Source organism: Dermochelys coriacea, chromosome 6 (genome assembly GCF_009764565.3).
Source record: "Dermochelys coriacea isolate rDerCor1 chromosome 6, rDerCor1.pri.v4, whole genome shotgun sequence".
In the NCBI taxonomy this organism is placed as follows: domain Eukaryota; kingdom Metazoa; phylum Chordata; order Testudines; family Dermochelyidae; genus Dermochelys; species Dermochelys coriacea.
This window is the reverse complement of record NC_050073.1, coordinates 48312465-48456643: the sequence shown is the minus strand read 5'-3', so window position 1 is coordinate 48456643 and position 144179 is coordinate 48312465. Positions and strand designations below refer to the sequence as shown.

At 39.4% G+C, this 144179-nt stretch overlaps 2 long non-coding RNA genes across 2 annotated transcripts; one reads left to right on the top strand and one right to left on the bottom strand.

Annotated features, from left to right (window-relative positions):
• Positions 1–55153: 55153 nt before the first annotated feature.
• On the bottom strand, positions 55154–103104 carry LOC122460712. The gene is made up of 4 exons (XR_006282168.1): positions 102979–103104; positions 63572–63703; positions 56322–56482; positions 55154–55391 (listed from the first exon to the last, which is right to left on the bottom strand). It is a non-coding gene; the product is annotated as an uncharacterized LOC122460712 (long non-coding RNA).
• LOC122460713 lies at positions 60543–63712 on the top strand. Its single transcript, XR_006282169.1, has 3 exons — positions 60543–60666; positions 61676–61735; positions 63583–63712. It is a non-coding gene; the product is annotated as an uncharacterized LOC122460713 (long non-coding RNA).
• Positions 103105–144179: the final 41075 nt, after the last annotated feature.

The following is a 144179-nucleotide window of genomic DNA, read 5'->3' as shown; positions in this document are numbered from 1 at the left end:
ACTTTTGAGAATGTTGAGGTGATGGTGGGAATGAGACAAGACAGAGTGCTGAGTGAGTCCACTTCTCTTGATACTAGTTACTGAGTTAATTAGTAGAAAACCAACCCTGTGGAGACACTGAGAAAACTAATGTATGCTAATGATCGGTCCCTTTTAGATGACCACAAAGAGGATCTGGTAAATGTGATAGCAGAGTGGGCATTTGTGTTTGAAGACTGGGGTTTGAAGGAAATAAAACAGAAATTACACAAGTAGGAAAAGTGGAAGAAGAGCTATTGATTGACGTTTCAGGAAAGAAGTTGAATCAGAGGGGAAAATTGTGTATTTGGGAAATACATGTTGTGCCATCAGAGAGAAATCTGGAGAACTGAAAAGAAGAACCCAAGGTGCAAGGCAACAGTGAAAAAAGGTGGCAGGAGTACTGTGGAACCATCAGTTAAGTAATAAACTGAAAGGAAAGTGTATGCTGCCTGTGTTTGTCCCTGCCTGATCTATAGTTTGGAAATTGTGGGTTTTATGGAAATGGAAGAAAAGAAGATTCAGGTAGTAGAAAATTATATGCTGAGAAGAATGCCAGGCCAGCAAAGGGTAGACAGAGTGAGCATGGAAGAACTTACAGGAAAAATGAATTTAGGACTCTCAGTGATAGGCTGGAGAGCCCACATTTGAAGGTATACATGCGGTAAGAATGGGAGAATGACCAGCAAAGAAAGTGTAGGAGGCAGAGGATAGCAAGGAAGGACATGGAAGTCTGAGGATACAAAGGAAAGACTCTCTTAAGAGAAGGTTGAAGAGAAAAGGACTGAAATTCCAAGAGTTACAAATTTGTGCCATGGACCACAAGGAGTGGTGAAGAATTGTGACACCTCCAACCCCATGTAAATGGGAAAAAGGAGTGAAGTGAAGGGTCAACTTTCAGCCATTGTATTCTGTTATAATTTTTCTGCTAAATTGAGGAGCCCATTATCAAATATTTTCCCCCATGTAGGAACTTATAAACTGTGATCAAGTCACCCCTTAGCCTTCTCTTTGATAATCTAAATCAATTGAGGTGCTTCAATGTATCACTATAAAGCATGTTTTCAAATCCTTTTATCATTCTTCTAGCTCTTCTCTGAACCTTCTCCAATTTATCAACATCCTTCTTAAATTGTGGGCATCAGAACTAGACACAGTATTCCAGCAGTAATCAAACCAATGTTAAATACCAAAGTAAAATAATCTCTCTACTATCAAGATTCCCATGTTTATGCATCCAAGGATTACATTACCCCTTTTGGATACAGCATTACACTGGGACGTCATGTTCAGCTGAGTATCCACCAGGACCCCAAATCTTTTTTAGAATCTCTTGTTTTTCAGATAGAGTACCCCATCTTGTAAACATGACCAACATTCTTTGTTTCTAGATGTAGATATTTACATCACCTATACTAACATAATGTTTTCTTGCACTCAGTTTACAGCTGATCACTCTGTATCAGAGTCTTGTCTTCTTTTTTATTTATGACTCCCCTAATTTTTGTGTCATCTTCAAATTATGTGAACCTAGTATCTCTCTCTCAATGAAAATGTACTTGAAACCAATATATAACTCCAAAAAGTTTTGGTTTTAACAAATTGGCATTTTCTGATGAAAAATGTTTTTTTCAAAAAATTCCCAACCAGCTCTAATTAGAAGCCCATATAAATCATGTGTTCATTGGATCTGAAGAGAAAATAAAAAGCTTCTTTCCTCAGTTTCTAAATGAACTATTAAATGAAGTTTAATTCCTTTCATTGAACAAATTGTTAGGATGATATGGACTTTCAATAGTGCATCAGATTAATAGTCTGTCTAGTCCAGTATTCTGTCTATGACATAGACCAGTACTGCTGCTTCAGAGGAAAGTGCAAGAAATACTAAAGTAGGCAGGTGCATAACAACCTGTCTATAAAGGAAGTTTCTTCCTATCTCCAGGAAATTAGGGGTTGGATTTACTGCAAAACATACCCCTCAAATATTTCTCATTTGAAGGGATGTCAGTCAGTTTACTCCTAGAGTTACTACACAATGTCTTCAGTGAAGTCACATTAATGTAAATATAATACAATAGAAAGGAAAACCAGACTTTAGTCTATTCTGCTTAATTCATAGAATCATAGAATATCAGGGTTGGAAGAGACCTCAGGAGGTCATCTAGTCCAACCCCTTGCTCAGAGCAGGACCAATCTCCAACTAAATCCTCATTATAAAGCATGGAAACCCACAAAACAAACCAGAGCAATGGACACACTAAAACTCTAACACATTATAAGGAATTCTAAAATTCTGTACAATCTTCTTGCTAAATTCAAAGCTAGTGTAAGTGGATGCAATTCCATTGAAACCAAGGGAGTAACATCTGGTCTGAATCAGGCCCTTTAGCTTAGAACTCAGCAGAACATTCAATTAGTGCAGAATTGAATGCTTTTGCATGCTATTTATATGAACAATCTCAAGAGCTGTGCTTGCCTTGTCATTCATTGCACTTACAACTCTATGGATAATTTCAGGAGCCCTTTTCTACTTCTACCAAGAAAAAGGCAGAAGAATCCTGGTAAATATATATAAATACATTAATTAAAACAATAGGCTCAAAAGAGTGAAATCAAAAGCTCAGAAAAGAGGTTAAATCTGTTAACAGAAGATTTTATACCTCATCTGTAAGCCAAATGAAAATAATGAGTGTCCATTTCCCTCATGCTTATAACTAGCCTAAGAAATTATTTATGATACCATAGTGCAATACATTGGTGATGTATATTACATGATATATTATATCCCTCTTGCGAGTATAAATGTGCGACTTTGAACAGTTTCATGTCCAGGGGATCATGCAAATATTTCACTTCACAGCCCTAGAATTTCACTGATTCTCAGAAAAAAACATTAGATCTCAAAACAAAACCCACAGGAAACCTCCAAGCTACACCTGGTTTTGTGTGAGAATCATGAAACATTGAACATTTCACATAGTTTTGATGAAAAACCATAAACTCATTCCAGGCTTACTTGAAAGTTTCGGATTTTTTCTTGATCTTCTTACTGAGCCTCGAGTGCATTTGGTGTTTGTAACAGAACAAAATGCCAGTCCAGTTTCACATGATCTTTGGTTGTTGCCACCACTTTTCAGAGATCACATTTGTATATTTTTTACTGTATACAATATATTTTGGTTTGGGAAAAAAAGAAACCCACTTCACCAGGAAAGAATGGCAAGACAGTAGGGGCCAAATCTCTAGAAGAGCTCAGCAGCCAGCAGAATCACTGACAACAATGGAAAACAATGAAAACCTGGCAGCTTCATTTAGGGGCCTAAAAAGGGGACTGAATTCTTTAAAATTTGGAACACTGTGTGTTATTTTAACCCTTGGCAATAAACTCCTTACTCAACACTTTCATAATGTCTCCTGCTTTCCTTTGTAACCTGAAGAAAATAAAGATTTGCTTGCCTTGGGGAGATAAGCTTACCTGAAACCTCCAAATCACTCATTTCACTATTGCTCAACAGACAAGCATATTATAGTCCAGTCAGGCATTATGGCTACATTGTCATTCATAAGAGAAAAGAAATCCTGTGCATTGCTGAACCAATCTCTTTCTATATGTGTATTGTCTGGCTCATACTTTTCCTCCTCTCCTCCACCCCTCCCTCCTCCCCCATCCCTTTAACTATATTTGTTTATGGGGGAAAAAAACGGAGAAGCCAGTTGTTTTCTTATAGGTTTCAAATGTAAAGGCTCTGGATGCTGTGAATTTTGTCTTTGTCTTTCACCTTCTCCTTGGTTACTTCTAGGCCACGTTGCCTTTGAATTTGTACTATTTTATTTGATCTATTATGTTGTACAAGCCAAGGCCTTCAGCCAAAGGATGCCTTGTAAATCAGTATATATTATCATCATTACTTTAGGATTTCCAAGGAGTCTCTACAGAAAAGGTCTGACCACAAACAAATGGGGGGCCACAAGTCAAGCCATTGTTGACCCACATGGTGTAGGGGGCATGAAGGATCAGGCTGTACATATTGTGATACAGCATGGCCAGAAGGCAGCAGGAGAGTGAAATACTGGAAATGGCCCACCTTGATTATCACTACAAAAGGTCCCCCCCGCACTCTCCTGCTGGTAATAGCTCACCTTAAGTGATCACTCTGGTTACAGTGTGTATGGTAACACCCATTGTTTCATGTTCTCTATGTATATAAATCACCCCACTGTATTTTCCACCAATGAAGTGAGCTGTAGCTCACAAAAGCTTATGCTCAAATAAATTTGTTAGTCTCTAAGGTACCACAAGTACTCCTTTTCTTTTTGCGAATACAGACTAACACGGCTGCTACTCTGAAATAGGAGAGATATGTAAGTCCCAGGATGAGGAGAAGGCTTATTCCCTGTTGAGGGAAGAAAGTTTCTATAGATTAATTAAAAGCACCTGAAGCCAATTAGAGCACCTGAAGCTAGTCACCTGATAAAAAATCCCTGCTTCAATCAGCCAGGGGAAGGAGTTGGAGCAGAGAGCAGTTTGAAGGAGTTGAAGTAGAGGAGAATTTGGAGAAGTGCCGTGGCTGGCTGGAAGACGAAGACCCTAGGTAAAGAGACACTCGGCTTGTGCAGAGAGAGAGAGGGCAGGAAGCCCCAAAAGCTAAGAACAGGAAAGGGAAGTAGCCCAGGGGAAGGAAGCACTAGTTCAAGTGGTTTATCACTATCCCTAGGACCCCCGGGTTGGGACCCAGAGTAGAGGGAAGACCCGGATCCCTCCCTCCCTGCTCTGGGTTATTAGAGGGACAATAGATACCCTAGTTCAGAGGCAGAAAACTGCGTCCTGCCCCCCCCCCAAAAAGAGGAAGCATGGGACCCCTCATAATTGTACCACCAATTTGCCATAATATGAACTCAGTTCTCCAGCTCCCCAAAGCATCTTAGTAGTACCATGTCCTATGTTCATACAATACATGTGTTTGTGTGTGTGGCTATTCCCTCCACATTTTTGTGTCCTAGTGGCCACCAGCTCTGAATTCTACAGAGGATTCGGTGCCTCTCTCTGTCCACCCCCAGTGCTATGTCCCCTAACGCTCGGTGTCCTCAGTCTCGCACATTCTGAGTCCTCCAGGAAACTGTGTCCCCATCTCCTCCAGGAGTGCTCTGTCTCCCCTCCTCCCCTAATGTTCTATGACCCTCTGAATCCTCCACCGGGGTTGTCTCTCCTCATTCTCGTGCTCTCTCTCCCCACTTTCTGGGATTGCATTCTGCCTCCTCATATGAGCTCCAGTCAGGTCTTTGGAGAGGGGACAGCTTTCTTTAAAAGAATCACAACATATACTGGTTAAGTGATGGAGGCTTTTTAAGGATAAATCTTGACTGGAACTTTTTATAAGATACAGAGATGGGCCTGAACTATAAAATTGTATCCATATTTATAGTCTGTGGTTAGTGATATAAGGGTCATCTGTAAAATTAGTATCCAGACCTGGGTTCAGGTTGGGGAGTGTTTTAAAACTGGAGTTTTAGCTCAACCCCATATCTAATTATAAACCTGAGGCCTGATTTTCCTTTCACATGACTGTAAATCAGGATTAGCTACATTCACGTCAACGCCAGTGTAAGTAAGAGCAGTCAGGCTCTCAATTTCCAAGAATGATATCTGGATACTTTGATAAATAAACACATCAAGTAGCCTGTGTTAAACCTGCTGATACAACAGAAATTGCCACATTAGAGCAGGCTTCCTTTGCTCATCCATGGCAGTAATGCATACCATACAATTCAGAGGGAAACTAAAAACTCCCCTGGTTTGTTTATGAAGTGCAATGCTGTACCACCGCGGGGGAAATAGTGCATCAAATCATTAGCCACCTAGAACTTTACAGTTGTCACTATCCTGTACACCATGGCCACTCAAGATGTCATGGTGACAGCAGGGGCTGAATGCAGACTCTGCTGCTTCCAAAGCAGAGACCCCTGCTACTCCTGGTAAAGGAAAATCTCTATTTGCTGTTAGTATCATAGGGCCTATGCCACACAGCTCATCCAGAAGATAGCAATAGTAAACATGCATGCCAGCCACATCAGCAAAATAATTATCACATTTTACATCCAGTATTTTACCTATGATATTTAAAGTGAAACAAACTAAGATTTTTTTCACTTTAATATTTGAGTAACAGAACAAACAGCTGCCCTAGAAAAAAAGTTACATCAGAGAAAATGTATGCCAAAAATGAAAGGTAATAGACAATGTCCTGAGATATTAGCACTGATAAGAAACAAAAGACAATAATAATTTCTTGCATGGAAGAAATGAATGTCTCTCTGTCATGTAAAGTAAAGGTTTGCTTCAAAATGTGAACACCTTTTTGACAAGACACAAAGGCAGTCTGACGCATTCCTTCCTGTTCAACCTTTGATAAGGAAATCTTTGCAGGGGGAGCTGACTGTAAAATGAAGCATAACTTTCAGTGCTATCTCCCTTCACCTTTGGCATTTGCTCACTGCCACTTTAACATTAATAAAAACCAGTTATTAAAAACCTCCTACAAATCCTCCTTTAGCTGAATTTTATGACCTCTACAAAAGAAATCATGTTGAAGAAGAATGGATTAATGGAATAGAATTTGGACTCTGATTCAGCAGAGCACATAAGCATGTGCTTAAGTCAGTCCCTATTTAACAAAGCATTGAGGCCCTGATTCAGGAAAGTATATTCAGGAGAGCACAAATGTGTGCTTAATTTTAAGCATTTGTTTAAGTCACTTTGAAGTCAGTTGGGGCCTATGTCTATGGATTTAAATACATGGTCTATTTCTACCCACCATTCTATTTCACTTGTCCCTTCCTATCCATTCTGCTTGTGTTATAACATCATCTATCCTTTTGCCATGCCACGACTCTCTTAGGGTCTGCTCCTGCAAAGCTTTTATTAGTATGAGTAGCCCCATTGACTTCAATTGTCTTAGTTATGTGAATGAGGCTTTGAGTGTAAGTTTCTCATTGCAGAGACCTGTCTTCTGTTTGCCTGCAGAGAACTGAACACACAAGTGGTGCTTCATACAATAAATAAACTATTTACTAGTAATTTGTTAGATTGTAAGCTGTTTGGGGTAGGAACCATTGTTTGTTCTGAGAATGTACAGTGCCTAGAACAACAGTGTCAAGGTCCATGACTAAGTCTCCTAGGTACTATGACAATACAAATAACAATAACAATAATAATAATAATTAAATATGAATAGCTGGTAACACCTTCATCAGCTGGAACATTATGACTTGTATATTTTTGCTGGGGTTTTCTTTTTGCTTTCAATAGCAAACAATTATCTTTGGAAGTGCTCCTAAGTCAGACACACACATGCAGCCAGTAAAAAACTAAGATGCTTTCAAAATGACACCAAAAATGACTGGCAAGTTTGTCTTTCGTCTTTAATTATATCAGATACTCTGGGAAGTTTTCTTTCCATCTTAACTCAAGGCAGTCTCTCTCCCTATCCCTCACCTTTGGTCACCACTAGCCTTTTGGCTTCTGCAGAGGCCTATTTTCACAATGTATGCTTATTTTTAAATTTGATTAATAAAATGTATAGCTTTTAGGGGCAGAAGGGACTATTAGATCATCTAGTCTGGCCTCCTGTAGAACACAGGCCACACAATGTCATCCATTTAACCTTTATATTGAGCCCTTTGACTAAAACAAGTCTTCTAGACTTGTAAATGGAAGTTTGATTTTCAGATGAACGTCGTGTTCGTAACAGTTCTTATCTGATCTTCATATCACTGGTGTGTAATGATAGGCAATACAGAAGCTAGTTATTATCAAGCTGAGAAAGTAGGGAAGGATTCAAAAGACAAAAGCTCAATTAGCAAAGGAAGTGGACTCACCATGGCAGTTAACATTTCTGCACTTTAACCACCATCACCACTATCATGCCTCAGCCATAATCTGCAAGGACCATTTGCCGGGATAAGAGTAGTTCAATCTCCTTTGGCATCTGGACTGCAACTGCTAACAGGGGAGTCAATTAGTTCTGAATTCAATGAACGCCGCTGTGACTTAGGTGTTTGTCTTCTAAGAACTGCACTAAGACAACTTATTTTTCCCCCTACATTTTAAAGTGTGATATATTTGTTATTAGAAAAGGAGTACTTGTGGCACCTTAGAGACTAACAAATTTATTTGAGTATAAGCTTTCGTGAGCTACAGCTCACACGAAAGCTTATGCTCAAATAAATTTGTTAGTCTCTAAGGTGCCACAAGTACTCCTTTTCTTTTTGTGAATACAGACTATCACGGTTGCTACTCTGAAACCTGTCATAATTGTCATTAGATCTCTTGTTTTCATTTTTAAGTATAATCCTATGATCCCAAGGAAAACTTGGCTATCCAATGTGTTGATCAGGGTGGGTTACTGTCAATGTTCTCATCCAAATCTATTGGACTGGATTCTTCGTTGCCCTGCTTCTTGTGTAGTCATTAACACCAATTCAAAGTGAGTGCAAAGTAGGTATGGCATGCTACCATCAGGGGCTTAGTTAAACCATCACTCTCCCTAGGGGGGATCTGGACTCTTGGGGTTTATTCCCAGTTCTTCTAATGACTTTGGGAAAGTCTCACAATCTCTTTGTTTCTCAGTTTATCCATCTGTTAAAAGAATACAGTGAATACTCATCTACCTTATAAGTTGCTGTGAGCATTAGTTGTTTGTAAATGCACATTATGTCAATATTGTTATAAGAGTGTCTGAGACACATCTGGGACAAAGAGAGACTATTTTTACAGCTAAAAGTAAACCCATATACCCAACAACTGCATAAATCTTAAGACATTTCTTAAGATATATGGCAACTTGTGGTCTGACCTCTTGTAAAATCAAATACCAAGCTGAGGGATTGAAAAGTCTATGGCCTAAGGGTGTTATATGAAATTGTTTCTATTATTTGCAAAAAGAAAAGGAGTACTTGTGGCACCTTAGAGACTAACAAATTTATTAGAGCATAAGCTTTCGTGAGCTACAGCTCACTTCATCGGATGGCTGTAGCTCACGAAAGCTTATGCTCTAATAAATTTGTTAGTCTCTAAGGTGCCACAAGTACTCCTTTTCTTTTTGCGAATACAGACTAACACGGCTGCTACTCTGAAACCTGTTTCTATTATTGTAAGCCAAAAAAGTATGTATATGGATCACTTTATCCACTACTGAAATGCAGCCACCTCTGATTTGAAACACACCAACTATTGATAAGAATACACTTAGCAACCCAAAATAACAATTGATGACAAAAATGAAGAAGAATACTGTAGTCAGGAGATAGGAATTTACAGACACATAATGTAATTACCAGTACTGAAATATGGACCACACAACAGAGGTTAACACTCTTACTCTTATGAAATATATTATCAGATTTTCAATGAGCGCAAATGGTCAGAACTTCAGCTTTACATTTTATGTGGAAGAAGATACTTTCAGCAGTTCAATGCTCCTAGCTACCATGCCAGTGTCTTATAGTTCTTTGCTAACTCACAAGGAAAATTGTTATTTAATGAATTGTCAATGTTTCTTGCAGCATGTAGGCAACATGAGAAGGTCTCCCATCCAGCAAATGAACTGTCTAATCTTACATAGCTTATGATGTGTAAAGAGAACACAAGACCAATTGGTACTTGTGGTAAGATCTTTAACTCCTAATACTCCACAAGAAGTATGTGTCTGACTCTTCTTGTTCATCTATTCAGAATGCCTAAACTGATGCCCCATGAAATTTACAACCTAGTCCCTTTAATCTAGTCTCTAATGATCTGCTCTTATATTTTATTGTGATGCCTCACCCTTCACCCTGTCTGGTTCACCAGTGATATCAGCTTCCATTGCCCACATGTCCGTTTCTCACCTTTATGTTTTCTTCCTTGCTGACCCTTAGGTTTCGAAAGCTCTCTCATGTTGACCTGTGAAGTCGCTACACCATCATCCTTAACATCCCTCTTCTGGGCCCACTTCTACTAAATCTGCCAACTGGTAATCACTACGAAGATAGACAATAAGGCCTTCTGATATGTCTTATTTACTTGTTTGTTTATAAAGTATATATTTTAAATTAACCAACTCAAAATCATCTAGGTGTGCAAAATATGGCTCTTCCTCCTTACACCTTCTGATTGTTTGTTACATCCACTCATTGTCTCTTACTTTGTATTATATTATAGGCTCTTTGGAGAGGAGATCATTATTTATTTTGTTTGTTCAGCTCCTGGCACACTGAGGCCCTGAACGCAAATGGGACCTGAGTACTACTGTATTCCATCTAATAAATAACAAAGAATAATAATGACAAACACATATATAACTAACCAATACAGGATGAATTAAAAAACTGAATATTTACAGTTTACTGCTCATGAGCTATTTATGTATGGGAAAACATTGACAAAGGGTGACAGTCACTCCTGTATAGTGGGCCATCACAAGGCCTATGTGCCACCTTCAGTCTCATGTAAGCCCTGAGAAGAAATTGTACATTTTGACTTATTTTCTCAGCTGTAATTTTTATTATTTTGTGCACTAAAAATGAAGATGCTATCTTATCAGACTGCTTTCTCCTAATCTTCAAGTTTTTATTAAAAAGAGAATGCTACTTTAGCAATTTTTTTTTTAGGGAAAAAGGACAACCTTAGCTTATATTAACTCAACAATTTGTCATTTATGATGGAGAGTTTAAGAGACCAAATTCAAAAGCAATGTATTTACAACCTAATGTTTGTTTTTGCTTTAGCTCTTCTGTCTCTCCTAGCTGATTTTATCCCATAGGGATGTGGGGGAGAAACCATGTGTCTGTCTCACTCCTAGTATAACTGCAAGATGTAAATCAAAGTCACTTTGCTCTTTTTAGAATGCATTACTAATGCACACAGGTGCAGAGAAAAAAAAACTAATGGATATCATCATCTTGACATCTAATTTTCTGTCCTCTGTGAGAAAATGAATCAAAAATGTCTCAATCTGCTTTGAATAGTTATCATGTGACAGCATAATTCTATTACTGTTGTTGGATTGCTTCACATGATGTCACTAGGTGAAGCTATCAATCCAGTTAACCAAAGGACTCACAGCACTGTAGCAAAATCTTAGTATCTTGGATGTGGACTGTCAAATAAACGAACAAAAATTAAGCATGTTGATATACGTGTCTCAAGGTCAAAGATACAAGGACATACTGATAATATAACTATATGTAGCTAACATGATATAATGAAAACCACCAGGCTCCCCAATGGCTCTATAAAGCATAGTGAAACCAGAATTCAGTGATGGAAAAGTAATAAGACTGACACATATTAGGAGCCATCTGGGCTTTGCATCTACTTTTCAGAAATAAATGCTGCATTTATCCCCACTTGGAAAATATGAGATATTGAATTACTGACCTAAATGACTCCCTTTCCCCATGAATTTTAACAAGTCATTCAAGCCTCACTGATTTAAACAATGAAAGAGAACAAATGATTGATCTTTATTATATGATTGAGCTCTATAATAAAATATAGCTGTCACTAATAGATCCAAGCAGATGTCGCAATTTTTACCCACCTTAGGGATAGCTGGAAAAGAATATTCAGCAGTTGCAGTATAACTCTGGTTCCTCCCATCTCCTGCTGAGTTAGGGTCTGTCCATTTTAGTCAACTAAAATTTTGTTATACAGGCCAATAACAGCAGGTCAATATATATAGTGAGTTTGTTGGCTGTTTGTGTTTTTCTTTTCTCTTTCAGATTATTTCAGTTGGGATTGTGTGTCTGGGGACTGTTTGACCCTTTGTTCCTTGGATCATCCTTAATCAGCCTTGTGATCACCCTCCCCCAATGTGATTAACAAGGGGTTAGGGCTGACCTAGGAGAGAAAGCCTTAAAAACTAGAGGCGAAGCAACCAAGGCGAGCTAGCAACCAGGGGACCACAAACAGGGGAATTTGAGGGGGAGTTTGTGGGAGGGAATCGTAATATACTCGCTATGGTTAGGAAGGGCCGCATTGCCAGTGCCAACACTGCTCTTGTCTCCTCCACCTGCATCTGTATCCACACAGACAACCTAACCCTGGATGCCTCTACGCAAATCCTGGTGTGGATTTGCAGAGACTGTGGCCTGCATTTCCCACTCACAGAAAGCCAGGCTGGGGGACCATCCAGTGCGAAAGGTACCTGCTGGTGGAATCTCTCAGAAAGCAGGTGGGAGAGTTACAGAAGGAAGTGGCTAGGCTGAGGAACAACAATGCCCATGAGGAATTCCTTGAGAGTATTCACATGGAGAATCCAAGGCTGAGGAAGCTATCCAGCTACAGAGGATTGTTGTCACACCACCAGGGGAGGAGTATATCGCTCTGTCACCGGGAGGACATTGACTGCTGGTTATCTGAGCCAGCAGACAGTATTCCACCCAGACCCCGCCACCATGGTGATGAAAAAACAATATGATGCCCTGGTAACAAGCGATGAGGAAGCACCCCAAAGGTGGAGGAGGAGAAGCCATATACCCCTAAGGCTGGGAGTATCACAGTCACAACTCCCAGGAGGAAAAGTAGAGTAGTGGTGGTTGGTGACTCTCTTCTGAGTGGGACAGAGGCACCCATCTGTCTCCCTGACAGGGCATTCCAGGAGGTATGCTGCCTGCCAGAGTCCCATTTCTGAGACATTACGAAGGGATTGTCAAAGATCATCTGGCCCTCTGACTACTACCCCATGTTTCTCATCCATGTGGGCACAAGATATGATCCTCAGCAGATCAGAAGTGACTACAGGGCTCTGGGAGTAAGGGTGAAGGAGTTGGGAGCGCAGGTGATGTTCTCCTTGATCCTTCCAGTCAAGCGTAGGGCCCCAGGCAGAGAGAGATGCATCCTGAAGGTGAATGCCTGACTGTGAGGATGGTGTCGCCAGGAGGGCTTAAGCTTCCTTGACCATGGGATGCTGTTCCAAGAAGAAGGACTGCTAAGCAGAATTGGGATCCACCTATCAAGGAAGGGGAAGAGCATATTTGGATTCAGACTGGCTAACCTAGTGAAGTCAAAAACATGGAGATCTGGGAGAAGGGTTGAAATCTGGGGGGAGTATGGGCTGTTATAACAGGGAAAAAGGAGAGACAAGGCAGAATGCAAGGAGAATCAAATCAGTATCTTAGATGTCTGTATACTAATGTGAGAAGCACGGGGAATAAACAGGAAGAACTCAAAATGCTAGTAAATAAATACAACTATGATATAGTTGGCATCACAGAGATGTGGTGGGATAATAAGCATGACTGGAATATTGGTATAGAAGGGTACAGCTTGCTCAGGAAGGACCCACAGGGAAAAAAGGGAGGAGGTTTTGTCTTATATATTACAAATGTATAAACTTGGATTGAGGTTGATATGGAAATAGGAGACACTTGTTGAAAGTCTCTGGGTAAGGATAAAAGGAGTAAAAAACAAGGGTGATGTTATGGTAGGGGTCTGCTACAGACTACCTAACCCAGAAGAAGAGGCAGATAAGGCTTTTTATAAACTAACAAAATCATCGAAAACTCAGTTTCTTTTTCACTAGAAAAGGATTACATGGTTCTCATGAATAGTTTACCACAATTCTTTATGAAAATACTCCCAACATTACATTTTTGTCTCAGAAACTATGGCCATAATAACCATACAGCCTGCCTCCCTTCTGCACCAGAAAGGGACTGTGTGTAGTATCACATATAATGTTGCCTCTGTGCATCTCTGGGAACTATATAAGATATCTGGTGTAACTATCTTGTGGCATTATTTAGGGACGGTTTGATCCTCACCAACAAATCCTTTAGAACAGTTATGTGACCCATTGCTTCACTAGAAAACACAATGAATTCTACTTCAACCACTGGCTCTACCCCAATAGCTAGTACCAAGTACAGTAGTACTAAAATTAAAGTGTTAAAGTACATCTCTGATAGCCATTTTGACAGGGTCAATAGCCCTGCTCAATATAGAAATAAATGATAGAGAAGATATAGCCTTTTGCTTGGTAACTTGAGTGTTAAGTTTTGAACCAAAGAATAACTACTGCTCTGAGACATTTCAAAAAGAGGATGAAAACTAATGGCATTCCAGTGGATAACAATTTAGCTTCAGTTATCATGTGCAACAATGTTTGTAACTTTCCTTACCTTGTGTCTCTTCCGTAGTTGTTTCCCCTATTTACAGTAAAGGAGGTAGGGTGTCAGATCTTATTTGCAAAATGAGATTTTTAAGAAGCTTCTTTTAATGATTTTGTATTATGTTCTTCTTGTACAATAATGGAAACAGAAAACAGCACTAGACAAACAAAATGCACTATGTTGCAATATTGCCTTGAATTAACTGGTTTACCTAAAAGAATGTGTACTTAAAAAAAACACAGAAAAACAGAGTATGCTTCCTTTGATGCATAGTGAGATGGATAAAATCTCAGAGTGCTGGATTTTAAGTGGAACACCAAGCTTCCTTTGACACATTCGCCAAAACAAATCCAGGTACCCAGAAAATCCAGGTTCCTGAATGAAAGGAAAACTGTTCTTTTAAAGGAATCTATGAGTAGAGAAATGTGCATGAAGACACTGAAATCTTTTTTTTTTTTACAAGTACACCTCCAACTGGGTGAACATTACTGGCTAAAAAAAAGAGAATGACACCAATGACTAGAGCAAGACAAAATTTCATGTCACACTTTCTAGTAGATTGTAATCTCTTTGTGGCAGGGACTATGGTCTTAATCCTCTGCCATACCCAGGAGAGCAGTAACTCATCTGAACACAGTTCACTGGTCCTTGGGGCATCCAGGGTTTGAGGCTGCTCTAAATGATACCCAGCTGCAATGGCCTCCAAGAAATAGGAGACAATTGTTGAAAGTCTTTGGGTAAGGATAAAAGGAGTAAAAAACAAGGGTGATGTGATGGTAGGGTCTACTACAGAATACCTAACTCAGAAGAAGAGGTGGATAAGGCTTTTTATGAACAGCTAAGGAAACCATCCAAAGCACAGGACTTGGTTGTGATGGGGGACTTCAACTACTCAGACTTGTGTTGGGAAAATAACATAGCAGGGCACAGATTATCCAGCAAGTTCTTGGAATGTATTGGAGACATTTTTTTTATTTCATAAGGTGGAGAAAGCTACTAGGGGAGAGGATGTTTGATTTTGACAAATAGGGAGGAACCGGTTGAGAATTTGAAAGTGGAAGGCAGCTTGGGTGAAAGTGATCATGAAATGGTAAAGTTCATGATTTTAAGGAATGGTAGGAGGGAAATCAGCAAAATAAAGACTATGGATTTCAAGAAGGCAGACTTCAGTAAACTCAGGGAGTTGGGAAGTAAGATCCCATGGGAAGTAAGTCTAAGAAAAAAAACAATTGAAGACAGTTGGCAGTTTTTCAAAGAGACATTATTAATGGCACAAAAGCAAACTATCCCCCTGTGTAGGAAAGATAGGAAGTATGGTAAGAGACCACCCAGGCTTAACCAATGATCTAAAAATAAAAAAAGAGTTCTACAAAAAGTGAAAACTAGGTCAAATTACAAAGAAAGAATATAAACAAATAACACAAGTATGTAGGGAAAAAATTAGAAAGGCCAAGGCACAAAATGAGATCAAACAAACTAGAGACATAAAGGGTAACAAGAAAACATTCTACAAATACATTAGAAGCAAGAGGAAGACCAAGGACAGGGTAGGCCCATTACTCAACGAGAGGGGAAAAACAATAACAAAAAATGTGGAAATGCCAGAAGTGCTTAATGACTTCTTTGTTTCTGTTTTCACCAAGAAGGTTGGTGGTGATGGGACGTCTAACATAGTGAATGCCAGTGAAAATGAAGTAGGATCAGAGGCTAAAATAAGGAAAGAACAAATTAAAAATTACTTAGACAAATTAGATGTGTTCACATCACCAGGGCCTGATGAAATGCATCCTAGAACACTCAGGGAGCTGATTGAGGAGATATCTAAGCCATTAGCAATTATCTTTGAAAAGTCATGGAAAACGACAAAGAGATTCCAGAAGACTAGAAAAGGGCAAATACAGTGCCAATCTATTAAAAGGGAAATAAGGACAACCTGGGGAATTACAGACCAGTAGCTTAACTTCTGTACCCAGAAAGATAATGGAGCAAATAATTAAGCAATCAATTTGCAAACATCTAGAAGACATAAGGTGATAAATAACAGTCAGCATGGATTTGTCAAGAACAAATTGTGTCAAACCAACCTGATAGCTTTCTTTGACAGGGTAACAAGCCTTGTGGATAAGGGGGAAGTGGTAGACATGGTATATCTTAATTTTAGTAAAGCTTTTGATACTGTCTCACAAGACCTTCTCATAAACAAACTAGTGAAATGCGACCCAGATGGAGCGACGATAAGATGGGTGCAAAACTGGTTGAAAAACCATTCCCAGAAAGTAGTTATCAGAGCTTCACAGTCATGCTGGAAGGCCACAAGTAGGGTCCCACACGGATCAGTTCTGGGTCCAGTTCTGTTCAATATCTTCATCAATGATTTAGATAATGGAATAGAGAGTACACTTATAAAGTTTGCAGATAATACCAAGCTGGGAGGGGTTGCAGGTGCTTTGGAGGATTGGATTAAAATTCAAAATGATCTGGACAAACTGGAAAAATGGTCTGAAGTGAATAGGATGAAATTCAATAAGGACAAACACCAAGTACTCCACTTAGGAAGGAATAATCAGTTGCACACATACAAAATGGGAAATGACTGCTTAGGAACGAGTACTGAGGAAAGGTATCTGGGGGCCATAGTGCACCACAAGCTAAATATGAGTCAGCAGTGTAACACCGTTGAAAAAAAAAAGCAAACATAATCCTGAGATGTATTAGCAGGAGTGTTGTAAGCAAGTTACGGGAAGTAATTCTTCCACTCCATTCCACACTAATTAGGTCTCAGCTGGAGTATTGTGTCCAGTTCTGGGTGCCTCATTTCAGGAAAGATGTGGACAAATTGGAGAAAATGCAAAGAAAAGCAACAAAAATGATTAAAGGTTTAGAAAACATGACGTATGAGGAAAGATTGGAAAAAATGGGTTTGTTTAGTTTGGAAAAAAGAAGATTGAGAGGGGGAATGATAACAGTTTTCAAGTACATAAAAGGTTGTTACAAGGAGAAAAATTGTTCTTCTTAACCTCTGAGGATAGGACAAGAAGCAATGGTCTTAAATTGCAGCAAGGGAGGTTTAAGTTGGTGTGACGTTATGAGTGTAACATAATATCTCATTAAAAAGGTGACAGGGCCAGAAAGAGTTAATTAACTCACAGACTGACCTGACCCCTGGCGGACCTTTAGAGACTGGTTAGGAAGATATGTAAGTGAATAGAGCTTTGAAATGCAAGCTTGCATTGTTACAGATAGAAGAGTAGATGTTTGCTCAACTCTTGTGATGTAAGCAAACAAGTCTTGTCTATGGCCATAGCTTTGATTCAAAGATCAAAAAAGGAATATTAACATTTAGGAACACACTTGAGTGAAATAGTATTATTGTCTATGTCTCTTTGAAGGTTGTGATAACCTGTATCTGAACTGTTTAATGAATAAATTACCTTGTGCTAATTGCTATGATGTTTGGAAGAAGGAAAGTTAAGCCTGTTGTTTTCTCCGGCCAAAAAGCTGCAGGAAATGTAAAAAAAAACCCTGGGATACGATCCTTCTTCATCTCAGATCTTCTTTGGGTTTCAAGAGGGGGAAACCTTAAGCCATAAGGGTTGAGATCCCCAGTCACTGACTGGAGTCACCCTGAATATGGACTATAACCTGTGGACTATTTCTAAGAGGACTTTGGCAACTACAAGCTCAGCTCTGCAATGTATCTGAACCTCAAGAATTGAACTCAAGTCTGTATGTATATTGATCTTTTAACCAACATTCTCTCTCTTTTCTTTTTCAATAAATTTTAGTTTAGTTAATAAGAATTGACTGTAAGTATGTATTTGGGGTAAAATCTGAGTTATCATTTGACCTGGGTCTGGGGCTTGGTCCTTTGGGATCAGGAGAACCTTTTCTTTTGTATGATGAAATAAGATTTTCAGAATTTATCATCATATGGTTGACATGTGTGTCTGGATGGAGGCCTGAGGCTGGGTACTTTAAGGGAACTGCATTATTTGGACTTCTGAGTAACCAGGGAGGTGCTAGAGAAGCTGTTTTGTGCTGGCTTGGTAAATCTAAGTATTGTAATATCCACCAGTGTTTGGGGTTTGTTTGCCCAGTTCTGTTTGCAGTGTTTTCAGTATCCATCAGTGTTTGCAGATTGAGTGACCTCAGCTGGCTCCCACAGGCAGCACTGTCACAGTTGGACATTAGGAAAAACTTCCTGTCAGGGTGGGTAAGCACTGGAATAAATTGCCTATCAAGGTTGTTGAAGTTCTATCATTGGAGATTTTTAAGAGCAGGTTAGACAAATACCTGTCAGGGATGGTCTAGATAATACTTAGTCCTGCCATGAGTGCAGGGGACTGGACTAGATGACCTCTCAATGTCCCTTCCAGTCCTATGATTCTCTGATTCTATATATTTTAAAAAATTCTTGCCCACCTCACTTACTGTTCAACTCTCTTTATCACCTATCTCATTTGCATTGATGAGAGCAAGACACTGATGAGCAAAGATGGTGGTTAAAGCACAAAAGCAAGAGTTAGTAGATGTAGATTATAGTCCTGGCTTCAACACAGACTTCATAAGCAATGTTTGTTGGGCATCAGATTTAGGACACAATACTTTCCTGAATGCTGATTCATGCAGGTTGACCCTTCTATCCCCACAGCGCCCCATTGCCTTTAATAGTGCTGTGCAGGGAGCTACATCTGTGGATCAGTTTGCAGGACTGCGGCCCTAATTTCTCTCTCTCTCTCTTTCCGTGGCTCAGTTTCTTCATATGAAAGCCATTAAAGCCATTACTTCCATCAACCCATGCTGGAATTCCCATGGCTATGAACAGGAGTTGCGTGCACATGGTCTTAATTGCTGGAACAGTAGAGAATCTTATAGTACCAAATAATGCAGGATTTAAAACTGTCCCTTTGGTATTTCATGGCTAATTGGTGCTCTCTATTGACAGCTGAGGTAGGCCTGAGCTGAGAACTCCAAACCAAGATCCCAATTTACACAACAGTTGGGAGAGATTCAGTTTTGGTGTTTGGATTCAGATCCATATTTTTACAGTATATTTTTATTTGGATTTAGAATACAAAATCATAGAGTTATACAATGAAAAAATAATAGTGCCACATGTACATAGCATATTGTAACTGCATGACTAATCAGATAAGATGAAAACAGCATCTAACAAGTAGGATGAAGTGTAATAGTTTATATACAGCAGAACCTCAGAGTTAGAACACCTTAGGAATGGAGATTGTTTGTAACTCTGAAATGTTCGTAATTCTGAACAAAACTTTATGATTGTTCTTTCAAAAGTTTACAACTGAACATTGACTTAATACAGCTTTGAAAGTTTAATACACAAAAGAAAAATGCTGTTTTCCCTTTATTTTTTTACTACTTTATGTTTAATACTGTGCTGTATTGTATTTGCTTTTTGGGGGGGGGGCCTCTGCTGCTGCCTGATTATGTACTTCTGGTTCCAGATGAGGTGTGTGGTTGACTGGTCAACTCATAACTCTGAGGTTCTGCTGTAACTATGGGCTGCATAACACTTCCATTGAGTTTTTTCCTACTTTTGAAAAGAGGAGATAAACTGTTTTTGAACAACATATCAGTTGTTTTATTGTATTATGATGTAAAGAAAGAATTATGGATTTACTATTATATGCTCAAAAATAGTATTTCAGGAAGTCGTATTGATCAGAGAGAGTCATCTTTATACTTGGGTCTGTTACCAATTAAGTTCATTCAAAATAATTCCATTAGTTCAGTCCAAAGATTACTATGTATAATCCATTGATTTTATAAAGAATGTTGTAACAGGATGGATTCAAGACAAGAAATTCAGCTCTAATTCAGAATCTGAATTTCCCCTTGGTTCTAAGGAGTGTGGATCTGATGTTTGGTTTCAGAACTATTTGTAATGCAGAAAACTTAATTGTGCAAATTGGTCTCTTTTGGTCAAACTTATTAATGTTCAGGATAAGACCTACAATGTGAAGCTCCCTGTACCAGCCTATCTCAAAGATTATTCTATTTAAACTGCACCACTAATTTCTGCTTTCTTTTCTTCAAATGTCTAAAATCCAATTTATGAGATTCATTGCTGAAGTCATCAATTGTTCTTCCCAAGAAAAGAAAAAAGGGACAAACCCAAGATCACCTTGAAATCTGTCTAAAGGGAACATGGAATTTTCAAGTGATTTAAATTGATTTACAGTTAATTTTGCACACAGTCCAGTATGTAACAGCCATATTTTGTGAAATTAAACCTTTGCTTTTTTTTTAATGGTCAGTCTAACTCTGAGCTTCTATGGGACTTTTAAAGTTTGAGAGAAAAAACTTGAGTTCATTAACATTGTTCTTCCTGAGGCCTCTTATATACATACCAGTCCAGGGAAAAAAGAAACAAGTAACTGATACTCTCGAAAGCTCCACAACTCAAAAGCCACCCATTTGTGATGCTAAATAGTGATGCCATTCATAGTAGACTGAGACATCTTTGTGCCAGGCACTGTACAGACACAAAGTTGTACACGATCCCTGTCTCAAAGAGTTTACAATCCAAATAGAGAAGACAGATATAGGGTGAGGGAATGGTAAAACACACAAGCAGAGTGAACAATGGGATGGCAGAAAAATGTAATGTTAGTTCCACAAGTTTTGGGGGGAGGGTGTGGGGCGAATGAGATTACTTAGGGAGAAAAGCTAATTGGAAAGAAAGGGGAAGTGGACAAAGGGACAGGGCAGGAGGGAAGAAGACAAGGGAGCAGGTGTGAAGTGAATCTCAGGTGAAGTGACTGTGAAGGATAGGTGGGAGAGAGTTGGAGCAATGCACCTTACTTTCATTCTTTGATCCATAACAAAATAGCTAACTATTCTGACTTCTAAATCATCAGCATTAGATTTCTGAGGTGAATCAGGAGAGACCATTCTCACATCTCTAAGTGTTACCTGTCATGGTTCAGGGCTTGTCATTGTTCTGACCTTTTCACTGGTTTCACTGAATACACACCCTTCAGATGCGAGGTTTCGTATGCCTTCACCTCTCTTGGGGTGGAATTACACAGTTCTCCCACTCTTACACGGGGCCCTGGGCTATAGTACTTGTGTATCAACTGTACTTACCCCAGCAGGTCTGACAGGATTCAATACCTGCAGTTCTTCCCTTCAAGAGTTTCTAAATACAGTGAGCAGGCAGCCTTCTCAAACCAAAGTATTGTTTAATCTTAACAGCAGGAACAAAGTATAACACAAGAGAAAAACATATTTTAAAAACAACAAAAGGTCTACAAGCATGTCTCTCTTGCCTAAAGGCTTGTCATCTCTTGGCAGAGACCCTAGGCAGATCTCTCTTTCCTGTCTCAAACAACAATTGCACCCTCCCTCAAGAGTATCATTTGTATGCCCCCAGGGTTGCTTTGTCTCACTTTCCCAGGCTTTATTTCTTCTAGGTTTATAAACTGGGACACACACACTATGTTGGGGGTATGTCTAAACTGTAATGTAAACCCATAGCTAGTGAGATTCAAGTCAACTGATCTGGGTTAGATAACCCTGGGCTTGAGTGTCTACACTGATTCTTAACCCTGCATTAAGACTTTTCTAACCTGGGCTCTGACCTGGCTTTTGGTGTCCACACTGCAGCACACTGACCCAATTCAAACCAGACATATCCCAGAATCCCTAGCACTCTCCTGAAATGTGCCTGCTCTCGCCCTTTGACTGTGGCACACTGTGGGAAAACTTCATTGTCCACCCTGCACATTGCAGGAGGTTTGAACAGCCTACCCACACAGTCTTCCAGGGAGTCATTTTGGTCTGAGCACTGGTACTGAAGCCAGCAACACAGAGGAGGCATCTTTTGAAGAACTTCTCTTGCTTGCACTTTCACTTCTGTATCAGGAAATGGGCAGAGATTCCATGAGGCATTGGTGGACATTTTGAAAGGTACTGGACAGATTTCATGAGGAGGAAAAGGCAGAGGAGTACCCTGACAGGCAGATTCACACTGTCAGATGCTGCTCAGTACAATTAGCATAGCTCCTGATGCCCCCTACATAGACCATCACTTCTGGCGCAGTATGACACAACTCCCCTACCGCTGCATGCCTCTTGGCCCCACATTCTCCTTTCTCTTCTTTTCCTGTTTTCTGTGCACTAGGTACCTAGGGAGGGAGTGGAGGTGTCCATAGAAGAGGGATTCAAGAAGGAAGGCTGCATGGGGTTTTGTTGCCCTACCCAGCCACTCATAGGGCTTGAATGCATGGGCCATTCCAATATGGAGTTGTCCAAGCTGCTTCTGGACTGAGGGGGATCAGACCGTGGTGTGGGAGAGGCAGGAGGAGCTGGTGCTCTTCCAGCCATGATGAAGATGAGTGACTCAAACAATTCTCTCAGTTGAGCTCTGTCTTCCTCCCTTAGCTGTGGTTCTGGTTCCAGGAACTGTTTTGCAAGTTCTTGCTCCCTCCCTGAAGCCCTGTCCTCCAGCTGCAAGCCTCAGTCTTTGATCCTGCCTCTGAACATGCCATTGATCCAGTCTTATGTACTTCTGCGTCGGGTACTGCATTTTCTGGTCAGCCTCTCAAGAACGTCAACCATAACTTCATCATGGAAACCCTTCCACTTGGAACAGTCCATGAAGGTACATTAACCCAGAATTCAAGTTCTGGATGTACAGCAGCCAGTGGAGGTTGAGGGGCCTGAAACAGGACAAGAAACAGAGGGTTATTGTCTAATGTAACTCAGTGGAGGAGCACAGAATTAATTCTTGTGGAATCTCAAGGACATTAAAAAGTTACATTTCAAAACTGAACTAAAATATATTGTGAAAGGAATGCTTCAGTCCACAGAATCTCTCTGGACACTGTCTGGTTAATCACAGTTTTAGAAGATTTGTGTGTAGACAGAAGGGGAGTTAGGTTTGAGCCTGAGCCTAGGTTTACATTGTAGTATAGACATACCCCTAGAAGCTGACGATAATCAAACAAACTTATAGAGCATATAGTATTTATAATGTATTACAGTGCAGACCTGAGCCCTGAGTCCTTTTGCAGGCTGTCTGCAGACTTAAGCTGACAGCAATGTATTGTTTTTTTCCATATGAAACACTGACACTAGCATTTTTTTAAATCCATCTAAAATTTGGAAGCTTTTCTTTTCAACCATAAAAGCAGGAAACTTTGGGGGTGGACTTTTCTAAAGCACCTATTGATTAGTAATGGGAATTGTTCACTGAAATCCCCTAGGGACTTTGAAAATCTCCCCCTAACTTTTAAAACGAGATCTTACATTCTGGAGCAAAAGATTCAACCCTTTGGTAAACAAAGGCTCATGAAGCAATTGGAAGCTGGGAAAATGTGACTCTTCTCTGTACTCCTCTCTCTCTCTCTTTTCTCAATCACAGTAATTGGATTAGCTGAAATCATAGAATGCAATCTCCATAATCTATCATGTGTCACCCCATCCTCATAATTCTCATAGGGCAAAAGCATTTTGTCTTGTATGATGTTCTGTTGTAGAATGCAGCCTAAGTAGACAGTGACTAAAAATTAGCATAAGACAGTTATTTGCTGGTCTATCTGAAATGTGTTGATGGTACCAGCCCAAATGTTCACACCACAAAAGCCACTACCACATGTGGCTTTGTTGGATTTCTTAGCTTAATAGCTAAAGGATGGACTGGACCCATAGAAACTAACTTATCCTGTCAACCCAAGCAGGGGTTCTTCAAGATCATGTCTGAAGAACATTGGCAAGGAGTAGTGACAAAAAACCTTTGCAGCCATTGCCCATGTTGTATGTGACTTGTGAATGCACTGAAGACTTCAGTCTTCTGTTAATCCAAGCACTAAACTGATACAAACATTTTCTGTAAATCTTGCATTTGTGGACTGGGAGTAAAGTTCCCTAACGAAATGAGAATTAATTTTAAAAAATTCTCCAATACACACATACAGTATCATTCAAAGATCATTCAGAATTAATTATTTTTCATTTGCTCTATAATGTATGGTGCTTGTCCACCACTGAGATTTATCACTTGATGAATTGTGTAGTAACCTGTATAGTCAAATGTAATTTGCCACTGGAGCTTTTAATGAGTCATTCGATTTTTGAGTGGAAAGTGCATAGTTTATTGAATTATGGCCAGCAACTGAAAGTTTCTTATTGACTCTCGCACAGGAAAACTATTATTCTAACTATCCAGGAGACTTGGCTACAGTCCAGTCTATTTTTTACTCTAATTAATTACACACATTTTATTTTGTAAACATGTTTGGAATGTTCAGGTTAGAATAATAGTATTTCTGTGGGCCCAGTACAATCATCTGTCAGTATAAAAATATCAGTACTTATTTTAAATCCCAAAGCACATTTAAATCCAAAAGCACTCTTTTAGAAGAGCTCAGACTACTGCACCCTTCTCCTTCCTGGTTTTCCCATATCTCATCATATTCCCTTCCTGTCCAGGCAGAACACAGCAGCAGCCACTCAAACAAATCCCTCCATGAATAAAGTAGCAGATTCTAGTCTTTACCTTCAAAGATCTGTACAACTCAGCCCCCAGCTACATCTCTGCTCTTGCCTTTTAGGCATTTAGACCAGGTGATCAGTACTTATGTCTGGGTGCTAACCTGGGTGCAAGCAGCCAGATAGCAAAGCCATACCTGAGTTACTGTGTCTTCACTGCTGCAGCCCTTCTTTCATGTATCTCTAGGAATCCAGGCAATATATCCCATAGTTCTTTGCACTGCAGTAGGTTGAGCAACTCTATGATTCTTTCCCAGTGAAATGTGGGAGAAATTGTCTATCCTTCTGGGCACATGGGGAAAATTGTGGGAAGGCACTGGAGTACTATTAGCACTCAAGCTGTTTAGCCTATGTCCTTACTGCAAAGCGGGTAAGTTACCACCTTGAATGAAAGTAGCACCCAGGCTCTAGACTATAGCCTTTATTTGCTTTGCTTTTCACTGCATAACTAAAATGACCTCCCTAACCCAGTGCACTATCACCCATCTTCTCTTTATTCAAATCACTCCTACCAACACACCTTCTTCCTTGAATCCCAGAGACACTAATCCATCTTGCTATTACACCATCACTTTCCCAGCTGTGTGGAGCAGCTGTTATTGCTGTGTAAGAATTGTGCGGGAGGGGTGACCGTTGAGGCCAATGTCTATCCTCCATCAGTGCTCTGGACTGCAGGCATCAGGGAGCTTCAGGGTGAAAATCTATGCTATGCTCTGGTTGTTGTTGGGTTAAAAACATGTTGTATTTAAATAAAGGAATTTAATTGTTAAATATAAGCTCCTGCTTTAATGAGAAGACCCATATATCATTAATTACACTCACAAGTTCTAATTTACCCCCATATGGCCTCGCTTTCCCCTTCCCTGTCTTCTTCACCCTTCTCTTCACACACACACACACCCTGGTCCCCCTCATCTTGCTTCAATATTTGTCTTCCTTTTACAGTGTAATCTTCTCAGACCAGGGACCCAGTGTTTATACATGTCTGTAAGCTCAATGTCTGCCATTTAACTAGCAATGCATAAATAAATAAATAATAGTGACAGATAAAAGGATTACTGGTATATTATTAAAAGGTTGTTCTAAAAGATTGCCAGGAGCAAATTAATATGTTGGTGTCCAAGCCTTGAAGTCAGAGGGTGATGTGTTAGCCGAAAGAGTCCAAGGTAGAACACTGGGGGTCTGATCAGCACATCCAGCAGCTGATAGCTGCACGCTGTCGGGGGGTAGGATGGACTGCCATATTTGGAAAGAAGTTAAAGGATTCAGGAGAGGAAGCCCATCTCAAGTGAAAGGGAGAAAGAATTGTTTGGGGAGTTGGTTGAAAGAGATTATGGAATAAGTAGAAATGAACTGACTTCTCCCTCATTTTTTTTTCTTATTTGTATTGCAGTAGCACCCAGGTTAGCACCCAGACATGAGTACTGATCACCTGGTCATGAGAGCCTGAATCCACCTTTTAACACTGGTAGAATCGTTCGGACAAAAATCTCACCAACTTTAAATTTGTTTTGTTTTCCTATATTTTACTCTGCTAATGAAGTACAAAATAACAGAAGAGCCTAAAAAGGCATTCAAATGAGGCTGAAACATTTGTCTACACATTGCTCTGATCACCGATTTGTATAAATAACACTGAACTATAGCCAACAATTGCAACCCTATGTCACTGGGGAACAAATCATGACCTGTAGGCCCCAATTCAGCCAAGCAATTAAGCATGTGCATAATTTAAAAGACATGCTTAGGTCCTATTGAAATCATTGGGTGTTATGCACATGTGTATGTGATTTTCTGAATCAGGGCCTTAGCCCCTGGAAGGAGCGGAGACATTGTTCCGTGAAGAGTTTAGGGAGATGCATTGTGTTTCACATAAACATAATCCCTCTCCAAGTGGCCAGATGTGCAGGGAGATTGTGCAGGCTGCATTGTACTTTTGGATGGTGTACTCAGACCCTCTGTGGGCTTGGACAGGAGGAAAGGTCTATGGCTCTATATCCCCTATGCAAGGCAATGTGCCTTACAGGGGAAAACACTCCCTCAAGCGTAAGGACTGCAAAGATGTTAGACCTTTACACAGACTGTGAAAAGGGGAGGAGGCTCCATCTTCACCTCATCTTCTAGATAAGAAAAGGAGTACTTGTGGCACCTTAGAGACTAACAAAGGTGCCACAAGTACTCCTTTTCTTTTTGCGAATACAGACTAACACGGCTGCTACTCTGAAATCTGTCGTCTTCTAGATAGTACCTGAGTATAAAGTCCAGTCACAATACAGACCTCCGCCTAGCCGTATCATTTTCTTCTATTAATTAACATTGCTCCAAACTCTGTCTTAACAACAATTGTTAAATTAAGTAATTTGCAGTGAATCAATGGACATTGAGCAGATTCCCATTAACATAAAAAAAGATTAATCAGCCAACAAAACATACTTTGAAATCACATTGGTTGCAAATGCAATGAATTTTAGTATGCAGATGAAAGGACAGTACACAATGTTGATGATTCATTCTCCTGACCAATTTTAATCTTTTGAAAAAATGATCTGAAGTCTTACTTCTACCTCTGCCTTTGGAATTTTGGGGACATCATCAATGATGCTTGTAAAGAATATTTTTCAGGGGATTTTTAAGGTTCTGATGAAAGCTCTTGATTTGGTTATTGTTCATAACTGACAACAAAGACTTTCAAATATAGTTCTCAGCTTTTCCTGAATACAGGAGATCACCCTTCATTTTTAATCCAAATTGACCCCTGACCCACACTAGTCTAACCTTATTTTACATTTGTTGATAAATTACTGTCATAAAAAATTCTGCACTGTGAAACAGAGATTACAGAAAATGTTATTTTTGTTAAAATATATCCATGCATCGTTTAAAAAAGTCTTCAAGAATTGTTTACTTGTATACCTCATTTTTGTATTATTTTATGTTTGGGTGGAAAGGTGGTAATCATTTTATTCCTGAAACATTGAGCATGGAAATTTCTAAATTAAGGCTCAGATTTCGTAAGGAGCATAATGCAGTTATGTACCCAAATCTTACTGGGTACCTAACTCCTGTAGAATCCTTTGAAAATCCAAACTCAACATATTAGGCATGGCATTATTGGTGCAAAGGGCATTCCCTTAACAGAGAGTGGGAATACATCTATAACCAGTAACATTTAAAATATTGGTAAATAGATAAAATAAAATGCTTTGATGTGTTCATTGGTCTGCTGTACCTAACATAAACATAAAAACATACGAATGGGCCATATTGAGTCAGACCAATGGTTCATCTATCCTAGTATTCTGTCTTCTGATCGTGGCCAGTGCCTGATCCTTCAGAGGGAATGAACAGAAGAGGGCAATTATTGAATGATCCATCCCCTGTCATCCAGTCCTAGCTCATGGCAGGCAGAGCTTTAGGGACACCAAGAGCATGGGGTTGCATCCCTAATAGCCATTGATGGATCTCTCCTCCATGAACTTATCTAATTCTTTTTTTAATCCAGTTATAATTTTGGCCTTGAAACATCCCTTGGCAACAAGTTCCACAGGTTGACTGTGTGTTGCATGGAGAAGTACTTCCTTTTAAACATGCTTCCTATTAATTTAATTGGGTGACCTCTGGTTCTTGTGTTTTGTGAAGGGATAAGTAACACTTCCGTATTCATTTTCTTCACTCCATTCATGATTTTATAGACCTCTGTCATATGTCACCTCAGTTGTCTCTTTTCTAAAATGAACAATCCCTGTTTTTTAATCTCTCCTCATATTGAAGCTGTTCCATACCCCTAATCATTTTTATTGCCCTACTCTGCACCTTTTCCAATTCTAGTAATTTTTTGAGCTAGGACGACCAGAACTGCGTTCAATATTCAAGGTTTGGGTGTATCATGGATTTTTATATAGTGGCATTATGATATTTTCTTTCTTCTTATTTATCCTTTTCCTAATAGTTTCTAACATTCTGGTATTTTTTTCACTGTTGCTGCACTGAGCAAATGTTTTCAGAGAACTATCCACAATGACTCCAAGATGTCTTTCTTGAGTAGTAACAACTTATTTAAGACAGCATTATTTTGTATATATATTTGGGATTATGTTTTCCAATGTGCATTACTTTTCACTTATCAATATTGAATTTCATCTGCCATTTTGTTGCCCAGTCATCAAGTTTTGTGAGATCCCTTTGTAACTGTTGGCAGTCAGAATTGGATTTAGCTGTCTTGATTAATTTTGTATAGTCTGAAAATTTGGCCACCTCATTGTTCATCCCTTTTTCCAGATCATTTATGAATCCTTTGAACAGCACAGGTCCCAACACAGATTCTTGGGGGCCCTCACTATTTACTTTGCTCCATTGTTAAAACTGACCATTTATTCCTGTCCTTTGTTTCCTATCTTTTAACCAGACACTGATCCATGAGATCCATCCATCCTCTCTTATCTCATGACTGCTTATTTTGCTTCAGAGCCTTTAATATGAATGTATATGACGGATTACTAGAGCTGGGCTCTATCTTCAAAGTTCTGTTCTGAATCTAAACTTTTTCAAAGTTCGGGGTGATAGTGATCAAGTGTTTTGAATCAGTGTCATGTCTATTATTTGTATCTTCAAAGCATTGTACACGTGAGCATGGTCTAATTTATTCTCAGAAATAGCTATGGTCCTGACATTTTATATAGGCAAGTTTTTATTGTTTTAAAATCAACTGTGGTGTCAATGTCAATGGGTTTATACATCACTGAATCTGGCCCATTATCTCCATTTTATAGATGTCAAAAATGATGAAGAGAAGGTAAGTGAATTGTCCAAGACCAGAGAGAAGAGTGATTGTCAGAGATGGAACTTCTTATCTTGATTATGGACCACTAGACCAGCCTTGCTGCAGTTATTAATATTATTAGTATTTGTCCTGACATTTTATGGCTCCTGTAAGAAGTTTCATTATGTAGTACAGTCAACTTCAGACATTCAAAAATTGCTAGTCAGGTCCTCCAAAATCATAATGTGGCAACCAAAGTAAGCAGGGGCCTGTGCAGGAATTTAGATTTGACCACATTTGGAGGGACATGTTCTGTGCCCCGGCCGCAGCCCTTTGGCTGGAGTTCTCTATCCCTGCTGCAGCTCTGGGACCGGAGGAGCTTGCTCTCCCCACCACAGCTCCAGGGCCAGAGGAGTTCTGTGCCCCTTGCCAATTATTTGGGGCTCATGCCCCTGCTTACTCCCACTTGTGCATACCCTGAAAGTAAGAAGGTTTGATAAAAAGTGTAAGTTTCCTTAAAACATGCACATTTGGATAGATTACAAGAGAAAGCACCTTCCCACTTAAAGAGCTATTAGTAGAACTCTGATATAACATAGGCAATATCTGTAGCACTATTAACAAGGGTACTTCTGTAGATAAGATGTGGGATAAGATGTGGTTGTAATGGGATTTATCTTGCAATATCAAGATTAATTAAAGGTGATTTGAATACATGGAAGATATATGAGGTTTGATAATAATAGCAGTGATACTAACTATGGAGTTGTTTTTTCACTGCATCAGGATTGATTTTTTTTAAATGTTTAATTCTATTCTTGAAAATTGGGATGAGGATTTATATTATAATGTTCGATTCACAGTTAATGAACCTAATGAGGTATAACCTTGTATAGGATTTCTTCATTTTGACATGAATAATTTCTTATGAAATGTTAAAGCATATAAATGACAGATGTTTGGAGGTAACTGTTAAATTGTTTAATTTCATGTTGGAATAAATGTTGAATCCATGCTTTTTGAAGGAATGGAGCAGAGAATGTACGTCTATTGCCAACTCTTTGATCTTTCCAACACTTTTTATCCCTCAAGCTAATTACAGAGGAGGACAAAATGTTCATTGTGAACAATTTGTCCAAGAGATGAAGTCCTTTTTTTCTGATTATGAATTACCAGTGAATAGACTTTGATTTCCACAAATTTAGCTGCTATTCAGAATTGTTCAATGAACACTTTATACAAGTGAATTACAGTAAAGGCTGTTCACAAGCTATTCATTTAGGGTGAAATTCACCTTTGTGCAGAGAGGCAGCACAAGGCTATGTATGTCTTAAGTTCCTTTAGTAAAACCTAAGTGAAGCATGGACCTTGTGCTGGCCCTCTGTACAGGGATGAAGTTCATCCTTAGTTAATATTGGTCTATTTGCTACTCATTATTTTATGGTTAATGATTGGTCACCAAGTCCCATTATATTGTTTCTACTCCTTGTTTGAATGACAGAGACCTTTATAAACAGGAGAAGGTTCACAGATAGACTCTTGAACTGAAGAAGTATGTCATTTATTCACTGCTTCAGTTGAATGATCAGTCCTCTGAAAGAGAGTACAGCATACGTTTAAATGTAAGCGCACACCCACATTCAAGTGTGCCCCTTAAGTACATTGTTACAAAGTTATTCATTATATATGGTATAAACACTTTTCTGCCTAACACTAAGATTAGTTTGCTGACTCCGTTGTTTCCCTGACTGGACTGCTGACTAAGATGTTCACCTGGTGGAACTGCTGACCCAGTTGTTCACCTGATCAGGTTTTCACCTGGCTGTTCTTCCTCCCTGATAGACAAGGAGGCATCTTTTCACATGTCCTAACACCTAAAATATATATTCTACATATCACACCAACAGAAGGAAAACCAAGTTTTGCTTCACAAACACATTTACAAGAGTAAGTATTCATGAGAGTTTTGCATTGTGTGAATAAAATGTCATCCCTAGGAACTGAAAGTCTTTTTGTTCTGAGACTGTTCAGTTGTCAGTGTAATATGAATGGGTGATCTTAGCATCTATACACAAAATGCACCAGCAGCATAGCTGGAACTAATGGCCCCCTTATTGATACTCATAGATTGACAAGACTGTGGAAGCTGGGCTTAATTGTGATCCATATGAAGGGTCCATCCAAAACAGACCTGGAAGACTTGGGCAGGCCAGAAAGGGGAAACAAATACAGCTGTTGCCCATGCTGTACTTCTATCAATCTGGCACTTTTCAAAATCACCAAATTCATTTTAGGAAAAAATAAGTTTCTCCATTGCTAAATGTTCTGCAACAGGTGAGCTGTCTAAAGCATACTCATGATTACTTACCATCCTGGCATCAAGGTGAATTAGAAGTGTCCAGGTATCCAGGTGGCGCTATCACCCTCTGTGACCGCTTTACCCCTTAAGTCTTATCTCAGCAAAGAAGAAAAGAAAGTGTGTTGAGGGGGAGGATTTTTAACTACACTCTGTCCCAAAATTTCAGAGAAAACTATGCATTTACAGAGAAAGATGCATGTATAGTCTCCTGCAGGAAAATATGGCAGTGTTCTTGCTTCATGCTACATGTAAACACATGCAGAAACTGTTAGTATCTTTTAATCATGAAACAGTATTAATTAGATGCAGTGGGCTTGTTTCTCATTTATACTAAGACTACTTCATACACATTTTCAGGCCCCTTAACACTGCCAGAGCAATGTAAAATATCCTTGCAAAAAATGAGAATCAGGTTCAGTATATCAATACAAAAATCAGAAGAACAAATCTATACTGACATACCTCTTTTAGTTTAATGTGATAAGTACTATATATTGAACACAATATTTGTCCATAAAACAGAGCATTTAAGCAGACATTTTATATATTATGCCCTTTGGATTGCCAAACAATGTCCATTTAGTTAAGGCAGGATTATGCAATCTAAAACACTTTTGCAATTAGTTGACACACCCACTCCTGCTATCTGCCCAGGCTTGGGAACAATTGAAGAAGAGGTTGTTCCACTTAAAAAACCCATCCCAAGCTTTTCAGTGAACCCAGTGCATATCAGGACAGGGCTTAGCCAGGAAAGGAGTTTTGGGGTCAGATCCTTAGCTAATAGAAATCAGCATAGCTCTCTTCAAGCTATCAGCTTGTACCAGCTGAGGATCTGGTCCTTGGAGTTTAATGAGGTTAGTGTGGATATTCACATGGGGACAAATCCAACCCTTTCTCCATGGCTATGCAGGGCCCTTGTGTTGTAGTATGGTTCCACTTTGCAAGGGTTTTCTGGATGGGGTGGGCAACATTTGGCTCTGCTCCACAAAAGCCCCCTGTGATAACTGGGGGAATAAACTTCTGTAAGGTTCCTCCTGTTGCTATGAGTGCCCTATAAGCTCTGCAACTGCTCCACAGACTGAGGGGAAAGATTTCTTCTTCACTAGCCCATTGTACATCTCCCTAGTGTACAGTCTGACTTCTCAGGCTGAGGGCTGTATTCTGGATTTGGTCCATGGTTCTATCACTCAGCTAGTATAGTTCACAGTCATGTACATTACTATCAAGTCTCTTAGTGTATGTCTACACTGCAAAAAAACAAACAAACAAACAAAAAAATCCTTCAGCTGTGAGTCTGAATCTGGGTCTACAGATTCGATGTCATAAGGCTTAAGCCTGGGTTCTGAAGTCCATTCTTCTCCCCAGTCTGCAGAGCCCAAGCTCAAAACTCCACATGGCTATTTTTAGTGCCATAGCACAAGCTCTTGATCCTGGTTCAGTAGACCATGGATCTGAGCCTTGCTGCCATGTTTTTTGGTTTGGGGATTTTTTGTTTCTTTGTTTGCAGTGTAGATACACAAAGTATTTACAGTACTTGAAATGCAACAAGAACCTCACTGTGCTTCAGCCACTTCTACTTCCTGCCCCGTTAGGCTCTCTGCACAGGGTCTGTGACAAGGGAGATGTAGGGAATCAGCAATACCAGCTCTATGCCACACTGGGGGTATCCCCAACCAAGGAGTTAGACAGTCTCCTGAGCAGCACACAAGTAACAAAACAAGCCAATAAATCTGGTCCAAAGATTTTCCAGTGCTCAGAAATACTTTTTATTATTTTATTTTATTTTATTTTATTTTATTTTAATAAGACAGTTATCCCTGATTTTAGGGTCCAGCTGCAGATCTAAACTCTGAGCCTCAGACCATTGCTTTTAAATACAAACATATAGTATATTTCTCTGGGGTAGATGTTGATGGCAAGACTAGGCTATTCTGTGTGACCCTCCAGGGGTTCCTTCCTATGATGGCTTTAACAACCAGAATGGTTATCTTTTCCTTTCTACCTTGGTTTCTCTAGATTTATCTGTTGTCAGTGCCATGTGTTGTGTCAATGAGTTTTCCAGTTTGCCACCGTTTGTGCAACACTCGTATCTGGTCTATTGCATTGTAGGTGCTTAGATCTCATGGTGACAGCTGCTAGATAAGAAGACCAGAAGACAGCACCTTCTTGTTTCTTGATGCTCTATGCAAATCTCATTTAATGAGACTTCACCTCAACTATATGAATTTAATCTATTGCAAGTACTCTTCATGTTTCAATGAGAGACTGAAAAATAAAAAAATATATATTAGTGAGATATTAGTTATCAAAACATATATCATTGCTTATGTTTGTGGAAAATGTTTCTTCGTATGGGTATATACTATATTTTTCACAGTATGAAACTGTGATCAGTCAAGATTGAGAGAACACATCTTGTTATTATTTGACAGAAAAAGTTCACATACATCTATTGTATGTACAGTATTTACATTATTTTTTTTCTTAAAGTAAAAATTAGACATGATATATTTTACTGCTCATTGGAAACTTGTATCTCCTGAAATATACTGTATAATTCTATATTTTAAAGTGAACTAAGAAGTCAAAATTTAAATTGGTAGTTTTACAGTACCTTTAAATAATAATCTCTTCAGTATATCTAGCTTTGAGGCTTGAGTGGATATAGTATTTAAGGAGAATAGCACAAGACATTTTTTTATAGTGGTTCCATATTTCCAGGGCTTGCAAAATCATCTTCTGTGACACTGGATTATTATTGTCTGTAGCAGCAAATGTTTTATGCAACTTTAATGCAACACCCAAGGCCCAAGGAGCAGAAATTGCAACAACCTGAGGATGTGTATAATCACTGTCCAGAGTGAGATACTACAGTAAGATGGGCCAAATTGAGAATCTGATACCAAAATGTATAGAGCATCTTCAATTCACATTGAAGTGTGTTGTTAAAGTTCAGGAAACTTTTATTTCCATTATTTTTCATTCTTTACTTCTTGGTTACAGCTGAGTTCAGTAGTGAAACTGATGAGCTACAATGAAGGCGGCTATGCTGGCAGTCATATTAGACATTAGTCATACAGAAACTCTCAAGAAAGAGCCCAGTTTCACTTTGCTACTGACAGTGAGATCTCAGGCTATGGAATTCTCTAGGGAAGTATGGAATCCTGTCACCTGAGACTCTTAAAACTAGACAGGGCAAAACACTAGAAAATGTTTTGTAGGATGGAAAATTGGACTAAATGATCAAATATGTCTTTTTTCTATCTGGATTTCCAGAAATTAGTTTGGGTGCAGAGAGAAGTTTTCATAAGGATTAAAATTTTTGAATGCTTATCGATCCCCAGCATCGAAATCTTTTGAATATAGCTCATCAAAACTCAGAATTTCATTTTGTGGAAAATTCAAATTTTTTTTGAAACTTTTTCAAATTTGTTGTCAGACTGCATCAAAACAAAAAGAAAAACAAAAAAGTCAAAATTTCCAGCGAAACAAAATTAAAAAAAAATCAGATAATCAAAATGTTTCATTTAATTTTTTTTATTTTATATTGTAATTTATAATTTAAAATAACATAACTTTCCAAATATAAAGCCATTCTAAAATGAAAAATCAAAATGTTCCATTTCCAAAAATGTTAAAACACTCACAGTGAAGTCCTGGTCCATCACTGGGCCTTCCTGGCACTACAATTATACAAATAAGAAATTATAATTATTGTAATGCTTCATTTTGTTTATTTTATTCCAACACAAAATTTTGCCAAATCAACATGTTTCCGCAGAATGTTTCGATTTAATCAAAATATCATTTTCTGATGGAAAAATGTTTGCTTGGAAATTTTTTGACCATCACTACTTTTCAAATGAACCTAAGATGAACCTGTTCAGCCTTCCGCTGTGCACTAGCCAGCTGCCACTTCTTTGACCCAGTCTACACTAGAAAATTAGGTCGGTTTAGCTATGATGGTCGGTTTAGCTATGTTGAGCAATCCACACCCGCGAGCAGCATTGTTAAGCCGACACTAGTACGCATGTAGACAGCACTAGATCAATGGAAGAATTCTTCTGTCAACCTAACTACTACCTCTAAGGGAGGTGGATTACCTATGCCAATAGAATAACCCCTCCTGTTGGCATAGGTAGTGGGGCATAGCTACAGGGGCACTTCTCCACCATTACATTTTAAATGTAGACATATCCCCATTTGTCTGAGGAAGTCAGTGTATCTAGGCTAAGGACAGCATTATCAAGAACTATATGTTGCCAATTGCACCTATGCAAACTGATGGCTTAGTTTTCATCAGTCCTTGACACAGCCTTGTGTATACATTTAAAACCTGTTTTTCTTCTTCACTAATTTTCTGTATAAGGTTTACAAATATAAAACATTCCATTTATTGCTTGCTCCTTCACTGGCAGGCTTTGGCCTGTGGATGGTTTCTTAAGTGCTTCACTGCTTTTCAAAATGTCTGTGGTTTAGTCTTACCATGGCAAGGGAATCTATAGAGAATAATAATGAGTTCTTTTCTGCATTAAGCAAAGGACAGAAACATGTTGATAACATAAATTACAAGTATTCAGCATTTATAATGAAAGAGTTTAGGATGAATAACACATGCAGTGAGGCAACAATGCTAATTCTGCTCTTGATTTTCTGAAAGACTGATTTGAATACATGAGGCAACAGCTGCCTGGTCAAATACCTTTAAAAATCAGGCTAGTATTATTAATCAGAGCTTTCAATGAAGTGCATCATATTATAGCACCATGAAGCTGTCACCATTCCCCAGTGTATTACTCTAAATGCTGTTCAGACATGACTTGCTCCTGTGAAATTCTTCAATTTCCTGCAGTAAAGAAAATGAAACCCAGGTGGGTAGTGTGAACGAGCTGGCAACTCTTTAAATCAGCTAGGCATGAACTACTTATAAGATCGGACATTCCTCCAGTTGCTGCCACAATTAGAAACAAAAGTTTTTGTTATAACGAGACACCCACATAATTTCTGGCTGTCAAGAAACTGACATATTTTGACAATTAAACTAAAATATATGCTTACAAAAAAAAATAAAAAAACGAAACTTCTCTTGTCAAAGAACTATGTTTTTCTCCTCAAAATGTACTATACCAAAAAACAGGCTGTACTGTGATAACTTTAATAGAAAGTATTAGACTTGCTCAGAATGTAACAACAATGATATTGTACAAAGTGTCTACTTTGTTCACCTACATAGTCCCTGCATGGGCCATTTTCTAATTTACAAATTTGTGAAGTGTCTTGGAAAACCTAGACCTTAAAAAGCATTGCACCAAAATAAAATTCCATTCCATTATGGTTTTCATTGTTTGTGTAAGAGAAATGGTACTACTACTATCCAAGCTATGATACACTATTCTAAGTTAAAACACTGCAGATACCTCCTTTAGTGTTGTAAAATCTGAGGTATCTCATCTGCATTATTGTGGCCTCTGCTCAGCACTGATTGATTTCTAATCCAAAGGCTGGTGTCAGGACTCAAACAACAACATTAGTAAATTACTCCGGAGTCTAATAAGCCAGTGTGAATTTACCTACATTATAGCAATCAGTAACCATGAATGTTAATAACCTAAACCTCAATGAATTTTGTTGTATACTAATGAATTTATTTATAGTGTTGTCAAAAAATAGGAATGTTCCTAATATGGGCTTCATGTTAGGCTGTGGGATTGCACTCTGTTCATGTAGAGACCTTACCCATGTGAATAGTTCCACTGAGGTAAGTGGGACTACTCCCGTCAGTAAGAGCTGCAACATCAGTTCCATAATCCTGATCAACTTCGTGTGAATTTTATGTCCCAGGATAGTATGATAATATATCTCAAATACTTGCAAGGGAATGTCATTGGGACTGCTATGTTTCCTGTGTTGGTAACAGACAGAAAAGTTTACATTTGCTTTTAAAAGCAGGAAATCCAACCTCACAGACTGGGACTAGCAAAGGCAAGGCTATGTACGCAATAGACAGTGGAGAGCACAAACATAGCTCGTCAGTTGAGGATAGCCTGTCGGAGACTATTAACTCCTGTAAATAAACTGGATTTAGTGTTGAGACACTGACATCTATTAAAGATGAAATAATTCTGTTCTTATGCTTTACATTTATATGAACATTAAATAAATATGCAACTGTCAATTATGAAAATAACAAAACAAGTAAAGTCTTGGCAAGCTAGGTTAGTAAGTGACTGTAGGTGGAATAGACCACTGAGAGAAGAATGATTTTGTTTTAGTGTTATTGTATGCTTCATTTCACATGGAATATTATTTTTTTTAAAAACAAACTGATTATTCTGCTATAACAAGTCAAATGTGCATTTAAAGCACATTAAAAAGCACCAAGCACCACTCTAACGATAATTTTTTTAAGAAGCTTTACTTTTTGGTTCTTTAAATTATTGAATAATCTCATTCTGAGATAAAACTATTAATCAGACTCTGAGTAAGCAACTCAGCCATACTGCAAACTCCACAAGGACAACTCCGTGACAGCTTCAAGGTCAGCAAACTTGATTGTCTCTTCATCAGTCCGTTCGCTGCAACTCAGAAATGTCAATCTTCCTAAAGACGCATTTAACACGTATCCCCGCACACTCACTGTCTGCTTTTAATGTTCACATCTGTTGTCAACAATGAAAAATAAACGGAAATGAGTTTTGATTTGCATCCTTTTATAATAAGCCATTCCAAGCACATTTTGTCTCTCCTCCCTATGCTGACGGCATTGGAATTTGGACCTTTATTTGTTGTTTCTTTTTGTTCAACAAACCTGATTGTTCTCCTCCTTCCTACCCTTCTCTTTATTAGTTAGGTCCCCTGAAAGTGATGTCTAAACACATCTTGTTAAAGATAGCAAACTGTGTGGTATCTCTTGAGGATACGACAATGTGGTTGAGGATACGACAATGTGGTTTGCAAAAAAGGATGCTTCAGGTAATTGTCTAGGGTAATAAACCTCAGCCTAAGTCATCTTTCTGAATTAGACACCGTTAAAGATGAGATAAGTGACTCTCCAGTAATATCAATTTCAGACTAACAAAGAGGAAGACTGAGGAACATGTGGGACTAGGAATCAGGCTTTCTTACAGCCGTGGGTCTGTAAAATAGAGATAATAATACATATCATGCATGCAAGTCTTAATTCATGTTTGTAAAATGCTATGAAATTATTACTATTTATTATTTGTATTGAGGTAGCACAAGATCAGGGTTCTATCATGCTAGGTGCTGTGCATACATAACAAAAAGACAGTCCCTGCTGGGGAGAGCTTCCAAATGTAATTGTAAGACAAGATAAAACACGTGGATACAACAAACAGATGGGGAAGGGAGTACAAGATAACAATGAGACAACAGTGGTCAATACGAAAAGCAGAGGACACACTACCACCATTGTCAAGGTTTCAGAGGAATTGATGTAGAGGAGAGATTTCAGGAGGGAATTTAAAGATGATGAGGTGGCTTTGCGGTGTTTCCCGGGAGCTCCTCCCAAGCGCAAGGGGTGATATGGAAGAAAGTAGAAACATGCCTGTTTGACATTGTAGCAAATTTATGAAGGCCAGCATCACTGGCAGAGTGGTGGTGGGAGTTGAGGTCTTTGATTAAATCCCTTGATGACCCATGCTAGAGAAGTATAAAGTGCTATTGTAAAGGTATAGGAACCTAGGTTGCTTGAATTCTGACAAATTATTCTGAGGCTATGTCTACACTACTACTTATGTCAGCAAAACGTATGTCGCTCAGGGATGTGAAAAAACCTTTGAGTGACAAAAGTTACATTGATATAAGTGCTGGTGTGGACAGCGCTATGTCGGTGGGAAAGCTTCTGCTGCCAGCATAGCAACTGCTGCTTGCTGCAGGTGGTTTAATTATGTTGAGAGCTCTCTCTTGTCAGTATAGAACAGTTACATGGGAGATCTTACAGGGGCGAAGCTGCATCAGTACAGCTGTGCCACTGTAAGCTCGCTAGTGTAGACATGGCCTAAGTCTGACCCAGAAAAAAGAGTCCATAATTTCTAAATCAGCAGCTCGCTATTATTGGGATCCATGCTAATTAAAAAAAAACCTATATGTGAGTACTTCTTATACTCCTTGGGTGAAATTCTGGCTCCACTGCTAGTAAAACTCCCATTGACTTCCCTGGGACCAGAATTTTACCCCGTTTTATTTGTACTTCAGTTATGTTTTCATTTTATGTGTACTGATATATTTTAATACTTACATCTCTATGCTACTACCTAAAAATCATTTCATATTTTTAAGGACTAGAGCTTCTGCTGCATTCCAAATTAAAATACCAGGGGAAGAATATGTTTCTTTCTTGTAGTTTGTAAAACTAAATGTAGAGAGATCAAAGAAAAAACAGTAGTTCACATGTATTTCAAAATTTAGAGGAAATACTACAACGTGTAAGGATTAGAATTGAGATCATTATGGAAAACTTATACAAGAGAATGTTTGTGTGTGTGTGTGTGTGTGTATTTATTATTAAAAATGGAAGCCAGATCAAGACATCTTGTCTCTGAAAGGAATTTGAATAATACAATATGTTCCTCAAATTCTCGGGAAGCTAGAGAGTGGCAGTTATCACTGATGTAGCATTTGACAAAACGCACACAAGGCTTTCCTATTGTCACTTGGTTAGCATCGTTTGTCCTTTTAGCTGCAGAGTATGCACTGCTATTCATATCTTTTCAGGTTCCTTTGGCACATCTGTAATTATAATCCTTATTAGGGTTGGTAATGAGCTTGAATCTCACTAATGACTTTGAAATTATCTGCCTAAGCTGCCAGCCCCCTCTCATCAGTTGCTAGATTTGGAAAGCTAACCCTCTCCCTTCTTCTCTGCACCACATGTCTGTACCAGAAGACAGCAAAGGGAGGTTGTGAGGAGATATGTGTGTTGGTGTGTGTTGAATTTAATTCCGTTGTCAATGGTGAAAAATAATTTTTGTTACTATGACACCAAGGTACCTAGTATTGAATCATTTAGATCACTCTAAAGAAGGGCTGGCATACAAATACTAGATCCAACCAGCAAACCAAAGAGACCCACCAGATGCTTATTGCCTAATCCCAGGGCCTGCATTAATGTGGGAAACAGAGATTTAAGGCCAAATAAAGCTCCTTAGAAGGGGAGCTTTGCTGGATTGGGGAAAAGTATAGCACCCTACATGGGGCCCTGGAAAAATGATATCTGTAAGATCCAGATGCTAGAAAGATGTCTCCAGGGGAACTGCAGGGTGCACGCTCACTGGTGGCCCATCTGACATCTCTTCTAAAGAAGGGTGCCAGAGTGCTACAGTGGGGTCTTATACCCATCCTAGCATACCTATCTATAACTCTGATCAGAGCTCTGCCTGGCCTTCGCCTCGGGCTCTTGTACACAAGCAACCAAATTCTGGCTGCCTCTTGTTCCAAAACTAAGCTTTGCACTTTCATTTTTTTGAAGAACCAGAACCACAGACAAAGGAAGGAAAAGACATATTTAAGAACTTTTTATTTTGTGCATAATCCTTGGAGTTTGGTGCTCTGGGAAGGCACAGAGGCAGTTAAATGGCAGAATTTCTCCATTTGTTTCTACTCATAGGGCCAAAATCAGCCCTGATATAAGGAAAATAAATGCTCTGTTTTGAAATTGCACCTGCTTTGTATCAAAGGCTGTATTTAATTAACAATTCTTTGCTTACCTGCCTCTCTGGGCTATTGTGATGCTTAGTTAATAAATATTTTAAAGCACTAGATAGCTTTGGATGGAGTGCAAAGTATTATTTAAAAGTATAGGTACCTAAACTTTCACATTTACAATGGGCAGGATCAAAATGTATGAGATGTGCTAAACCCTCATTCTTTAGTGCATAAACCAACTGTCAGTTTCCCGGGGTTAGGAAAAAATTTCCCTCATGGGGAGGTAATACTACATTATGAGGGTATTTACACCTCCATTGAAGCTAATGATTCTGGCAAGTATCAGAGACAAGATACCAGACCAGATGCACTAATGTGTTATGGAAATTCCTGCATTGCTATTTTTTATTATTCTAGCCCTGATAGCCAGTACAGAAATAGGCATTTAAATAAAAAGTGTTCATTGTTGTTACTGATTTTGATAGACAATCATTCTCACATTCTCTCCACTGTATTATTGCTTGCTATTTTCAGAAGGAATACTGAGCACAGTGTATGACTATATCAGCTTCTTTCTTCCCCAGTAATGTTTGGTGAATAAGTATGGCAGCATCAGAGGGTGATCCCCACAGATGAGCTACCTTTCCTGATTCTCTTGCATTGAATTAATTTTGAACACTATTTTAAATATTTTATAAAAATGGCTGATTCTCACTTTATGCTGTATCTGTTTTTATCAATTTTAATGAGAGGATTATAATTTTAATTTAATTTTCAGATCAGGAAATTCAAGACCATCCTGATAAATGACTCTTCAGTTTCTTCATTGGATTCAAAACTGAAAATAGAACTATTTGGAATGCAATCTGAACCACGCTAGCTTTAGGAAATGTAGATAGTGTCATTCCTCTAGCATCTTTCATCTCACAATCTCAAGTAGCTTTATACACATTCATTTGACATCACAACTTCCTATGAGGTAGAATAAATATTACTGCTTCCATTTTGCAGCTGTGGAAACTGAGGCATAGAGCAGTTTAATTGACTTGCCAAAGGTGAGAATGCAACTAAGAGGCCGAACAAAGCATGGAAAATAAATCTCCTGATTATTAGAAACAATAAACACTTAGAGAATTCAGAGCGGAAAAATGGGGTTAATTCCCCAGTGAGTTAGTATATTAATATTTCACACATTACATATCCTGAGTGAAAATATTAGAGATGGACTTACTCCACTAAGTTCAGAACTGGATCTTGCCAAACGTTATGCAAATTTAAGGCTGTTCAGCACTGGGTATTTATTTCAGCTCATCACAGAGATGGGGCTCAGCCGCAAATTACAAACAAAGAATTGGATTTCAATCTCAATGTCTCACAGCGGATTTAAACTATATTGGGCCAGGATCTATGAAAAATATAGAGACCAATAGTGTCATGGCAAATCACAAATCTTGGAAACCCAGCAGAATATTGTGCATATCCCAGCTGAATAGGAGACATATGACTCCTGACTGCTGCTTGCCATTCCCCACTTCCTTCAGGCCACATTATCACCTGAGAGGTTGACAGGAACACCATACAATGGGCTAATTTGACTTTAATTTCCAATGAAGTCTTGAATAATAAACCTTTGACACATTCTATTTCTTTTCCAAATTGCCAATACTCAAACATCCCCTGGCTACAGTTTCAGGGGGAAAAAATTACATCATGCCTTTAAATATCTTGGCAGACAACAAAGATGTCAAAATCATATCAGTCATACTGTGTCATACAATGCTTGAAACTATCCTTTATAATGGGTGACTGTCAGGCCAAAGGAGGGGCTTGGATACACTCAATGAAGCCACACCAGGTGTATAAGTATAACCGGTTTTATTGCCAAAGTATAATAAGCTTCCGAGCCTTCACGCGTTACTAAATATGTGCTTTCCAGCAACCAAGTAAGAATCAATGCTTATGCCCCTTCTGCTACTGACAGTCCTGGACCCTCCAGGCTTGTCCTTGAGGGATCATAGCAGGCACTGCTCCAGCGTGGGGAATTCCTGGGCACCCACAAAGCCAAGGTCCACAGGTTAGACAGTTCGTCTAAAGCAATTCTTATAGCCGTTTTTATCCTCTCTTTCTCAGGAGGCGTATACATCCACAAGCAGGCTCTGGCAGGAAACACTCTTGCTTTCTATTTCTACACTTAACACTCTTGGGCCCTGCTTATCTCTTCACTTGTTTATCCAGTTAGAGTGGTTGCAAGCCAGCTCGGCCTGTCAAAGCCAGTTCACTACTAGCTCCACCTGAACCATTCTGTAACAACAGGCCAAGGTAACTTGCAGTCAGCCCCAACAGTGACATAACTAAGATGAACTGGTTGAAGTAAATTTTTTTTCCCTGAAAATGGCTCATAGAATCTTTGAAACTAAGGGCTATACCAGTGCAGCTGCGGTGCTGTAGCACTTTAGTGAAGACACTACTATGCCTACAGAAGAGTTTCTCCCATCAGTATAGTTAATCCATCTCTGGAAGAGATGGCAACTATGTCAATGGGAGACATCCTCCCATCAACATACCGCTGTCTACACCTGGAGTTAGGTCATTATAACTATGTTGCTCAGGGATGTGGATTTTTCACATTCTTGAGTGATGTAATTATACTGATGTAAGTTTGTAGTATAGACCTGGTCTCAGTCATTACTTGTCCATATCCTGCACCCTGGATCAATAAGAATTGTCCAGTGTTTCCATATATACTACAGTTCTTTTTCTGATACAGTTTGAAATGGTTTGAGGAGCAGAATATCTGCCATTTCCTCAGCAAAACTCTTAGGAAATGTTTTTCTGATCCACTTTAAATTTACTCTGCCCAGCTTCTTCATTGCTTCTAATTATTATGTCTAGGATCATCCTAGACAATGCCTCTTCTCCCTTGGTTCTTAATCTTTCAAATACTTGCACTTAAAATAATCAAGTATCTTGGTTTCTGACAAAGATGGACTCTGGAAGAAGTCAGCCAGAGTCCACAGGGAGAGGGGTTTCAGAGGTGCAAAGCTCCTACAAAGCCCAGTCTCCTAGGGGCTCCCACAGCATCCATCACTGCACCAAAACATGAGTGACACTGGCTAGGCAACTGGTGAGGTCAGAGTATATAGTGACTATGCAGATTAGTTCATCTCTTGGGAAGACTCCACTGGCAGGAATCTTTTGAAAATCAATCACAACACATTTATTGAATGTGACTATATCTATTGGAATTGGCTGTGACATGCCAAATCTACTACCACACATCCAAGAACCAGATGGGCCATGCCATCTTGGAGGTACCATTTTCTGAGATATGAAACAGAGACATATTCTTACAATGGGCGTTGAGTATGTGTCAGGATTGGACCCAAGATACCAGAACTGGAGGCAGAGGCTATAAGAGTTACAAAAAAGGACAAGTCATTTTGGGTGAGACAACAGGAGACACATTAAATGAACCTGTTTTTCAAAAAAGTGCTTCTAACAATCAGACTCTTTGAAGGGTCTTGAGTTGGACACTCAAAAATGGAGATACTCAGTACCCCTGGTGTGACCCTAAGATCATCCCAGTGACAGAGGGCAAAGGGCTCAGTGGTATCAGGTAATAAGTTTCGGGTGGTCTGACCAGTTCAGTGTACCCCAATTCACTTATGCCATAATCTGTACCTAATCGGTGTAATGTAAGGTATCATTGGAAAACCAAAAACATACTAATCATTAATATTCTTTTATGGTGTATATGTGGCAAATGCCAACATGACTGTACAAATATGGAGGAAATATGGCACTAAAATGTGTCTGAACCAGAGAAGTCTCGGGGGTGGTCAACAGTCCTTTTCCAGACAAAGGAAAGGCTGATGCCTGTTCAGGTGCCATTACAGATGCTTGGCAATCACACTCAAGTGTCTATTCATTGGCATATTGGAGGCTGCAGGGACAGATCAATTTACAGTGTAGAAAGCACCAGCAGGGAAGAACCCAGCATGGAACCTTCTCCATCAGACTCCATAGCACCTTTCCTCACAGCAGGGGCACTGGACTTTGAGAAGGATACATTTCAAAAATTTACTGGGCTGTAAAAGAGAGGGGCAAAAAAGCCCAGGTTATCTTTCACCTAAGAAGACAAAGGAACTGAGCAGTTTGGACTTTGTGGGAGATCCTGACCAAAGATGTGGTCAGTCATCTTGCTGGAAGGATGTGTAGTAAGAATCTTACCTTGAACCTAGATTTCAGGTTAACCATGAGAAAGCATTTTTCAATTTTAGTTGCTTGTAACCACTTCTGACTTTATCCCTCACAACTGAACTCACTTAAAATCCACACTCTTTTTGTAAATAAACTCATTTTACTTTTGATCTAAACCAACCCAGTTCTGGGTTTGAATTGAAGTGATTATTAACTCCAGTTAAACCACAAACTGCTGTGTTTCTGTCTCTTTAAAGGCACAACAGACCTTATTACTTCCCTAAATGTTCCAGTAGAGGCAGACAGTTTTGGGGAAATTCAGGACTAGGGGTGTGTTGGGGCCATTTGTCTGGTAGTAACCAAATCTGGTGGAGATCAGATTGTTGCTGTGTTGTAACAAACAGGCTTCTGGAGTCAGAGTTGCTGAACCAGGGCTGCTTATCACACAGACAATCAGTGCATGCTTGTATGCTGGCCAGGAAGCTATATCAGCAGGACATTTTAAGGCACACAGCGTTACAGTATGCTCCAAACGAATTTAACTTGTACTAGGTATTGGGAAGCAACAAATCTAAATAGCACCACAGAACAGCACATAAAATGTTTGACAAGGACTAAAGAAACCAAAGGTAAAAAGTTATATGATTTTCAATAGAAAAATCATCATTATAAAACTATAAGCTTTTCTGTTTTGATTAAATCTTAATGCAACTAAGATACTTATATTCCTCTGTTGAAAAAATAAAAGACGGTTGAGAAATTAACAGAGTGCATTTGAATGTGAACATATATTAGACTTAGTCTGATCCAAGAGCTTATTTGTTCTCTGTCTTTCTTGCATTTCATTATGAAATGTAATTATCTGCTGGTCACCCTTGTATTTGATTAATCGTCTACGTTTTGAAGAAAAGTGCTTTCTGACAAACAAAAGTAAAATCTGGCATTCAGTGAACCTTTGTATTCTTGAAAGAGAGTCTATGATATATAATGAGATCACGGAAGTCTGTAACTTAAAGCATGGTGAAGGGCAGAAAAGGGACCATAGAAATGGACATTTTGGTGTTCCTTCATTATTCCTGAGCAATCAAATCTCCATCCTATCCTCATAATTAATAACACCACATGTAACATAATATTTCTTTCTAATTACCACATCACCATGTACGTTATTACATAGGTGGCTCTCTACATTATGAGATTTTAATATTTGTCTTCCTCTGAAATATCAGATATTGACCACTGCTAAAGGGAGGAAGCTAGAATACCTAAACTAGCAGTGTTGTCCTGTATTGCAAAACCAGTGCTCCTAAAGCATTAAGGAAATCTAAGTAACTCATACCTATTCCTGAAATATCACCAAAAAATGGAGCAGAATGAAAAGTCCCATCACTTCCCTTCCTGGTTGTGAAATACCAGAAAATCTATGGTTAAATGTGCATAATGCTTACTAACTTTTATGCCTTTTTGCAAGGATGCTAAGAGCAACACATACTAAAAATGTGCTTATTGTACCAGCTTCTTATAATGGGAAAGGCTGGATGCTCTTATAAGGGTATTTTAGAGAACTGTGCTTATTCTGAACAAGCAAAGTTGTTCCTTACAAGTTGCTTGAGATCAGAGGAAATAGAGGATGGTAAAACATACAGTATCTCCATATTTGCAGGCATTCAGAATGGATTCCTAAGAATATGTATTTTAGAAACCACTTATGAGACAAAAGTGCAATTTAAAACAATTGTCTTATTTTTATGCATTTATGAGTTGAAAAAGGAGAGTACATCCTGTATTGTGCCTCAAATAGTTGCTACATAATACCAACTAGTTAGGATAACACAGCTGGAAATATCAGTGGCATTTTGCTCTTATCAAAAGTATATTATCTTGTAATAAATATCCTTAGAGAAGTGATTGTTCATTTCCTTAGGGGAGCCTTGTTGTTAATAAGAGAAAGTCCCTTTTAAACTGTGTCTGGAAAGAACATTTGGTAATTCCCTTTGGTGCTAAGCGAACTTATAGTTAGTTTGCAGGAGGTAAAACAAAATGAAAATAAAATGGTTAAACACACAACTAATTACATAAAATGAGCTAACTTTGCTGTTGTTGATATAGCTCCTCCAGTCAAACTCCCTGACTGCCTCTCACATGCTGAGGAACAAATGATAACATAGGGTCAAGAAAGCAATATCTCTTTGCAGACAGATAAACTCAATTTTTTCTCATGCCATTAAACTAACTGAAAGGATGTAACATGACAGTAACTCATAACACAGATCAAAAGTATTAGGCAATGCAAGAGAGAGATTGTTCTCATGAGATTCCCAGCATTGGACAGTTTTAATATGGTTCAATTTAAACATATTGAATATTTAACAGAAACAAACTCTCACACTTTTGAGCATAGCACAATCTAGGTAGCTAGCAGCAGATATAACAGCTTGTGGTCTCAGTACTTATCCAGATCCAAACTTGTTTGGCTAAAATCCCCAAAGAAGAACAAACTTAGTTATTCAACAGAACATTTTTAATATAGTGTGTGTGTAGTAAGATCCTTAACAGAGGCTATGTCTACATGGTCCCACAGTTCAGTCTATGTGGGTGTGAATTGCAGCCTGCACTAGCATGCTACACTGTAACTCCCCCAAGTGGATTCTGCATGCACAAACTAGGTACCCCTAGTTCATGTTAATATAGTCCTCTTTAAACAGGACTGTGTTAATGCAAACTAGGTACTTTTTAGTTTGCACCTGTAAGGTCCATGTGGTGGAGTTGCAGCTCAGCACACTAGTGCAACACTGCAATTTACACACCTGTAGTCCAAACTGCAAAGCTGTGTAGACAAGCCCAGGGACTACAAAGGGAATATAAATAAGAGTCCAGGCAGGTCTTTCAGTAATTGTATGTAGATTTATTAGCCTGGAGCCACTCCTGGTACTACCTACCACTTTCTCCACAGAGGAAAATGACGAATGAGCGAACACAGTGATTCAAGGCTGAGGAACCAGATTTCTCCTTAACTTTTATTCATATGAATTCAGATTCACCATAATGCACACCTGGTCATTAAAATGTGCATTCCATGGGTTTAAACTCTGCTCTAAGCTCTGCTCAGCATACCTGATGCAGGGGTCAGGGAGAGCATAGGCTTTCTGCCACAATTTGCCCCCATGACCAAAGGAGACAGAACAGAAGCAGCCTTCAGCATAAATTAGAGTAGGCTTACCACTATTAGCCAAGGCCTAGGATTACCAGACTGCAGCACTACCCCTCTCAACCAGGCATGCCCCATAAAACACACTAGGTCAGGGGTGGGTAACCTGTGGCTCCAGAACCACATGTGGCTCTTCAGAAGTTAATATGTGGCTCCTTGTATAGGCACCAACTCTGGGGATGGAGCTGCACGTGCCAACTTTCCAATGTGCCAGGGGGGGCTCACTGCTCAACCCTCGGCTCTGCCACAGGCTCTGCCCCCACTCCACCCCTTCCTGCCCCCTCCCCTGAGCCTGCATTGCCCTCGCTCCTCCACCCTCCCTCCCAGAGCCTCCTGCACGCCACAAAACAGCTGATTGGGAGGTGTGGGGAAGGAGTGAGAGGTGCTGATTGGCGGGGCTGCCGGTGGTGGGAGGGACTGGGAGCAGGGTAGGGGAGCTGATGTGGGGCTGCTGATGTATTACTGTGGCTCTTTGGCAATGTACATTAGTAAATTCTTGCTCCTTCTCAGGCTCAGGTTGGCCACTCCTGCACTAGCAGGATAGGATGGAGATTTGTTAGTCTCTCAGGTGCCACAAGTACTCCTTGTTCTTTTTATTAAGGAAATTGGCAATTGTGCCCAGACAAGCATAGGGACGAAGGGGGGGCATTCCTTAAACCCAATGACCCTGAAAGACAAAGAGAGAGTGAGCCAGACTGGCTTGGTAGGAGAATAGAAACAGATTCTGTTCTGTTTGAAAGAGAAAGGCTATCCAATTTAGCTTATAATGAAGGAGAAGATTAGCTAAGACTAAAGCCAGGCCTACACTACAAACTTTTGTCAGCATAGCTCTGTATACAGAAGGTCATCAATGCACCAATGTTTATCACGCATCAATTTCCTGTGTGAGAAGTACATAAACAGGGGGAATAGATTTAAAAGAAGAACAAGCTTGCAAGGAACTGTTCATCTCTAACAGAGTTCATTGTTATCAGTGCTTTTATAATGGGAAATATTTATTTTGAGTAGCAGTGAGTTCTTTTATTGCCTCACCAAAGCAATATAAAAGCATTAAAGATGGGACCAAAACAGCAAAGTTAGATTCCAGATATAAAGTATACCGAAATTTGAGGATACTCATATCTCTAAAATGGCTTGGATAGTGTGGACCATGATATATGAAGCAATATTTACAATGTAATATTGATCAGAATGTAACCCACTTTGGAAGAGAAAATTCATGCCTCTTTAGCTGATAAAACAAAACATTCTTGATGCCAACATCTAATACAGCCTGGTTAGAAGGCATTTTCTGGGCATCAGTCATTAAGCATAGCTAATAAGGTTATTTAGTATACTAATAATACTTACCACCTTTCATCAAAAGATCTCAAAGTACTTTAAAAAGACGGGTAAGTACCGTTATCCCCATTTTGCAAATGGAGTCCAGGGAGGTAAAGTGCCTTACTGAAAACCACATAACATGTCACTAGCAGAGTCAGGCCTTGATTCCGGTCTCATGAATCCCAGTCCTAGACACTGACTCCTATTCCCACTGTCTCCTCAACAAACAGTTGTCTTTTATTTCCTGATATTTACATTATCTTTAGAAAAGCAAATAAAAATAAATAAATGTCAGCTCTGAAAAGACCATGCAAACATTCCTGAGATGCAATGGCTACTGAGATTGGAGGAGGTCAAAGTAGATGATCAATGGTCCATTCTGGCCTTGGAATCTATATGGAGGCTGCTTTACTCTAATGGGAAACAAGAACCCAAAACTGCAAAAGAAAGAAATCCATTCAGACATTTGTAGAACCAGTCATTTTGTGGAGTTCTGTAAATGCAGCCTCATTATAACTGGTTAGGTAATACAGCACCTGGTGATGATGGTTTGCTAATTATATTTCAGTTGTGAAAAATTATATATAATTAACAGAAAAGTATTCACCATAATTGCAGTGTCAACTTCATAGTCTTGATGCCTGTCCCAGAAAAGCTAAATGTAGTGATGAATTTTCACAGAACAGCTTTCCAGATTTCTGCAACAAGCCATCTAACATGCTTACAGGTGTAATGAGCAACCAAATAATTGCAATGATTTGAAATCTGTTAACATGGCATCTGCTGAGATCACTCTCTGTTTTTAATTGCAATTAGCAAGCCTTTTTTTTACTTAGTTTCTAGTTCCAGTGGGTTACTTGCTCTAATCTTTCATTGTTATTGCTCTTCCTTTTTCAGATTCATTTCTTTTGAATTTGATCTTTGGGATAATTTGATGGAGGCTGTCTGCTCACTTGAGAGATGGTTAATTTTAAAGGCTGCTAAGGCAGTGTGTCTAGAAGAAAAGCCTGGAGTGCAAATTCAAAACCTCTGTTCCTAGCATCACTGCTGATTTGTTTCTCAGTTCATCCATCAATTCACCCGTCTCTAAAAGGTGTTAATACTTCCTTGTCCCACAGGGGCTCTGTGAATCTTAATAGCAGTCAAATTTCTTTATGGCACCTGCATGACATAGAAAGTATTATCGTGCTTGTTGACTGATGGGGTACATTTCATACCTCATATCATGTTTTTCATTGGATGGTTAGACATTGAAGACCATCACAGTAAGCCATATTTATACTAGAAACTTTACCAGTAGCAACTTTAGTGGCATACAGCTGCCAGCATTGCAATGTCACTAGAGCATATATGCACTTGGCTGCCTTTGCCATGTCTCCTAGATGCAAGAGATTCTGTTAGTGAAAAGGACATGGCACATAGGTAGGCTGAGGGTTGGCATCCAACTATACCTCATTGCTTTTGGGGATATTTTGGAAGTCCATTGCAGGATCCAGCACTCCTCTCAGGGAATTGTGGGAGTTTAACTCCCATGGTTTCTCACACTCGTTTTCAATCTTTTAAAACCATCTCTCATTGGTAGAAGCCTGGATGCCAAAGAGATCACAGAATTTTTGTATCTGTTCTACAGACAATGCACCTGACCTTCTGTATTTGCAGAACTTCAGCAACTCTAATAGTTTCTGGGCATGCAGCAATGAAAATGAGAAAACTGAGGAAGAGTGGGATGGTGGCAAGGAATGAAAATTGCCAGGTGCTGATGACATTCACTGACCAGCTCTATATAGTGGAATGGCATTTCTGGGCCAATGAAACAAGCAACAAGTGGTGCAATCAGATTGTGATACAAATTTAGGATGACCAACAGTAGCTGCAAAACATTTGGCTATGGGAGACCACATTCCTGAGGCTGTGTCCTGAGCTCATCCCAGCCCCCAGTGCAGAGACACCACACCGAGACAGTGAAGAAACAGCTGGCGAACATGCTGTGACAACTTGCCAAACCAGATTGCTATCAGTCAGTGGCAATCTTTTTGGTGTTGGGAAGTCTCCAGTGGAAGCTGTCATCATCCAGGTGTGCAAGGTCATTAAGTATGACCTGCTTCACAGAAATGTGATTCTGAGCAATCTGCAGCAAATAATTGATGTGTTAGATGCAATGGGCTTCTTGGACTATGGTGTGGCAATAGACAGGCCACACATCCTGATTCTGGTGTCCTCCCCAACTAACATACACACACACCTTGCTTTGGTGTATATAAACAAAAATGGATACTTTTGTGTGGTTATGCAAGTGTTTGTGTATCACCAGAGATGTGGCATTTATTTTCTCTCACAAAATTGTGGGGACTGTTAATGAGAGGATGGGTTGAAGATCAATCTCAACATCAGGTTGCTGTCTTTTAAATGAAAGAGGACTGTGCTGCCTCATGTATTTTCATTCTGTACATGCCCCTTTTGGAGTGTGTGTGAAGCAAAGCTTTCAGGGCAAATTCGCCAATAATCATTAAGCATGTGTATTTGGATTTAATATAAGAACATAAAGAAAGCTTGATTGCTAATGAAAACAAGCTGACTATAAACTCAGAATTCATTTCTTGGCAGTTGATGACAGTGTGATATCACTAATCTAGGGCACTGTGTACCTGCAAAGTTCTTCAGGGTAATTATTTACTTATTAATGAAAGGCACAGCTTACTTTTTAAGAAGTAATTTGATTCAAATCTAACAACTCACCATCATTTGAATAGCAGCAAAAGCAACATTATAAGGTATTTCCACATGAAATCCATTTGGATCTCAATAAAGTAATAAAGAGACTATTTTACAGAAAAGCTAGAGCTGCTGCTGATGCTAAAACAAATCCCCTTGTTAGCACAGACTAGTCAAAGGGTACCCTTCAAAGTTTATTTAAAGCTATTTCCACTTATGTTATCAAAGCACACACAATATCTGCATTAAATAACCCAAAGCCATGTTTACATGGTATTTAGAAATAAATGGGGTGTTTTTCTTCTTTCTTACGTTACATGTTCACTTCCTGTCCTATCTGGAAGGCTCTATGATGGCTCGAGTAATAGTAAAATGATACTATTACAAGTATCAAAAGAGTGAAAACTGAGCAGTTGAAAGGGAAAACAAGTTTTTAGTCATACAATTTAAATCTCTATATTTTAATTTGGTTTTTGTTAATAGCTATTAATTTAAATAACTAATTAACTCTTTGACAAATTGATGTGCTTGTCAACAACCTCATACTTCAATTTGGGTGTGAAAGTTTATAATATATATTCTCTGGTATCCCAAAACAAGTCTTCTAGCAAAACCAGGAAATATCAGCACTGGCATTCCTGGTATTCCAATGATAAAACCAAGAAAGAAAGAAAAACCTTTGCAGAAACTCCTTTCAGGTGCTTTTTATATAAGGTTATGTTGAAAGTAGGGAATGGCTGCCAACAAGGGGTTTCAATTTTAGATTCACAATCCATCATAGTTCTCATTAAAGGCAATAGTTGTGCCAAGCACTCTTTCCAGAAGGTGCAATTAAGCCCCCCGCATGTCATAAAGGTGGCTGCAAAAAATGGAAATTACTGCCCAAGACACTAGGTCTCATGGCAGGTCAGGACAAGACTGTATGGACTGAGCGGGTTCCCTGGTCACAAATGCAGGGGGGATAGAAAAATGGGTTGCAGCTTGTGTGTGTGGAGGGAGAAAGCCTACAGAGGAGTTGTGAGTGTGATCCAGAGAGGAAGCACGGAAACAAAGCTTTATTGGGCCCAGAGCTTGTTGGAGTTGCAGATTTGGTGATTTCTGTCCAGAGTTGTTTGTTTCTTCTGTGTTCAGGGAAACAGGATTTGAATACATATTTGTAATTAATCAAGACTTTACCGAGGATTTTCCTGACTTGCATCCCTGATTTCTCCTCCTAGTGGAAAAAACCCTGCAAGGCTCCAAATATTGGGCCAACCACATAGGCCAAAGGGGCAACAATGTCATGAAGAATCTCAAAAAGTCACAAGCCCAACATTTTTAGAAATACTTTAGTCTGCGTCTGATATGGTCATTTCTTTGACCTTAACGGTGGCCTCCAATGTCCCAATTTTGTGCTAATCCTGACTCTAGAAGGGATCTAGATATTATGTGTAGGTGAAAGACCACCCTTATAATGTTGAGGGAAATAATTTCCTGATCTCAACTGGGGAGCAGTATGAAGATAAATAGATGTTGTGATTTTGTTCTTGAACTTGTAACTCTTTTTGCATAGAAGTGCTTAAAGAAACTAAGAATTAAAAATTGCTAAACAACAGGGAATGTTTTCTGATAGTGAAATATATTTGGCAGTGGAACCCCATCCTTAGGAACTTTTAAAACGAGATTAGAGAAAACACTAGAATGTGTGCAGTAGGGAATGATTCTGCATTGGCAAAAGCATTGACTGGGAGATCTAGATTTTGACCCAGTAGGGTCAAAACCTCTGGCAGGTATTGCACTTACACAGACATCTACAGGCAGGGACATATGCAACTGAGTTACATGAATGCCTTTGCAGCCACTCATGAACCAACAATAGAGAGGATCCAGCCAACCCCCCCCCACCCCCAGCTCCCCAGTCTTGTATCCCAGAACTGCACTTTCTTGCATAGTCAGAAGCCTGGCCAGTATAAATTCATTACACTGTCTGCCCCTCCCTCGATCTGAAAAGATTACACACTAGCCTTTGTAAACTGAGCTGAGATTTCCCAAACACTTCAACAAAAACACACTTTTAAGTAAATCATAAAACAGATTTATTGACTATAGAAATGTAGATTTTAATTGATTATAAGTAGCAGGCTTGGAAATCAGAGTTGGTTACTTAAGAAACAAAAATAAATTCATAGTCTGAGTTCTACAAACTAAACAGGATTTGAATCAAGAGTGTCTCACCCTGACAGATGGTACAGGTTCCAGCCTGTTATTGTCTCAGACCTCCTTCCCCCAATTCAAAGTCTTTGTCCTCCAGACATGTTTCCAGGTGTTGAGTTGTGGGGGAAGTGAGGCCAAGTGATGTTACTTCCTTTCTTTTATAGTTTCTTCCAGTTTGTTGAAAAGATCTTTACTGTGAGATGGGTTAGTCATTACTCATTGGTCAAACAGTCTCTGTTGTCTACATGGTCTCTCTGAGAAGTCTCCATTGTATGCATCTGCTCCTTCTCTCCTCACCCCCTTCCCGCCTCAAAATCCTGTCAGTCCCTGGACTCCCTCCCTGTGATGGTTCTCTCTCCTCCTTGGAGAGGCAGTGCAGAAGAGAGCAGGGAACCCAGAGCTGATGGAGAAGGGTCTCCTCCTTTCCTCAATCTCCCAGACAGCTGCTGCCCCATGTAGTGAAAAACACCCTGCCTTAATATGTGGGGCAACAGCACAGGGAGGCGGAGTCAGCTCTTATACAAATTGCATGATCCAGAACACTGAGAAGTCTGATTTACAGACTGGTGAATTAGTGTATGCTGGTGTACTTTATAGCCACAGGGTTGGATTCACTCTTTGCCCAAAGCTGAGCACAGGATTAGAGGCAAAAGCTAGGTCTGGCTGTCAACAGCCCCACTGCACCATTTTAGCAGTTAGGAATAGCTGGAACACAGAAATGACCCAATAATACCACAATGACCAAAAACAGTCCTGCCATGTTCCCTGTACCTGGGATTCCTATGTGGGTGGCAAAAAGCCAACTACGCTGGCCACACAATGCCTGTCAGGGCCTTCCCTTATGTTAGGAGAATTTATTGGGGGACAGTTACAGCTTTTTTATGTAAGGAAAGTAATCCTGGGACATTGATAAATCAGTCCCAAAGCACCTGATTCTCTTTTCACTCAGACTGGTTTTAATGTGTATCATTCCTTTGACTTCTGTGGAGTTACTCCTGCTTTTAAGTGAGATCAGTGGGGACAGGGGCAGAAGCCTGGATTGTAGCAAGAAAAACAGCAGGAGGGTGTATGGCAAAGCAGCTTCACAACACTGCACACCTTACATTCTCCTTTTAGATGGTTCTTCTGTTATACTTTAGCCTTTTGAACCCTCAGCATTAATGTTACAGCAGCTACTATTCATTCCTACTAACTTACTGATATGTAACTTACGTCACCTCTGAACTTGGCCTAGAAACTGGAAGGCATCAGCAGCTCTTTAATATTATTTAGACTGTCAGCTCTTCGGGTGAAGGACTGTCTTTTGTTGTGTGTTTGTACAGCCCCGAACACAAGGGCCCCGATCCTTGACTGGGGTTCTTAGGTGCTACTGCAAAACAAATAATATAATAGCAACAATGCAAAAAAATCCTCATTTTTCTGTTTTAAACATTTAGCCTAACAGAAGGTTGTAGCATGCCACTTACCAATCCCAGCTTTGCCTCGTTCAGGATACTCTTTTAGCTGAAATTTCAGTGTGACTTGTTCCTTGCAATGTTTATTTTTGCTCATCATCTCTCTACAACAATTTTGACATATGCAAGCAACTCCTACGAAAAACTAGGTGCATGGACTGGCAGCTTTCCTGCTAAAAGGGATTCAGTCAGATGTTTCTCCCACCTGTGAACTGGCTGCCCAATCTCAGCCAGTTCCCATGAATGCACTTATCATGCTCTATTTCAAAAAGCCAAAACAAAATAGTTCAAGTCGATTGTGTCTAAAAATTCTGATGCCATCATTTTTCTTCCCCTGCAAGACACCATTCTGAATGACATGATTTCTCTGGTTCTCCATTTTACATTGACTCAAGGGGCTAGATTCAGATCTCAGTTACTTTGGTGTAAATTTGGTGTAACTCCTTCAATCTTATTCTACAGAAACTGAGTTCAACGTCTGTCCCATAAAGTCTGAAATGCAAATAGGTAACTATTAAGTTATGATTTTTTATCTATGACATACTGTATTTCCTACACATTGAAGTTCTCCTCCTGCTCCCTGAGGTGTGTTTCAGAGGCAGCCACTTATGGAGACTACATGGATGTATAGCTTCTGCCATGTGCCATGGGAGAAGGTTTCCAGGATGAACTGACCCGGTCCTCCATGGATCAGTCTGAGAGGCCCTCCTCAGTTTTGAGGAGTGAACACATTTCCTGAAAGTACTGTAAACACCAGTCCTTACATCTAGGTTGTACCCTTGTGCCCAGATGTTCCATTGCAGTGGACTTTGCCTTTCACTCATTCTGTTGGCCACTTCTTCAGCTACAATGGTCAGTTCGAGCCAGTTCCTTCTCTTGACTGCCTTACTGGGTCTTCTGTGCTTCAGCCCTCTGGCTAAGTCATGCACAGTTGAGACCCTATCAGGGTTTAGTCCTAAAAAGGTCCTTTGCCTCTCCTGGGCTCAGCTTCACACCAACAAGGTCTTTCACCCCTCCTGTGCTCACCTCTAAACAGTAAGTCCTTTGCTTCTCCTGGCTTGACTCCGATCCTTCCCCCTTTGTCAGGGTGCTGGCCACTCCCTGCAGTGAGTCTTAAGTATGCTTTAACCTTACTTTCCACCCCTCATGGGCTTCTATCTCATTCCCTAGTTTTCATAGACCTTATTAGCACAGGGCTCTCCACCACTCTATGATCTGCACCACAGGAGATAACCCTACTCCTGTCACTCTATCCTGGCTCAGCCAGACCCAACTTGTCAGATCTTCCTCCAGATCCTTTATCAGGGAGAGAAAACTCTCCTTAGCTACTCTCTCCTGGCTCTCCTCCTGAACTACTATTAATAATTTTTCCTCTTCTTGGGTTTTGTAGAGTAATAGACTCACTTCCAAAGTCTACCACCACCATGCATAATCTTTCATGGTTTAGAATCTCACATCTTTTCTGGTATATTAAATAATTGCAGAAGAATTTTTTTTTACTTGGCCCCATTCCTTTGTATTCTTGATAGAAGTTGCAAGGAAACTTTTATTATTTTAAGACCTTCGAGTTTCCTCCTGAACTGGGCTCTATCTCAGCTCCTTATACTATCTAGCTCTGTCTTTGCCGGCTAGAAGGCATTCAATTAATCATATCCCAGCTACAAAGCATCCCTAATTAGTTTTTCTCTCTTGCATTACAGGTGATGAGGATTAGGCCCCTTCATGGAGACAAAACAAAGAAGACTCATGGAGCTTGTAGAAGGATTGGTCCTGTTCCACTGGTTCCTCCAGAGAAAAGGACCATAGTCTGATGAGAAAAGCCCTATTAAAAATGTGAAAAGATTCAAAAATGAAATAAAATGCCATACTGAATGAAATCAGAAAGCTAAAAATGAGATTAATCACATTTCATCTTTATTTCCTTTCCTTCTAAACTTAATTGGACACATTCTAAACTTAATTGGATTGGAGCTCATAATTTCACATTTAACAACTAGACAAATATCACTCAATCCCACTGCATTGAATGAGAGCGCTTGAGTACAAAATGGAAAGGGTCAGGTGTGGCATTCGCAGCAGCCTGCACACAAAAGCATTCAAATTGGGAGCAGAGAAAAAGAGCAGCCCCATGTGAGCACAGACAGACCCTACTGCAGTTCTGGACTGATTAGGTGGGATCAGGTTCTTCTAAATTCATAGCTTGAGATTCCAAAGCTAGAAGGGACCACTGTGATCATCTAGTCTGATCATCTGTGTAACTTAAGCCACATAACTTCACCCAAATAATTCCTAGACCATATTTTTTAGAAAAACATCCAATCTTGATTTTTAAAATTGCCAGTGATAGAGAATCTACCTTGGTAAATTGTTCTCATGGTTAATTAACCTCATACATTTAAAAATGCATGTCTTTTTTTCCAGACTGAATTTGCCTAGCTTCAACTTCCAGCCATTGGATTGTATTATACATTTCTCTGTTCGACTGAAAAGCCAATTATCAAATATTTGTTTTTCATATAGGTGCTTATAGACTGTAATGAAGTCATCCCTGAACCTTGGTTTTGTTAAGCTAAATAATGAGCTCCCTGAATCTATCACTGTAAGGCAGTGGTTTTCAAACTGTGGGTCGCAACCCAGTACTGGGTCGCAGAATGTAAGGCACTGGGTCGCGACGGCTCTGGTCAGCACCACTGACTGGGCCATTAAAAGTCCCATCGGTGGTGCCTCCTGGCTAAGGCAGACTAGTCACTCCCTGTTCCAACACCACGCTGTGCCCCGGAAGTGGCCAGCAGCAGGTCCGGCTCCTAGGCAAGGGGCCCAGAGGGCTCTGCACACTGTCCCTACCCTGAGCACTGGCTGGTGGGGCGGTGCCTGCAGGAGAGAGCTGCACGGAGCCACTTGTACACCTCTGCCTAGAAGCCAGACCTGCTGCTGGCTGCTTCTGGGGCGCAGCGTGGACTGTGGTACCAGGAAAGGCAGGAAGCCTGTCTTAGCACCCCTGCTGCACTGCTGACCAGGAACCACCTGAGGTAAGCCTGCACCCCAATCCCCTACCCCAGTCCTGAACCCCCCCAAACCTGGAGCACCCTCCTGCACTCTGAACCCTTCATCCCCAGCCTCACCTCAGAGCCTGCACCCACAGCCCAGAGCCCTTATCCCCTCCCGCACTCAAATCCCCTGCTGCAGTCCAGAGCCCCCTCTCACACTCTCAACCCCTCTTTCTGAGCCCTACCCTGCAGCCCTCACCCCCGCTCCCCAGCTCTCTGCCCTGAGCCCCTCCCACACCCCTCATCCCCAGCTCCGTTGGGTCATGGGCATCAACAATTTTCTTCAACTGTGTCACCAGAAAAAAAGTTTGAAAACCACTGCTGTGTAAGGCATGTTTTCTAATCCTTTAAGCATTCTTGCGGTTCTTCTCTGAACCATCTCCAGTTTTTCAGCATCTTTCTTAAATTGTGGACATCAAAACTAGACACAATATTCCAGCAGTTGTCAGACCAGTGCTAAATTAAGAGACAAAATAACCTCTATATTACTTGAGAGTCCCCTCTATATGCATTTGCTCTGTCACAATAGGAGTTCATGTTCAGCTGATTATCCACCATGACCGCAAAATCTTTTTCAGAATCACTACTTCCTGAACAGGTTCCCCGCTCCTGTAAGAATGGATTACTTGACACAGATTAGATTACCCTACTTTAATTGTTTTATGTAGAGGCTGATATGGGCCAATAAACAGTAAAACAATAATGTGCCCAGGATTGATCTCAGATTGACATGATTACCTATGATTACCTGGCTCATCTCCTTTACCCTTTTTAAATATTAGCATAATGTTAGCCTTCTTCCAATCTACTGAAATTTCCTCGGGGTTCCAAGACTTATTCAAAATCAACCTTAACAGTCCAGTGAGTTAATCAGCCAGGTCTTTTAAAACTCTTGTATTCAAGTGAACTATACCTACTGATTTTAATATGACTATTAGTGGAATGGAAAGAGTGTTATCCTCAAAACATGAGATAACTACATCATTTGTTTTTTCCCAAATACAGAACAAAAATACGTATTGAACACTTCTGCCATTTCTGAATTATTACTGGTAATTCTACAATTTTCATCTAATAATAGACAAATAAAATTGTTGGTATTCATTTTGTTCCTAATATACTTTTTAAAATCCACCTTACAGTCCTTAACTCTGCTGGCTATAGATTTTTTTTTCCTTGGGTCCTGTGCTCCTAGCTTCATTATGATAATTGTTTTATATCTGATAGTATATTATAGCTGGTTTCAGAGTAGCAGCCCTGTTAGTCTGTATTCGCAAAAAGAAAAGGAGGACTTGTGGCACTTTAGAGACTAACAAATTTATTTGAGCATAAGCTTTCGTGAGCTACAGCTCACTTCACTGGAAGCTCACGAAAGCTTATGCTCAAATAAATTTGTTATTCTCTAAAGTTCCACAAGTCCTCCTTTTCTTTATATTATAGCTGCCTTCACTTCCCCCTCTAAATCAAGTAATTCTTTTAACCAATTGTGAGACTGTGGCTTTTAGGGTATCTAGTAAGTGTTCTTAAACCATTCCCAATTATCATTCACATTTTTCTTATTAAATTCTTCCTCCCAGCTGATTTGGCTTATTATTGTTTACAGCTTTATGAAACTGAGCTTTTTAAGGCATCAAGTTTGTGTGTATATATATGTGTGTATATATACTGCTCTAGACTTTTTTCTGTTTTCTCACAACAAATGTGATCAAGTCGTAATCACTTCTTCCTAAGCCACCATAAATGTTTAGTTCTGTGATGGTTCCTTTTTATCTTCCAAGATTAGGAGTAATACAGAAGTCCCCTGTGTTACTTGTAACATATTTTGAATTAGTAAATTGTCATCTATATTAATATTTAGAAATTCCACGGATGTTTTAATATAGGCAGCATAAGACCTCCAGCATACATCCTTCTGATTAAAGTCACCCATGATCATGAAGCTTTTTTCCCCCTGCATTTTATAGATAGGTGTATAAGTAAGCGGTCATCCTGTACCCGAGTGTGATTTGGTGGTCTGTAGCAGACACCAACTAATACTCCATCTTGTGTTTCATCTGTTAGGACATTGATCTGTAAGCATCAAGATCATTTTCTTCCAAGTTACCAGTGACTCGGAAACAGGTAATGCAGTTTTGACATAGAATGCCACTCCCCCACCCCTTTTTCCCACTGAATCCTTCCTAAATAGGTTATAACCATTGATTCTTAACATTTCAACCATGCAAATTATCCTACTAGGTGCCAGTTATATCAACTAAATAAAATGTTTGCTCAGTAATGAGCAATTCCGTTTCCTATTGTTTGTTGCCTAGTATTTTTATATAGGCTCCTAGTATTTGTATATAGGCAATTAAAGAATTTCTTTTCTTTACCCCCTTTGGTTTCCTGATTAATTTTGTTCTCAATCTCTCAATTTTGTGTTAAATGAGTGCTCCAGTCTTCCCTGTTTTTACCCTGTTATTAGTTTAAAACCCTCCTGACTACTTTAGCTAGCCTGTACCCAAAAAGATTGGTTCCCTTTCTACTGAGGCTTAGGCCATCCAAACTATACAGCCCCAGTTTCCCACAGAAGATGGACCAATGTTCCAAAAAGCCAAAACGCTACGTCCTATACCACTTACCTAGTAAGCAGTGTACTTACCAAATTTTCTGTCGTCTTTCCGTTTTGGGATAGGAATGATCTTAGAGATCTTAGATCTCTTGGACAATCTTCTTCTTCTTCTTCAGCACACTTATGCATTCTTTGAAGTTCCCTATTATCTGTGAGATATCCTGTGCCTCAGTGTCATTAATGCTAATATTGAACTATCACCAAAGCATGCTTGCCCATCGACTTCAGAAGTCTATCCAGTCTTAGAGTGATGTCTCATGTCTTAGCTCTGGAAAGACAGTTCACCATCTTGTTGTCCATCTGTCCCTTACAGAATGTTCTTTTGATTCTTTGGAGTGTTGAATGACCAACAAGGATCATCTATCTTCCTAGATCAGTTGGACAACTCTTTGTGGGCAAACTTGATTTTCTTACAGGTTGTGCCAAGCTTCCATCCATAGGTACAGCTCTCCAGTCTCTTGACCCATATAATAGGGGGTCTAACCTTCCTAGTCCTACATGATATTTCCTATTTATACCTCCAAAGTTCATATTAGCCCTTTGGGTGACAGTGTGGCACTGGGTGCTCATGTTCAGCTGATTGTTCACCATAACCCCAAAGTCTTTTGCAGAGTTCCTGCTTCGTAGGATAGAGTCCCCCATCCTGCAGGTGTTGCCTACATTCTTTGTTCCTGGATGTATGATCTTACATTTAGTTGTATTAGAAAACATAACCTTTGCTTGTGGCACCTTAGAGACTAACAAATTTATTAGAGCATAAGCTTTCGTGAGCTACAGCTCACTTCTGTAGCTCACGAAAGCTTATGCTCTAATAAATTTGTTAGTCTCTAAGGTGCCACAAGTACTCCTTTTCTTTTTGCGAATACAGACTAACACGGCTGCTACTCTGAAACCTGTGATAACTTTTGCTTGTGTCCTGTTTCCCAAGCAATCCAGATCGCTCTGTATCAGTGATCTGTCCTCTTCATTATTTACTGCTTCCCCCAGATTTTGCATCATATGCAAGCTTTATCAGTAATGATTTTATGTTTTATTCCAGATAATTGATAAAAATATCAATTAGCATATAACCAAGAACAAATCCCGATATGGGATTCCACTAGAAGCATACCCGTTTGGATGACAATTCTCTGTTTACCATTATATTTTGAGGCAATATTTGAGACCATTTTTTATTGTTCTAGTTTCTTAATCAGAATGTCATATGATACCAAGTCAAATGCCTTCCAAATGTTTAAGTACATTATATCACTACTATTACCTTTATTAATGGACCTTGTAATCTCACCAAAAAAATCAAGTTAGTTTGACAAGATCTATTTTCTATAAATCCATGTTGATTTTACCTTGATTACAGGTTATGCAGACATCACTAAGAGAGCAACACAGAGTCAGTCCATGTGGAGAAAAGCAGGGTAGCTCATTATTGTGCATGCAGCATACCTTTTATGAGGTAGCGGTGGCAAAATGATGTGGTCCTAGATCAGCAAAGGAGGAAAAGGGACTTTACTGCAAAGTGACAGCACTTGTGAAATATTAGTTGTAGCCTGTGCCCACAATCCAGCATGGAATGGTGAGAAGACCACAATGACCTTATTTTTGAATCTGTTCCGTTCCATGCACTCTGCTCTTTGCCATGAACCAGCAGGTCAGTGCAACTACTGTGATTACAGTTCAGAACAGAGAGATAAAATCCAAAGAAACTAATGAAGTACTAAGGCTATGTCTGCTGCCTCATCTCCAGTGCAACAAAAGACAGTTCAGGGTAGCAACACATGTTATTGTGCTGGAAATAAGGATTGTGATTGTGATTATGGCATCGGACTGGGATTTGGAGATCAAATACTTTCCCAATTCTGATACATATTGTGTGACCTTGGACAAGCATTTAACCTCCAAGTGCTTCAGTTTCCTCATGCATAAAATTAGGTTAATGATATTTAACTATATCACAGGGACATTGTGTTACAACACTAATAATTTGTTTTAAATCACATTGTTATCCTTTGATGGTAACTGCTATAGGGGCAAAACTATTATGTTCATCTGTTCAACTGAGAGTATTCCAGTTAAACCACCTTTTTCCTCCCCCACAAAGATAAATTAAAAAATTAAAAAGGTTAGAGACTTATTAACAGTGCCTCATTCTCTGTGGAGAAAAACAGCAGAAGCAGCAAAAGTGACGAGACTAGTAACAGAGCTGGTTGAATAATTCATTGTGAATTTTTTCTTCTCATGAAACATTTGCTAACTGCTGATGTTTCTGCCGATATATTTGTTATTCATAAGTATTCATCCAATAATTGGCATGGACAAATGATGAACTGTTCACTTTGACCATTCACTACGTGACTGGTTACCTAATCACTTGGTGTCACTCTCTGACTGAATGATTGAAATCTTTTACACAGATAAATAACTAATCATTAATCATACATAGTGAATAATGCACACGTTGGTCTGTATTATTTCAATCATGATGCTAAACTTTTGGAAATAACTAACATGTTGATGAATACTTTGTGTCCATCCCAATCCTTGCAGACAACAAATAATATGACACCATAAACGACTGTGAGCCCAACATACTGCTTTTATTCAACAAAATATTCACAAATAACTTGCTGATATTATTCAAGCAGATCCAGTTAGTAGCCTACTACTGTTGAATTATCAGTGCTCCTTTCTGAAGTTTTCCCTATACACTAGTGTTTACAGCTGATGGAGATTCTCTTGCAATCTAAGTGGCAGGGCAGCTGCTTTTGAGTCCCTTGTTCAGGCCCAGTAGCTAGTATCAACTGAAGTAGGCTCTTACCAAATTGTCAAGCAATAAAGACCGGGCTAATATTCTGGCTCCATTGAAATTCATAGCAAAATTCCCATTGATTTCAGTGGCCAGGATTTCACCCCAAAGGTATTCAGCCAGCAGGAGTTTGGCTGGTCATATTAATACAAAGGGCATAAAGCAAACAAGGTCATTTTTGCCATTGTCTTATCTGGATGGTGGAATTTATCCTGTCTAAGAATCAAAAAGGACTACTATAACAGCACATTTGAAAATAAAAATAACCACAGCTTTAACATTAAAAATAGAATAATAGAAATGTAGGGCTGGAAGGGACCTTGACCATTGTACAGAGGCTGGACCAAGTATACCTAGACCATTGCTGGCAGGTGTCTGTCCAACCCGTTCTTAAAATGTGATGCGGATTCCACAATCTTCTTTGGAAGCCTATCCCAGAGTTTACCTACCATTATAGTTAGAATTTTCTTCCTAATATCTAATCTAAATTTTCCTTGCTGCAGATTAAGCCCATTACTTCTTGTCCTACTTTCAGTGGACATGGAGAACAATTGACCAACATCCCCTCTATAACAGCTCTTAACTTATTTGAAGACCATTACCAGGTCCCCATCAGTCTTCTCTTCACGAGACTAAACATGCCCAGTTTTTTCAACTTTCCTCATAGGTCAGATAATTATATGTGATTTGTACTGGATATTTGCAAATGCTTTCCAGTCTGAAAAGAGGAGTTTAATAAGAGCGCTCAAGCTTAAAATCATTATAATTTACAGTAAAACACGATTCTTTATTATAGCCTACAGAAACTATCTTGCAAGTTATTGTCATAAATTCTGACTGTACTAAATTGATATTGTCTGCTCTTGACTTTTTTATATGTAATTAAAGAGGAAGAAAACACATTTGGAGACATTTGATGGCTCTTATTAGATATTAAACCAGTTCCGCAGCTGATGTAAATCAGCCTAACTTCACTGGAATCAATGTAACTGAATTTATTTATGCCAGTTGAGCATCTAACTATGATATTGCAGGGTGAAATCCAGACCTGTGAGTGATTGTTTCACCTCTGCCCAGCACCTTGGATGCTTCATAAGCTTTGCCGCTATAGCTCCCACCTGGGATACTCACAAACACACTCCCAGCATGCAGGTCACACCCTGCATATCTGTGTATAGCCAAAGCCTGGTCCAGCAGCTCTAACCCCATCATCCTGTCAGTAACACATCAGCCACACCTTGACTTCCAGCACCATTGGTTACTATTTGCAGGGTGACCCCAATATACTCCCAGTCATAACTTTTCCCCAAAAATTATGTGTACTTCACTGTCCAGCGCTCTCCTGGACAGTTTAGGTATTTTAAGTCTGTTGACCTATAAGGAAACAATATCCAACAGTTTGCCACTTTAAATGGATTTTCCATGCAGCCCATTTCAACCGCAGCACTGGATTAGCTTTAATTAAAGAATAAAGTAAGTTTATTTAACTACAAAGAGAGAGATTTTAAGTGAATACAAGTATAAGACAAAGTCAGAAATGGTTACAAGAGAAATAAAGATTAAACTCTTCTTAGTATGAAAACTTAACAAACCAAACTTGGTTCAAAGTGAAATCCCTTACCACATGTTCTCAGTAACACGGCTGACCAAATTCTCAGGCCAGGATCTGCTCCTCAAGTCCAAAGGCTGAGGTTTTTGTTGTGGGGTTTTGTTGTTGTTGTTGTTGTTTGTTTGTTTGTTTGTTTGTTTTTGGTTAGGAGAAAGAGAAAGGGATGAATAGGGCTTCCCTTCACATTTTAAATCCAGACTCCCTTTGAAACGGGTTCTCCTAAGGCTTACCTTTCACAGCAAAGTTTATTCAATCAGTAAAGAAGGTGTCGTTTAGTCTGGGGGTGAAGGTGCCTCCATTGTCTTTCTTCTCCTCTGTGTATACTTTCATTAATTGATCATGCAAAAATCATAGCATAGGATGATGAGGAATCACAAAGGTAAGTACATAGCTGAACATTTTCATGACACACTGAAATAGATTTAGCTATAGGCTCTGAAGTGTCTTGTCTCCCTCTTGTTGTCTCAAGGACCTTGTTTACTACTTATATATAAATGGAGATAAACGTTGTTTAAGATAGACCTGCTTGACCAGTCCTGCCTACTCAGGGCTATGTGGGTTTCAAAATGTGCTACCAACATCATTCATGGGAAATTCACAGCTTTACATATAATGTTGCTATATACATTTCACCATGATATAATTGACCAGTGAGTCATTAGTTTTCAAATGATACCTCATGGCATATTTTGTACAAAGATGATTACAATAGTGTGTAGGATGAGAATACAGAGGTGTATATTGTCACACTAATCCAATACTGTGTTTTCACCAGCAGAACATTGGGACCTCTTTGTTCCCTAATGTCTGTTTTGAAGATGGGCTAATGTCAAGTTTAAACCACTGACTGCCAAGAATATCCTGCACAGCAATCCACAATACATGAAATACTTTGCACCTAGCTGGATTGCACTGCAGTCTATCAGTGTGTTATTCCCTGTGTTTGTCCCTACTATCCTCTTTGTGCAAAAACAAACAGAATTTATGAACTGTAGTTTCTTATTTTTAATTGGTTGGTATTAACAACATGTTCCATTGAATGCATGTGAAATGGAAGTAAACATTTATGAGTTTTGTTTTAAAATCCATTTTAAACTGTAGACTAATTTAAACAGCACTTAATCATAGAACACCCACACATTTTCTCTCTAGATTATGAATATTGTTAAACAGAAAAGTTCATGATACAAATAATATGTCTATATCTACCAATGGTATTTGCACTCCTCTAAGGTCATCCATCTGAAGATCTTGATGTCTTTTACAATCCATAATTAATTTAGTTTCACAATACCACTAAGACAGGCTAGATATAATTTAGCTCCATTTTACCAATAGGAAAATGAAGATAGAGTGGGCAAGATTATGTCTCTGGTTATGCAGCCATGCCAGAGTGGAAGACACAGTTTCTCTGTGCTGAGTTCTACAGCTTCTTTTCTGGTGCAATGAAGCTATCTTGATTGACCACAAGTCCAGCTTCTTGTGTTACATATAACTAAGAAGGGGTTTTGACTTCTCAATCTGTCTTTCCAGCCTTGAGGTACTCAGATATATAGGGTTTAAAATACCCCGATAGAATCAAAGCTCCCAATCCTGGAATCCACATGCAATCAAAACTCTCAGTAAAGAAAACAATAGTTTTGCTTGTGGAAGGTATAGAGCTGGGCAAATCATTTTTGACAAATAATTTATTCAACAAGTTTATACTCTTTTTCTGTTTGTGAATTGTTGACAAACGTTGTGACTTCTTTAATTTTTGAAAGCTTCAAAATTATTTGCCAATCATTTTCCGGATAATTCTTAGTTTGCAGCTTGTTTGTAAGCAGTTTACTGAATTATTTGACATTTGAAATTCAAGCAGTGTTTATTAGACCAATGCCAGTTTGTCACATGGTATGTATCTCTTCCCTGATTGGATGAGCATAATTATTAGAATCAGGTTTCTGAAGCAAATACTCATCATTACATATTCTAAATTTGCTTTCTGTTCATATTCTGCAAAGTTTGCTTAAAAATCAGTATTTCAACAAACATTACATCCAGCAATCTCATTCACGAATATACACAGACAATTAACACAGAAAAGTTGAAGACCTAAAGAAAGTGAATTCACAGACAAATATTGTATGCCATATCCACCTAGCTCTAGAAATGAGTATGGAATTAGAGCCTAAATCAGTACAGTGAATTGATCAGAAATCAGTCAGTCATATGGGTTTCCAATATGCAAATATTCAGCCATCTTATACCCACTCAAAAATCATCTTTGCTTCTTCTACATGCTTTTATGGATTCTACTGATAGAATCATTTTTACCCAATATGTACATCCCTCTTCTTTGAACGATGTAGTCATCTGGAATATCAGTTAAAGTCTTTGGTCTTTCACTCTTGATGTTTACCACCCACTTTCTGTCAGTAATTGAGACCTGTCTGTTTCCAGAATGAATTAACTTTTATAAATAAAATAAAGATGTATTGATATTTATTCATGGTCCACTTGATGGCATGGAGCCATAGAAACCAAGGAAAGCAAGACTGAATCCAGCCTCTGATTGTATTTATTTGATGCGCAGCTCAAAAGGGCCGTCCTGAAAAAATAAGCAATAAGGCAGTGCAAGGACTTTGCTTTGGTTGATGACTATGGTGATAATAAGTTTCCCAGCTGTTTCAGACCAGAATATAAATGTAAAAAGAAAAAAACTATCAATCCCTATCCAGATGTACCTGTCATAAACTAAAGAACAAGCAGCACATCTACAGCTGGCATAGTGGGTGGTATCTTTTCAAGTGCCAGGCTCCTACTGGAGCTGGCCATTTATGTGTTGTTGCTCAGATGGGAAGAAGCCCTGGATGCTGCAATTTTGGGCAGTTGTGCTCCAAACCACATTGAGCTAACCAGCCATCCCCCACTCCATCTTACCTGTATATTATGTATGCTGATAAACTAACATTACTGTAATATGTTACCACCACTACATCTGGAATAAATTTTAGTCATCCTAATAAGTTCAAGTTAACAAGGCAAAAACCACTGCCCAGCAATGTGTTTGTTTGTTTGTTTTTCCCCAGCAATGCAGCATTTTAGAGCTGTCCAGAATATTCCACACTGAAAGAAATAACTGTTGAATTTCAACCTCTTGATGATTTTAAGCCAGGCCAACACATTGTGGAGGAAGAGGGTCCTGGATCATTACTGGCAGTGTGTAAATCATAGTCCTTGTTTTGCTTACTTCAGACCTGACTTGAAAATTGTGATCTGTTAATTTTGTTACTTCAGTGTGTGGCTACGGCTCAGCTAATAGTCTATTGATTTTATTACATGTGCAGCATTTGGAATGGGTTATTACATGGCGTTTGGTCTTTGATATGCTAGTTCATCATTGGGATTTACTTCTGATTGACGGGATCTCTGAATTCTGTGTTCATGCTTGGGCTTTCAAGTCTTGTTTTTATCAACTTGGAGTGGTGACAGTGACATATAAAATGGAAGTGAATTATTGTCACTTGTGTGCTGTTTTATTCCTACTCATTAAACTCACCATGTTTTAATGTGTTCATTAAGGCTGCAGCCATCAATAATAAAATTCACATTGCATACTTACTTAAAGATGGGCTTGTCCACCAACACTGAGCCAAATTCTGCTTCCACTTACTCTTGATTTACATCAGTATAACTCCTGTGGCTCACTCTCTTTTAAAAACTGCACCACAGGCTTAAATGGAGTTACTCCAGCTATCTTCTGATGTACCTGTGAGTCAAATTTGGCTCCAGAGATTAAATTATACTGTGGTGTAAATAGTGATATAATTTCCATGTTTGGTGTAAATTATAAAATAGGATATAGTTCCAAAATAGTTGTACCAATTTGGAATGGTGCAGTAGTGTCTACTTTAGTTAGGTGCTCAAAAGCTGGTAGGAGACATAGCTGGAAATCATGGCGTGGTCTATCAAAAAGAGGCCATACCAGTGGCTTATCAGTGGAATCCTGCAGTGATGCAACCTGTCAAAAGGTGACTAACAGTAGGGAATAAGATAGAGCAATCCTGACAACATACTTTGGGGGTAATTCTGCCATTTGTTTCAGAGGTGTAATTCATATTTGGTCTGAATCTTTAGATTTTACACAGATGTAACTCCACTGCCTTACTGGAAGGAATCAAGCCTATTGATATCATTAGATAATGCAACTTAGGGAGGAACTGGGCCCTTGTAGTTAAAACTGAATTGTGGCAGCATTCCAACTCTTCCAACAGTACACATAAAGTATTACATAGGCCTCCAGTGATCCTGTGTAACCCAGTTTTGTTCTCAAAGGGGTTCTTTTAAATGGTAGCTTGAATAGTTGTAATGGTTGATTTTCTCTCTCTCTCTCTTTTTACCTTGTTTCCTCTGGATTCAGCTGTTTTGCCATGAGTACCAAGAACTGTGTCATTTTTGCTGCTGCTGTTGGTTGTTGTTGTTTTCCAGATAAGCAATTATTCAGCCATCTCATACCCACAAATAGGACATTTCCCTTTGTTTCCTCTCTATTCTTTCATGTATTCTACTCATTGACGTTAGTCAATATCACACCTATGAATGTGTACATGCCTTTTCTTTAGAGTATGTAATTATTTGGAATATCAGTTGATTGCCTTGAGGGCTTTTCACCTCCAATGTTTGCAGTCCACTTTCTCTTAGTAATTGAACCTTGTCTATTTCCAGTGTAAAATAGCTTTTAAAAATGAAAGTGTAGAGAGACATTGATATTTGTGCATGGACTATTTGATGGCATGTGAGGAGATGAACCATAGCATTTGAGGAAAGCAAAACTGATGGCCTATCCCAGGGCATAAAGAGAGTTCTTAGCTAGGCAAGGCAAGTAATATCTCTTAAGGATCCCAGAATGCATCATTCTGTGCCATCACTGATAGCATAGTTTGCTGAGTTTACATTTTACAAAATATATTATGAATAGAAATATTTTCATGGTTTTTTTTAATTGCAGTAAAAATTATAATGATGATGATGTAAAGCTTACACTGCAGGATGGAAAACCTGAACACAACAGCCTTATGTTAGCCAAGAAATTGTAAGGTGAAATGTGAAAATTATAATATTACAGCAAGAGAAATGTTAAATTTTTGTGTTAAATGTTTGAAGTTAACTGTTGGTTAGGAATCTTTTGTACTTGAAGGGGGTTAATTATTACAATACTGTTAATGATTAGGATATTAGATGGGGGGAGGTATTTATTTATTTGTATCCCACCTCCTACCCCCCTCAAGGCCAGTGTACTAATTATATATATATATATATATATATATATATATATATATATATATATATATATATAATCTTCTGGTGAGCTGGGGGAAATAAAGTTATTTTGCTGATGGGGCTGATTAGCTGTAGCATATTGTGCACTATTTCTTCAGATAAAGTTTCCAATTTAACCTACTTCTGAGTTCTTGTTTAGGTAAAGAATATGTTAATTGAATTGCTGTAGTTTAATGATGTCTCCTGATGGGATGAGAGAAACCACAGTAAGGTCTGCAGCAGCTGCAGGGTTTTCTTTACATACATCTACTCCATGCTGTAGGAACATGTACTTTAGAATTATAATCTCATTCTTTCCCACAGAAAAGAAGAAGACTTGAACACTGGGGACATCAAATATCAGTCAAAAGCTTCTTAAAGGAAAGGGCCAATATTTTCAAGAGTCACTAGTAAATTTGATTAAAAACCACTGTTTCTCCCCCTGCTGAGTGTAATTTTAAGATAGAAATATACATTGAGGTGTGTTCCTAGTAGAAGAGTGTAACAGGGTGGCTCACCCTGTGGGCTGGAGAGGGTGGGGCTAAACCAAGCCTGATTACAGGATGAGCCCCACCTGAGAGGAACCAGGTGATGTCAGTGTGAAAAGGAGCAGGAAGTTGCAGTGAAAGGGGAAAAGGTCAGGAAGATGTGGCAGAGTTTGCAGATAGTAAGGAAAGCTCTCTAGATAGAAAAACCTTGGAGAGAGCCTGACCAAGTAGCAGAGGGACTGCAAAGGTTCCAGACAGGAGGAGGAGGAGGAGGAGGAGGAGAAACCTTGAGTTTTGTAGACTTATGAATGGACTTTGCATTGGTGTTTTAGTTAGTTTATTTTATATTAATAAACCTAGTCCCTAAGGAGGGGTATCTTTTGACCAAGAAAAAGTCTGAAGTGAAGTTTATTTGAATGGTCCAAGAGGGGAAACTGAGCGGGGCGACCTGTAGCATGACTTATACAATGGCAATGGTGCATGGGAGATACCTAGGCCAGTTACAAAGAACATAAGTAGAAAGTGCTTTGCCTGTTCGTTCTCATGCTGTATTGTTTCATGGTACATTTAGAAATCCTTTTTTCAGTCATTGGGGGCCAGTGCTTTGTATGAGTCACTTTTCCTATGTATTTACTAGCCTGTACTACTTTGATTTGGTGGGATAACTCACATGACTGGAGTACAGTCATGGATGGTTATAAACTGTTCAGGAAGGACAGGCAGGGCAGAAAAGGTGGGGGAGTAGCACTGTATGTAAGGGAGCAGTATGACTGCTCAGAGCTCCGGTACGAAACTGTGGAAAAACCTGAGTGTCTCTGGATTAAGTTTAGAAGTGTGTGCAACAAGAGTGATGTCATGGTGGGAGTCTGCTATAGACCACCGGACCAGGGGGATGAGGTGGATGAGGCTTTCTTCCGGCAACTCACGGAAGCTACTAGATCGCATGCCCTGATTCTCATGGGTGACTTTAATTTTCCTGATATCTGCTGGGAGAGCAATACAGCGGTGCATAGACAATCCAGGAAGTTTTTGGAAAGCGTAGGGGACAATTTCCTGGTGCAAGTGCTAGGGGAGCCAACTAGGGGGAGCGCTTTTCTTGACCTGCTGCTCACAAACCGGGTAGAATTAGTGGGGGAAGCAAAAGTGGATGGGAATCTGGGAGGCAGTGACCATGAGTTGGTTGAGTTCAGGATCCTGACGCAGGGAAGAAAGGTAAGCAGCAGGATACGGACCCTGGACTTCAGGAAAGCAGACTTTGACTCCCTCAGGGAACAGATGGCCAGGATCCCCTGGGGGACTAACATGAAAGGGAAGGGAGTCCAGGAGAGCTGGCTGTATTTCAAGGAATCCCTGTTGAGGTTACAGGGACAAACCATCCCGATGAGTCGAAAGAATAGTAAATATGGCAGGCGACCAGCTTGGCTTAATGGTGAAATCCTAGCGGATCTTAAACATAAAAAAGAAGCTTACAAGAAGTGGAAGGTTGGACATATGACCAGGGAAGAGTATAAAAATATTGCTCGGGCATGTAGGAAAGATATCAGGAGGGCCAAATCGCACCTGGAGCTGCAGCTAGCAAGAGATGTCAAGAGTAACAAGAAGGGTTTCTTCAGGTATGTTGGCAACAAGAAGAAAGCCAAGGAAAGTGTGGGCCCCTTACTGAATGAGGGAGGCAAGCTAGTGACAGAGGATGTGGAAAAAGCTAATGTACTCAATGCTTTTTTTGCCTCTGTTTTCACTAACAAGGTCAGCTCCCAGACTGCTGTGCTGGGCAACACAAAACGGGGAAGAGATGGCCAGCCCTCTGTAGAGATAGAGGTGGTTAGGGACTATTTAGAAAAGCTGGACGTGCACAAGTCCATGGGGCCGGACGAATTGCATCCGAGAGTGCTGAAGGAATTGGCGGCTGTGATTGCAGAGCCCTTGGCCATTATCTTTGAAAACTCGTGGCGAACGGGGGAAGTCCCGGATGACTGGAAAAAGGCTAATGTAGTGCCCATCTTTAAAAAAGGGAAGAAGGAGGATCCTGGGAACTACAGGCCGGTCAGCCTCACCTCAGTCCCTGGAAAAATCATGGAGCAGGTCCTCAAAGAATCAATCCTGAAGCACTTAGAGGAGAGGAAAGTGATCAGGAACAGTCAGCATGGATTCACCAAGGGAAGGTCATGCCTGACTAATCTAATCGCCTTTTATGATGAGATTACTGGTTCTGTGGATGAAGGGAAAGCAGTGGATGTATTGTTTCTTGACTTTAGCAAAGCTTTTGACACGGTCTCCCACAGCATTCTTGTCAGCAAGTTAAGGAAGTATGGGCTGGATGAATGCACTATAAGGTGGGTAGAAAGCTGGCTAGATTGTCGGGCTCAACGGGTAGTGATCAATGGCTCCATGTCTAGTTGGCAGCCGGTGTCAAGTGGAGGGCCCCAGGGGTCGGTCCTGGGGCCCGTTTTGTTCAATATCTTCATAAATGATCTGGAGGATGGTGTGGATTGCACTCTCAGCAAATTTGCGGATGATACTAAACTGGGAGGAGTGGTAGATACGCTGGAGGGGAGGGATAGGATACAGAAGGACCTAGACAAATTGGAGGATTGGGCCAAAAGAAATCTAATGAGGTTCAATAAGGATAAATGCAGGGTCCTGCACTTAGGATGGAAGAATCCAATGCACCGCTACAGACTAGGGACCGAATGGCTCGGCAGCAGTTCTGCGGAAAAGGACCTAGGGGTGACAGTGGACGAGAAGCTGGATATGAGTCAGCAGTGTGCCCTTGTTGCCAAGAAGGCCAATGGCATTTTGGGATGTATAAGTAGGGGCATAGCGAGCAGATCGAGGGACGTGATCGTTCCCCTCTATTCGACACTGGTGAGGCCTCATCTGGAGTACTGTGTCCAGTTTTGGGCCCCACACTACAGGAAGGATGTGGATAAATTGGAAAGAGTACAGCGAAGGGCAACAAAAATGATTAGGGGTCTAGAGCACATGACTTATGAGGAGAGGCTGAGGGAGCTGGGATTGTTTAGTCTGCAGAAGAGAAGAATGAGGGGGGATTTGATAGCTGCTTTCAACTACCTGAAAGGGGGTTTCAAAGAGGATGGCTCTAGACTGTTCTCAATGGTAGCAGATGACAGAACGAGGAGTAATGGTCTCAAGTTGCAATGGGGGAGGTTTAGATTGGATATTAGGAAAAACTTTTTCACTAAGAGGGTGGTGAAACACTGGAATGCGTTACCTAGGGAGGTGGTAGAATCTCCTTCCTTAGAGGTTTTTAAGGTCAGGCTTGACAAAGCCCTGGCTGGGATGATTTAACTGGGACTTGGTCCTGCTTTGAGCAGGGGGTTGGACTAGATGACCTTCTGGGGTCCCTTCCAACCCTGATATTCTATGATTCTATGATTCTATGATGATTTGCCATGTGAGTCAGCATATGTTCATGTAAGCAGAGAGCTTTTTTCATTATACCCCTTCCAGAGTGTAAAGAACAAAAATTTTAGAATCATAGGGAAGGGACCTTGAAAGGTCATTTAGTCCAGCTACCCAGGCTGAGACAGTACCACATATACTTAGATCATCTCTGACAGGTGTTTGTCTAACCTGTTCTTAAAAGCCTCTGAGAGGATTCCACAACCTCCCTTGCAAGCCTATTCCAGTACTTAAGTATCCTTTTGGTTATAAAGTTTATCTTAAAATCTAATTTAAATCCCTTTGCTGCAGATTAAGTCAATTACTTCTTGCCCTACTTTCAGGGACGTGGAGAACAATTGATCACTGTCCTCTCATAATAGTCATAAACATACCTAAAGACTCTAATCATGTCCTCCCTCCATCTTCTTTTCTAAAGATTAAACATGCCCAATTTTTTTAACCTTTCCTCAGAGGTTAGGTTTTTTAAACTTTTAACATTATGGTTGCTCTCCTCTGAACTTTGTCCAATTTATCCATGTCTTTCTGACACGGTACTCCATCTGAGCCCTCACCAATGCTAAGTAGAGTGGGACTATTACATCCTGTGCTTTACATGCAACACTCCTGTTAATAAACTCCAAAATATTGGTTGTTTTCACAATGGCACCACAAAGTTCGCTCATATCTAACTTGTGATATTTATAATCCCCAGATCTTTTTCAGCCATATTACTGCTGAGCCAGTTACTCTGCATTTTGTATTTTTGCATTTGATTTTTCTTTCCTAAGTTTAGTACTTTGCACAGGTCTATATTGATGACTTATTGTTTATCATCTGCAATACTAATATGGAACAAAACTAGGATGTTCATTTCATTGATAACTTTTAAAAAAAACAAAATATCCACTAATAATATCTGGACCTCTTCTTACCACTTTGTATTTTATTCCAGTCCTAAATACATTTGTGCTTACATATTTCCCCATGGGGAATGTCATACTAGCTTGAGAGTAGTGTTAGCTGAAAAATTCTATACTAAGTTTTATCCATTGGAACTGAAATATTTCATAGCAATGTGGCAGAAAATTCAATCGAATTTTCCTCTGGAAGGTTTCTCAGGTCCAGGATGGAATATATGAGAGAGAGAGAGAAGCTAGAATAGCCAATAGTCCAGTGATTAGGGCATTGACCTGAGATCTGGGAGACCCAGTTCAAGTCCCTTCTCTAAATCAGGGGACCTTCCAGACTAGCACCCCAACCACCAGACCAATAGCTATTCTCATGTGGTAGTGGGGAGTTTTTCTCTCTTCATCTCTATTTTTTACAAAAAAAATTCAAAAGATCTTAGCTTCCTTCTGCACCAGAATGAACCCAAATTCTGCAACTTGAATTTTTTCACCAAACTCAATTGTTGTTTTCCAGTGAGCCCTGCAGTCCTACTAGATAGGCCAGTGCAATATATCAGATTGTTACAGAAGTGTTGTATAAATTAGAGATGCATACACATGTAAAAAGTTAGATAATAGATAAGGTGCCAGTAGATGATACTCAAGAATATGTGGCATGTCTTCTGGGTTTTCTAGGACTAATAGAACTTCATTTTGTGCCCTGCAAAAAGCTTATTTTGTCTAGCTATTTAGATGGAGTTCTTTAAAACAGATAAATTAGCTTAAGTCATGTGATACTGCTGTTCTAACTTTTCTAATCTTGTGTATGCAATAAAGTGACTATTGTTCATGCTCTGTTTGGTAATTTCATCCAGAGTAGCTGCTATTCATAGTCAAGAGTTACTCCACAGTCAAGGTAGATCTTGCGATGCCTTCTACAGGACCACCCAGTTAGCTTTTCTAACTGCTTGATAATAACTTCAATTGTTCCTATTTATTAATTCAATTTTAAGAGGGGAAAATATTATAGCTCAAAACTTTGAGGGCTCCCATATTTTTATCATATATTGGATTGCCAGATGTGGTTAACACAAACAAGTGAAGCTATGCGTATCAGCACCTTGTCAGCCACCTTCTAGAGACTCTCCAAAGACCGATTCTATACTCTGTTTTATATCAACATGCAGGAAAGAAATTTTTAATGCTTCAATTGGCAGCAGACTAACTGCTTAGAGCGGCAAAGAGTCCTGTGGCACCTTATAGCCTAACAGACGTATTGGAGCATAAGCTTTCATTGGTGAATACCCACTTCGTCAGACGCATGTATTCACCCACAAAAGCTTATGCTCCAGTACCTCTGTTAGTCTATAAGGTGCCACAGGACTCTTTGCCACTTTTACAGATCCAGACTAACACGGCTACCCCTCTGGTACTTAACTGCTTAGAGTAACCAATAACTAATTATTTGTGTATGATACCCTAGGAAGAGGATGAAAGAAAATATTATTTAACAAATGGATAAAATTAAGCTTCAGGTTTTGCAACTTTCCAAAGGATTCAAAAAGTCATTTTCATTTACAAGTCTTATCTCCCTCCCAGAAACGTAAACCTATATGATTAATAAGGGTGATTTGGGGCCATACCAAGAGTTACAATGTGCTAATTTATACTGGCTCCCAATAGCACTAAAGCAGCCATTACAGCAGCTTGTGGTTCAGATGGGTTTAAGGGAGCAACAACCATGCCCATACATTAGCTGTTGGAAGGAAGGATGACATAGGAGCTGCTATGGTGGCTCGATGCCATTCAAGGATTCTCCTATGGTAGGGAAATACTCCAGGGTCCAGTTATAACAGCATTAAGGCAGCTTTTGGGGATGGCACAAAGCTACTCCAGTGTATAAAAGAATCAGGCCCATTTATTCTGAAATTGTTTTAGAATATTTTCAATTGCCTTGTTGTTTTTAATTTGTAGAACAGTGAAGTCTGAGCATGATCCCTCTCCCACGGGAGTCAATGAGAGTCTTGCCATAGACTTCATGGAAGTCTTCAGCGTCAGACTTTGTGTTCAAATATTCAACAAGGATTCAACACATGATAAATCTGTCTACTTATAGTATACCAGGAATAGCGGCCTTTTCTTATTCAGGCTGATAAAATTCAGCACAATGCAAAGCTTCTGAAGTGCCAGTCTTATTTCTTCCACTACAAAGAAATAAATTTCAGCCAAAACAGGCATCAAAAAGTAATTCTTTTGGTATACCTTGAATAAAAAATGATTTCTAATCAACGGAAAGTGCAATCATCCATGTGCAGAGTGAGACGGCTAAGGAATTAAATTAAAGCTGGCCTACCATACAAATGTTTTTCCCTTTAGGCAGTGTTGTCACATCCCAAGGGGAGAAAGTGTGAGGCACAGATCCACATGAAAGCAAAGGACATTTCTGATACGCAGCTATAAATCTTCAATAGTTATAAAACGTGTGTAAGATCTGTAAACACAAGCACATCAGAAGAATAGGAAAAAGCCCCCACTAGATCAATTCAAACTTGAGGATTTTTAGACTATACATTTACTAAATCAAATATGCAGCATCTGGTTAATAGCCAGTATTATGGACTGTTGGTGATTAATATGGGGACTGTCTGCCCTCTGACAATTCTGAGCAGTTCATTATTAATATGTGTTTTTAAAACAGTTGTAAATGTGCCCAGAGGCGTATGCACATGTTTTGTACATGCAGGTATAATAAAGAATAATGATAAGCTTTCATAATAATACATTTTAGTGCACTATTGTAAAAAGATTTTACTTTGGTCATTGGCTAAACATCTACTCAACAACAAACATCAGTTTCTGCAGCACCTACATTTTCCTTGAAGGCCTCCCACTCAAGAACAGACCAGTCTACTTCCCACTTAGCAATCTATTAGAAATCTGATAACTAATACAACCCACTTGGTAACAGGAGGGTTCTAAAGCAACATTTCAGACAACTGGGTACATTAAATACTATGCTGTGCCTATTTATCAAGTAGGTACAGAGAAAATCCTTAGGAAAATTGTATCTCATTTTATAGTTTTTTAGTATTTATTAGCTTAGCCACATCATGGATAAGATCTTTGTGGCAAAGACCATGTCTACCTAGGTGTTTATATAGCACCTAGCACAATGAGGTCTTTATCCTCATTGGGGCTTTTCAGCACAACCACAATACAAATAATAAATATTAACAGTGAATCAATCACTTGCATGAACCTTGAAATACAAACTTTTTTTGTGTTAATTTATATGCCTGAACTCCCCATCAACTGAATATTTTTAGAATAAGTAACAAATATTGTATTAGGCAAATGAGTGAGGACTGCTCATAGGAGTTAGAGTTTGTGAATCAGGATGCTAAGTATTTTCACACTAAGAAATAAAGTCAGTTTTATAAAGCATATGCCAACCCTATTTTATTTGCTTATCCATATGTTTTGTTTTGTTTTTCTTCTGTACTAGCTGCCATGATATTATTTATGTTAAATACACCCACGGGTTTGCTTTGTATTTCTCCATCTATTACTGCAATAGAAAGTCATTTTTCTAGCTCGTCAGATTCCTGGTTAGTTATACTGCTGGGGTTTCCTAGTTAATTTTATTGTAACTTAAACTTTTATTTAAAAGATTACAAGCTTAACTATGCCTTGCCCTCTGCAAGCATTCAGAGGGACGAGAGAGGGCATGAGGAATCTTCCTCCCTTACACCCCGCACAATGGTGGGCACAATTGTAGTCCTTGAAGTCAGAGACAGCGTCTGTCCTTGTCTGGTGCTGCATCTTGTGTTAGACTTCCCTGGGGGTTGGGGGAGACCATATACTTGTTATGCTTATAAGAAGCACCCAGGATCTTTTTCAGGGCAAAAGGCAATACGCTACATTTATTGGAAATATAACAATTAGCATATGCACTCAATCTCTCTCTCTCTCTCTCTCTCTCACACACACACACACACACACACACACACACACACACACACACACACAGAGTTGATGTTATAGTTACCAGCCCAGAGTCTGGATCAATCTAGTGGCCAGCTAGGTTGATCACAGGTAGGTAGGAGCTGGGTTCTGTCGGTCGCGACTTGATGCTCCGCGGAAGTCTTGGAAGGACAAACCCAAAGTTTAATGGCAAAGCACCCTGTTTATATAGTGATCTTCCTTCATTGCAACTAATGAGTTTTGCACTGTCATGCTGTAATCAATTGCCATTTGAAGAGTGCTTGTTTTCTTAGATTGTTCTTCTCATCCTTTATCTTGTTCTTTCATCAGTCTCTCAGGGAATTACCCCATGCTAGTTTTGATTACAGCTATCTTGTCCCCATTGATGGGTGCCTGCCACATCTTTTAGGGTCGTCAATCTGCCCTCCTCTGACATCTCAGTAGGGGCATGTTGCAATCTCCTGGCGCCTTTACATCCATCCTTGATTCCTCCCTAGAACGTCTGGTCCGGCGATGACCTTCTCGTTTATCTCCTAACACACACATTCCTCATTCACAAACAGAACAGGATTGATTAACACAGAGCATTTGAACAGGAACATCAAATTGCAATTCAGGAAAAAACAATTACATTCTCTTACTTATTTCAAAAATGCTAAACCTACAACAAAGTGGTGACCCTAAAGTTCTGTTACTGCTTGAAATCAGCATCAGACAAAAGATTCTGGCTGATGCATCTTTACCAGTGGCACACTAGGCCATTCCTTTCTGCTTTCAGAAAGGGTGGCTGGCAGGTAATGATTAAGTCATACATCAACACCTTTAATGCATGCTACATTGTTATTCTTTCTCCTTCATTCTAAATTATACAAAATACAAACATAAAATCCTACTACTGCATACTGACCCATATCAAAGACAGACTCTATATCCCTGCTCCTCCTGTGCCTCTGGAGGTGTTGGACCAGACTCTCCTCTCATTTGTACTGGAGAAACTGTACTGAAGTCAGTGACATTCCACTGCTGAAAAAATAGTCTGAGATCAGAATCCATGTGGTACAATGGGCCAGATACTTCCCTCTACTAGTGCTGAGACTGGCAAAGGGACTGAGAAGGGAGACAGTGCACCTCCCCTATTCCAAGGCAGTTTGGCTGCCAGCACAGATTAAAGGAGCCTGGAAAGCTACCCTAAATATCCCCCCAACTGCAAAACTCTCCATAGGCAGTTGCACCACCGCAGTAGAGTAAAATCCTTTCAATGTCCACTCCATCCCAGCTTGCCCCCTGTGCAAGGAATATTTCCTGGAGACCAACAGCTGCTTCATGGCCCCTTTTCACCAGTGCATACAGGGGCGGCATGAATTCCCCCAATGCCTCTGGGAGATTCCTGGGGTGGTGTGACAGCAGCCCTGCCTTCCCACGCAGGATTATTCCTTAAAGACAAAATAGCTCCATGGCTTTCCTACCTTCTCATGTTCTCTCTCTCTCTCTCTCTCTCTCTCTCATATATGTAATATCAAATCAGTTCCAAAAGTCTAACCAGAAATTTCTACCTATTGCTCTGATGACAAACACTTCACAAATAAACACCTTGTCTTGCACTGTTGCTCAGTGTTAGCTATTTTGGGACCAGTATTAAATGTTAACAACAGCTAGACAATATATATCCTTGGCTTTGTGGGGAATAACAGAGGTTAAAGGACTGTAGTAATTATGGACAGGGAGAAGGAAATCCAAATTACAAGTTTCTGTAAATCATCTCTATGAAATATTGTTTTACTGCACGCAGTCTCCTAATAATATATCCATTGACATTGCCAAGCTGTGTAAAGCTTTGTGCCCTAATTTTTCTTGACTACAAGATTATCTGCAGTAAATTGCAAGAATCATTGTATGACCATTTAACTGATAAATCTTTTTCAAGGTTTATAGATTAATCACAATCCTTTTCGGCATTGGGATCAAAATGGGGTTTGTAACGTGAGAAGAAATGTAATGATGATGATTTATTATGAACTATTATTTGAAATGCATCACAGTTTGTTAAAAGCAGGTGTATTCCCAGGTCAGTTCACACCACTCCATGAAAACTTGTGGGAGGAGTACATATAGGAGGAATCTTCAGAGGTTGTCACGGTGGATGATGCAGATCTGCATGTGCTCTAGATCAGACTCAATCCCCCTTACCCTTTGCTCATCCCTCCTTACATATAGATCTTCATGGGTCTATGGATTGGGGCACATCCACATGAAGGAAGAATCCCTGTGCATGCAGACCTATGGGGCAATATATGGTCCTTTATTAAGGCCTGATCCAATATCCACTAATGTCCATACAAGGTTTTCCATTAATTTCAATGGGCTTTGGATCAGTCCCTTAGGGTATGTCTACACAGCAAAGAAAAACCTACAGCTGGCCCATGCCAGCTAACTTGGGCTCACAGGTGCACAGGCTGCAGGGACATTCCATTGCTGTGTAGAATTCCGAGCTGGAGCCTGGGCTCTAGGGCCCTGCAGGGTGGGAGGGTTTTTGCTATGTAGACATACCCTGTTCACTAGCATTGGGTAACAATGGGAATTATCTCCTCCCATTAAGTCTGTGGAAGCTTAGCATTTGTGTTCCATAGTAGTAGGACATGACACTGGATGACCAGGCAATCTAAATGCTAATACTACAGACCCTATTCTTTTGGGATAGGAATCCAAACATTCTGATGCTTATCTGAACTATCCAAATGACTTGGGGCTGCAAAATTGAACTGGGAGTCTCATGAGAACAGTCTTTTTGCAGTATTTTTGCTCTTCTGCTTATGATCCCAATCCTTGGGGAAAAACAAATTTTAAAAAAGTTCAATTTTTTTCAAACTGCAAAAAATAATCAATTCAGTTTGTGTTTAGGGCAAAGGTTTAAGATGGTTATCATTTTATTTGAACTTGGATCTAATCCTGTACCCCTTACTTAGCTCAGAGATTCACCTAAGTCTCAGGTGCAGGATCAAGTTGATCCATCCCCTGCTGCTAATGTATACAAAATGGTCTGGATTCGAAATTTTCAGAAAGAATGGGTTGCCACTCTGTTGTTTCCCATTGCTTTTTATTTGTGTCACAAAAAACAAGATATAAAATTAGTTGGTGATACATATTAAATCCTTTGTTTTAAAAGCTACAGTGGGTTTTATATGTACAAAGAGAGAGAAAGGGAGAAAGTATAGATGAGGCAAATAACCAATTGAAAGCAGACACCAGGAGAATTCAAATTTAAAAGTCTTAGTATCCAATATTAAATTAGTTTTATGCTAGTGTAACGCCACTTATTTCAATAATGCTGGTGTAAAACTGGAGTAATAGGGAACCGAAGCAGTCTTTGCACCTGATTTTGCACTGCCCTCATTTTGTGTTGTCACTTACACCTGTGCAAAGTAAGTGTAAAATCCCTATTAAGTGTTAACATTGTGAAAACACAAGCTACCTTATCAGCCTGGTAGCTTTTTTCCCTGTGTATTGGTGTAAATAATGACAAAAAGTGTAAGGTAATGAAGAATCAGGCTCATAGACACTAGAAAATTTTGCATTTATTTCATTTCTTTTAACCTAATGCTTCTTTCCCTTGAACTGAAGGGTAATATATTTCATATATTGTGAATTACAGCAACATTGCTGTAGTGAAAATCACACAACATTAATCCATTCCTTGGCAACAATCACAGCAAGAATGAGAAACAGTGCTGTAAATATATGTAACTCATTCCTGTTACAAACTGAAGAATGTCTCTTCAGGGTCCTCCTCAGGTGGCACAATCCAAAGACACTTCAGTGGTTCTGTTCTATGAAAGACTGTAGGAGAAAAAAACTCAACCAAAGTATTTCCATATTTAACTTTTAATTATACCAGTTATTGCACTGCTACAGTTACTCCAAATGATTTGACTAGTAGGAGAACAACAAAGCTTAGTTAGGCATGCAGCCTGGAAATAGCTGTACAATTGCACACAATGTGGCATATCAGAAGATTGTTTTCAAAATGAAGTATTAGCCTTGATTATTTTGTTTTTACTTCAGTACCTATAGTGAGACACTGGCTAGGGCAGAAGACTGGGAATCAAGACTCCGTCACTCTATTTCCAACTCTGTACTATTTACCTGTGTTATGCTATCTCTCTGTGTGACTGTGGCAAGACACAAAAGGTGAAAACCTTGTGTCAGAGACAAAACTCCCATTGATTTCAATGAGGCCAGATTTTCGTCAAAAGAAAAGGAATACTTGTGGCACCTTAGAGACTAACAAATTTATTAGAGCATAAGCTTTCGTGAGCTACAGCTCACTTCATCGGATGCATTTGGTGGAAAAAACAGAGGAGAGATTTATATACACACACACACAGAGAGAACATGAAACAATGGGTTTATCATACACACTGTAAGGAGAGTGATCACTTAAGATAAGCCATCACCAGCAGCAGGGGGGGGAAAGGAGGAAAACCTTTCATGGTGACAAGCAAGGTAGGCTAATTCCAGCAGTTAACAAGAATATCAGAGGAACAGTGGGGGGTGGGGTGGGGGGGAGAAATACCATGGGGAAATAGTTTTACTTTGTGTAATGACTCATCCATTCCCAGTCTCTATTCAAGCCTAAGTTAATTGTATCCAGTTTGCAAATTAATTCCAATTCAGCAGTCTCTCGTTGGAGTCTGTTTTTGAAGCTTTTTTGTTGAAGGATAGCCACTCTTAGGTCTGTGATCGAGTGACCAGAGAGATTGAAGTGTTCTCCAACTGGTTTTTGAATGTTATAATTCTTGACGTCTGATTTGTGTCCATTCATTCTTTTACGTAGAGACTGTCCAGTTTGGCCAATGTACATGGCAGAGGGGCATTGCTGGCACATGATGGCATATATCACATTGGTAGATGCGCAGGTGAACGAGTCTCTGATAGTGTGGCTGATGTGATTAGGCCCTATGATTGTGTCCCCTCAATAGATATGTGGACAGAGTTGGCAACGGGCTTTGTTGCAAGGATAGGTTCCTGGGTTAGTGGTTCTGTTGTGTGGTGTGTGGTTGCTGGTGAGTATTTGCTTCAGATTGGGGGGCTGTCTGTAAGCAAGGACTGGTCTGTCTCCCAAGATCTGTGAGAGTGATGGGTCGTAAAACCTCTCCAACGCATCATCAAGGATCTACAACCTATCCTGAAGGACGACCCATCACTCTCACAGATCTTGGGAGACAGACCAGTCCTTGCTTACAGACAGCCCCCCAATCTGAAGCAAATACTCACCAGCAACCACACACCACACAACAGAACCACTAACCCAGGAACCTATCCTTGCAACAAAGCCCGTTGCCAACTCTGTCCACATATCTATTCAGGGGATACCATCATAGGGCCTAATCACATCAGCCACACTATCAGAGGCTCGTTCACCTGCGCATCTACCAATGTGATATATGCCATCATGTGCCAGCAATGCCCCTCTTCCATGTACATTGGCCAAACTGGACAGTCTCTACGTAAAAGAATGAATGGACACAAATCAGACGTCAAGAATTATAACATTCAAAAACCAGTTGGAGAACACTTCAATCTCTCTGCTCACTCGATCACAGACCTAAGAGTGGCTATACTTCAACAAAAAAGCTTCAAAAACAGACTCCAACGAGAGACTGCTGAATTGGAATTAATTTGCAAACTGGATACAATTAACTTAGGCTTGAATAGAGACTGGGAATGGATGAGTCATTACACAAAGTAAAACTATTTCCCCATGGTATTTCTCCCCACCCCCACCCCACCCCACCCCCCACTGTTCCTCTGATATTCTTGTTAACTGCTAGAAATAGCCTACCTTGCTTGTCACCATGAAAGGTTTTCCTCCTTTCCCCCCCCCTGCTGCTGGTGATGGCTTATCTTAAGTGATCACTCTCCTTACAGTGTGTATGATAAACCCATTGTTTCATGTTCTCTGTGTGTGTATATCAATCTCCCCTCTGTTTTTTCCACCAAATGCATCCGATGAAGTGAGCTGTAGCTCACGAAAGCTTATGCTCTAATAAATTTGTTAGTCTCTATGGTGCCACAAGTACTCCTTTTCTTTTTGTGAATACAGACTAACACGGCTGCTACTCTGAAACCTTATTAATGAGTATAATTCTGTTTTCAATGGACACTGTAGTGGGATTTTTGTACCCTACTATTCCCACCCACATGCCAAACACACACACTTTTCATTTCTCACCTCACATTTTTGAAGGTGAAAGAAAGGAAGTCTTTCTAAAAGACATGGCAAGTTCAGCCACAAGTTTTTAGGCATGATGCAGAAGTCACTGGGTAAAATCCTATGGCCTGTGATAAACACAAGGTCAGACTAGAGATCACAATTGGTCCCTTGTGTCCTTAAACTCTACAAATCTATGAACCTGTTCTGTGTGGGTCTCAGTTTGTGGCTCACAGCCTGATTCTTTTCTCACATGATGTACATGAGATCAGAATAGTGCCCTTAGAGTTTGGGTAGCAATGGATTAGCAGTCTATTAGCCTTCTGCCTTTGTTCAGAGTCATGAAGAGCAGCGTTTTGATAAGTGGGTGGGTAAAGAAGAATGCCTGATATGGGAAAATCTTTTGAAGTTATTTCAGGATGAAATGGCACTTAAATAGGTCACCTTCTGCCAGCTGAGGCTGTTGTCATTCAGTTTTTGGATTCTGCCTGCAAGGTTATTTCTTGAGGCAGATGGAAACAGCTGGCAGGAGCTGGAATATTGCATCTTTTTATTTTTCTGTGACTGCTAGGAAAACATGAGAGAGAGACCTCTAGGTATGGAAACTATTCCCAGAGCAATACAATGGGGTATCATCATAAGGATACAGCATACACAGAAGGAAGGGGGTTTTCGCATCTGTTTCAGAGGCTCATAGTGTACAAGCCAAGAGTCTTGGATGCTGGTAATCAACTATAAAAATGGATATCAGTTGTTAGCATCAATTTTGATTGGAGGACACCATCTGAATAGTAATCAAGTTTTGTTTCCTTCCAGCACTAAAGTGGTGTAAAAAATCAATGAAATGGCAGTTATCACATTTGAGCTTGGTGCATGAAATAATGAGGGCTCTTTTACTTTGTTTAACTTGAAATTTTCACATAACAGTGTAGTGTAGAGGTTAACTCCGCAATGCGATACAGGAGACCTGTGTTCTATTCATCTCATTTCATCTTTCTGTGCCTCAGTTCCCTTTTAATTTTTGTGAGGCACAAAGATACTATGGAAATCAGTACCATATAAACACATACATAAATAAACCTAAATCTCATCTCAAACTGGGGTAAATCAGAAGTGACTCAATTGAAGTCAATGGAGTTATACTTGTGTCAAAGCAGTGTGACAACAGAATCAGACCCTTTTGTTTGTAATGTTATTTAAGATCCTCAGATGGAAACTCTACAAAAGCACACTAAGACACATACATAGTTTAGTACAAGGAGAGGGATTATATAGGTATTAATATTTTGCTCTAAGTTAGTCAATTTTCCTCTGTTTTAGACCAATTTGTAACTGCATTGAAACCCATGGGACAGCACCAGTGCACAGTGAATTACCTCTGAGGAGCATTTGACCCATTGTACTTGTACACCAAACTCATGGTGTGGAAAGGAGTGGACAGTGCCAATTCTAGGCTACATGGGAGTTTGCATGCAGTGTTGTAGCTGTATTGGTCCCAGAATATTACTGATACAAGGTGAATGAAGTAATATCTTTTATTTGATCAACTTCTGTTGGTGAGGGAGCTCTCACCAACAGAAGTTGGTCCAATAAAAGCTATTAGCTCACCCACCTTGTCTTTCTCCATGGGAGTTTGGCAGTTAAGTGCCCTTAGCAGTCTGTGATTCACAGCAGATTTCAGGCACATACAAATAGTTCAAAAACATTTGCTAGAAGGGCAGATTGTGTGGATTTTGGAGACTGAACAAGCAATGGTCCTTTTAACTAGAGCTGCTTGATTAATAGGCATTAAAGGCTATTGGCACTTAAATAATTCATTATTGTGTTTTGAATGAAATAAAGATCAGAGGAATAGGAACAAGGAAGGAGTTTAGTCGAGGTGTCTTCCAATATCCACTGCACTGCAGACAAAATTAACCTGGCTTCTAGCAAGATGCACTCTGTGCTCAAACTCCTACGAAGTGGGAATTATCCATCCAGATGCTGGAATGGTAAAGACATGTTGAGTTCATCAGTGCATATGCAGACTGGTGTGTTAGCAGAAAGACACTTCAGTTAGGAGAGACGCTTGCTTGCATATTTCAAGCTACAGCTAGAAATTCTCCACAGCATGCAGTTTTAATTATTATGTGCTTTATTAATTTTACTGTTATTGATCAAGTTGTTGCCTGTAAATCCAGCTGCTTTATAAAGTACCAACCTTCTGCAGTTGAGATGTGTTGGCGTCAATTAATGGATGCCTGGAGTAAAGACGTAATTTTACAAGAGATGTCACTTATAGGGACTGACGGCATATGGTTATCTCCTGCTGTTCTTCGGTTCAAAAATAGCAAAGAAAAGCTGATTTGCTTACAACATTCAGAGATGTGTTGTTATCGGCTAATGATTCTGAATTTAATAGAACCTGTTGTGTTCCTCCAAGAGACATTAGGGATGCAAAGATGAAGTCTATTCTTGCATCAATTTTCTGATAAAAGGCAGATTCAAAAACCAAATAAAAATAACAAATGAATATAAAGAAAGAATGAAAGAAAATTGAGTGATTAACACATAGCTGTAGATCTAGTAACTTCAAAATAGGCTTAGAGATTTTTATCAGATCTACGATTTTCAAGAAAATTATTAGCAATTAGACAATGCAGCAAGTTGCCAGATTAATCCAGTTATTTCACTGCTTTAGACATTACATTAAAAATAAATAAACAGGATTTACAATTTAGATGGACAATAATAAATTTATAACATTCAAAGTAACAGAATCTTTGAGATACACACAGCTCCCAGTAAGAATCAATCTATCAACTTTTAGCACTTTGTCACTGCCTGAGCTTCTTAACTCTCTTGTGTCGAATTTTTATTTTGTTTCAATACCACAGGAGTTGGGACAATTAAGTTATATCTTTGACTGTGCTATTGTCTTGCTTAGAGGCCTTGGCCCACTTCATTTCTCTCTGCCTCAATTTCTCTGTCTATAACATATATATAATCCTTATCTATCTAAAATGAATGGGTTTGTGTAAGGTGCTTTGAGATCCTCAGATGAAAGGCACTGTAGAAGTACAAAATATTATTAGGGAAGGATAGAATTTCTACAATGTCCCCAGGCATCATCATCAGAGCATCCCAAATGAATGAAATTCTCCCAACATGAACCTCACCCAACTCAGAGCTACAGTGGGCACATTTAAAATATTTATTTCCATTGTAGAGATCTTATTGTTCCAGTGATATTCAACATTGAAGTATATTCACTATTGCTGAAATAGGGAACATCTCTAACACAAGAATTAATTTCTTAAGTGTGCCTATTGTAAATACAGTATCCAGCTCCCACAATATTACCCAAGCTTCCATACTTTATCTAAAAAAGCCCAAACCTGCTTCTTGTCAATGGGAGAGAAAGAAGGAGATATCTTTGCTGTCATTTCTATTTGTGGGAGATGCTCAGATACAACAGTGATTGATCCATAAGAACCTAGATAAAGACTAAGCCAAAGAAAACATCAAATAAAATATTACACTTCAAAGTGAAACACAAAGTACAGCTGAAAGACCAGATGATGAAAACAACAATACAGTCTCAAAAGGACTATAGCTGTCATGTTGGATAAAGACCATCATAATTCAGAATAACTGGGCTACATCAACAATGGGCCATATAAATGCTCAGAGAAAAGATAGGAATCCTAAACCCTTAACAAACCACAACAATGGTAACTGCACTACCATGGAGTCCATCTGAAACTAGATTCTGTTACCCTTCAAAACTTACATCCCACTCACAAAGTTGGTAACATATTTTGACTGGTAGAAAAATATCTCCAATTATATGTCCTTTCATGGTAAGGACCTGATTGTAAACCCCTTATTTTCATTGGTGAGATGTTTCTTACATGAGTCATCACACTGATTTCAAGTGGAAGGAGGTTAAGAGGGTTTAGTTACCTGACAAGTGTGATGTTAGGATGCATTCACTAATGCAAGGAAAGCCTTAACAAATTGTGCTATATAGTCCACATTCTTATTTGTGTCTTTCTGATCTACCGTATTGCCCACTACATACTTTTGTGAAGGATGAAATCATGGTTGAAGTGGCACTGAACATTCACTCTTTCAGGTGGTTGGCTGCTGGTTCTTGCTCACATGCTCACATGCTCAGGTCCTAACTGATCACCATATGTGGTGTAGAGAGAATTCCCCTCTCTACCCACAAGACAGATTGGCAGGGACCTTGGGCTTTTTTTAAATCTTCCTCTACAATGTATGCATCCAGGTGACTTGCCAAGATTATCTGTGTATATTTCTCTCAATCATTTCCCTGCTGTTCTGAGGCCTTGGCACCAATGCACTGTAGTCCCGCCAGTTCTCTGCCTGTGGAACATAATAGTCTAGTCTCCCGAGGGCTGTAATACTTAGGCCTAATTTTGGTTGTGGGGCTAAGTGCTCAGGTGGGGGTGGTGTTTTTGGCATGTGGCATGCAGGAAATCAGACTAGACAATCTGGTAATCTCTTCTGCCCTTAAACTCTATGATCCTCTCACTATGACCATGGATGAAATCCTGGCCACACTGAAATTAATAACAAAATTTGTCATTATTGGAGCCAGGATTTCACCCCATGGCTCTTCTTCTCCCCATTCATGTATTCTCCAGGAAGTGTTAGTTTAACTTGAGTTCCTTTTCTGCCTAAAAATCTCCTCTTACCCCTGCTCATAATCATTTTTAATTCCATAGACTGCATAATTATATCCTTATGACATGGGGCAATGTTCAAGTCATGCCTGTGTTAAATTCTATGCAACATTTCATAACAGCATGTCTTTTACCCAGTCCTGTGTTTCAGTTTGGTCTTTTATCTTCACTTTGTGAATTATTATAATATTATCATTGTGATGCGTTCCCCCTGGGATGTCACTTGGAACTGGGGTACCACTGAGCCCCCCTGACCCACCAGCCTGGGGTCCCTTAACATGGTATTGTTGTGACCAGCTGCCAAGCTCTCTCCAGCCTGCACTTTTACCAGCACACATACTGGTAGGGACATACCCAGCTGCAGTTACATACAGATTCAGTGATCAGCTCTGCATGGGGAGGCTTCAGCTAAGGCACGTCCTAGCTACTCGGGTACACACCTCCCTCTGGGGTGTAAACCCAAAATTATACCTTTTTGCAGTGCACAGAGAACTGTACATTGTAAGCTCATGAAATTCGCCCCCTCCCTCAATGTGGTAAGGAATATACAACAGCTTTTTGCCCAGGTTATGACTCCCACACACATTGGTTTTGCTTTGGCATGTGGCATGCAAGAAATCAGACTAGACAATCTGGTAATCTCTTCTGCCCTTAAACTCTATGATCCTCTCACTATGACCATGGATGAAATCCTGGCCACACTGAAATCAATAGCAAAATTTGTCATTTATGGAGCCAGGATTTCACCCCATGGCTCTTGCCACATGCCAAAGCAAAACCAAGTTTATTAACTACAAAATATAGATTTTAAGTGATAATAAGGGATAGCAAACAGATCAAATTCAGATCAATTCTCACCCTAAGAGATGATATAAGCAGGTTGCAGATTCTAAAGGGGCAAGCTGCACTAATTTACAGCTTAAAATCCCCAGGTGTTTCATTCACAGGCTAAAAATCCCTTTAGCTTGGGCCCAGCACTTCCCCCCAGTTCAGTCTTTGTTCCTCAGGTATTTCCAGGAGTCTTCTTGGGTGGGGAATCAGTGAAGAAGAATCACGATGATGTCGCTCCCCTACCTCATATAGCATTTGCCTATGGTAGGAAGCCTTTGTTTCAAAGCTCGGTTCCCATGCCAGCCAGTGGAAAAAACACTGGTATCCCAATATGGAGTCCAGCACCAGCTGACCTGGTCACATGTCCCTGTAGTGTCACATCAGCCATGAGTCAGAGGCTGTTTGTAGCATCCTCAGGAAGCGCTACTCCCCACCCCCCCATTGGAGATAAGCTTCTTTTAAGGCCTATTATTTTCTCCTAATGGCTCATGAACCTGAATGGGCTTTTCCCAGCCAGTCATTGAGTCTTTTGCCTACTAGGCGTTTCCCATGTGTAAACACATTTATTATAGATACATAAATAATATTCCTAACTACAGAATACAAAGAGGATACATGCATAGAAGTAGGATAATCATATTCAGGAAATCATAACCTTTTCAATAATATCTTACATGACCTATCTTGCATAAAATAAATCACAGTTGTGCCATAATCATATCATAATAATATTTCTATGAAGAATATGGTGTGCAATGTCACAACCATGGTGAATGTTCAGTGTTACAGACAAGTTGTATTAATAAACAGACAGTTAAAGAAAAAAAGTGTATGCAGTCTGGTCATATGTAGAATATTGATAAGTGGTTTTAAAACCCTAAACAGAGAGGAAATGCTAGGTGATAGGGTTATTTTTGCATTTTTTTTCACCATATCTGTATTTTATGACTCCTCAGTTACCATCAGCATTCAGAAATAGTGCCACAGACACGCATTTGCAGGTTGAGTGAGATATTCCAACCAAATTAGAATTAGGTGACATCTCTAAGAGTGAAAGTATGCGTTGAAGTAGTGCTCATATTATAAGGTTCATTTAATTACATATTGTCCAGTGCTTAAGAAGGTAGTGTTTGGGAGAGGCTTCTTAGGTCTTTCAGATTATGCTAAAGGAATTCAATGCTGACTCCTTCACTGGCAGACAAATATTAAGTTCTAGCCTTAAAGCTACTGTTGAATCCACATTTGTAATTCATTCACTACCGGTTTTGGTTGCTATGTCTGATTTACTAGCAGTTCAAATGGAATCAGAAAGACATCTAGAAGAACAGTGTGAAAGACAGTATGTGATTGCTACTGTTCACCTACAGCAATATCAATTTTGGGGCCATTTCTACAAAATTAATGGTGATTTTTTTTTTAATCAGCAAAACTGGTAATTTGCTCTCCCTATCCCCACACACCAAATGTAAACAATGCACAATTCCTTTCACAATGAAATTTTTACTGCTCTCATTATATAGACAAACAATAGATACACACAAATAATCCCAAGGATGTGGGTCACATCCTTAAGTGAAAATCAGCATAGCTCCATTGAAGCCAATTTTTATTTTTCCTTTTTACACTACTTAAAGATGTAGCCTTGCGTTTACTGAGAGCAACAACAAAAATATTCACCCTTTACTAAATTGGTGAATTTCTGTTAAAACTTCTGAAAAAAATATTTGTTTGAGTTCAAAAAAATCTCCAGGTGAATAATCGTGCATAACTCATTACTGACTCTTCTTTGCCAGATGCCATCTCTCCCTTGAGTAATAATTTGCTTTACAAAATACAACATGAAAAGGAGTACTTGTGGCACCTTAGAGACTAACAAATTTATTAGAGCATAAGCTTTCGTGAGCTACAGCTCACTTCATCGGAGCTGTAGCTCACGAAAGCTTATGCTCTAATAAATTTGTTAGTCTCTAAGGTGCCACAAGTACTCCTTTTCTTTTTGCGAATACAGACTAACACGGCTGCTACTCTGAAACCTGTCAAAATACAACATGTGAATGAATAATTTCGGACCCTGGAGGGAAATTGAAAGCACTGAGTTCAATGTCATTTCCAGTTGTTTCCCAAGCTCTTCAAAGCATATCTGGCTCAATTTTTTCTATTTCTTTTCCAAGTCCATTTTGATCACTTTAAAAATAGTGGCCTAGATGCCGAGTTGTGCCTTACTAGTGCTCAGCACAATTTGAATCAGGATGTAAGAGGGGATCCAATCAATCTTTATACTCTCCTAATTCTTGGTCAATCTGTCTTGGGAAGCAGCAAGCTTCTGACTCTGATGTGGGTTTTGTGGTGGATAATCAGCTGAACATGAGCTCCCAGGATGATGCTGTGACCAAAAGTGCTAATGAGATTAACACGGGAATATCAACTATTTATTATTTGTATTATTGTAGTGCCTCGGTGCTCCAGTTATGGTATTGGTGGTTGTTCTTTAGGAAGTTCCAGTCATCCAATCAGGAAGCAAATGTAGTCCACACACCTTCTGGGAGTGGTGTTCTGTCCTATCTAGTGGCACCGAGATCACTTAAAGAGAGAGATAAAATGAGTTTGCTCTACAGTCTTAGCTAATAGCCAGTTGGCTTTTACCTCATGTGTAGAGGTTCATGAACTAAGCTCCAGAGTTCCCTGGTTCCATCCTGCCTGCCAACGACCGGGATCTGTTGGCATTACACAAACACAATGCCATGTTACTTTAGGTGGCCAATTACATGCCAGGAATTACAAAGTGCAAAGAAGTGAAATGAATATACATGCCCTTTCTGTTGAAATTGTTTACATAAATTACCTGTGAATATTTAGGAATATTTCTGCAAATGTAAGGGCTGCTTCAGAAACAAATAACTGACCAACTCCAGAATTAGTATTTGCAGATAGCAGCACAACAATAAGGCATGAGTTATAAGGTCCAGTTTTCCAATGTGGAGGCCTTAAGGAAATTTATATTTACATATCATAATCACCCCTAATATAGTCCGTATTCTAGCTTCCTCTTCTGAAAGCCTCCTACTGAAAATAACTTGATGCTCTTTATGTAAAAGTAAACTGCTCTGGAGGCAGAGGCCAACAGTCAGGATAGCTATGTAGATTTACATATTCTGCTTACTCTGATCCAGCAACTGCAAAGAAATTCAGCAGACAGGCATGGTGTCTCTTTTTCTCACATGCCTATCTGTCTCTGCTTGACCCAAGTTTGACTTTGGAGCTGCAGCAGGCCAAAGTAAAGAGATATTAACAGCTGTAACAGGTAGTGCAGAAAGAATTAGAAAGAAAATGACTGATTAAACTATTGATCAGCCTCTCTGTTTAAGCTAACATACTGCTACATGTAGAATTAAACCACAGAAACTGCATTCCAATGAGGTGAAAGGTCCAATTCAAACACACAGTAGCCAAGGAGATTTAGAGTTCAGGAAGATCAGGGCCAGGGAAGAGAAACTTGAGGCCAGGCCTGGAAGTAAGGGATTGTGAAACTGAAGAAGGATCTGTTTAGACTGGGAGGAGATGGGGCATGTAAAATGTTCAGACACATTTCTGATATACCTTTTCTATATTCTGGAATTCTCCCTTCACTAGAAATCATAAGCAGATTCAGTAGAATTAGGAGTGCTGGGACACCCAGCATTTCCACTGTGCCTTGTACTTATAAAGCAGATATGTTGATGGTCCTAAGCCTTTATATAGTTAATCCCCATTCTGGTTCCCCACCTCATCTTTCCTGTCTATATTCAAGTACTTCTTAAAGGCTCACTTTTTTTGCAATGCCCACAAGAAATGAGTTAATGTTCTTTTTTAAAATGCCAAGTTACTACTACTACTGGGTTTCCCACTGTCTCCTGTCTTTTCTGCATCTTTTAGACAGTAAACTCTTTAAGCCTGGGGCTCCCTTGAATCTTGTACAGGGTAAAGCACATTGTTGTCACTTAAATAAATAATAAGACTAAATAATCCCTCCCTGCTGACAAGCATTACAGTACTGAGTTCTACTATTCCACAGGCTCTCAAACTTTTTCAGAGTGTGCACCACCTCTTAAACAGAGAAATCCCATTCACAGTTGTGAAGATCACCTCTTCCAATCGTGCTCAAATAACACAATTGCTTACATGGAAAAGTAACATTAGGAAAACATTAAATTCACTTAAGCTATCCTTTAAGGTACTTCAGGAGCTGAAATTGGAATAGAACTAGCACCTTATGACTAGTGAGTTCACCACAGACTGCCAGGAAGGAATCTATAGACTACAGCTGGCAACCAATGTACTACTGCACGTGATTAATAATTTATCTGAGGAGAGTTCTGAGACAACTCCTTTATTTTCCCTACATCTCCACCCATTATCTATCCATCTAGGCTACAGAGCTGAAGACTGCAGGATACTCTAGAAATCACAAAAAAATATTGCTGCTGAAGCACATGGATGTTGTTCATCTTTATAATTTTGCTAAACAGTTAATGTTGAAGTTGGTCCTCATTAGGTGGAAAAACTCAGGAAGAATCACTTTCTATAGATATGAATCTAACCTTACTGAGTACATTTCTTAATTAATGTTCCATTAACTGGTTGATGATATCTGGTAAACTAAATTAGCTGATCTGAATGTAATTAAAAGTTCAGTAAGTGGTGGGCTCCCATTTACTGTCATGACCTGTTTCCTGTGAAAAAAAACAATAATGCAAAACAAAATATATTTCAGTCTTACCTCTGTGTTCTCTCAATTGGTGCTCACTCTAATTAATGAAAGGTTAAAATAATGCAGTAATAATCAGTTTATTTGATTTTTAATCATGTGACATAGAGTCTTTGTTCATTATGAGGATACTTATTAAAGCAGTTTGATAATAATTCTTTTTGAGCAGAGGACTCAGCAGAGCACTCTGTCATCTATATCATGAAAGACAGAACAAACAGGAACCAGGAATCTTGGGAGAGGAGGGGAACTTTGTTTAAATTCCAGAGGCTTCCTGTTTTCTGTTGGGTCATAAATATGGTGATCAGAGCCACTTTCAAATCCCATTTATGTGAAACTCTCAATACAAACAAACTAAAGCAAAAAGCATTCAAACTTTTTTGGAACCAAGCATAATTTTGGTTTGGTTCTTAGTGTTTTATCTAATTTAACTAATTCATTCTCTCTGTTTTAAATACCACTGGTGTTTTGTCCTTGTTGACTCTGCTGATCTAACTCTTTCACTATTTGACATTAAAAGTTCTATTTGTAATAGAAGTAAGATTCACACCAGAATCTGGAGGTGATTACTGCATTTTGAGTGACCACAGTGATGCAGAAACACTCTGCTTTTCTTGTCTTGTCTTGTAACATATGATCTGTTTAGTGGCATATGATTTAAATGCAGTGCAGACATAAGTGCTGCCCTCAAAAAGTTTACAGTCTAAACAACAAATGAAACAACAGAGCAATCAGAGATATCAAGGGCCTGATGCAAAGTCCAAGTCAGTGGAAAGACTCCCATTACCTTTAGTGAGCAAGAAGCAGATCTACACTAGAAGCGCTACAGCAGTGCAGCTGCTCTGTGTCTGGTGAAGACACTCTATACCAACAGGAGAGTGTTCTCCCATCAGCATAATTACACCACCTCCACAAGAGGCAAAAGCTATGTTGACGGGAGATCACCGGTATGGACAGCACTTAGGTTGCTTAACTTATGTCACTTCGCAGGGGAAAGGGGGTGTCTGTGTGTCTTTTTCGCACCCTGATCAACGTAAATTAGATCAACGTAAGCGGTAGTGTAGACCTGCCCTTTGACTCAGAATCTAAAAGTTGACCTGAGTGAATGCTGCAAACAATTTTCTGTGAATATTAACTTGATTTTTAAGTGAATTTGTTCCAAATATTTATTCCCCTTTAGTGGTTACTGTCTGCAAGTATGGTAGCCAATATGGTTACAAAAGATTACAAAAGGATATTCACAGAAGGAAAATTTTGAAATCATCATAAGAATGAGGACTTGCACCAGCAACCTGACTCTCACAGATTCACCCATTCAATCAGGAAAAAGAAACATGCCATGTGTCCAATCAAACAGCTTGCATTTTGAATATCAAATGTTCATGCTCATCTGCTTGTAAATAAGCTACAGATCAACAATTATTTGGTGAATCATTTTAAATAATAAATCTGTGAACAATCATGATCTGGCTGTGTATAATTTGCAAATAGAAGAGGAGGGGCATTTGTTGAGAACATCATTTGTTGTGTAAATTATTTGTTGTTTATTTACCCTACTCTGCTTAGGACTTTGTTAAATAGGGTCTGCTCCTGTCAAGTGCTGTGCGTAAATTGCTGAGTACCCTCTAGCTGTTGAGAATTAAATGGTTTTGATGTATGTCTATCTATCTATAATATTTAAGTAGTGTTATTCTCCCTAGCATCCAGTTGTCATCTAAAACTATGGGTCCCTGATTTGCTTGTATTTGGTACATATAACTGGGCTATATGGTTATCAGAGAGGTTGTTTTCTTTCTTTTTGTATGTTGGAGAAGGGCACAAGTGAACCTAGGCCCTGATCCAACATCCACAGAAGCCAATGGAAAGACTTCCATTGACTTCAATGGGTGTTGGATCAGGACCATGGCCATAAAGTGGCTGGTATGGAGAAATGTAGGTGCCTCCAGACATGTTAGTCTCCATATTAGTGCCTCCAGAATTGCTAACCTCTTCAAAAGGGATGGGGTGATGTGGCCTGAGGGTGAGGTGCAGTGAGGCCAGTGGAGCTAGGGAAGCGCAGGAAAGGAGAACAAGGGCTACATTTCCCTAAAGTGACAGGGCTCTTGCTAAAGCACAGCCCATCTGCGCATGCCACAGGGCCTGATCCTAAGCTCATTAAGGTAAATGGAAAGGCTCCTATTTCATTAAGTGGGTTTCGGATCAAACTTATAATGTAGTCCTATGTCTGTCCTGTAACTGGACCCATATGTTCCCAAACTCTCAGAGAAACTGAACCGTATTCTGTATAGAAGACAATAGGTCTGTACCAGCTTCTAGCATAAGAAGTGCTGGTCTTTAGCTTATTAACTAACCCCACAGTAAACAGTATTAAAGGTCTTTTTTTCCAAGATCACTGTGTGAATCTCTTACATAAAATTGCTGGCTTTTTTATTCCAATGCACTAAATCAGGGATCGGCAACCTTTGGCACGCAGCCCAGCAGGGAAATCCGCTGGCGGGCCGGGCCGGTTTGTTTACCTGCAGCGTCCACAGGTTTGACCAATCACAGCTCCCACTGGCAGCGGTTCACCGTTCCAGGTCAATGGGAGCTGCGGGAAGCGGCATGGGCTGAGGGACGCATGCCAAACATTGCCAATCCCTGCACTAAATTATAAGATCAGTTTAAAGTGTGATGCTCATGCACTGTATCTTGCCAGACAGAAGTTTATTATTAAAATATTATCCCTAAAGATATTAGGAATTATATATATTTTCATTTATAAATGGTGTTTCTCCCTAAAGATAATTTAAAATGTATCTGTGAGTGAGTGAGCGAACAAAAGAAAATGCAAAAACAGTTTGTTCAAGAAACATGGGTAAAATACTGTAAATCACTTTCTTAATAACCATTATTTCCAGAGAACAAACATAACTTGGCTGACCATAGCACACCATAGTGCCATGTGTTTGTCTCTTCAAGCACATGTAGGTTAGGCCAGAGATCTCAAAAATACTAGGTTATGGGACAGTAGTTCTGGAAATTATAGCTTTTTAAATTAACATTCCTGTAGCCTTAAAATTCCATTTGCTGCCCTGCAAGATGAACACTATTGAATTACATTCAGTTCCTGCAACAAAGACATCTTTTTTCTGAAAGACTGGTGGAATTTTAAGGCTCCCAGATTATAGCTAAGAAAATAAATCATGCATAAATGTTCCATTTTGTAACATTCTTTCTAAAGCTGTCTGTATACCCAGTGGTTGGTCAATATGACTGGATCATAGCAGATCCAATTATTAACTGAAAATACAGAGAGTGTATAACAGGATGGCCTGCCCCTATCATGGTCTAGGGCCACCCAGCCCTGTTCAATTATCAGACCCAACTGGAAAAGGGGCAGGTGTTTTCTATAAAGGACTGAGAAAGCACTGTTAGGAGGAGAGCTGCAGGAGACAGGTTGATTCTTGTGACTGCCCTGGATTAAAAAGAACGGTAGAGAGTGAAAGGCCCCGTGTCCCTACAGCCTGTGTTGATTGGGGGAATAAGCATTCAGGTATTGCTATTCCACCTGATAGCACCCACAATTTGACATTCATTCCGCATTATCAAAACTCTTGAAACATAAAATATTAAGAATTCCATATAATGAAAACAATATGGACCCCATTTCCATGGAAGATGTAGGCCAACTTTTGGAGGCTTGCCACCTCAAGTAATAAACTGACTAGTGTGAAAGGCCACTGTCCTCTACTGGAAAAATTAAGAACTGCTTGGTTGTGTTTCACAGAACCTGTATTGCTAGTTGCTGACAGTTTCTTCTTTAGCTAACACTATAAGAATCCATGCTTTCATTGCAGTAAGATCTGAGTTCCATCCCTTCTGCTGCTATGAAGTTCTGAGTAGCTATAATGTGCAGCATAGTGACAACTATAAAGTGGTAGAGGGCCATGGACTTGTTATAATAATGCCAGAGTACAAACACATTTATACAAAATAGTAAACTTATGTCAGAAACTGAATGTTGCTGCCTTTGTTTGGCAGAGCCTTAACTCATTTGTCCTGCTGTAAGGGTCACAGCATGTGCTCTCAATTTACAAGGGAGTACAAACCTACGCAATTTCTCAAAATGACAGAAGGAATTGATACACCATAAGGATTAAGTACTGGAGTTTTGTAACAGTCTACAGAAGGAAGAAAATGGAATCACTGGATTCTTCCCTGTATGCACTTTATAATAACTCATTTGTAGGTACCTGATGACTAAAAGTATAAATAAATTAGCCTGTTCTTCATATTAAATCCTTTTAAAGCACCTATACACTATGTGGCTTTTCAAATGAATTATCCTGAACCATGGCCATAGTCATGTTCTAAGAGTCACAAATTTCTGAGTTTACACCAGAGAGAGCTACTTGCTGGCAAATTAGAAGCATCCTTACACGTTTTCGCTTTCTTGTTCCTTTCTCTGTTTGGGCACGATGTCTTCCCAGCATTATTGATGGGCTGTGTGACTGACATCTGCTGAGGAAATCAATAGTCTTGCTTCCTATACATGACAGCTAAGCATATCAAAAGCTCTGATTGGGCCAAACTCAACTGTCAGAGGGAAACAAACTCCCACAGTGAATTGTAAACTAAACATGATAGATTTCTGCAGACATTTTTAATCCAAACTGCTACTACTTTAACTCTATAACTAAACAGATTCAGATTTTGATATGAAAACCAGAACAACTAGAGGTGTGTGAGTGTGTGTCTTTCTCCTCCACTGGCATTGTCAAGCTATATAAAAATTATGAGCCATATTATGGAATGAACGGAGCACAGATCAGGGATGGTATATGCAAAAACTGGCTTAAAACTCTTCTTTGCACTCCATTGAACTCAGAGCAACCTCTATTCAAACCTGTCCTCCCTCACTCCCTCCCTGTGCAATTAAAGCAGATGAATTACAATAGCTACAAAAAGCCACAAGAAACTGAAAACACATCTGAAGTTTGGCATGATAAACAGGCCAATTGATGGGCTACACTCCCTTTTCTCCAGCCACAATCCCCTTTCTCTGCTATAGCAATAGGGAGGTAGAGTGGCATAAAAGCCTGTACACTGGGCTGTATGTTACCAAAGGATCACACTTTACCTGGAGGTGGGCTGATCTTGTAACAAACATTCCAAAATCATGAGTCAGGTTCTCCAAATTAATGAAACTGCTTTCAAAAATAACAAGAGTTTTTAAAAATAACATGCTTTAGTTTGTTGTTATTATTTATTATTTAAGCCTCTAGTTTCTGGAACTTCAGGCTGCAATCAGGTTTTTCTCTGCACCTATGAGGGCTAGAAACTCACTTTAAAAAAAATGTATGCAATCAGTTGCCTCCAGGAGCTGGGGCTTTAAGAAAAACATGAACTAGCACAAGACTTATGATAAAATCATGAGAGTTACCCACACTGTTGTTTCAGAAACACTTAAGCCAACTTTAAGACTACATGAATGTGGTCTGCTGCAAATCAGCCTCCCTGCACCAGAGGCTCTGAGCTTTGGGGTTTCTTCATTATGTTTACTTCCTCCATGCCATAAATTTGCAGGCAATGACTAGGTCACTTCCCCATGGAGTGACTCCCCCTCACATTCAGTCTCAGAGACTGAGAGATTCCTCAACAAAGACCTTGATACAATAATCACACAACAGTGAGAGGGATGGAGGCAAGTTGCAAACAGATGCACTGACATTGTTATCCAACAGAAAATGAGCCAAATTCATCCCTGTTGTTAACTCCACTGGGCGTATCATTTGAAGAGGAGTAAATATATTGTTTTCTTACCTCCATATTCCTGCTTTTTGAAGAGTGGAGGATGATTTCCAAGTTGCCATGTATTCTTGCAGCTAGTATATGCTGTGCTCTTAGGAAGTTGTTCTAAGAGGTATGGAGTTTATTGTGTTAGAAAGCAAGCAAGTTGTGACAGCTGCCAAATGAAAATTTTAGCTGGTGCTCACAGGGTTCACATGTCCAGTCAGTTTCATGCACTGTTTAACACAACAGCCAAGCCCAGCAAGGCAGAGAATATCTGAAAATCACTTACCAACTCTCCCAGACATGGATTTAGATTTTCTGCTTAACATGACATCTTTGTTTGGGAAATAAAGTCTGAAAAGAAAATTTTCAGTATAAGCTAAGGGTCAGATCCTGTAAACACTTAATAACAGACATTGAACCAGATCCTCAGTTGGTGTAAATCAGTATAGTTCCATTGGAGTAAACAGAGCTATGGCTGAGGATTTGGCCCAGAATTCTTGCTACTGCAAATAGTCTACATTGAGGCCAATCGGAGCTATGGGTTCTCAGCACGTCTGAAAATCAGGCCGTTCCATTAATACCTAAGTGCCCAACTATATACTTAGACACCCACATTTGAAGATTATGTCTTTGGTGATTAGACAGTGGTCATGAGTAATGAGGGCCTAATGGGGCTAATCCCACTTGTTAAATCTCCTCTCCTTTACTTCTTTAAACAAACAAAACCTCAGTCTGACAGCTGCCTTTCTTTCCCCTCTTCTCTCAGACTGCACAATGGAGAAAACGGCAGGGATGAGCGGAAGAAAGGAAGGGAGGAAGGGGCAGAGGCATCTAATTTCTTCAGTGCTGCAAGATAGACTGCAGCCAAGGGAGGGAGAGAGCAGGAGTGTTTGGCACCTTCAGTACAGCAGCATTACAGAGTCCAGGCAGGGAAAAGGAGCAGGTGAGCTTGGTAGCCTCCAGCCCATAAGAAACCTTCTCCTTTCATTGAAAGTATAGAGCAGCCCTGAGATCACTGCATACTCACAGGCTGCTTTCAGTCCTCTTTGAAGCTAAAAAAAGTTAATGCCAAAAAGTATGAGCACAGGAGCAGCCTCAATGCAGAACTCAGCCCCCTCCTCAAGTGGAGCCCAACTGGGGGATAGTAAAGGCAGAGGAGTGAGAAGCTGGCCAGGGAGGCAGCAGTTACAGGCCTGTGACCTGGAGAAAGGATGGGAAAGGAAGAGCAGGAAGCAGAGCTCAGGGGCAGCTGCCTTCTGCTTTTCAGGAGAAGCAGGGGGAGCAATGTGGAAGCTACAGTAGAGGAGAATTGTGGGGATGGCCCTAGATCAGCTAGCATAGTGGCTGATTTTGTCGGAAGATCTTTTTGTGTGGGAAGGAGCGTAAAAACAAAACGTGTAGTGGAGTATCTAATTATCTATTTGCTAATCCCAGGCCCAACACTTATTTGGGGCATCAGCCATTGCTGTGACCAGGATCCATTTAGCAAATTCAAGAAAGTAGGCAAAGATTTACTGGAATGTCACAGGGGAAATGTTCAAAAACTAAGTCTATGAACTAATGTCAGGCAGATGTAGGGAAACCCCAGCACCAGCTCCAAATAAATTATTATGTAAGCATTCTGCAATTTAGCCAGTTGGTGTTCAGAGCATGATTGGAAGCAGAATCAGATTAAGATGCTCTAGGCTTGTATATTTCAAGGACCCCAGCTTCTGGAGACATGATTATTTTACATTAAAATCACAGCTTTCATTTTTAAGAAGTAAGTTTCTATGCCTGATCTTTGGGAAGAAAAGCCTTAAAATATGACTTTGTGTAGCCACTACAGTGATGATTGCCTTATACAATAGCTCTGAGTGGAACTGCCCCATACATCTCAATGGGGTGTTAACTCTACGACCCACTACTTTGGGATCCTCACCAGTACCCCCAGCAGAGGATTCTATGTAGCGAGAGGAGAAGAGTACATTGGGCCTGTCCCACCCACCCAAACAGATACAGTCTAGCTACTTGGGGAAGTGGGGAGGAGGCGAGAGGCACCCCTGACTTTCTGAGGCTCTCTGCTGCCACCTCTGCTAATCCTAATGGGAAGAGAGGCCCCTGATTTCACTTCTGGGGGAAGAAAGGGGCCTTTGCCTCTACCTCTGCTTCTCTGTCAAGAGAAAGCATGCCCACTACCACCGTCTCTTCAAATAGCACATGGGGTAATGGCACAGTAGGGCACCCTGTGTTTTGCTATGCACAGGGCCTCAAATTGCCTTCGTAGTAGGGGAGAAATGATTCTAGTATGCCTTTGTAGATTCTTGTTCTTCATCTGATTCAATACCAGCTGGGTCTCCTCTCACAGATTATAATAGCTTTAAGGTTGCTATAAACTGCACCATCTACAACTGTCCCATGGCCCATTCTAATAGCTTGAGTCACTGGGGTACAGGAAAGCACCTGACTTTTCTCCAGACAATACCCCCTTCATGTTGGGCAAAGAGGAGAGGTGGTATAGGTGTCCTAATCCTAAATCCCAAAGGATTCTCCTACTCAGGAAGTTTCCTTCATCAGCTGGACGACCACAATCTGTCCAATGGAGAAAGGAATCTGGCCTTTGATTTTCAGTATGTTTGGGGTGGACTGTTAAAAAAAATTAGGTTGCTTTCTTAACGCTCTCTCATTGTCATGAAATTGTATTATGAAGATATAGGGACAGATCCTTACCTGGGGAAAACCATCTGGGTGAAGCTGTGTGACTGTGCAACATCTGACCTATATTCCCATCTTGGGAGACAAGAAAAGACGTTTCACCAGAAGAATAGCCATCTCAAAGTAGCAGACATTCTTCTTGGCTTTCTAAATGGATTGCAGTCCCTCCTCAGCTTGCCTGGATTTAGATAGCACACTCCCTCTCTGTTAATGGTGGTCTTGGCTCCTCAACGCCATGCTAGGGATGTACAGTACAAAAGTACACCAAAATAATTCATTTAGCATTCACCAGCCCACTGCAATTATGCCATTGCTTTGCTAATTATGCTGGCAAAGAGCTTGCTAATGTCTCCTCCATCTCTATTTGAGTATTTAAACATTTTAATGAATATGTTATTTACTATAATAAAGCCAGAGTCTGTATTAAATTAATAGAGCAGTGCAACCAAAAATCCCATAAAAGCAATTTATTCTTACTTTCCATGCAACTGATTTCCAAGTACCACCGGTTTGGCCATTTGAATTCTACACTGTCCCATGGACACTGTATAAATACTATTCAATTACAAATGGCTATCATATTCAAGTTAATTTGATTTTTTTCCCTTCTTTCAGCCAGTCACTTCAAACAGCAGTTGGTACTTGGATCTCTGTTGATTTCATTCCTGGATTTGTTTTCCTTGAGGTTATTACTTTTTATTTTTTAATACAGATGCAAGATGTATCAATGTGTTTTCAGTGCTACTGTAAATAATCTTATCAGGAAGCCAAGTGCTTTCCCAAGTGCTAAGCTTGAGTAAACAGGCTTACACTGTTTCTCCAAGGGGCATGGAATCCTCCCCACTGGGCTGTGAAGAGTCTAAAATTCATCTGTTAATACAGTAGCCTCCCATGCACCTGCTCCAATCCATAACATTCCTCTGAGCTGATACAAATAGAATCCTAGTGGGTGATGCTGCAAGTTGCCGAGACTCTGAGTGAAGTCATTTGGAATGGTGGGTATTGATCCTCTCCCAGGAGATACTGCACACCTTGCAGGATCAGGTCACTGCATAGCACATGTGTGAACTCATGATAGGTATCCCTGCGTGCTGTCCTCTACTCTATCACAATGGAATTGCACCATTTCACCACTTCTTTGGCATTCTCACCTATGCAAGAAGAGACGTAAGTTTCCGCCATACGAAAAGAAATAAAACAACTCCCTCTTCCCCCAGTGTTGTGTATAACTGGTGAAAAGTTCACATGAAAATTTGTACCATTTTGTTTCTGTGGATTTTATGCCCCATAGATTTCACTTTTTACTATAAAATGAAATGACTATTTTCAAACTGCAAAGATGGACAAATGCAAATGCTGAATTTCAAATGAGAGATTCTGAAGCCCTCTTTTGCTCAGAATGAGCTGGTTTTCATTGGGAAAGATGTGGGCGTGGAAAAGGAGTGGTCGTCTTCAAGCAAAGAATTTAAGAAACAGCAAAATTCTCAGAAAATGGACTCATATTTGAGTTTGTAAATGAAAATTGCCTCCAGTTTTGGGGGGGGGAGGTATTTTTTGTGTTTAAACACTTACCGCATCTCCACTGAGAACTGATAATACCAACCTGCAATAGCTTTCAAAGCTTCCACAGCTCTGTGGTGACATAAAAATGAATGTTATGTCTGGAGTCTAGGGATCTGGAACAGATCTGAAGTCTTTGGCCCAGATGCATCCTCAAGGCTGGCTTTTGTCTAAACAGATCCTGCTGGAAAGTCAGCTGGGGTGAGGAAGATGCTGTAAAGAAAAGCAAACACACCCTCTTTTATGGCACGTATGGGGGGGTCTTAACTACATCTAAGGGGAGTGGTGTAATTGGTATCTTATTATAATTGAAAGTTGCTTCACCAGTGGAAATTCTAAAGAAGATCAGGTGGCTGCAACACCGTTGCTGAGTGTATCTGAAAAGCAGATTACTTTTATTTTGGTGATTAAATATGGATATTAGTACCTAACATTAGGTCCCAAATTTGGAAATTGTTGACCTTATTTGATTCTGCTTACTGTGGTGTCATGAGAATTTTTCTACCTACAACTCTGGTGAAATAGCTTTGTGATCTGGAGAAATTATCCCTAAGGTCTAGACAGAGAACAAGTATTTAATTCTCTTCCCTGTGCAAAGCTCTGAGAACATGGTAACTTTTCCAGGGAATTCCACAGGAAGGGAGGGACAGAATTGTACTCTCCTCTAAGCTATAGGCTGCTGTCAGAACCAATCCATGGCAGTGGTAGCCTCCACAGCTGTCACACACCTCTAACTCAGGAGAGTGTTTGTCTAGTGGATATGCTGTGTTCCAGCTCCACTGGCTATGTCCCCACCTTATCATTGGTATTCTGGTCCTCAGCATGCGGATAGTTCAACTACCTCAGGAGTGGGTTTTCCACACCTTGTTGTTCACATGCAGCAGAAATCCTCCAGCTCCTCTGCTTTCAGGCCATTCTACAGACCTCATTTTGTGCTGGAAGATTTTCCCCCAAGATTGGACCTAACTTCACTTGTGCTGCAGATCAGATTTGAATGCTTAGTGCCACTCTCTGAGAAGAAGGTAGAATCCAGAGGTAGTTTCCACTTCAAACAACTAACTTTAGTTTCTTCTATTGTTGGGTACAGCATTACCTGTCTGAAATGGAAACTCTTCAACATGAACAAAAAGGAAGCAAAACTTAAAAATCTACTTCCTGAGCCAATGCGAGAAACCAAAAGCTATATGTTCCACTTTGCATATTGCGGTTACGCTGGGAGTACCTTTCCCAGGCCTGAAGAAGAGCTCTGTGTGGCTTGAAAGCTTGCCTTGCCCACCAACAGAAATTGGTCCAATACAAAATATTACCTCACCCACCTTGCCTCTCTAATATCCTAGGTCCGACAGGGCTAAAATTACACTGCGTACATATCTGCTAGTATGTAAGCTGTTTGGGATAGGGACTGTGTTTTAATAATGCGTTACAGACAGGGTCGTCCCTAGGGTGGTGCAGGGCCTGGGACAATGCTCCACCTGCCACCAGCCCAGGCCCAGCCCCCACTCCACCCCTTCTCCCAAGCCCCCAATTCCCCTCTTCTAGCCCTGCCCTGCCCTGCCCTCGCCCTGCCTCTTCCCCCCCGCTCCACCCCCATTCCACTCCTTCCCCCAAGCCTCACCCCATCTCTTTCCGGCTTCCACCCCCTCCCCCAAGTGACTCTGAAAGCCGGCAGGACAGAGCAGAGCAGGTCACACTCATTGCTGCTGGCACCAGCCCCCTGCTAACCTGCCAGGCCTCCCGGGACCCCACGTCCCAAAACACGGGGAACCCCAAAGTGCAGGGCCCGGGGTGGTTGCCCCAGTCCGTCCTATGGACAGGACAGTTCTGATAACAGAACAGGGTCCTGTTCCATGACTGGGGCTCCTAAGCACTACAATAATACACAAATAATAATTCCACATAGAAACAAAATCCTCTTTCATCTACTTCATTCAAGCTTTGGGTCCCATGATCAGTCCCAGCACCAACTATGCATTAGCCAAGGGGAAAGGGATAGATGGAAGAAGTTAGGCAGCTCGTGTGCTAAAACCACCACGTATCATGCCCTCCAGGGCTAATCTACATTTAAAAGTTTGGTGGCATAGCTATGTCAGTTAGGCAAGTGAAAAACAACATAATGATGTGGACAAAAGCCCTGGTGTAGATGCAGTTATACTGGAGGGAGTGGGTGGGAGAGTCCTTTGCTGATATCGTTTATTTCATTTGGTATAAGCTGCATCTCCTATAGAAGAGTTTGCCAGTATAGCTTTACTGGCAAACCCTCTCTAGTGTAGATAAGATCTAACATTATTTCATTATTTCCTTGCATGACCACATCTGTCTGTCTGTGCCACATGTTGTCTCTTGTCTTATACTTGTAATCTCTTTGAGGGCAGAGACCATTTGTTTGTTCTGTGTCCCAGTCACTACCACTATACCAATATAAAAAAATGATTATAATTCTAGTTTCTATGATTCCAGCTTTCTACCCTGAATGAATAAATGCAATGAACAAAACTCTGACTTAAACCCTCATTTACTCACTGACATACTTGTGAAGCATGTGTGTCTATGCACATTTGAAATAGAGTCCCTGGTGGATGATTTACAAAAAGTGTGTCCATATACATAAATTTTACTATCATCTGAATCAATATGCAATCCAGTCTACTGCTAAATCCTTTCCATTTTTATTTTGTATGAATTTATTACTCTTCACACAGTGCTCTGAAGTTTAAGTCAGGGGCTGCATCTTGATTACTCTAATTATTCTGCATTCTGATAGTGTTGCGCTTGCACCAACAGAGCTATACGTGCATCAGAGTTACTATCCTAAATCCCCCTACTTTAAGGGGTTTACAGACACTATCCCATCATAACCTGCTCCGAGCTGATTTTCAATAAACAGGGGAACTGCTTTTCTACCTCATTTCTCTTCCATTAATACTCAGTGACTTCAATGGGAATATTAGACATGAAAGGAATGCAGGATCACCCTGAGGCATCAACGTGAGAATGATTTTTTTTCAGTGAGTTTGAAGGTTTTTGTTTTGTTTTTCCTTTGCTTTTTAAAGTTACATGGCTGCAAATAAAACCAGGTGTTTAGATGTTTTCTCCACCCCTCTGAAGATGAAGGCAAGTGATTAATTCAAAACATAACAATATCTTATATTTCTATAGCACCTTTAATTGCAAAGAGCACCTATCCCAAAGCACTTAACAACCTAAATAAAGTAGGTATCATTACAATTCAGCATTTGCCATTCATCAGGGATTGTAATACTATAGCTCCAGTTTTAACTATAGGATAGTTATTGCAGATACCTAGAGTAATGAATGTTGAGTTTTCAATGACAGACTGTTTGTGGGTGTGTAGAATGTGAACCAATTGTCCCAAAGCTAAAACATAGCCACCTGGGGTGGAAAACATCATTTGTTCAACAGCACACAGGAAAACTATGCAACAGTTGAAAAGAGGCATTGAAAATTACCACATCCATTTGAAACTGAAAGATAAATTTTAGGTGTCTGAACTGGAAGTAGGCCAGAAATGCTGACATTAACAACCTCTTCTCTAATGAAAAGTGATATGGGTTCTTTAATAGTTGCAAATAATCAGGACTTTTGTTTTAAATATCATCTGAAAAAATGATTTTTGTCCATTGCCCCTTCTGGTACCCTACCCTGACTCCAATCTGAGTCAATGGATTCAGTGCCCCTTAATAAGTCACTAAAGCAACACGTTTAGTTATCTTTAGAGATTTCCATCTCCTAGTACTGACAGGTCAGCTCCTGCTTAGTTTGGGAGTTCTAATGAGACCACAGTCCATGGTACTGCTGCCAAAGACATTAGAATCATTTGGTGTTTTTAGAAAAAGTGAGTTTGCTAAGGTAGGCAAAGTTTCTTAAAAGTTACAGTAAGTTCTTGCCAAAGACTTTTATCAGAGCTTGTAAAAATGGATAAATGTGCATTTACACAATGGAGTGAAATTACAGTAGCTTCAGAAAGAATAATTGTCTTGAACAGTGCCTTAAAAATTGTCTGAAAATGCATATACTTATCTGAGAGACTAGAATAACATTTTAGAAATCTGCAGCAATATATCTATGCATTAAATGCTCAAATGTAAAGGGGGAGTACATTGAACTTGAGTGTGACTCTAGCACAATGATGCACAGTGGGTCCATGACAAAAACCCGTAAGAGCTAATTGACCACAACTTCCGAGTCATCCTTCTCTTTCTCTCATTGCCGGAGCTTAGAGAAGCAAGATCAATAACTACCTGAATGATCCACTAGCATCGGCAGTGAAAGATAAAAATCTGTTAACTGTTTTAACCATGAAAGATTCATTCATATGATGATGTTTAGGTGGAATTACAATGCAGAACAAAAAGATGGGAGAAAAGGTCCAGTTGCAGCTATCTTGCCAGTATTATCAAGCATCAAATATTCATGCTAGCTGTCCTTCTGTATTTTTCTAGGCTGCAAGTGGATGCTGTCATGTAGCATCCCTACTCATAGAACATTTGATCCTTCACATCAGGCTACTCTAAATGGTTGCTAACTTCTGCTGTTTGTTCTGCAGGACAAATTTATTGTGATGTAAGTCTCTGGGTCAGATTCTTAGATACATACACAGTACAGGTCAGGGAGTGCCATGATAATGGTGCTGCTTGGTTTCTTCCATCATGCACAATGCATTAGAACAGTTTCAGGGCTCTTTCCAAGTCACATCACAAGACACTGAATAACCAGCCCAGGATCAGGGAAGCACGATGCCATCTCAACCACACCAGCTTCCCCGCTACACTGGCAGCAAGGATGTAAGTGACATATGACTCCCTATATGTCACTGAATGATCATGCTTCTTTAGTGATCTTTCCATGGCCTCTTAGCAAGTGTTTGTATCCATAACACACTGGCAGTGTGGCACATAATGATCATGGTATGACATCACATGACACCAATGTGATGCTGAAGCGTTTTATTTTATTTAAAGTGGATTTAGTAATGTTTTATTACAACACCATGGCTTCAGCTCTGGTGGCTGCAGTTTAAAGCTCAACAGAATTAAAGTCACCTCCCCTACTTGCAGTTTAATAGCCTCTAGGAACACAAGAGACCAAGGATATTGACCACACACACATTTACAAGTACAAGATCTAGTCTGTTTTACAAGTTTTATTAAAGTTACAATTCAAGTTATGATTACCCATGCATACAGAAATCCTATAAATACCTATGCACAAGTTACAAATATAGTCATACTCACATCCTTAATAATATTCTTAGGGTCTGATGGATGCTTTACCAATTGATCATCAGTAGAGGGTGGGTTTCTGCTGGAGTTTTCCCATAGGGAACTCATTTTACTCAGTCTGGGGGCCCTCTTTTTATCTTGTGCTTCTGACTACACCTAACACTCTGTGCATGTGTGGGAAGGTGTGCATCCTCTTTTTCCTTATTTGTATTGTGTCCCGCAAGAATATTGTGGTACCCCATTTTTCATAGGTTGTGTGTATTTCCTTTTATTATCATTAACATTGACACACAACCTGTACCCTTGGTTAAGGCATGTGTTAGAAAAAAAGTGCCTCCAGGGCATTTTGTGATAAAAAAAATTAATCTTTTGCAATACCACCCATTGGTATATCTTTTCCCATAATCTTGTGGCATGAGGTTATTCTTTGGTCACTTACTTATTTCAAGTATTTCTTAACTCAAAGGCCTAGTATGGCTAAGCTAAAATCTTACAGACCTCAGCCTGTAAGATATTTAATGCAAACCTATTCCTTCTAACTACTGATCAATCTTATACTTCAATAATCCTACAATTTAAATCTATTCAACACTCAATGATTATATCTGACATGACATATTAGTTAATAATAACATCCCACAATAAATGAATTATAAAATGAAATAATTGGCTACAATGCCAACACTTTCTAGTCATGACTCCACATCAAGTTGTGGTGGCAATGCACAAGCCTCAAGTAATTTTGGGGATTCCAATGTCCCTGCAAATCAAACAATAATGCAGTTTGAAAACTGGGATTTTTTTTTTGTGAAAAAGTTATCTTGTTTTTCATGAAAATTTTGAAATTCAGAAAATTTCTGCCAGCTCTAAAGCTGGTTGAAAAACACCCATTTGCTTTAACTATGTCAACTTATGCAATGATGTATTTAGCACTGAAAATATGATGTACTTTGTTTGCCCACCTTTTATAATAATGTATGCCCTGTAACAAATTTTAATAGGCTTGAGGGTAAAATGGGTGGGAATTAGAGAAAGGCTGGTGCTTCATAAATGAATAATGCAATTTGCACAAAATACCGACTTTGGCCAAAATAAGGAATGCACATTTTTAGAGAAGTGGAGGGAAAAAATAGTAATTAGCAGTCCAATTATTAAACATAGCTACATTAATCATCCTTCCAGCAGAGCAAGCAAGAAATGAATAAGAGGAATTACTGATTGTAACATATGAAATGTGTTAATATCTGTTTGGTTGAGTTTGGAGCTTAAACCTTAATTCCACCAGCCAGGCCAAATTCTGACAGTCATTGCTGTAATGAATTACCATGCAGATTGACTGTTATAATTCTTGCTTGATGTTCAATAGATGTTTTAATAAAGGATGGAAAACTGCCAAAAATTCTCTGGAGTTGGGTTTAAAAAAAATCTGAATCAACAAGGAATTATTTCAAATACACTTGAATTCAATTGAAATACTGTAGCTTGTTGGCAGAAAATGCTTTGCTCACACCTAAACTCAGTGACAACAGACCCATAGCCTGGAAAGAAATCTGTTTAGTTGTATTTCTCTAAGCACTTGAAAACCTCTTTGCTCTTTTATCTTGACTCCTGTTTTCAGAAATGAGGTTACAGAGAAGAAAGATTAATACTGTCACATGATCTTTGGCTCTGGTTTTAGAAAACTCAAAAAGAATAAATCTTTGTCATTAATAGAGCAAACAAAAGATTAAAGGTAAGCTGATTATTGCTGCTACAAATGAGATATTCTTTTGTTTCACCAAATTCTTAAAGAAGCACAGATAAGCCTCTTTTTGTGCTGAAAGGTCAGTGTAACAAGATATCTTGTTTACCTTGCAGAGTGGTGGAAGCTGGTGCTTGGATGTAGTCATTTGTTTTGAGAAAGATGGTGTGTGCTGATATTCAAAACATAATTCAGAATTTTAATAGTGCAGGAAGCACTGACTTCTCTCTTTAGTAAACAATCAGATTGCATCTGAAATTTATGAGAACAAAAGGAAATGTGCCACCTTTTAATGACACCCCTGCTTGTCTCATTACTCCTGGGTTACCCAGTCTGCAAAATTAGCACTGATATGCCTCCAGGCAAACATAGTACACTCCATCAACTATTCTTCACAAGAGTATAGTAGTTAAGTGGATGTATCATGCTGGGCACCCTTCTGAGTTCTAGAATAATCGTAGAGAGGTTTCTAATTTGGTTTCCCTGGATTCCATTAGGATACAGCCCTTTATAGTTTTGTTTGGTGAAGTACTTCACGAGGTTGTTTGCTCTGCACTCCTTACAAATAGAAAAACAATTGTTTCCCTGTCAGTAGAGTCTAGAGTAGAGAATGTTGCCATAATATTTCACACACACACACATTTATAGTTTCATTCAATTTTGAGAATGTTCATTTATCCAATTTCTACATGTGTCTGGATTTGTGTGTTTTAAATAACAGTTTGTCAGTTATGACTTCCCTGACTAAAGAACAGATAACATAGTATTTATTTGAGATGTTAATTGGACCCTGCCAAATAGTTGGACTTGAAATTTGACCTATTGTACCATAAGGCTCAAATCCTGTATTGATTTATACTTTACTGCGTGCATGGTGTGTAAAGCATGACAAAAATAGGCCATACACTGTTAAAATTAGGTGAGACATGTCTCTTGCATTCTAAACATCTTTTTTTAATTGACCATTTTTCTACTTAAAAATGTTTTAAACTTAGCAACAACTGGTACTTGCAATCCAAAACTATAACCTTGCAATATTTTTTGACATTAGGATTGGAATTTAGCTAGTGAGCAGAAGGAGCAGAAAGTGACTAAAAAAACATAACATCCAGATATGTGTTGATACAACTAATAATGACATTTAAAGAGGCAATTCATAGATGTAAGGCCAGAAGAACTATCGTCTATTTATTAAATCATCTATTCTGAGCTCTGTATAACACAGCTCATAGAATTTCAGCCTGGCTGAACTGAGCTGAATAACTTGGCTGAAGCATATCATCCATGAAAGCATCTGCACAAAGGTACAAATTGTATATTAAAAATGTATCCTTATCTGGTGAATAATTGCTTTGTGAATTAATAACAATTAAAGAAATTTTAAAATCTCTCTAAACTATGCTTTGTGCTGATTCTTTGCTGCACTTCACTCAACTTGGACAGTTAAAGTAGATTGATCCTTTTTGCTTTTATTTCTAGTTAGCTTCACTTTCTCAGTATCATTAGTTTGACCATGTTATTGTGTTTGGGTTGCAGAGACTTAAGAGAAATCTTTATTATTTAAATCTATTTTTAAAACATTCATGAAAATCTCCTTTTGTTTTTTGTTTTTTTTACTAGATTTGTAAAATCATTATTTCTAACAAAAAACAAACAAACCTCCACTACATTTTGGACTCAGTCAAAGTTGACATTTTGTCCCTTTAGTGAAGCTTTTCTGAAACAAGGCAATAAACAGTTTTTTGCCAGGTTGACATTTTTTCCCAAAATAGAAGGGGTGGGAGGGAAATAAGTGTTTGCAAAATTACAAAGGACAAAACTGGTTTGGAAAGAAATGTTACTTCCAAGCTTTTTAGAGAGTGTTACAAACAATGGAGAGGAAAAAATATATTCTATCAAAATGTCCTTAACAATGTCCTATTACACTGGCTCACACTGAAGAAAATTAGATACACTCTTGGCCTGGCCATACCTGCATACGGCCAGGTGGGTTGTCCATGTGGCTTTGTTCAACTCCTGGGCCCAATCTCCTACTTGTCAAGATGGCAAGGCCAAAGGGTGGTATGGAAACAGTGAGGAGATTCTGTTTTTAGTTACACAAGTGTAAATCTGGAGTAACTGGACTGAATTTGTTGGATTTACTCCACATTTAGCCTGATGTCACTGAGTTTGGATTTGGTCCAGTGTACTCAGCCTGTAGGAGCCAGAGAGCAAAAGGATTGCTTTCAAGGTCCAGGCTGAGGTGGGGAATGTTTTTCCCTAGGTACTACTTGGCTATTTGGAGGTCTATGATTTTTGATGGCCAAACAAGGTGTGTCCTTTCTGAGAGTGGTCTTCCTAGGACAGGGGTTATAGAGCAATGAATTACAAGTCATGGGTATATACGGGTAAATTCTCTGCAATCAGAAGCCTTAAGTCAACAAAGCATTTAAACACATACGTAATTCCTCCCCCCTCCCCCCACACCCTCCTGGACTGCCCTGGGTGACTGCGCAGGGGAAGGCAGCCATGCTTTGTGTGGAGCTCACTTAGACTCAGGATGAAGCAGTTGAGCTCCTATCCTTCTTGCTCTGTGGCAGGGTAGCTGGCAAAGGAGAAACCAGAGCCACTCTATCCTCCCACCTCTGCGTTGCCGCCAGTAGAGTTCTTGATGATGAGCTGCAGAAGGGAAGGAACAGCAGCAACTGCTCAAAGCATTCCTGGCTCAGACCAAAGCTACTCCTGGGGCTTCTGGGCAAGCTGTGAGAAGTACTGGGGCAAGGAACTGCCCTTTACTTCCTCCCTGTAGCAATGCGGCTGAGTCAAACACTCTGTTTAAAAATTGCAGAAGTAGGTTCAGGAAGCTCATTTTCAATTCATAATCAAATACAGCTGTTTTTCTAAAATGATTTGCCCCAAAGGGCCACCATTTAGAGCCTTGAGGGCCACAAGCAGATTGGACACACTGTTCTATTCATTGCTGTGTTACGCTATACGGTTCTAAATCATCACATACTTGAGATCTCTTGGCAGGTTACAAATTCCAAAATGTCACTACTTTAAATGTTATCATATGAATAGTCTTACTGCTAAATCCAATTTTTAAAAAGAGAGAGAAAAGCAACACCTATATCCCATTCCCTCTCTGACAACTTCTGGCAGGTTATTATATTGCTTCATGTTGTTCAAGACTGGTCACAGCATAGACTGGTAGGAAATATCTGTCTATCTGTCTGTCTGATTCTATCTGTGTGTGTTTATGTTGCATTAATCACTGTTGCAATGCACATACAGCCACGTCCACAGGGACTAGCAGAGGGAGGCAGCTCATCCATCAGAGCACACCAATGCAATATTGAAAGCTATTGTGTTGTAAATTGGTGCCATACATAAACTGAATTAAAACCTGTAAGCATGAGGTCTGCTATTACTGATCTAAAGATATGCAAAATACAGACAGACAACTTTGTTGCAACAAAAGCACCTGCAAGTAAAGTACTTACTGATCATGGAAACTCTATACTCTAAGAACCAGATCCTCAGCCTCTTTGCATTACCTCAGCAGATGACAATTCCTCCCACAGCTGGGGAATTCTCAAATCTCATCAGCTGCCCCTGCCTCGCAACATAGGGGTAAAAACAAGTGGGAAAGGAGCTCCACTTTGCTCCAATATGCTAATTATTCATCCAGTGTGCGGTCTCAAAGAGACCATAGCCAGCTCTCATAAATTATAGCACCTTTGTGTTTATGGATGTCAATAATCTGCATTTCTAAACACAGACAATGAGATGGTCAGTGGTCCACACTACCATGTTAGGGAATGTCTGACTGGTCAAGAATTTAAACATTTAAAGGAAGTTAATTTAACACCCAAAGACCAGCTTTCCCACAGTGGACAATCATGGAGAATGTCACTAATGGCACATTTACAGACAGTTAGGATCAAATTCTCTTTGGGTGTAAATGGGAGCAGCACCATTTCAATTAAGTATTTTCTATTTATACTAATAAAGAATTTGGCCTATATTGTGTTTGTATACATTCAAAAGGCTAGTTGGGGGGCTAGAGTGAGGGAGGAAAGTTCTAGAAATGGGGGGGGATAATTATCACTGTATATAGAAGAGGAACTATTTTATACACATGATCCAGTGGTACTTTGTTGAAAAGCAGATGTAGCTTCCTGCTTTGTGACAATGGACTCACATACCTTCAAGATGAAACAAAGTACAGAGGATAATGTAGGATATGATGTGGAAGTTCCCTGGGCCCAAATCTTTAAAGGTATCTGGGCACCTAACTCCCACTGAAATCAATGAAAATCTGGGCAAAGAAGAATAGGTGTTTCAGGCTGCTTGACAAAGAGGGTCGAAGAGGAATCCTGGATTTCTAGAAATGGAAAGTATTTCTTTTTTTTAATTTTACACTGGAATTAAGCAGAGATTCTTTATCTAGATTGGTTTCTGCAATGTTTAAAAGTAGATACATTATTCAAACGATTTCTTTTGTTTAAATCTTCTTTTAATAAGACGGTTGAATTCTTAAAACTATTGTTTGGATTGTTTCTCAAATGACACTCCAAAGAGAGAAAATAACTCAAGAAATTAGAGCCCCATGAATGATCTTCTCCCAGAAGTGTGTCGTGTATAGGATTATGATTTGAACAACTGCATGAGAGATACATAAGGGCCATAAAGGAGACATGAATTTAAGGGGATGCAGGTGACGCCAACATCATCCTACATTATCATGCACAAACTATCATCTGAAAGGGCAAACTGGGTACATAGATACCTCATTGTATTTGTAGTTATCCAATTTGTGCATGCAAAATGTGTGGGTTGGCTACATAATGGGTATTTTGACATTTTAGTAATATTACTGGTTGTGACAGGGTCTATCAGGCCTTATCTGTCCCCTACTGGAGGTGTCAAGCCCCGGACACCCCATCCTGCGGGGAACCTCTTTAAGACCAGGATACCAACAAAATTTAGTCCTCCAAGAAGGGAAGAGACAACCAGTCAGACTCAGAAGCCAGCAGGCCAGTTGAAAAGACTTGCCTGATTCATTTCTGAAGGAGCGCTGGGTGAAGCTGGGTCAGAAGAGGAGCTCCTCAGTCCTAGCCCAGAGCTCTAGGGCTGGGTTAAGGCTTATGCTTAGGTACTTCAACCATGTAGTTACTTTGTTTTGTGTTTATTTGCCAATTTCAAGGCACAAAGAGCCAAATTTTGAGTTCAACCTTAATCAATCCTTAAAGAACTGGCAGTGCTTGCTGCATGAGTTGCCTTGCTATTGACAGGTTGTCGTATTGATATTTAAAAATTCCCATTCAAGGATCTCAAATGTTTTGTAAATAATTAATTAACACTCCCTGTGAAGTAGACAAGTTCCCATATTACAGATGAGGAATCTCAGAAATGGGTTAGTAAAAGTGACTTGCCCAAAGTTACACAGGAAGTTTGTGGCAGAGGCAGGAATAGAACCCAAATCACCTTTATTCCCAAATCTCTGCTTTGGCTAATAGACAATGCTTCCTCTCGTTTTGTTCAGTATTTGAAAATGTGTTTGTATCAATGGGAATTACAGACATGTAACAATGAGTCAATTCCATTGTAATATCAATATTCCTAAAGTGCATGGACATTGTAATAGCTAATTGGCATGATCTGCTAGTAAGAAGAGTAGTTAATTCTATCATCATGACAGACTTAGTTGACATTTCACATCATGTACACATTCTTCACATTTCAAAATTATGAAATTAGCATGCAGCTTGGATGATTTAATATTTTCTGCAGTGACACAAACCATCAGGACCCTGAAATAGTCACCTAACTGTATTTCCTCTAATGGCTCTGCAGTGTCTGCATAAAAAATGCAAGTTATTAAAACACCTATGCATTAATGGAGACCACTGTGTAAACTGCAAAGCTACATTTACCACAGAGTACGATTAGACTCCTATTTAATTCATTTACATCTCCCTTGTTCTGCACATCAAGCATTTTTGGAATTTAATTGGCATGAAAGGCAGAGTAAACTATGCACAACAAATTGAGTATGAAACAATGTTAATTTAGATAATGCCCATTCTGCAAAAGTGCTATTTCAGCAATACAGTATTTGCAAAGTGACAAGAACAGAAGTCGCTGACTTTATTTTGCTGTCATTGACTGTGCTGAGTCATAGCTGAGTTTTCATGAGTTATCAGGTTAGCGTTCAGCATTTTAACACCAGCTTTGTTTGCATTTATTTCCAGTAGGTGCCAGTTCAAGTGCATCATGATATGAAAAGCCATCGGTTAAGCTACAAAAATATAATGTATATATTCCAAATTACTCTTGTCTGGAAAGAACAAGGTCCTCATTAGAGTGAGCTGTTAATAACACAGTGACTGAAGTATTAGAAAAACCACAAAAGCAGATGGTTTGCACTTAGCCTGAAAAAGTAGAGGGGCTGATTCTGATAATAAATAACAAGTGGCAAATGTTAAAAATTGCTTTTTATGAGAAAAGAAATTTAAAATGGATGGTAAACCTTGGCTTGGCTCAAAATCAGCAACATTGGTTCCCATTGATTTCAACAGAATTTAGGAGCCTAACTACCTTTTTGTGGAGCTGGGCCTATATGCCTAAATGGATAAATAAGCACCTTTTAATGCAGAGTAGTACACACTTTAATGCACGGTAGTATAGGAAAACATACTTAACATAGAACTAATAACCAATTCTGTGTTCTTTTGCAAATATTTTACGTGAGGATCTAAACTAATTCATTTGAATGAACTTCTAAAAAACTAATCTGAAAGCAGCATTGGTGAAATCCTGGCCCTAATGAAGTCAATGACAATTTTGCCATTAACTTTTATGGGGCCAATATTTCATCCCGGATGTTTTAACATAACATCGTCTGGAAAAGAAGGTCCAGAGAACTGGAGAAAATGCAACACAGTGTGCTGAAAATGGGAACTGTGATAAGCTTTTTAACTTCATATGGAAGAAAGTCCTAAAAGCACTAGTGACTTGAGCAGAGTAGGCAAAGCAATAGATTCTGTAAATAATGTCACAAGTGTAAGATGTACAATTATTTACACATTATTATGGAGCAGAGGGAGCTGGCTCAGAAACAGTTAAGATATAGAAGCTAGCTTCTCATTATAAGGTTGGGCGAGAGAAGTAAATTGGAAAGGATGCTAGTGAGTGATGAAGGATTACATGGCAGTAGAGAACCAGCTGGATCCCTTAACTGTTCATTTTAATGATTTTACCGTTTCTTTTTAAGGTACAGAATTTTTGTAAAGAAAATACAATATTGTGGTTTGGATGTTAGCCAAAATCCATGTAAACACACTTCCAACTGTAACTTACTTTTAGCAAAGGTTTTGTTCATGCATATCTTATATGCCTCCCTCTATTTTTATATATACCTTACAGCATATTATTCAGAGAGCAAAATATGAAAATCAGGAAAGTCAACTTTTATGCCTGATTATTGGAAATGTAGCCAAATGTATTTATTTCAGTCTAAAATTGGTACTATCATAGGCAGAATATTTGATATTGTCCTTCAAATGGATTTGAAGATATGCCTATTAGAAATAGCAATAGATAAGAAGATTACCAATGTTAGCCTGAAATGAATTACATTTGTGTTAGTCATAGATAAAATTGTATTTTAAACTACTGGGCTGCAGAAGTTACCTCTACATATACTATGTGGATCTTCATTATTAAACACCAACTTCTACTAGAACAAATTATAGTATACACTAGATTTCATAAGGCAAAGACATATTTGATGGTAAATCAATGCAAGTAATGAGACTGAAGACATTTTTGTCTGTGCACTATAAGAAAGAGAGAAAGGAAATGCATTCATATTGTACACTATTTTATAGTTATTAATGTACTGAAATGTATCAGGTCAGATTAACTGGTATGCTCTAGCTGCTTTGTACTGTCCTGGTGATTTTTTCCAGCTGGATGATGGATCTCAACTACAATGCAGCATCTCTGAGGAACTAAGTACAAATGGCTAAGGGTGTTTCAAAAAAAAACCCATGGCTGTGAATCTCAGAGCCCGGGTCAACTGGGTTGGGCTCATGCTACGGGGCTAAAAATAGAAGTACAGATGTTCCGGTTTGAGCAGGAGCCTGGGCTCCAAGACCCTCCCGCCTCACTAGGTTTCAGAGCTCAGGCTACAGAGCCGGAGCTGGGATGACTCTTCTTTATCATATGAGATCAGGTTAGCCAATCTGAGACACAGAATAAATATCATGCACCTTCCATTATATAATTTACTCCATAACATTTCTCCTAGTTAATTAGGTATTAGCTTGAACCATCATCTGATAAATGACCAGATCCTGTGAGATACAGAGAACTTCCTGAAAGGTAATAAAAGCTCATATCACTGTAAAGGCTCAGGCCCAAAATTGCTGGATATCCAGATCGGGTCAAATGTTCCCAAAAAGCTACTTAAGATGGTTCATAGACCCTAACAATGAATGAGCAAATTACAGCTGGTTTACACATACAGTTTGAACTCAAACCAAAGCTGATTTTGAGTACTTTCATGCTTTGAGTCAGTTTACACATTTTGTCCCGATCCTTTCATTCAGTAGTTGTTAGAACTCTGAAGGATTTCAGGCTGTAGTTGATAGAAATTAAGTTCCTTTCATCTGTCACTGAAAGATTATTTATCAAGATGCTGCAGATGAATTAGTGTAATCCTTATCTCCTAATGTAGCCTGGCTTGATACCTTTCCTGGAATTAGTTCTCAGAATTAAGAAGCTTAAGAAATGTTTAGGAAGAGAAATGTCAGCTATTTGCAATTGCAAAAAAAATTCACATCTAATAGAGAAAAAAATATGAAGGAAATACCTTCTGTGTACAAGCAGAATCCTATGATTCCTGTCTGCAAAGCAAACATCAGCCTCCAAATTTAAAATATAGTGCAGAAAGTATATGCACTGGATTGTTTTCAACCCTGGTTTTCCTTTGGTGTAAGGTAATATGTTGTGGCAGAACCTTTTGTGTGTGTGTGTGTGTGTGTGTGTGTGTGTGTGAGAGAGAGAGAGAGAGAGAGAGAGAGAGAGAGAGAGAGAATGAGCTTTGGACTATGCCATGTGCCATCTGCTTTGAAAAACTGATACTCTTTTTGAAGAAGTCGTGATAAATCAAACTATCCAGAAAGGTATTAATTTCAAATGTTTGGCTTTCATTAAACTTTTAAACAAACTATAAAGTAGCAGCCTCTGGTTTCCAGTGGGGTTTTAAACTGTGCCATATTTCATCTGCTGGAGATACGGGTTTGAGTGTGTCACACTGCTTATGCGCCTTCAAAAGATTTTGCTAATGTACTTTCCAAAAGATTACTTCTCAATTCAGAAATGTGCTGGGATGTAAAGAACAGCCATGTCAAACTCATAATCAGAGTCAGGAGTGAAATGGGGTAGAAATAGATGTTTATAAAACTTTCCCTTTTTAGCTCACTGCTAAACAGGGCAGCTAATTCACAACCTTACTGTACTGAAAGAAAGAATAATATTAATTAATATGCAGGCTTTTTCTTTTTCTTTCCTCATATTTTGCACTTTGAAATCTTTTTTTTTCTCCTTTTTTTAATACCAGAATGAAAAGATGCATGCCAAAAGTGAACCTGATTTGTACATTGCTGGTGAAACTTGAAGGATCATTGAAGGACTGAATCATAATCCATTGGGAGTCTTTGAATTGACTTCAATGGGCTTTGGATCAGGCCCTATCGTAAGAGAGGGGATGGCTGAAAGGCCTCAGTATCATACGAACAAGCCATTCCAGTTCAGACTTGCTGTCTAACTCATTGAGTTTCCTCTGTCTTTGACCAGCTGCTTCAGAGATATGTGCAGGAAACCCTGCTGTAGGCAGTTTTGGAATAACCTAATATGGGTGAAAATTCTTCCTACCTCCATCACTTTACAATTGATTTATGCCATGAAGCATAAGAACATAAGAATGGCCATACTGGGTCAGACCAAAGGTCCATCCAGCCCAGTATCCTGTCTGCTGACAGTGGCCAATGCCAGCTGCCCCAGAGGGAGTGAACCTAACAGGTAATGATCAAGTGATCTCTCTCCACCCTCTGACAAACAAAGGCTAGGGACACCATTCCTTACCCATCCTGGCTAATAGCCATTAATGGACTTAACCTCCATGAATTTATCCAGTACTCTTTTAAACCCTGTTATAGTCTTAGCCTTCACAACCTCCTCAAGCAAGGAGTTCCACAGGTTGACTGTGCGCTGTGTGAAGAACTTCCTTTTATTTTTATTTTGTTTTAAACCTGCTGCCCATTAATTTCATTTGGTAGCCCCTAGTTCTTATATTATGGGAACAAGTAAATAACTTTTCCTTATTCACTTTCTCCATACCGCTCATGATTTTATATACCTCTATCATATCACCGCTTAGTCTCCCCTTTTCCAAGCTGAAAAGTCCTAGCCTCTCTAATCTCTCCTCATATGGGACCTGTTCCAAACCCCTAATCATTTTAGTTGCCCTTTTCTGAACCTTTTCTAATGCCAGTATATCTTTTTTGAGATGAGGGGACCACATCTGTATGCCTGAGGATTATATCCTTAGATCCTTCTCTGAATTTGTGCATTGTTTTTGTTGTTGTTTTATTTTTAACCCTTACTATTCTTACTATTGAATGTTCTCAGTAGCCCTATAAACATCCATTTTTATATTTTAATCCAGTTAAACTCTTGTCACATTTTCAGGGTTCAGTGACTGTGGAAGAGGAAGAACTTCTGATTTACCCTGTATGAGTGGGGAGGTAGGCCCCAATCCATTTATCGTGTACTTGATAAAGAATATCATCAAACTGTTACAGGCATGAATGCCTGTATCTTCTTTCTTGCCTTCATAACTATTCACTGTCCTACTTAACTCTATGGCTGAGATTTTCAAAGCCGTCTAAAGTATTAGGACATTCAAATCCTATTAAACATAATGGGAACTGAGCATCCAAATCCCCTGGGCAGCTTTGAAAATCTCAGCCTATATATATATATTTATATTGTTAAATTAAAATCAAATATATAACAATAATTAATAATAATGTTTATTTTGGTAGTGCCTAAAGGCTAAAAAAGAATGAGGCTCCATCTTTCAGTAGAAAGAGCCTGAACCAAAACCCTAGATCCAAACACTCACATGTTCTGGAAGAGTTCAGATCTGGAGCACCTTCCATTCTCTTTTATAACAGGGCAAAACAAAGCCCCAGATGCAAACATCCCTACATTTGTGGAAGTTTGGATCCAAAATATGAAATTTGTGGCTTAATCTATGCGGTGGAATTTTCAAAAGCACTCAGCATAGGGAGTCAATGGGGAACTTTACTGTTGACTTTAGTGTCAATTAAGAATTAAGCCAACAATGATTATTTTTTGAAAATCACACCCTTAGTTTTTAGTATAATTAATTATCTATTATTTTTTCTATGTATTTTACCTGTATATTTGGATAGTCACTTTAAACTGAATTCCTTGCTGTATTTATTTTGTCAGTGTGCTATTTCATTCACAACTTTTTTGTAGAAGTTACATCAGCCTTGTTTTCGTGGTATCCTAGCAGGAACTCAGCTAGTGCAGACCTATTACCCAGCTGGGTAATAGACAGCCGTGTGGAATCAGTGCTTCTTCTCCTGCAAGGAGTGGTTCTAACTGCACACAGGGCAGGGACAGAGGTGAATCAAGTAATGAATGGAGATAGCCTGGGGTCCTCCTGTTCATGTTCAAAGGCAAGCGGCAAACAGTAGGAGAAAATCCACCCACAACAAGCTTTGAGCTCAAGTTGGGTCTCTGTATTTATGCAGCGGGCAGAGTTACTGTATAGAAAGTTGTATGCAGTGTAGTTGTAGCTGTGTAGGTCCCTCTGTATAGAAAGTTGTGATGTATTAATTTTGAAGTACTGGTAGAACACAAAGCTCCTTATCAAGAGTAGAGGGATAGCCCCAGTAAAAAAATGTTCTTAAAAGATTAATTCCCCTTCCACGTCCACTCCCCAGATAGAATTTCTTGGAGTTTTGTCCCAGCAAAATGAAGACAGAAAAATACTAGCAATAGTATCTTAGTGATACAGAGTGAAAGCATCTCTATTTTCTCAAATTAACAGTCAGACCGAAGAGTGCAGCATTAACAGGGAAGTTTATTTGCCCCCTGTCCTGTCCGCTGTACCTGTGGTCTCTGAAGGACATCTCAAGATGATTTTTTCCCTATCCTGTAACCCAGTCTAATATGACTATATATCTGACCTAATGTAATCTGCCTGAATTAGTAGTCCTTGTGTCCTCAATTTAGTGAAATGATTTTAATTATCCTGTGGTATGTTTACTTGAAGACATAGAAATAGGAGAGATTATAGCAAATATTTGAGCTCAACTATTTTCCATTTCCTCCTCTGTTTTTAGAGATGTCCACCTGCCTACAAGAGGCTTAGTACATAGACTCTAGAATCACAAAGAAGCACTGCAGTAAGTAGGGCATCCAGTCCATCTCTCTTCTCATGCAAGATTGTTCCCTTTTTTACACATAGCAGTATTTTGACCAGCCCAGTTTTAAACCTGCCAGGCTATGGAGTTTACATCCCTTCCTGTGGGAGACTATTGCACAGGCTAATATATTTCCATATCAGGAGGGTATGAATGCACCATAACCAGTTTTGTAGATCTTTTGTGAACTCCTTTTAGTTTGTCAATAGCTTCCTGTTAATGAGATATTCAGAAAACACAATATTCTAAGTGATCTCACACTTAGAGAGAAAGTGAATTCAGCATACAACTGTGTTAGCCTTTTTTTACGGAATGATCATATTTTAAATGCATGCCAGAACTAGCATTCAGAATTACTTTTAGGTCTCTTTTAGGATTCCTTTGTCCATTTCTCCATCCTAGTCAACTGGAAAACTCAAGCTCACTCAAAGTAGAGCTAATTATGGGGTACTTAAGCTATTAATTTTCATGATTTTTTTCACAAGTGTAGTGGATATTTCTTTTACTAATTATCAAGAACCATAGCAAAAAAAAATATTCAATCTGGAATTTGGTCAAGTCATCTGCTTGATTGACCACGGTGTTGAGAAAAATGCAATGAGATACTTCATAACTATAAATGATCAGGGTCTTGGTTTTACTCCAGAAGCAGACCATCCACTAACACCAACCTGGAGCAAAGTTCAATACTGACTCAACGGGTTTTGTTTTTCTCATGGTGGTTATTCCTTGCCTCTTGTTTACAGTCCACAATGAGATACAGGCACTTTTCAAAACCTTCATGCCTTACAGTTCAGTTTGCCCATTTGCTTGCAGATTTGGGCTCAGAAAATTAACAGAAATGTTAAACTTGCGATAATATAACTCATTATTTATAATTTGGATTTTGTATGCTATATCCCTAAAAAGATATATAATAAGCATTTTAATTTTCAGATTATTCTACACTGAACCTTGCTATTTGCAAGGTGTATTCCAACATTCCTGCTGAATCATTGGACATATTGTATTTTGGCTTAAGGGTTTGTTTGCTTGGTTTGATTAAAAAATCCTATTGGAAGTTTTATAATTGTCTCTGTAAATTAAAAGATTTAGGCAGATAATATATGTGACTGTATGTGGTCATAAGGATATGCAAATCACAAAAGTATTTCTGTGGCACATGATACATCTCTGCTTGGAATAATTTTCCAAATGAAATAAGCTCTGACCATTAATTAATGGCTTCAGAGACACCTTCAGTACCTGCATAATCTCTCTGTGACTGTGAGTGAGGCATTAATTCTGAATGATGCTGCCAAGGCTTTGAATTGCTGGCATCAGAATAAGTAGAATCCTTGAAAGAAAAAGGTGGAAGTTGCTCCTAAAGAGGGATGCTAGATTTCTGAGACTTTTTAAAGTGGAATATTGCTATCATCAGAATAAGAGAGTTTGATATCCAATCTTATTTAATGAAGGTATTTATTTATTTATGCTGTCCTTAACTTATCTTATATCAAGGTAACAATAATAATGAACCTGATCCTCAGCTGGTATAAATCAGCTTATCTCCATTGACTAATCTAAATCTAAATCAGGTGATCAACTAATTGGAATGATTATGTATATCATTCCTTTCTTCCAAAGACCCTCCAATAGATTGTGCATGTATATTGTACATATGAGCGAAAGGCAGCCACCAATTAACAGCACACAGCAACATTATATAGCAATTGACAAATACCTAATTATTAACATGTATACATTTTGGTCAACAGAATAAATTATCCACTTGAAATTTGGTCAAGACCTGGGGGACCATCTATACTTTTGTATAAAGTGCCTTTTGATCTTTAATAAGCACAAGTAGTCTGGACTTAGTTTTTCATTTCAGGTGAAAGACAGTATCTCCAAATTCCCTAGCACATTTCACAGTAGAATGTTGGTTCACCTCTAGCTCAGAAAGAAGAATGTCACTTATATTAATTTATTGACCACAACTTCTGAGAATATCTGGGTTTGCCTCAAAGGTCTCTCATGAAAGTACCAGCAACTACCATTTTTCAGTGATGAAATCACCTGCACCATATCAGCATACACTGTTCTGAGTCCTAACAAAATAAGTAAAGAATGGAAGGAGATATGGAATTTCACTGTGTTTGTGGGTTGGTCAAAAAAAGCAAATTCAAATCCATATCAGTCTGATGCTGTTTTAAAGACCCATTCTTGGCATCAGAAATCAACTTTCATTCACTCAGGTTCACAGCTTCGCCCTCACTATGCCAGATAACACCAAGTTCACATTAGACTATTGCTCATAAATCCTAACCTTAACCTCTTTTTGATGCTCTGTTTGCAGTGTGAATATCCCTTTAGCAGCATATGCTATTCTTTGTTTGTAATTATTGTGTCACAGCAGCTAGTTACTATAGCCTACCCAGTGTGTATGTTGTTATTCAGCAGGTCTGACTTATGTACAGTGACCTGTGCTGAAAGGGCATACCGCACGTTAATTCAATGTTCCATCCATTTTCTGTTCAATTTCTCCAGTTTAATTCCCTTGCTGTTGCACATTTGCCTTAATTCAATTGGATGCATGATCTCTCCATAGCAGGCTGCCACTGAATGACCGTGAGCCCCATTGCAATTATAAGTAATCCTAGAAAGAAATGAATAAAGACTCAATCATGGAGTGTTAAATGCAGGCTGCACTGTGGCTCTATTAATACATTACCCCCTACCAGGTCTATTCAATGAGATTGCGTTTCTAATATGAATTAGATTTCCACAAGCTCACTTAAGAGTTCATTTCCCCCCTTCAAACCCACTCCAGTGGCAATTATCTGTTCCCCCCCCCCCCATTTAATTTAATTTATTTTAAATTCCTAGGTGTCTTTGCCAGTTTCTGTAGATTGCTCCTTGACAAACTGAAGAGGTCATTTTAGTTCCTGGCTGACTTATATTAGTAACATTTCATTTTTAAAGAAAATAAAATCCTGTCCATTGGTCTGAACTATACTCACTGATAATTTGGATAGCAGTAACCATGATAGGGTCTGAAATGTTGCAGCAGGTATTTTGGTTGGGACCAGTATGTAGATATCTCTATGTGACACATAAACTGGAGGAAAGGACTCCGGTGCCACCCTCCTCCACCTGCCCTGGCTCCCCGTCTGGAGAGGAAGGATGTTCTTGTGGTTAAGACATTAGTCTAGACCTGTATTTAATTCCTTGTTCTGCCATACATTTTTTGTGTGACCTAGAGCCAACAGATCTATATAGATTCATAGTATTAAGGTCAGAAGGGATCATTATGATCATCTCGTCTGACCTCCTGCACAATGCAGGCCACAAAATCTCACCCACCCACTCTTGCAATAAACCTCTCACCTATGTCTCAGCTACTGAAGTCCTCAAATCATGGTTTAAAGACTTCAAGGTGCAGAGAATCCTCCAGCAGGTGACCTTTGCCCCATGCTGCAGAGGAAGGTGAAAAACCCCCAGGGCCTATTCAAATCTGCCCTGAAGGAAAATTCCTTCCCGACCCCAAATATGGCAATCTGCTGAACCCTAAGCATGTGGGCAAGATTCACCAGCCAGATACCCATATAATGGGGACCAGAGGAGCATAGAACAACACTATGACTTGTGAATCTCGAGATGCACTCCCAGATAGCTTGTAATGATCCCTTGCTCTCCAGTGGGTAGGAAGGCCACTCTGCCTCATTGTATGGGGTGGTAGTCCTTGGGCTCGGGTCACACTGGCGGGGCCAAGCCATAAGTAGTCTATAGTCCTGGGCCAATCTAACAGAGGCAAACAAACAACAATAGTCTGGTGCTCTTGTCCTCACCCTTGGGCAGGGCAGCACACTGAGTAGTCTTTAGCTTGCAACCGCTCAGCTGGGGCTGACAGTAATTAACCGTCTGGGGCCCTCACCCTCTGGGCAGGGCCTAGCTGGGAGCAGGCTGTAGCCTAAGTCTCCTGGCTAAGGCAGCCAGCAAATACACACAGTCTATGACTCTAGCCCTTGGGGCAGAGCAGAGCAGGGAGCAGGCTTTAACCTAAGCTTGTGGGCCAAGGCAGCCAGCAAACACGCAGTCTTGGGGTTCATGCAGGGATGAGCACCCACACAGTCTAGGGGCTCTGGAAGGGGTGAGCACCCACACAGTCAAGCATCCTAGCTTGATCGACCGTAGATCAACAGCCCTCCTGGCCTATGGTGGGAGTTCAACTATCCCAGGGATGGATGGTGGGGTTAGGAGGACCCAGGCCCACCCAACTCCACCACGACCCAGGCAAGGGCCCTAACAGTGGCAGAGTGCTCCGCCACTGGGTCAGTGGGGATCCAGACGCAACACACTGACCTAGAAGCAGCACACCACATAGACAGACCGTCATTGGCTGCCCCTGGGCTACTTGCTACATCTCCATGGTTTGATATCTCTGGAATCCACAGGTTCTCTTGCTCCTCTGGGTACATAGTGGACAGTAGTCCTGGTAATTCCCTTTCTGGGTCCATCTCCTCCGGGGCAGGGTGCAGATTAAGCTCCCAGTTGCCACAATAGCATGGAGGCATCCATCTCCTTCCCTGGCGCCCTCTCAGCTCAGCTGCAGAACCCCCCTTTATACTTCCTGTCCCGCCTCAGTACTTCTGGCGAGGGGGGCAGGGCAGGTTTGGCTCCACCCACCAGGGAGAGAGTAGTGATCCCTCGCTCTTCCATAGATGTATTGCACTATTGTAATGTAAACAATCAGGGTAGCATTGGTATTGCCCTAAACTAGAGCTGCTGGCAACAACATCCTCCTCAACAAGGATAGAGAAAAACTGTAAAAAATCAATTTTTTTTCATTACTGTATTTTTTCAAAATCGCTACCAAAAAATGAAAAGTGCTTTTTAGGTGAAGATATGTTACTATGGCTGATATCACCTACCAAATTTCAGCCACAGTCCAACTGAGCTGGGTGATTAATTCCACATGAATAATATATTCACCAAATATCGCATCTTTTTCTGTTCATAAATTGTCTATGAACATGGCACAATTTATTTAAACTTGTTTATTATTTAAAAGTAGTTGCTGCTAATTTGTCTTGGTCTGTAGCTCATTTTCAAGGTAAGTATTTGATATCTGAATTACAAAATTTTCAGCTGTTTTGACTGGACACATAGATCACATGTCAAATTTATATTTTCTGATTGGTCATTTGTTTATGTTCTGAGTTTACTTTCATTAGAAGTAAGTTTCCAGTGCAAATACTCATTATTGCAAAAGTGAAATTGAATTTCAGTGAATTTTCTGCAGTATTCACTTATAACTCACTGTTGCATTGAGCAGTCTGGCCACTTAATTTGTGAACACAAACTAACCACAAAACCAGTTAAGATTTATTTGTTTTAAAATCCAAATCAATATTAGTGCACATTTTAATGTATTTTATTTTTTATGCATTTGGTTTTTAAAAATGTGTTTGTCCTATTATATTTGCAAACACAAATTTTTTTAAAGTTTTTTTTAGTTTTTTAAGTGCTAACGCTTTTTTAAGTATGAAGTTTAAAAAATGAATGAGCCAGACCCTTAACTGGTGTAAATCAGAATAGCTTCATTGACATCAGTGGAGCTACATGAATTTACACCGCTGAGTGCCTAGCCCACAGTATCATTCCACTTTTCTTCCCCCATTTCATCGAGACCGAATTTACAAAAGTTTTGAGGTCAGGTTTCACTGGAGTTTTTGTAGTTCGCTGGGATTAAAAGTGATTTATGAGTAGTATTTTTAATTCAGATGTGTTCTAGTCCTTTCCTTTATCCACTTCCAATACCGCTGCTCCATTTATAGAAGTAGATAATTAATATTGTGACAGCAATTTCTACGCAAGTGGGAAAAATGTTTATTGGATCTTGTCTTATAATCATGCTGAGATATGGGATAACAACTCCCTGGCAAGAAGTGTGTCATAAATATAAAGGGAAGGGTAACCACCTTGCTGTATACAGTGCTACAAAATCTCTCCTGGCCAGAGGCAACATCCTGTTACCTGTAAACGGTTAAGAAGCTCAGCTATCCTGGCTGGCACCTGACCCAAAGGACCAATAAGGAGACAAGATACTTTCAAATCTTGGGGGAGGGGGGAGGTTTTTGTTTGTGCTCTTTGTTTACGGGATTGTTCTCTCTTGGGACTGAGAGAGGCCAGATAGAAATCCATCTTCTCCAACCCATCCTAATCCAAGTCTCCAATATTGCAACCAGTAGAGGTAAGCCAGGCAAGGCGGATTAGTTTATATTTTGTTTTATTTGAATTTTCCCTGTGTGAGAAGGAGGTTTATTTTCTTTAACTTTAAGGTTTTGCTTAGAGGGCGATCCTCTGTGTTTTGAATCTGAATACCCTGTAAAGTATTTTCCATCCTGATTTTACAGAGATAATTTGACCTTTCTTTTTTTTTTAATAAAATCCTTCTTTTAAGAACCTGACTGATTTTTCCATTGTTCCAAGATCCAGGGGTTTGGGACTTTGATGATTTTGTAACAAATTGGTTAGGATATTATTCTCAAGCCTCCCTAGGAAAGGGGTTGTAGGCCTTGGGGGGATATTTGGGGGGAAGACGTCTCCAAGTGGTCTCTTTCCCTGTTTTTTGTTTAAAACGCTTGGTGGTGGCAGCATACGGTTCAAGGACAAGGCAAAGTTTGTACCTTGGGGAAGTTTTTAACCTAAGCTGGTAAGAATAAGCTTAGGGGGTCTTTTATGCAGGTCCCCACACCTGTACCCTAGAGTTCAGAGTGGGGAAGGAACCCTGAAAAAGTGTTTCATTATTTTCTTCCTAGAATGCTCCCACCCATGATGAGCTTGTCTTCAACTCTGAAAGAAACTAATGCAATTAGTCCTTTAAAGATATTAGAGCATAAGCTTTCATGAGCTACAGCTCACTTATGCTCTAATAAATTTGTTAGTCTCTAAGGTGCCACAAGTACTTCTTTTCTTTTTGCGAATACAGACTAACACGGCTGCTACTCTGAAACCTGTCCTTTAAAGATGTAGATCGAATGAAAAATATCATTAGTTTAGAAAGATCTAAAATAGATTAAAATTTCTGTTTGACTTCCAAAGCTTTCTGGCCAAATCTTACTGGAGGGTTTGTGCCACTCAAATATATTAGGTTGCCTCATATAATGTCCCAGAGCAATGGCCACTACCTTTTTTTTACAGCCATTCGCTTTTTGCAGTCCTTTTCTGCCTTTAGTTTTTTCCCGTTGTCTCTTACTTTTTTCCTGTTTCTTTTGCTATTTTTATTAGGCTGTATAAGGAACAGAAATTAATATAATATTGAAAATACTGTTATTATCTAAATCAATAGCATGCCCTCACCTGGGATACTGTGTTCGTCTTTTTTTTTTTTAAGGCAGAAATAGAGGAAGGGATCAGGGTTGAGAGACAAAGATTATTAGAGGAATAGAAAGATTTCTGGATGAGGTGAAAGTGAAAGATTAGTTTAGTATGAAGAAAAATAAGATGGAACATGAGAAAGGTGTAACAAATAATCAGTGACATAGAGAAAGTAGATCAGGTGCTCTTACTTGCAATACAGGAACAGAAGGACATTTCACTAAAATGAAACGCAACAAATTTAAAACTGATAAGATGCACTTTTGTACACAATACATAAGGAGTCACAGTCATCAGGAAATAATTAAACTATTATAAAAAAAAGATTTTTTAAAAAAGGATTAGACATTTATATGCGTAATGAGAACATCCACAGTTACATTACATGGAAGGGTTATATTTAGAAGGGGTAGAAAATCTCAGGATTGAGTATGTAAACCAATATCTAATTGACAGGGGCTAGGAACAAACTTTCTTCGTGGGCAGATTATTCCATAATTGTTGAAAACTAGGTTTGTCTCATCTTTCTCTGAAGCATCTGGTACTGGCCACTATAAGAGACAGGATCCTGGACTTCACAGAATATTAGTCCGATTCAGTAAAGAAATTTCTATGTTCAAAACACTAGACTGGCCTTCCCTTACCTTCCGTTTGCGCTTCTGTAAAAATAGGCATAACACCATTTTCTTCTCGTGGTGCTATGCTTACTATTTTTACATCTGGGGTGAAATCCTGGCTCCACTGAAGTCAATGGGAGTGTTGCCATTAACTTCAATGAGGTCAGGATTTCAGCCCTGAGATGAAAGATTGTATGGGGAAAATGTTTTATGAAATTGTCACTGAACATTAATGTTTAAGCAATGAACAATTGTTAAAATGAGAATGATGGACAGTACCAGCAATTGAGAAATTCTAGACACCTCCTGGTGGAGAATACTTAATTCCATAAACGGAGAATATTGTAAAGAAGATATAAATACTGCCATTATAGTAATTAAGTGCTTTGCATTGCCATATTTAATCTACGCAGCAGAAATAGCCCTTTTCAGATCTCTTTCTCATGCTGTATGTATTTTAAATACCAAAAAATAATTATTGACAGCCTCTGAAGCAAACATCCTAATTATTAATCAAGAATAAAATAGGTTAGTGAAATAAACCCACCGAAACAGAAACTGGGATTAGATGCAGTGTTTTGGCCATAAGGCTTTTTGTGGGCCGAAGAAGAAAGAGCAAGGCTATATACTGCTAATTTTCTTCTACCGCCAGAAACCCTGACAGCTAAATATCATCTTTCATCTTTTATTTCTTGTGTTTGCTTTAGTTAACCCCCGTTTAACTTTCAGATCATGCATTCAAAGAGAATTAGCCAGTTATTCCAGCCACTACTGTTCAACAAAAGCTGTTGAAGCATAGGTGGAGTGGATGCTCCATTGTCAGGGTTCTTGGTTAGCTACCGTTCCCACTCTACTGCTCAGGACTTTTACCAAGCTTTTTGCTTGGTGAATATGAAATGGTATAATGGCATGTATCCATAAGCGGCCATTCATTCAAAGCCCTACTGAAGTTAATGATGGTCTGCCCAGGCTCAAAGGCCCATTCACACAGATCAGATTGGAGGAGTAGGCCCTACATAAACAGTACTTTGGTAGCACGTTTATATATTTGTATACCAAATATCATTCAGAGTTTTCTGAATAGTGTTAGAGCCTTCATAAAGTTATATCAACAGAGTTTAGAAATTTCCATTTAACTATAAAACCTTAAGTAATGAGGAGAGTGGACCAAATTCTCTGCTGGTATAAGTTAATGGAGGTAACATCAGCTGAGAATTTGACCCAGTGCTGACTCACTTTAATGCCTTGCGCTTTTATATCTCCTAGGTACCTGCTCTCAGAGGTGCAGTCTTCATGAATCTTTATGCATTTGTTAGTTTAGTGTCCTCCTTTTATTAATGCTGATTTTGTATGTGTATTGTCATCATTAAATGTTCTCCTGGTTCAAGTTGTTACAACCTTTGCATATTTGTGCATTTCATAAGAGTTTCATTAAAGGCAAAATATTGTAAGCAGATTTTAAAAGGTGTCTGTGAATAAATTTTAGTCCCCTTCATCACATCTCTTGGACTCATTTAGGCTATGTCTACACTACGCAGCTTTTAGCAACTGAGCTGTGTTGCTACAGCTGTATTGCTGAAAGGTGCACAGGGTACCTGCTGTTTGTCGGCTCTCCTGCTGACAAAAAACTTCCACCCACCAACAAGTGACATTAGCATTGTCATCAGGAGATCGCTCCTGCTGACAAAGAGCTGTTCACACAGGCGTGTGTGTGTGTGTGTGTGTGTGTGTGTGTGTGTGTGTGTGTGTGTGTGTGTGTGTGTGTGTGTTTAACTGCTCTGGAAGACAAAAGTTTTGTCATTCAGCTGCCAGTGTAGACATAACTCTAGAATCTCATTGCTAACAAACAGTTCCTTTTTCCTCCTTCAACCCCTGTACTTTTCACCTGAAAAACCCCTGAAAACAAACAACTGTTCACTTAGGATCTCAAGGGCTCCAAATGTGGCCTGGCAGTTCACCCTCCTTTTGTGCAGCTACTTTGCAACACAAAGGAATCTAAACAGAAAGGATTTAGCTATCCATTCAGGGAGCACTCTACCCTCTAAATGTCCCTTTAATGACTGCCTGGGTATGGGCACTACATGGTTACTTTAACACTTTTTATAGAGAGTTTTATGCTACATCAGTGGCTCATAATGTGCATGATATTATCACCTGGTGCTATAACAATGTAAAGAAAATACTATATTTACCAAATGTCCTTTTTCCCACCCCCCACCCCAGCCCACCCACCATTTGATCCTGAAACCAACTCACTTAGAGGAATAAGCTCCATTTATGTTAGCAAGGCTTTGCAGCTTCCGGGGTCCTAACTTTACAAATTTTAGTGCCTGATCTGGATGTCAGTTTCTATTCTTTTCAATGGATGCTGAAGTTAAGGGACCTCTGCCCCGACAGTGAACAAGTGTTCAGTATCTTGCAGAATCAGATGTTTAGTAAATGAAGGCCAGTCCAGTTAATAGAAATAGAATCAGATAAAAGAAATGGTGATGTGAGAACAAGAAGCAGATTACAGGGGAACCAGTCAGACTTTAGGTTGACTGACTTGTACCCACTCCAGGCCCTCGGAATTTCTAGAATCTCCCCACTGTATTTTCCACTGAATGCATCTGATGAAGTGGGCTGTAGCTCACAAAAGTTTATGCTCAAATAAATTTGTTAGTCTCTAAGGTGCCACAAGTACTCCTTTTCTTTTTGTAGAACTTTGTTATTTACTGAGTGGTTCACATAACCATGTGGTCATTCTCAACACTTTGTAGCTCCCTTCCACTCACTGAGCCAGATCCTCAATGCACTAGAGATCTGCTCAGCAAAACTGAGAGTAGGGAGAAACAAAGATGGCTTCACCATCTTTTAACTCTACTGATTTGGCTGTCTGCCAGACGCTGGTTTGAACGCCCTAGGATTACTCCAAGTTTAGTTCCCATGAGGGAATTGAAGTAGCTGGATGAGCAAGCATCTTAGAGAGGTGATTAAGAAGAAGCAGAAAGCATACAGGGAGTGGAAGATGGGAGGGATCAGCAAGGAAAGCTACCTAATTGAGGTCAGAACATGTAGGGATCAAGTGAGACAGGCTAAAAGTCGAGTAGAGTTGGACCTTGCAAAGGGAATTAAAACCAATAGTAAAAGGTTCTATAGCCATATAAATAAGAAGAAAACTAAGAAGGAAGAAGTAGGGCCGCTTAACACTGAGGATGGAGTGGAGGTTAAAGATAATCTAGGCATGGCCCAATATCTAAACAAATACTTTGCCTCAGTCTTTAATAAGGCTAAAGAGGATCTTGGGGATAATGGTAGCATGACAAATGGGAAGGAGGATATAGAGGTAGATATTACCATATCTGAGGTAAAAGCGAAACTGAAACAGCTTAATGGGACTAAATCGGAGGGCCCAGATAATCTTCATCCAAGAATATTAAAGGAATTGGCACCTGAAATTGCAAGCCCATTAGCAAGAATTTTTAATGAATCTGTAAACTCAGGAATAGTAGCGAAGGATTGGAGAATTGCTAATATAGTTCCTATTTTGAAGAAAGGAAAAAAAGTGATCCGGGTAACTACAGGCCAGTTAGTTTGACATCTGTAGTATGCAAGGTCCTGGAAAAAATTTTGAAGGAGAAATTAGTTAAGGACATTGAAGTCAATGGTAAATGGGACAAAATACAACATGGTTTTACAAAAGGTAGATCGTGCCAAACCAACCTAATCTCCTTTTTTGAAAAAGTAACAGATTTTTTAGATAAAGGAAATGCAATGGATCTAATTTACCTAGATTTCAGTAAGGCATTTGATACCGTGCCACATGGGGAATTATTAGTTACATTGGAGAAGATGGGGATCAATATGAACATCAAAAGGTGGATAAGGAATTGGTTAAAGGGGAGACTGCAACGGGTCCTACTGAAAGGCGAACTGTCAGGTTGGAGGGAGGTTACCAGTGGAGTTCCTCAGGGATCGGTTTTGGGACCAATCTTATTTAATCTTTTTATTACTGACCTTGGCACAAAAAGTGGGAGTGTGCTAATAAAGTTTGCAGATGATACAAAGCTGGGAGGTATTGCCAATTCGGAGAAGGATCGGGATATTATACAGGAGGATCTGGATGACCTTGTAAACTGGAGTAATAGTAATAGGATGAAATTTAATAGGGAGAAGTGTAAGGTTATGCATTTAGGGATTAATAACAAGAATTTTAGCTATAAGTTGGGGATGCATCAATTAGAAGTAACGGAAGAGGAGAAGGACCTTGGAGTATTGGTTGATCATAGGATGACTATGAGCTGCCAATGTGATATGGCTGTGAAAAAAGCTAATGCGGTTTTGGGATGCATCAGGAGAGGCATTTCCAGTAGGGATAAGGAGGTTTTAGTACCGTTATACAAGGCACTGGTGAGACCTCACCTAGAATACTGTGTGCAGTTCTGGTCTCCCATGTTTAAAAAGGATGAATTCAAACTGGAGCAGGTACAGAGAAGGGCTACTAGGATGATCCGAGGAATGGAAAACTTGTCTTATGAAAGGAGACTTAAGGAGCTTGGCTTGTTTTGCCTAACTAAAAGAAGGTTGAGGGGAGATATGATTGCTCTCTCTAAATATATCAGAGGGATAAATACAGGAGAGGGAGAGGAATTATTTCAGCTCAGCACCAATGTGGACACAAGAACAAATGGGTATAAACTGGCCACCAGGAAGTTTAGACTTGAAATCAGACGAAGGTTTTTAACCATCAGAGGAGTGAAGTTTTGGAATAGCCTTCCAAGGGAAGCAGTGGGGGCAAAAGATCTATCTGGCTTTAAGATTCTACTCGATAAGTTTATGGAGGAGCTGGTATGATGGGATAATGGGATTTTGGTAAGTAATTGATCTTTAAATATTCAGGGTAAATAGGCCAAATCCCCTGAGATGGGATATTAGATGGATGGGATCTGAGTTACTATAGAAAATTCTTTCCTGGGTATCTGGCTGGTGAATCTTGCCCATATGCTCAGGGTTTAGCTGATTGCCATATTTGGGGTCGGGAAGGAATTTTCCTCCAGGGCAGATTGGAGAGGCCCTGGAGGTTTTTCGCCTTCCTCTGTAGCATGGGGCATGGTTGACTTGAGGGAGGCTTCTCTGCTCCTTGAAGTCTTTGAGCCATGATTTAAGGACTTCAATAGCTCAGACATGGGTGAGGTTTTTCATAGGAGTGGGTGGGTGAGATTCTGTGGCCTGCGCTGTGCAGGAGGTCGGACTAGATGATCAGAATGGTCCCTTCTGACCTTAGTATCTATGAATCTATGAATCTAGCTGGAATTGCCAAAGCATAACAGTGCTCTAACTATGCCTCCTTCCATTGACTTGCCTCTGATATTTTCCCAGTGCCAGAAGTTCTTGGATTGTATAGCATAAAATCTTCTATGGCCCTGTGTCAGCCAGTGACTCTCCACAGCAGGGTAATTCTCTGCTGTAGGTCAACTGTCTAATCCCTTTGGACCACCAGAGTGGCGAAAGGGGCTGGTATGGCAGCCAGACTCTAATCTTTTGGTATGCACCATGGATTTTTCTTAAAAAATCTATGAAACTCTAAAATGACATATCGGGTCTTTCTCCTAAGCAAACCGCTTTGTTTAGATTTTTCTGCTTTTTGCCTCAAGATGTGAAAGATTTAGCATTTAGGTTCTGTGAGTTGTGTTGGGTAAATGGATTACAAGGCATCATCACACAACCTAATATGAAACTTCATATCAGTCAGGGAGTTTGGAGAGCATAACAACCCAGTAGTTTGCCAAGAAATGTTGATGGAGAAGTTTCAGCACTGAAGAAATCTTACAATAATTTTGTTTTGTTTCACTTATAAAACTGAAAAGTCCAGTTTCCTTGCAAATATCTTTAGGACAGGAAGAATAATAATAGCTTCTAAATAGAATGAATAACAATAAGAAAGAAGCTGCAATTATATAGCATGTTCCAAATGAGGATCTCACAAAACTCTACAGACATTGAATGAAGCCTTACTCAATATCCATTGTATCCAATAACTTATTTTTGTTTAACTGTTGCCTTAAGTAATTTCCATTTGGTGTTTTATAACCCAGTTCAACTTCTATTGAAGTCAACAGGAGGTTTTTTCATTTACTTCAGTGGGAGCTGTACTGGATCCTTAGTACCATACATTGCCTATAGCATGCCAAACTGGGTCCTAACTCCTGGAATCTAGAAAGAAAACATTCTACTAAATCTAGAAGGACATTTCCCTGCAGGAACAAGACCCAAGAGGATAATGAATTGCAAAAAATAAGAATTTCAAAACTGGTCTCAGGAGAGGCTCAATATCCTTGTTTATTTCGTTTTGCTTGATGACTTTTGATAACCCTGCAATTGGCACAGACATATCCACAGAGATGTGTTGGGGCTATTACAGTCTGGGTGGAGCTATCTAATTTAATGGCTGCAATTTCTATATGATAATTTTTTCTTTTGCATTAAATTCTTGCAGGGTGCATTGTGATATGCTCCATTTAGCACCACATCACACAATTTCAGCTAATTAGACTTCATTTCTGACATAATAAGCCTGGGTCTATTATAAATTATTACTGCAAGCATTTTGCTATTTAAAACATCTAAGATCCTCTAATGATTTTAATTATTTAGAAACCTGGTGGTTCAAAATAGAGACTGTGTCGTTATTGTTCTTGAAGATGCATTGGAATAAATGCAGTTATTACCATCTGATACATGCACTTATACCATCATAGTTATCCACAATTGGTAAAGGTATATTCCAAAAAAGAAAAATGGCTCTGATCTTTCTTACTGAGGATTGATAAGACAAAGAGGGCCTGATCAAATCATCACTTCTTCTAAAGTTCTTGAATTTCATGGATAAAAGATAGAAAACAATGGGCTATATCTTCAGCTGTGGCCAAAATAGGTTTAACACATCTGAGGAAAGGCTAAGGTGGCTCTAAGGGTATGTCTATACCACCATAAAACACCCATGGCTGGCCCATCTCAGCTGACTTGGACTTGCAAGGCTCAGGCTCTGGTACTAAATATTGTGGTGTAAACTTTGGGGCTCAGGCTGGAGCCCAGGATCTGAAACCAGGCCAAAGAGGGTGGGTCTCAGACACCAGGATCCAGCATGAGCCCGAACGTTTACACTGCAATTTTTAGCCCTGCTTATTGCAGTGTAGACATATCCTAAATCATCTTTATTGTTCTCAACCTCTGGGGCTCAGTCTAGTTCCCATTGTAATACAGAACAGTAATTCAAGGTTGCTTTAAATTATGCACTGCTGTCTAGCAGCTGGGGATTGTCAGCACATAAGGAAGTCTTTCTCCTAGCAGTGGGCTGAGAGAAGATATAGTTCTAAGATCCTTCAGTATTCCACTTGAATATATATAAATTAAGTAGGCAGGGACATCTGAACTATCTACCCAAAGTACACTGGCAGTTATACGTGCTATTGCTATCATAGTCACAGGATATTGTTTTCTAATTATACTTTTATTATTCTGTTCAGAAGGTCTGATTCAAATCATAGTAATAATTAGTTAGGTATGTGATTTGTGTGTAACAGTCTCCTCTTTTACATTCAGCAAGCCATATGTGCAGGTAGAAACTACACTTTTAAAGGTGACTGACACTCTGGATTTGATTCTCCACTCTCCTTGTACCTTGTATGGTCATTTATACTTGTGTAAAATGGGTCAAATGTTATCATTCTGAATTGTAGAGGTGGTCAAAATATTGGGGGCAAAAATGTTTTCCTGCTGAAAAATGGGGTTTATTCAAAAATCAACTTTTTTCACTGGGGAAATTGTGATTTTTAAGTTAATGTTTCAAGTTTTTAATGAGAAATGTCAAAATGAAACCAAATAAAACATTTCATTAGTTTCACTTAGGTCTATATATTTTCATTTTATTTTTCTAAACCCAAATAGAATCAAAATTAAAATTTAATTTCAAACTAAAATGAAACAAAATATTTTGATTTGGTTCATTTTGAAATTTTCCTACCAAAAAATGTGGTGTTATACCCCTGCCAGTCCCATGATATTAGTGAGACAAGGGGAGTGAGGTAATATCTTTTATTATTATTATTATCTTTTATATTTATTTATCTTTTATCTTTAGACCAACTTCTGATGGTGAGAGAGACAAGTTTTTTAGCTTGGACAGAGCTCTTCTTCAGGTCACAAGCTCTAACGTTTGTCTCTCTCACCAACAGAAGTTGGTCCAATAAAAGATATTACATCACCCAGCAATGTTCCCTCTAATTTTTGTCAGGCTGTGTGTGCAAAAAATTTCTTCTGTGCAAATTTTTGAAGCAGAGTTCAAATTTGTACGCCATAAGGCAAATGTGCCCAAACGAGTAAAATGCTTATACATTTAAAAAGTTTTAATTTGCAATTTGTATCAATTTATATGGGTTTTCAGATATAGAATCATAAGTAAAAAAAGAAAAACAAAAGTTTGTGTTTTAAAGTTCAAATTTTCCTAAAAAATATCAATGCATGATTATCAGCCAAGAATAGGATATGTAATTAGAAATGCATTTTAATTTCCTTATTGGTTGAAATGTCAAAGACTGCTAAACTAACCTTACTGTTTTCCCCTGAGATCTTTTTCATTTGCCCATTCATTATAAACTCTGTCCAGATCTATCAGTCCTCCATCCAGCTGGTAACTCTTAATATACATCAGCATGTCCAAATGATCTACTTGTAAACGATTCCGTAGTTTGTTTTTTAGAGTGTTCATTAAGCTAAAGCCACACTCACAGCCGGCACTTGATGCTAGGAATGTTGCTCCAATATCCATCAACTTTGCAAGATCCTGAAACTGTTCACTCTGGTGAGCAAATGTCACCATATCCAGGAAACTTAAAACCAATTGGCTTTTGAGTCTTTCGGCTACTGCAAACTTGAAGTCATTGTACTGACTGACTATAACAATCTCTTCAGCAAGAAAGATTTCAGAGTAGCAGCCGTTTTAGTCTGTATTCGCAAAAAGAAAAGGAGTACTTGTGGCACCTTAGAGACTAACAAATGTATTAGAGCATAAGCTTTCGTGAGCTACAGCTCACTTCATCGGATGCATCTGATGAAGTGAGCTGTAGCTCACGAAAGCTTATGCTCTAATAAATTTGTTAGTCTCTAAGGTGCCACAAGTACTCCTTTTCTTTCAGCAAGAAAGTCTTTGTATTTTGAACATAGGGATTTGACCTGATGAATTCCAAAATTGAAGTAACACTTAACTATTGCTGCACAATCAAAAGCAGACCACTTCTGGACTTCATCCTCTGGAAACCTGTCTGCCAAATGTGCACACAAGATTTTTGATACCAGCTCCATAATAACTTTCAAAATTTCATTATTTTCTTGAGTTCATATCTAAGGGAGACTTAACTTTGTCACTCCATAAGACTGAATCTCCAAGGTACTGTCTTCTGATCTTGTTCAGTTTACCGTGGGCAAGATGAAATGCTTCAAGAGGTGTTAGGCCCCATTTCTTGAG